A 144,179-nucleotide genomic window follows, 5' to 3' on the forward strand; every position below is an offset into this window, starting at 1 on the left:
TGTGTGTAGTGTGCACTGCGTAGTGTGCTGTGAGAAGTGTGTAGTGTGTAGTGTGCACTGCGTAGTGTGCACTGCGTAGTGTGCTATGTGTAGTGTGCACTGCGTAGTGTGCTGTGCGTAGTGTGCTGTGTGTAGTGTGCACTGCGTAGTGTGCTGTGCGTAGTGTGCGATGCGAAGTGTGCTGTGAGAAGTGTGTAGTGTGTAGTGTGCACTGCGTAGTGTGCTGTGCGTAGTGTGCTGTGTGTAGTGTGCACTGCGTAGTGTGCTGTGCGTAGTGTGCTGTGTGTAGTGTGCACTGCGTCGTGTGCACTAGGTAGTGTGCTGTGCGTAGTGTGCACTGCGTAGTGTGCTGTGCGTAGTCTGCTGTGCGTAGTGTGCTGTGAGAAGTGTGTAGTGTGTAGTGTGCTGTGCGTAGTGTGCTGTGCGTAGTGTGCTGTGGATATACAGATGTTCTGACTGATGAATAAATCATGCAGCCAAAGCAGCCAAAGTGACAGAAGACGCCATACTGCACAATCTCTCTTGCTTTTTGTTGGGACCAGCACCAGAACTAGGAGGATTGATGCTAATAAACGATGAACGTTCATTGGTCCATTATAATCAGATGCAAATAAACAATGAACGCTCATTGGTCCATTATAATCAGATGCAAATAAACAATGAACGTTCACTGGTCCATTATAATCAGATGCAAATAAACAATGAACGTTCGTTGGTCCATTATTATCAGATGCAAATAAACAATGAACGTTCATTGGTCCATTATAATCAGATGCAAATAAACAATGAACGTTCATTTGTCCATTATAATCAGATGCAAATAAACAATGAACGTTCACTGGTCCATTATAATCAGATGCAAATAAAAGCTTAACGTTAATTGGTCCATTATAATCAGATGCTAATAAAAGCTGAACGTTCATTGGTCCATTATAATCATATTGCCTTGTGACGTTATGATGCGGGGCAAAAACTCCATCCCACCTGAACAAGCTGAAATTTCAGCCATTTTTTTTCCTCCAAACAGCTCTTACACAAAAAGGACAATATTATAATTTTTGGGTGTCATTTCAGCCTCATAGTGTGGATATATTTAGAAAAAAATAACGTATTTGACTGCACTTTAATGTATGCACTTTTAATGATCAAATCTTTTCAATCAGTCAATCAATTAATCAATTAATCAATTACTCAATCATCCAGTTAGACACCAACCACCACACTTGTTTCTGCTTGTAGTGTGAGTATCTGTGGCGTCTGTGTTGAGACCAGCGGGGCTTTAGTCAGTAAGCGAATTCAGCTCTATTGTGGACATCTGGCTGTGGGCGGGGTCCAAGGGGGGTGTCCGGCTGTGGGCGGAGTCCAAGGGGGGTGTCCGGCTGTGGGCGGAGTCCAAGGGGGGTGTCCGGCTGTGGGCGGGGGTCGAGGGGAGTGTCCGGCTGTGGGCGAGGGTCGAGGGGAGTGTCCGGCTGTGGGCGAGGGTCGAGGGGAGTGTGCTCTCAGGCATGTTCTTATGGTCCCTCCATGAAGGTAAGGTGTGAACTGTGGCTAAATGGGCGCCTAGAACAGACATAGAGATAATCACTCTAAATACAACAGAACAGAAATAAAGTCGAATAAATTATATAATAGAGTAGAATGGAGTAGAGAGAGTCAAATAGAATACAATAGAATGAGTAGAGTAGAGTAGAGTAGAATAGAGTATAATAGATTAGAATAGAGTAGAATAGAATAGAGTAGAGTAGAATAGAGTAGAATAGAGTAGAATAGATTAGAATGGATTAGAATAGAGTAGAGTAGAGTAGAATACAGTAGAGTAGAATAGAGTAGAATAGAGTAGAATAGAATAGAGTATAATAGATTAGAATAGAGTAGAATATAGTATAATAAATTATAAACAATCTGGTGTCATTGTATCCTTAGTAACCATAGACCTGTATCCTTAGTAACCATAGACCTGTATCCTTAGTAACCATAGACCTGTATCCTTAGGAACCATAGACCTGTATCCTTCCTAACCATAGACCTGTATCATTAGTAACCATATACCTGTATCCTTAGTAACCATAGACCTGTATCCTTAGTAACCATAGACCTGTATCCTTATTAACCATAGACCTGTATCCTTAGTAACCATAGACCTGTATCCTTATTAACCATAGACCTGTATCCTTAGTAACCATAGACCTGTATCCTTAGTAACCATAGACCTGTATCCTTCCTAACCATAGGCCTGTATCCCTAGTAACCATAGACCTGTATCCTTAGTAATCATAGACCTGTATCCTTATTAGCCATAGACCTGTATCCTTAGTAACCATAGACCTGTATCCTTATTAACCATAGACCTGTATCCTTAGTAACCATAGACCTGTATCCTTAGTAACCATAGACCTGTATCCTTCCTAACCATAGACATGTATCCTTCCTAACCATATACCTGTATCCTTAGTAACCATATACCTGTATTCTTAGTAACCATAGACCTGTATCCTTAGTAACCATAGACCTGTATCCTTAGTAACCATAGACCTGTATCCTTAGTAACCATAGACCTGTATCCTTAGTAACCATAGACCTGTATCCTTAGTAACCATAGACCTGTATCCTTCCTAACCATATACCTGTATCCTTATTAGCCATAGACCTGTATCCTTAGTAACCATAGACCTGTATCCTTATTAACCATAGACCTGTATCCTTAGTAACCATAGACCTGTATCCTTAGTAACCATAGACCTGTATCCTTATTAACCATAGACCTGTATCCTTATTAACCATAGACCTGTATCCTTATTAACCATAGACCTGTATCCTTAGTAACCATAGACCTGTATCCTTATTAACCATAGACCTGTATCCTTAGTAACCATAGACCTGTATCCTTAGTAACCATAGACCTGTATCCTTAGTAACCATAGACCTGTATCCTTATTAACCATAGACCTGTATCCTTAGTAACCATAGACCTGTATCCTTATTAACCATAGACCTGTATCCTTATTAACCATAGACCTGTATCCTTAGTAACCATAGACCTGTATCCTTAGTAACCATAGACCTGTATCCTTCCTAACCATAGACATGTATCCTTCCTAACCATATACCTGTATCCTTAGTAACCATAGACCTGTATCCTTAGTAACCATAGACCTGTATCCTTATTAACCATATACCTGTATCCTTAGTAACCATAGACCTGTATCCTTATTAACCATAGACCTGTATCCTTAGTAACCATATACCTGTATTCTTAGTAACCATAGACCTGTATCCTTAGTAACCATAGACCTGTATCCTTATTAACCATATACCTGTATCCTTAGTAACCATAGACCTGTATCCTTATTAACCATAGACCTGTATCCTTATTAACCATAGACCTGTATCCTTAGTAACCATAGACCTGTATCCTTAGTAACCATAGACCTGTATCCTTAGTAACCATAGACCTGTATCCTTAGTAACCATAGACCTGTATCCTTAGGAACCATAGACCTGTATCCTTCCTAACCATAGACCTGTATCATTAGTAACCATATACCTGTATCCTTAGTAACCATAGACCTGTATCCTTAGTAACCATAGACCTGTATCCTTATTAACCATAGACCTGTATCCTTAGTAACCATAGACCTGTATCCTTATTAACCATAGACCTGTATCCTTAGTAACCATAGACCTGTATCCTTAGTAACCATAGACCTGTATCCTTCCTAACCATAGGCCTGTATCCCTAGTAACCATAGACCTGTATCCTTAGTAACCATAGACCTGTATCCTTATTAGCCATAGACCTGTATCCTTAGTAACCATAGACCTGTATCCTTATTAACCATAGACCTGTATCCTTAGTAACCATAGACCTGTATCCTTAGTAACCATAGACCTGTATCCTTCCTAACCATAGACATGTATCCTTCCTAACCATATACCTGTATCCTTAGTAACCATATACCTGTATTCTTAGTAACCATAGACCTGTATCCTTAGTAACCATAGACCTGTATCCTTAGTAACCATAGACCTGTATCCTTAGTAACCATAGACCTGTATCCTTAGTAACCATAGACCTGTATCCTTAGTAACCATAGACCTGTATCCTTCCTAACCATATACCTGTATCCTTATTAGCCATAGACCTGTATCCTTAGTAACCATAGACCTGTATCCTTATTAACCATAGACCTGTATCCTTAGTAACCATAGACCTGTATCCTTAGTAACCATAGACCTGTATCCTTATTAACCATAGACCTGTATCCTTATTAACCATAGACCTGTATCCTTATTAACCATAGACCTGTATCCTTAGTAACCATAGACCTGTATCCTTATTAACCATAGACCTGTATCCTTAGTAACCATAGACCTGTATCCTTAGTAACCATAGACCTGTATCCTTAGTAACCATAGACCTGTATCCTTATTAACCATAGACCTGTATCCTTAGTAACCATAGACCTGTATCCTTATTAACCATAGACCTGTATCCTTATTAACCATAGACCTGTATCCTTAGTAACCATAGACCTGTATCCTTAGTAACCATAGACCTGTATCCTTCCTAACCATAGACATGTATCCTTCCTAACCATATACCTGTATCCTTAGTAACCATAGACCTGTATCCTTAGTAACCATAGACCTGTATCCTTATTAACCATATACCTGTATCCTTAGTAACCATAGACCTGTATCCTTATTAACCATAGACCTGTATCCTTAGTAACCATATACCTGTATTCTTAGTAACCATAGACCTGTATCCTTAGTAACCATAGACCTGTATCCTTATTAACCATATACCTGTATCCTTAGTAACCATAGACCTGTATCCTTATTAACCATAGACCTGTATCCTTATTAACCATAGACCTGTATCCTTAGTAACCATAGACCTGTATCCTTAGTAACCATAGACCTGTATCCTTAGTAACCATAGACCTGTATCCTTAGTAACCATAGACCAGTATCCTTAGTAACCATAGACCTGTATCTTTCCTTTACCTTTATTGTTCTTGCTGTTGGACTTCTTTGCAGCTTTAGTTTCCTCCTGAGCCTCGATCTGTAGGACAGGAAAACCGGATTACAGTGTGTGTGTTGGTGTTGGTGTTGGTGTTGGTGTAGGGGTAGTTGTGTGCAGGTGTGCAGGTGTGCAGGTGTGTGTGTGTGTGTGTGTGTGTGTGTGTGTGTGTGTGTGTGTGTGTGTGTGTATGTGTGTTTGTGTGTGCGAGAGATAGAGAGCGAGAGAGAGAGAGAGAGAGAGAGAGAGTGTGTGTGTATGTGTGTGTGTGTGTGCGAGAGAGAGAGAGCGTGTGTTTGTCTACCCTACCTGTGCTCCGTCTATAGGATCCATCTGAATATCTGATTGTCTGGAAATGAGAACACATAAAATGCATTTAACTGGTACAAATCCCAGCCTGTTTAATAGTCAGGTACACAGGATACACGTGGAGAACACAGGGCAACGAAATGCTGACTTGCAGATTCACTTCTCGAACAATGGAACAAACAATAGAAAAAGTAATGAAGTGAATAGATGACTAATAGTGTGCTATTACTGGTCGATATTAAATTCAGAGAGTGACAAATGACCAATAGAAACAGGAGTCGTCAAAAATAAAGAAGAAACATGTATGGGCATTTGACAACAGTGTGATCATTAATTCACTTTTCCCCAGACACTTCAAGTGGTGCCTCTTTCGTCAAAATAATCTTTAAACCTTTTTTTTTTTTTTAAACCCCCAGCTGTTCTTCTGAGCTGTCTATCCTTACCAGGACACATTCCAGTTAAACAGGGACAGCGTTCCATTCCTCTGGGTGATAAACCGCTCGTGGAATGTTCAACGGCGTGACCTAACCCATAATGCACTTGGCAAGGAGCCTAAGAAATCCATATAAAGTTAGCATTCCTAAAACGGGATCCTATTCCACTATGGGGCCCTGGTCAAAAGTAGTGCACTACGTAGGGAATAGGGTGCTATTTGGGGACGCGGGCAAACATTCCCTGAGTTTACTGTTTCCTGATGCCTGTCAACATTCATATCAACACACCCTACCATCATTCACCTGTACTTACTCATAGGTAGGGAGGACATGGAATATAGAGAAGTCAATGGGTGAGAACAAGTTATTAACCTCTTGTGCCCAGTTTCTAATCAGTCCCTATCCTGGACACCTGGACACTCCATAGATCAATATACAGTTCCTAATCAGTCCCTATCCTGGACACCTGGACACTCCATCGATCAATATACAGTTCCTAATCAGTCCCTATCCTGGACACCTGGACACTCCATCGATCAATATACAGTTCCTAATCAGTCCCTATCCTGGACACCTGGACACTCCATAGATCAATATACAGTTCCTAATCAGTCCCTATCCTGGACACCTGGACACCTGGACACTCCATAGATCAATATACAGTTCCTAATCAGTCCCTATCCTGGACACCTGGACACCTGGACACTCCATAGATCAATATACAGTTCCTTCGGAAAGTATTCAGACCCCTTGACTTCTTCCAATTTTGGGAATATTACAGCCTGATTTTTAAAATGGAATCAATTGCTTTTTTCTACACACAATACCTCATCATGATGAAGCAAAAACAGTTTTTTACTTATGCAAATATCACATTTAAATAAGTATTCAGACCCTTTACTCAGTAATTTGTTGAAGCACCTTTGGCAGCGATTACAGCATCGAGTCGTCTTGGGTTTGACGCTACAAGCTTGGCACACCTGTATTTGGGGAGTTTCTCCCATTCTTCTCTACAGATGCTCTCAAGGTCTGTCAGGTTGGATGGGGAGCGTCGCTGCACAGCTGTTTTCAGGGCTCTCCAGAGATGTTCAATCGGGTTCAAGTCCAGGCTCTAGCTGGGTCACTCAATGACATTCAGAGACTTGTCCCGCAGCCACTCCTGCGTTGTCTTGCCTGTGTGCTTAGGGTTGTTGTCATGATGGAAGGTGAACCTTCACCCCAGTCCGAGGTCCTGAGCGCTCTGGAGCAGATTTTCATCAAAGATCTCTCTGTACTTTGCTCCGTTCATCTTTTCCTTGATCCTGACTAGTCTCCCAGTCCCTACTGCTGAAAAACATCCCCACAGCATGATGCTGCCACCACCATGCTTCACTGTAGGGATGGTGCCAGGTTTCCTCCAGACGTTACGCTTGGCATTCAGGCAAAAGAGTTCAATCTTGGTTTCATAAGACCAGAGAATCTTGTTTTTCATGGTCTGAGAGACTTTAGGTGTCTTTTGGTAAACTCCAAGCGGGCTGTCATGTGCCTTTTACTGAGGAGTGGCTTCCTTCTGGCCACTCTACCATAAAGGCCTGATTGGTGGAGTGCTACAGAGATGGTTGTCCTTCTGGAAGGTTCTCCCATCACCACAGAAGAACATCGGGTTCTTGGTCACCTCCCTGACCAAGGATTCACCTGAGCTTAATTTCGAGTCTCATAGCAAAGAGGCTGAATGCTTTATAGAAATGAGGTATTTCTGTTTTTCATTTATTTTTTATATGTTTTTATTTGTCTATATGGGGTATTGTGATGTCATTATGGGGTATTGTGATGTCATTATGTGCTATTGTGATGTCATTATGGGGTATTGTGATGTCATTATGTGGTATTGTGATGTCATTATGGGGTATTGTGATTTCATTATAGGGTATTGTGTGTAGATTTCTGAGGATTTTTATTTATGTAATCCATTTTAGAATAAAGCTGTTTAACGTTAAAAAAAATGGTTGAAAATGTCACGGGGTCTGAATACTGTCTTTATGAGCTGCCTGTTGTTAACAATAGCTGCCTGTTGTCCTCTGATAGGTTAGTTGGAATTGACTGTCCTTTTCACCAAATCTGTAAGAAGTGCCTAGGGGTCGGGGTTAAGGCTTGATTTGGAATCAGACATCTGTATTCTACAGTCCTTCTTTAACCAGACACAGCATGGGAGAGACCCACATGATAAGGGATGAACAGGACACTCACCTGCGGCAGTTTATACATAGAGTGAGGAGTGTGATGGTGAGGATGAGGAAGAGGATGAGAGAGACGAAGCAGACATCAGGAGATGAAGAGGACGAGGCTAGAGACCAGTCTACCACATCTACTGGAGCCATGATGACCTTTACCCCCTTCTCTCTCCTGCTCTCTTTCTTTCTTTCTCTCTCTCTCTCTCTCTCTCTCTCTCTCTCTCTCTCTCTCTCTCTCTCTCTCTCTTTCTCTCTTTCTTACTCTCTCTCTCTTTCTCTCTCTCGCTCTCTCTCTCTCTCTCTCTCTTTCTCTCTTTCTTACTCTCTCTCTCGTTCTCTCTCTCGCTCTGTCTCTCTCTCTCTCTCTCTCTCACACACTCTCTCTCTCTCTCTCACTCTCTCTTTCACACTCACTCTCTCCGTCTCTTTCTCTGCTGTAGGATAAAGAGGGTACAGAGGAATGAATAAAAGGCAGAGGATATTCAAATAATTTAGACACAATTAAAGGTTCTGACTATAGATTATATAGTATTTTACACATCACAGATTCTGACTATAGATCATAAAGTATTTTAAAACACCACACACAGGTGATTATGAGCATTAATGCTATAGTACACGAGTAGACAGAGTCATTAACACACACACACACACACACACACCGAAACAGTAGAATGCAAACAGCATACACAGTAAAATGTAGGAAGATATATACAGATTTGTAACATTTGCTGAGTGAAACTTACTTTGTCTGCCGAGGCAACTCTCTAGGCTAAACTGTCAAATTGAAGTCAGTCATTCTATCAACAAATTAATGAATTTGTTATTCACCAGACTGAACTCATGATCACCACTCCTCGGTACTGTTCTATGTCTCTGTCTAGAGGTTATTATCTTAGTCCCTATCCGGCTATTGAAATGTCCCTGATCTTGTCCTCATACCACACTATCCGGCTAATGAAATGTCACTGATCTTGTCCTCATACCACACATTCCTTGAGGTTTGTGGAAACGCATGATGATAGAAACATTCTACTGTTGCAGTGAAATTTCTGACGTTCCAACAACAACCCGATTACTGAACGCAAAGAAAGTAAAATGTTGAGAGTTAACAGAATTTGCACTGACAGGTCGTCAGTTGAGGTAGTTGAGTACTGATGAGCTGTGGTGTCACATTGTTTGTTAGTGACTTATTTCTTTAAGTACTCATTTGTTGTGCTGCTATTGGAATAAATATTGTGGATCTTAATGTTTTTCCTTATCCTCTTAAGTGTAGGGGCAGTATTTTGATGTTTGGATGAAAACGTACCCAAATTAAACTTCCTATTTCTCAGGCCTGGAATCTAGAATATGCATATAATTGTCAGATTAGGATAGAAAACACTCTAAAGTTTCCAAAACGGTCAAAATATTGTCTGTGAGTATAACAGAACTGATATTGCAGGCGATAACCTGAGGAAAATCCAACCAGGAAGTGGCCTCTATTTTGAAAGCTCCATGTTCCATAGCCTGCCTTTGCTCCATTTAAAGGGATATCAACCAGATTCATTTTCCTATGGCTTCCCCATGGTGTGAACAGTCTTTAGACATAGTTTCAGGCTTTTATTTTTGAAAAATTAGCGAGAAAGATCACATCGCGTCATTGTTGGGTGCCAGCAGCGTTGGAGCAGCCATTTTCTCTCTCTCTCCTATTGAAGAAGCTACAGTCCCAGTTGATATATTATAGATTATATATTGTAAAAACAACCTGAGGATTGATTATAAAAAACATTTGAAATGTTTCTACGAACATTACGGATACTATTTGGAATTTTCATCTGCGATGTCGTGACCGCTCGAGCCTGTGGATTTCTGAACATAACGCGCCAACCAAATAGAGATATTTTGGATATAAAAATAATCTTTATGGAACAAAAGGAACATTTATTGTGTAACTGGGAGTCTCGTGAGTGCAAACATCCGAAGATCATCAAAGGTAAGCAATTTAATTTATTTATTTTCTGACTTTCGTGACCAATCTACTTGGCTGCTAGCTGTTTGTAATATTTTGTCTACTGAGAGAGATGTCCTTACATAAACGCTTGGTATGCTTTCACCAAAAAGCTTTATTGAAATCTGAAACACCAGGTGGATTAACAACAAGCTAAGCTGTGTTTTGCTATATTGCACAGTTTTTTTATAATTTAATTTGAATTTGGCGCTCTGCAATTCAGCGGTGGTTGAAGAAAATGAAACGGGATGGATCAAGAAGTTAAAATCCCGGACCACCATTTTATTACATTAGAAATCCCAACAAATAATCTGTTCAGAGTCATACCCCAACCAAGGATTATCAAAAACCGCTCTATAAATTCTCGGACATCCCAAAGATTCCAAGATGCCCTTCCAGACTCCCTCCACCTAACCAAGGATATCGGAGTAGAAAAATCTGTTAACCACCTAATCAAGGTGTTATGTTCTGTTAATTACTGATGTCCCCTTTAAGGATGGAGCACCCTTGGTCATGCGCAGTGTTGTTCTATGTTATTCTGGTACTAACTAGTTTGAGTAAATGTGAAGCTCCAGTTTCAATTGCTTGTATTTCGAGTCTTTCTTATTACATAAATAAGTACTAAGTGTTAAGACACTACAATGGCGACGAGGATGATTACCTGCAGTGTGCATCACGAATACAGATGGAGTTCGTAGGAAGAGAGGACGATTTTGACCCTGTAGCACAACAGCTAGCAAGCAGTGAAGACGAGGGGAGAGCTAACGAGAACGAGGCGGCAGATCAAAGACCCGTGGAGCCGGAGGTAAAGAGAATGGCTAGCATCGGGAAAATAGATGTGTTTGATGACACGCAAGAAAACTGGGCAACTTACATTGAACGACTGGAACAGTACTTCATTGCAAACGACATTGCTGATAACAAAAGAGTACCAGCGTTGTTGAGTTTAATTGGCCCAAAAACATACAGTTTGCTAAGAGATCTGACTGCCCCTCTGAAGCCCTCAAATAAAACATTCACAGAGATTGTGGAGATATTGCAAAATCACCTATCACCTAAACCACTCCTCATCGCGGAACGTTTTCGTTTCCACAAGAGAGATCAGAATGAGGGGGAGGGTGTTAGCACATATGTAGCAGTGTTGAAGAAACTGTCTGAACATTGCCAGTTGGGAGAGAACCTAAATGACACATTAAGGGATAGATTTGTGTGTGGACTGAAACATGAACACATTCAAAAACGTTTGCTCACAGAATCAGAGCTCACGTTTGCAAAGGCTGTTGAAATTGCTGTGGCTATGGAAATCGCGACTAAAGATGCATTTGAGTTGCAAAGTAAAAGAAGTACAGACCTGTCACAAATTTCCCTGCACAAGTTTTCACGCAGTCGACAGCGCCCCCGTGTGGCCGAAAAATGCAACAGGTGTGACAGAGATGGTCACAAAGCAGAGGACTGCCGTTTCAAAGACGAAATTTGTCACAAATGCAGTAGAAGGGGGCACATTCAAAGAGCATGCAAAGCAAAATTCAGTCACAACAGTAAAACTGAGAAAATTAAAGGGTTGGTGAATGCACTAGCAGAGAACAGTGGCAGTGATTCAGATGAACGATTAATTGGTACAATGGAGTTAAACACAGTGACTTCTCCCAGCAGTAGCATAATATGGGTGACACCAGATATCGAAGGCAAACCCCTCAAAATGGAGCTGGACACAGGATCTGCAGTGTCTATAATTTCCACTACTGTCTACAATGAGCACTTTAAGGCTATCAAGCTGAAGAACACAAATGTGTTGCTGAAGACATACTCAGGAGAGAGATTGAGCCCAATGGGGGCGTTGCAGGTCAGAGTGCATTATGGGGGGCAAACACAGCAGTTACAGCTGTATGTGGTGCCTGGAACTGGCCCCCCATTATTTGGCAGGGAATGGCTTTCAAAAATAAAGCTGAATTGGTGTGACTTGAAAATGCTACACACGTTCCAGTCCAAAGAGAAAGGCACAGACCAAACACTGGAACACTTGCGGAAGAAATACAACACAGTCTTCAGTGATCAGATGGGAACAGTAAAAGGCTTCACAGCAAAACTTGTACTAAGAGATGACGCAACCCCCAAATTCTGCAAAGCCAGATCTGTTCCATACTCCCTGAGACCAAAGGTGGAAGCGGAAATCGATCGCTTGCAGGATACAGGGATCCTGACGAAAGTGGACAGAAGCGAATGGGCCACACCCATAGTTCCTATTGTGAAGAAAGACGGGTCTGTTAGAATGTGTGGGGACTTCAAGGTAACTGTGAATTCAATGTTGCATGTGGACCAATACCCCCTGCCACGTCTGGATGACATCTTTGCTGCACTAGCTGGTGGGAAACACTTCAGTAAAATCGATCTGAAACAGGCTTACCTGCAGCTACCGGTTGAAGAGAGTTCCAAACAGTACCTGACAATAAACACACACAAAGGTCTATACAGGTATAACCGCCTGGTTTTTGGCATTGCATCAGCCCCAGCCATTTGGCAACGAACTATTGACCAGATTTTGCAAGGAATCCCAGGAACCCAGTGTATCCTGGATGACATGATCATAACAGGACGCACCGACAAAGAGCACCTGGATAACCTGGAAGAGGTCCTGAAAAGACTGAAAGAGTATGGTCTACAGGCAAACTTAAAGAAGTGTGAGTTCTTCAAAGACAAGATTGTCTTCTGTGGACATGAGATTGACTGCAATGGATTGCACAAAACACAGGACAAAATCGAGGCAGTGGTACAGGCACCACGACCACAAAATATCACAGAAGTAAGATCTTTCACGGGACTGATCAATTACTACAGAAGATTCCTCCCAAACCTTTCAGCAGTACTCCAGCCTCTAAATCAGCTCCTGGAAAAGAATAGGACATGGCGGTGGACAGAGCAGTGTGAAAATGCATTTCTGGAGGCAAAACGGCTCATAACATCTGAACAGGTCCTGATGCATTACGACCCTGAAATGCCAGTGAAGTTGGCTTGTGATGCGTCCCCTTATGGATTAGGGGCAGTCCTTTCACACACACTGAAAGATGGGTCAGAGAGGCCAGTTGCATTTGCGTCACGAACATTGAATGATGCAGAGAAAAATTACTCACAAATCGACAAAGAAGCACTGGCACTAGTGTGGGGCGTCAAGAAATTCCACGCATACCTATATGGCAAGCGTTTCACACAGGTTACAGATCACCAGCCGTTGCTTTCCATTTTCAGTCCAAAGAAAGGCATTCCGGCAATGACAGCAGCCAGGTTACAGCGATATGCCCTGTTCCTTGCCAGTCATATGTATGACATTGAGTTTAAGCCGTCATCCCTCCACACAAATGCAGATGGATTATCGAGACTGCCGTGTACAAGAGAAAGACAAAGGAGGGTGGATGCAGTGGACATGTTCCATACCGCTCAGCTCGAGGCCCTACCAGTCACAAGCACAGTTATCAAACAGGAGACAAGGAAAGATGTGACCTTGTCAAAAGTGTACACCTACACCATGTCAGGATGGCCAGCTACTGGCAGAAAGGAGCTGACTCCGTATTTCCAGCGGAGAAACGAAATTACAACGTACCAAGGATGTTTGATGTGGGGAATGAGAGTCATGATACCCCAGAAATGCCAACATCAGGTTTTGCAGCAACTACATGAAGGTCATGTTGGAATTGTCAAAATGAAGCTGCTCGCAAGGAGCCACTTCTGGTGGCCAGGTCTGGACCAACAGATAGAAAATATAGCAAAGAACTGTAGTGGATGTTTGGAAACCCTTCACATGCCTGCTCCTGTCCCAGTCCACCCATGGGAATGGCCCGCAGAGCCATGGCAGAGAATTCATGTGGACTACGCTGGTCCTTTTGAAAAGCACATGTTTCTGGTTATAGTTGATGCCCATTCCAAATGGCCAGAGGTGTTTTGCACTGACTCCTCCACCTCAGCTCAGACGATAGAGTGTCTCAGAACAACGTTTGCACGCTTCGGTTTGCCACTGCAGCTGGTAAGTGACAACGCGCAAGCTTTTGTAAGTGACGAGTTTACAAGATTCATGTCAGTAAATGGAATCAAACACTCAACCTCAGCTCCGTACCACCCTGCCACCAATGGGCTGGCAGAACGCTTTGTGCAAACCCTAAAGCAAGGACTCCGTGCAGCAAAACGAGACGAAGGGACTTTGCAAACAAAACTGGCCAAGTTCCTGGCCTCCTACCGAAACACCCCACATGCCACGACAAATGAAAGCCCAGCCGCACTGATGTTCGGGAGGCCTCTCCGCACACAGCTGGACATCATGAAGCCAAACAGGCGTAATGAAGTGCTGAACAGACAAGCCAAGATGCTCTCCGGTGGCCGGGAGCGCCATCTCCAAACAGGACAGGAAGTGATGGTGCGAGACTACAGAAGAGGAGGGAAATGGACAAGAGGGACCGTACACACACAAACGGGATCCAGAACTTACCAGGTTCAAGTAAGCCCAGACATAATGTGGCGGCGTCACATTAACCAAATGCATTCCAGGGAAAACAGCACAACAATCGAGAGAGAACAGGCACAGAGAGCTCCTAAGAGTGACACACAGGGAACTGTAGAGGACGGTGGGGCAGTAGAGAGACCCCAGGCTGAAAGAAGGGACCGTGTTGATGAAGGTGCTGCTATAGCAAACGCTATAATGGAACAAGCACACACTGAGGATGTTCAGGAGCCTCCAGACGATCTGAGGCGCTACCCAGAACGAAGGCACCGTCCACCAGACAGACTAGACTTATAAACAAACAAGCAAAAACAAACTGTTCAAGTTCAAATTAAAAGATGCAAAATAACTACAACAAGTTCTGGGAAATGTTTCAGTTGTGGTTTGGTAAAAGTAACTCTGATTGTATAAGAGAAGGAATGTTATGTTCTGTTAATTACTGATGTCCCCTTTAAGGATGGAGCACCCTTGGTCATGCGCAGTGTTGTTCTATGTTATTCTGGTACTAACTAGTTTGAGTAAATGTGAAGCTCCAGTTTCAATTGCTTGTATTTCGAGTCTTTCTTATTACATAAATAAGTACTAAGTGTTAAGACACTACACAAGGATTTAAATTTAACCCAGTCGCAGCTCTAAAAACGAAAACATTTGTCACGAGAAATTAGCACCTGGCATTTTACTAGTCATTTAAGAACAAATTATTATTTACAATGATGGCCTACCCAGCCGACGCTGGGCCAGTTGTGCACTGCTTTATGGGACTCCCAATCATATCCAGATGTGATGCAGCCTGGATTTGAACCAGTGACTGCAGTGATGCCTCTTAGCACTGAGATGCAGTGCCTTAGACCACCGCCACTGGGGAGCCAAGTATACAGAAAATACCCTAGCCCTGAAGCAAGCTTCCAGAAAATTGGAACGGAAATGGCGCTCCAAACTGGAAGTCTTCTTGGACAGACAGTACACAGTACGATCGAAGTAGTACTTCATTAGTAGTGTAGTAGTAGTATAGTATAGTAGTAGTATTCAGATAGTAGTATAGTACTGCTATAATTTCACTGCTGCTCGATCAGCTTACTTTTCCAACCTGATTGAGGAGAATAAAAACAATATAACATTTATTTTTGATACTGTCGCAAAGCTAAAAAGCAGCATTCCCCCAAGTGAGGATGGCTTTCACTTCCGCAGTGATGAATTCATGAAAGATCACGATCATTAGAAAGAAAATTACAGACTTCTCTTTGAATCTGCACATTTCTCCAAAACTTAGTTGTCCTGAGTCTGCACAGAACTAACAGGACCTAAGATCAATGGAGACACTCAAGTTTTTTGAAATCCTGTATCTTTAGACAAGTTCACGAAAATAGTCATGGCCTCTAAACCGTCAAGCTGCATATTGGACCCTATTCCAACTAAACTACTGAAAGAGCTACTTCCTGTGCTTGGCCCTCATATATTGAACATAATAAATGGCTCCCTATCCACCGGATGTGTACCAAACTCACTAAAAGTGGCAGTAATAAAGCCTCTCTTGAAAAAAGCCAAACTTTGACCTGATAAAAAAAATTAACTAACGGCCTATATCGAATCTTACATTCCTCTCAAAGTTTTTTGAAAAGCTGTTGCGCAGGTTATTTAAGCAAGGTTGCCTTCCTGAAGACACTCGCTGCCTTCCTGAAGACAAATAATGTATACGAACCGCTCCAGCCTGGTTTTAGACCCCATCATTTCACTGAGACTGCACTCGTGAAGGTGGTAAATTACCTTTTAACGGCATCAGACCAAGGCTCTGCATCTGTGCTCGGACTCTTAGACCTTAGTGGAGCTTTTGGCACCATCGATCACCACATTCTTTGGAGAGATTGGAAACCCAAATTGGTCGACACGGACAAGTTCTTGCCTGGTGTAGAATTTATCTGCCGGAAAGATATAATTTTGTCTCTGTGAGTGGTTTGTCCTCTGACAAATCAATTGTACGTTTTGGTGTTCCTCAAGGTTCCATTTTAGGACCACTATTGTTTTCACTGTGGTATTTTACCTCTCTTAGTGATGTCATTCAGAAACACAATGTCAACTTACACCGTTATGCGGACGACACTGATTCGTCGAGCTGTGCATTTGATGAAACATGGTGAAGCCCATAAATTGCCTACCCTGGATGCTAGTTCTACGTCCCAAGAAACAAAAATATCTGCTGTTTGATCTGACAATTAATCTTACAGTCGTCTCAAATAAAACTGTGAAGGACCTGATATCAAACTGTGAAGGACCTAATATCAAACTGTGAAGGAGCTCGGCATTACTCTGGACCCTGATAGACTATTTTAAGAGCTATTTTAAGAGCAGCTTTTTTTCCATCGTCGTAACATTGCAGAAATCTGATACTTTTTGACAAAAAAAGGATGCAGAAAAGCTAATCCTGTAAGGATCGACGCCGGGCACGAGAAGCAGGTATCGGAAGTAAACATTTAATGAATAACGGACATAAAACAGAACCGGAACAGAACCGGAACAGAACCGGAACAGAATACGGACAGCGTCTGGACAAGAGGAAATTACAACAATAGAGGGAACACACGGTGGAAGCATACAGACATAGGGAAGGCAACAAACAACAACAAATGAAAGGAGTCCAGGTGAGTCCAATGATGTTCTGCTGTGCGTGATGGTGACAGGTATGCGTAATGAAGGCAGTCTGGCACCCTCGAGGGAGAGCGGGAGCAGGCGTGACAAATCCATCCACTTCTAGATTAGACTACCTCAAGGCTATACTCTCCAGCTACCTGGATAAAGCACTAAATAAACTTGAGTTAGTGCTAAATACAGCTGTTGGAATCTTGACTAAAACCCCAAAATTGGATCATATTACTCCAGTGCTAGATTCTCTACACTGGCTTCCTGTTAAGGCAAGGGCTGATTACAAGGTTTTATTGCTAACCTACAAAGCATTACATGGACTTGCTCCTACACTACCGTTCAAAAGTTTGCTGTCACTTAGAAATGTCCTTGTTGTTGAAAGAAAAGGTATGTTAGCACAGCTGAAAACTGTTGTAGAAGCAATAAAACTGTCCTTCTTTAGACTAGTTGAGTATCTGGAGCATCAGTGTTTGTGGGTTCGATTACAGGCTCAAAATGGCCAGAAACAAAGTACTTTCTTCTGAAACGCATCAGTCTATTCTTGTTCTGAGAAATGAAGGCTATTCCATTCGAGAAATTGCCAAGAAACTGAAGATCTCGTATACTCCCTTCACAGAACAGCGCAAACTGTCTCTAACCAGAATAGAAAGAGGAGTGGGAGGCCCCGGTGCAAGAGGACAAGTACATTAGAGTGTCTAGTTTGAGAAACAACTGGCAGCTTCATTAAATGGAATCCGCAATGGAAAAAATAGCAAAAGCAAGGAAGTGACCCCAAACTTTCGAAAGGTAGTGTATCTCTCTGATGCTGTACATTCCTACACGTACACTACGATCACAAGCCTCCTCCCTTGAATTTCTAAGCAAACAGCTGGAGGGAGGTCTTTGTTCTATAAAGCTAAATTTTTATGGAATGGTCTGCCTATCCATGTGAGAGACGCAGACTCAGTCTCTACCTTTAAGTCTTTACTGAAGACTAATCTCTTCAGTAGGTCCTATGATTGAGTGTAGTCTGGTCCAGGGGTGCGAAGGTGAACGGCAAGACATTGGAATGACAAACTGCCCTTGCTGTCTCTGCCTGCCCGGTTCCCCTCTCTCCACTGGGATTCTCTGGCTCTGACCCGATTACGGGGGCTTACTAGTGCTCTTCCATGCCATCCCTAGGAGGGGTGCATCCCGTCGTGCTAGGCTTTTTCCGTTATACTAGACTTCAGTGGGTTGAGTCGCTGACGTGATCTTCCTGTCCGGTCTTGCCCCCCCTCGGGCTCGTGCGGTGGCGGAGATATTCCTGGACTATTCTCAGCCTTGTCTTAGAGTAGTAAGTTGTTGGGCTGTTGATATGCGTCTAGTGGTGGTGGTGGGGGGGGGGCTGTGCTTTGGCAACGTGGGTGGGGTCATATACTCGCTCTCTGCTTCTCTCTTTCTTTCTTTCTCTCTCTCGGAGGACCTGAGCCCTAGGACCATGCCTCAGGACTACCTGGCCTGATAACTCCTGGCTGTCCCCTATACACCTGGCTGTGATGCTGCTCCAGTTTCAACTGTTCTGCCTGCGGCTATGGAACCCTGACCTGTTCACCGGACGTGCTACCTGTCCCAGATCTGCTGTCTTTGACCCTCTTTCTCCCTCTCCCTGTCTCTCCATTTCTCTCTCCTTCTCTCTCTCATTCTCTCTCTCTCTCTCTCTCTCTCTCTGTCCCTCTCTACCCCACCTGCTGTCTTGACCTCTGAATGCTCAGCTATGAAAAGCCAACTGACATTTATCCCTGATTTATCCCTGATGTGGTGACCTGTTACATCCTCTACAACCACTGTGATTATTATTTGACACGGCTCGTCATCTATGAACGTTTGAACATATTGAAAAACTATCTGACCTTAATGGCCATGTACTCTTATCATCTCCACCCGGCACAGACATTAGAGGACTGGCCACTCTTCAGAGCTGGATTCCTCTCTACGTTTCTTCCTAGGTTCCTGCCTTTCTAGGGAGTTTAACCTAGTCGCCACAACTTCATCCTACTCTACACAGCTCTGTCATCAAGTATGATAATGTAGGGCTGTGATAATGTATCAACTGTGATAATGTAGGGCTCCTGATACAGGATCAGTTTGGCATTTTATATAATAATGAATAAGAGGAAGGACCTGATCCTAGATCAGAACTTGTACTCTGAGACACTTTAATATGGACCCTGTTAGAGGAGGGACCTGAACCTAGATCAGAACTCATATTCTGAGACACTTTAATACGGACCCTGTTAGAGGACGGACCTGATCCTAGATATCCTAGCATATGTGGGAACTCCTTCAAGACTGTTGGAAAGGCATTCCAGGTGAAGTTGGTTGAGAGAATGCCAAGTGTGTGCAAAGCTGTCGTCAAGGCAGGTTGCTACTTTGAAGAATCTCATCTAAGGGTGGCTTCTTTGAAGAATCTCAATTATAAAATATATTTAGATTTTTTGAACACTTTTTTGGTTACTACATGATTCCATATGTGTTATTTCATACTTTTCATGACTTCACTATCACTCTGCTAGGCGTGTCCAAACTTTTGACTGGTACTGTAAAATATATATATATATATTTTAATTTCTACAATTGTAAATCGACTTTTGGTCCTTGAAAAGCGCTATACAACTAAGTATTATTATTATTGTGTACGGCCAGAGAGTGTGAGAGTGTGTACGGCCAGACTGTGTGAGAGTGTGTACGGCCAGACTGTGTGAGAGTGTGTACGGCCAGACTGTGTGAGAGTGTGTACGGCCAGACTGTATGAGAGTGTGTACGGCCAGACTGTATGAGAGTGTGTACGGCCAGACTGTGTGAGAGTGTGTACAGCCAGACTGTGTGAGAGTGTGTACGGCCAGACTGTGTGAGAGTGTGTACGGCCAGACTGTGTGAGAGTGTGTACGGCCAGACTGTGTGAGTGTTGTCGTGACGTGACTTTCATTAATCTGATGACTGTGATGTATTGAAACAACTAACTATGTTTAATTGTTACTTGATTGAATGAATCATGTAACAATTAACTCATTAGGAACTGGGGCACCACGAGAGCGGTTCTTTAAAGAGTTACCTTCTCCAAAAGTAAACTCTAGATGATCTATAAGATATCTATCGATAACAGTCATTTATTAATGATGACTGATTAACCTCATTTCAGTCTCATAATTCTGAAGGTCGCATACTCCTTGTATCTGCACACCAGCTTTACTGATCATTTTATACCACACAAATTGATTTAATTGTTTATTTACTACTTAACTAAATGATAACACAGGAAACACACACACACGGTACAAGTTATTGATTGAAAATTTAATACGATGGAAACAGGTCCCTGGTGGACTAATGACAACATGGCTGCTTGTTTATCAAAATAAGGAGTGGAGAAAGAAAGAGAGACAACAGTTATACACTTGGAACTACGCTCAGAGTAATCCTAATACTTTTCCCCAAACCACCGCCCATTTGTGTAAGAAATAATTCATGTATTTACATGTTGAATGTCTTCCTTCGTCACGTATCTCTGTTGGACCCAGGCCTTCGTGAAAAGGGTCAGTTGGGCCTTCTCCCGAGCTCTCAAGTGTAAGACTCTGATTGTACACAAGAGGTCACAATATTCTTCTTCTTAGTTGTCCGTGGCTTCACTTTCACTCGTTCTGGAAGAGTGGTCCTCTGAAGACAGCTAATCACCCTTGTCGATGATCCCCAGTGGGGTGATGAGAGCCGTTTAGTCGATGATGGTTTGAAGAGAGTAACAGGATGGTCCTAATTAAATTAACTTACTTAGATACAGTGCTTAGAACGGCTACGCAGCCGTAACATTGATTGTTAGAGAGGCTACTTTGTCGTCTTCACCTCATGTTGATTTTCAGGGTCGTAACCACTGGAGATCTAAGCTGCAGCTTGAGTCCTTCTGGTCTTGTATGTTAATTCTCAACTCACTCGTGTAATAAAGGGGGTCGTTTCCATCATGCTTACACGCTCTCTGAACTTCCTTGGGGCGTGGCTAGTTACTGGGGCAAAGTATCATCAAAACTATGATCTCGTTAGAAAACTAAAATCACATTATGTCTTTACAAAAATATTCTCTTCATCCTTGATATTTCCCACACCATGTAAAGGATGAAAACCTGACATACACAATGTGAAAACTCTTCCAAGTGACAATATTTTTGTTATAAAAATGTTATAACATTTTTTCATGACATCACAAAATAGACATTAATTTCCCATATCCCATCTCTCATCCCCACATCTGGATGTTCACTTTTGGACATTAGAGTTTTTTGGGCGGCAAAATGTCTCTGTAACAAAGATATTCCAATCACCACTACTGAAGACCAAAAAAGAGTAATCTGCTGCATACAATTTAGGATTGGCGTGAGGTGTCATCAAACCCCCATGTCAATCCTTCCTCCCCTCTGCTGGTGAGAGGGGTCTGGTGGAAGGCAGATCCATTGTAAACCTGATCTTCGGATGCACACAGGAGAGTCATGGCAATGTGTACGGCCAGACTGTGAGAGTGTGTACAGCCAGACAGAACACTGACAGTACCAGAGCTAATTTTCATAGACTGCAATGCCAGTTAAATCAGACCATTGAAAACAAACCACACCAGGAACAAGCTTGTTATAGAATTCAAGATCCATGTTGATTTTATGAAAATTCCCATTATCAAGACAAAATCATCCCAAATTGGTTCTGTCATATTTATTGAAGTTGATAGATATTGGCTTTTTCATATGAAGATAATATCAATGTGTCGGGATCCAATCATCCATCGCACGGCTTTGTGTACATTTGTAAAAATGGCAATGACTATGTCCAATATGACCCAAGTTTATCTGTTACAAAACTCACTCCTCTGACCCCGATTCTGACCTTCCTCATCCCCAACCTACTCACTCCTCTGACCCCGATTCTGACCTTCCTCATCCCCAACCTACTCACTCCTCTGACCCCGATTCTGACCTTCCTCATCCCCAACCTACTCACTCCTCTGACCCCGATTCTGACCTTCCTCATCCCCAACCTACTCACTCCACTGTAAACAGTTCTGGAACTCACACCAACTACCAGTCAGGTCCTGGCGTGGCCTCACACTAACTACCAGTCAGGTCCTGGCATGGCCTCACACTAACTACCAGTCAGGTCCTGGCATGGCCTCACACTAACTACCAGTCAGGTCCTGGCGTGGCCTCCCACTAACTACCAGTCAGGTCCTGGCGTGGCCTCACACTAACTACCAGTCAGGTCCTGCCGTGGCCTCATACTAACTACCAGTCAGGTCCTGGCATGGCCTCCCACAAACTACCAGTCAGGTCCTGGCAAGGCCTCACACTAACTACCAGTCAGGACCTGGCGTGGCCTCACACTAACTACCAGTCAGGTCCTGGCATGGCCTCACACTAACTACCAGACCTGGCGTGGCCTCACACTAACTACCAGACCTGGCGTGGCCTCACACTAACTACCAGTCAGGTCCTGAAGAACCTTTCAAGAACACGGCAGGAGAAGAAGAACCTTTCAGGAACACGGCAGGAGAAGAAGAACCTTTCAGGAACACGGCAGGAGAAGAAGAACCTTTCAGGAACACGGCAGGAGAAGAAGAACCTTTCAGGAACACGGCAGGAGAAGAAGAAGCATTCAGGAACACGGCAGGAGAAGAAGAGGGCTGCAAGTAGGAAGAAGGACATCTAAAAAGGGAGTCAGTTGACTGTGTTAATTGTGTTTTTTAATCCTCAATTATTCTTTATGTTTGTATTGCTATGGCAACTATATGGGCCGGTTTCAGTTATTCTTTATGTTTGTATTGCTATGGCTGAGGCAACTATATGGGCCGGTTTCCTGGACACAAATTAAGCCTAGCCCAGGTCTACAAAGCTATTTCACCATGCTTTGTAGTCCAGAACTAGGAACTTAATCTATGCCCAGGAAACCGACCCATAGAGTAGTCTCAGCCAGGATAATTAGTGCGTAGAGGGGTAGTGCAGGGTTCTGTTCCAGGGTACGGTGGCCAGACGGTGCGCTACGGGGCTGATGTTCGGTAGGTAGGCCAGGCTGGTGGGAATCATCTGGCTTATCTTCCTCAGTTGCAGGTACAGCCGGCGGTAGGGTGACTTGGCAAAGCAGCAGCTGGTGGCGCAGGACAGCCAGCCAAGTAGGGCAGAGCCAGGGAGGAACCAGAACCCTAGAGGTAGAGGAGGAGTTAGAATAGGGTTGTCACTCCACGATATTAGGAATAGGGTTGTCACTCCACAATATTAGGAATAGGGTTGTCACTCCACAACATTAGGAATAGGGTTGCCCCATAGATGCTGATTCTGGATTCATTTAGCATTCTCCCCACCAATGGTTTACGGATGAAGGGAAGCTGATCCTAGATCTGTACCTATGGTAAATTTAATCCCGGATCACAATATTATATTATTGGCAATACATATGATGTATTTAAAAGGCAACATTGTGGACCACTCAGTAAAGGTTTAGAGAGACTATAATCAGTAATAATGCAGTATGTCATCAGAGGGGGTGTTGTTTATGGTCAATATACCACGGCTAAGGACTGTTCTTAGACACGATGCAATGCGGAGTGCCTGGATACAGTCATATTGGCCATAGACCCCAAACCCCCGAGGTGCCTTATTGCTGTTATAAACTGGTTACCAAGGTAATTAGACGTAAGCAGCCTGCTGAGCTGCTTGACACTCAGGGTTACTGTGCTGAGACTCCCCAGGGTTAGGGTGCTGAGACCTCCCAGGGTTAGGGTGCTGAGACGCCCCAGGGTTAGGGTGCTGAGACCTCCCAGGGTTAGGGTGCTGAGACGCCCCAGGGTTAGGGTGCTGAGACCTCCCAGGGTTAGGGTGCTGAGACCTCCCAGGGTTAGGGTGCTGAGACCTCCCAGGGTTAGGGTGCTGAGACCTCCCAGGGTTAGGGTGCTGGGACGCCCCAGGGTTAGGGTGCTGAGACCTCCCAGGGTTAGGGTGCTGAGACGCCCCAGGGTTAGGGTGCTGAGACCTCCCAGGGTTAGGGTGCTGAGACGCCCCAGGGTTAGGGTGCTGAGACCTCCCAGGGTTAGGGTGCTGAGACCTCCCAGGGTTAGGGTGCTGAGACCTCCCAGGGTTAGGGTGCTGAGACCTCCCAGGGTTAGGGTGCTGGGACGCCCCAGGGTTAGGGTGCTGAGACCTCCCAGGGTTAGGGTGCTGAGACCTCCCAGTGTTAGGTTGCTGAGACCTCCCAGTGTTAGGGTGCTGGGACCTCCCAGGGTTAGGTTGCTGAGACCTCCCAGTGTTAGGGTGCTGGGACCTCCCAGGGTTAGGTTGCTGAGACCTCCCAGGGTTAGGGTAATGGGACCTCCCAGGGTTAGGGTGCTGAGACCTCCCAGGTTTAGGGTGCTGAGAGCTCCCAGGGTTAGGGTGCTGAGACCTCCCAGGGTTAGGCTGCTGGGACCTCCCAGGGTTAGGCTGCTGGGACCTCCCAGGGTTAGGGTGCTGAGACCTCCCAGGGTTAGGGTGCTGGGACCTCCCAGGGTTAGGGTGCTGGGACCTCCCAGTGTTAGGATGCTGAGACCTCCCAGGGTTAGGGTGCTGGGACCTCCCAGGGTTAGGGTGCTGGGACCTCCCAGGGTTAGGGTGCTGGGACCTCCCAGGGTTAGGGTGCTGGGACCTCCCAGGGTTAGGGTGCTGAGAGCTCCCAGGGTTAGGGTGCTGGGACCTCCCAGGGTTAGGGTGCTGAGAGCTCCCAGGGTTAGGGTGCTGGGACCTCCCAGTGTTAGGGTGCTGGGACGCCCCAGGGTTAGGGTGCTGAGACCTCCCAGGGTTAGGGTGCTGGGACCTCCCAGGGTTAGGGTGCTGGGACCTCCCAGGGTTAGGGTGCTGAGACCTCCCAGGGTTAGGGTGCTGAGACCTCCCAGGGTTAGGGTGCTGGGACCTCCCAGGGTTAGGGTGCTGAGAGCTCCCAGGGTTAGGGTGCTGAGACCTCCCAGGGTTAGGGTGCTGGGACCTCCCAGGGTTAGGGTGCTGAGAGCTCCCAGGGTTAGGGTGCTGGGACCTCCCAGGGTTAGGGTGCTGAGAGCTCCCAGGGTTAGGGTGCTGGGACCTCCCAGTGTTAGGGTGCTGAGACCTCCCAGGGTTAGGGTGCTGGGACCTCCCAGGGTTAGGTTGCTGAGACCTCCCAGGGTTAGGTTGCTGGGACGCCTCAGGGTTAGGGTGCTGGGACCTCCCAGGGTTAGGTTGCTGAGACCTCCCAGGGTTAGGGTGCTGGGACCTCCCAGGGTTAGGTTGCTGAGACCTCCCAGGGTTAGGTTGCTGGGACGCCTCAGGGTTAGGGTGCTGGGACCTCCCAGGGTTAGGTTGCTGAGACCTCCCAGGGTTAGGGTGCTGAGACCTCCCAGGGTTAGGGTGCTGAGACCTCCCAGGGTTAGGGTGCTGAGACCTCCCAGGGTTAGGTTGCTGAGACCTCCCAGGGTTAGGGTGCTGAGACCTCCCAGGGTTAGGGTGCTGAGACCTCCCAGGGTTAGGGTGCTGAGACCTCCCAGGGTTAGGTTGCTGAGACCTCCCAGGGTTAGGGTGCTGAGACCTCCCAGGGTTAGGGTGCTGAGACCTCCCAGGGTTAGGGTGTTGAGACCTCCCAGGGTTAGGGTGCAGAGACCTCCCAGGGTTAGGGTGCTGAGACCTCCCAGGGTTAGGGTGCTGAGACCTCCCAGGGTTAGGTTGCTGAGACCTCCCAGGGTTAGGGTGCTGAGACCTCCCAGGGTTAGGGTGCTGAGACCTTCCAGGGTTAGGGTGCTGAGACCTCCCAGGGTTAGGGTGCTGGGACCTCCCAGGGTTAGGGTGCTGGGACCTCCCAGGGTTAGGGTGCTGAGACCACCCAGGGTTAGGGTGCTGAGACCTCCCAGGGTTAGGGTGCTGAGACCTCCCAGGGTTAGGGTGCTGAGACCTCCCAGGGTTAGGGTGCTGAGACTTGTTGTGATGTGTTTATTTTATATTTTAAATGTTTATTCCCAGCCCCCGTCCCCGCAGGAGGCCTTTAGACTTTTTGTAGGCCGTGATTGTAAATAAGAATTTGATCTTAACTGACTTGCCTATTTAAATAAAAGGTTAAATAAAAAAATAAACAACATTTTAAAAAACGTTGCAACTCTAGGCCAAATCAGCAACTGAAGAAAGGCTGACAGACACACATTTCTCACATAGCTGGCCTACTGGGAACAGGTTTTCACCCGCCTGTCTGTTTGCTTGTATCACCTTACACTGGAGAGCAGGTAGGCTAGCTAGCATGCAGTCATACAGTACCTGTTAACTCTGACCTTTAGCCAGCTTTCTGGCCCTGTAGGCCAGTGTCCCTGCCTTGCCTGACACCATCTATGACATCAGCAGTGATACTTATAAGCACCCGTGTAGACCAAAGACTAAACATAAACACCCAGATAATACAAACCAAGACGGTGACTGATACAGAGCCACACCTGGAGAGGGACACTTCTACAACTCTAGACAGTGCCTCATCTTTTTCACCTCAAGCATGATTGTGGAGGATACTAGTGGTGACATTTCCCTTATATTGAATTTCACAACCTATGGTATTTATGGGTGAAAGGGTTTTACAATTTTCCTGGGTGGCCAGTCTGTTTGAGTTATCATTCCACTCCTTGTCATGCGTTCTGCAATAGCCTGGTCTCAGATCTGTCTAACAGCACAAACATACTGTATCTGGGACCATTTCTGGGGCTATTTCTACAAATTAAGAAACTAACACAGAGATGAAGCAACAACATTCTAGAAATCTAAACTAGAAACACAGAGAGATGAAGCAACATTCTAGAAATCTAAACTAGAAATACAGAGATGAAGCAACAACATTCTAGAAATCTAAACTAGAAACACAGAGAGATGAAGCAACAACATTCTAGAAATCTAAACTAGAAACACAGAGAGATGAAGCAACATTCTAGAAATCTAAACTAGAAATACAGAGATGAAGCAACAACATTCTAGAAATCTAAACTAGAAACACAGAGATGAAGCAACAACATTCTAGAAATCTAAACTAGAAACACAGAGAGATGAAGCAACAACATTCTAGAAATCTAAACTAGAAACACAGAGAGATGAAGCAACAACATTCTAGAAATCTAAACTAGAAACACAGAGAGATGAAGCAACAACATTCTAGAAATCTAAACTAGAAACACAGAGAGATGAAGCAACAACATTCTAGAAATCTAAACTAGAAACACAGAGAGATGAAGCAACAACATTCTAGAAATCTAAACTAGAAACACAGAGAGATGAAGCAACAACATTCTAGAAATCTAAACTAGAAACACAGAGAGATGAAGCAACAACATTCTAGAAATCTAAACCAGAAACACAGAGAGATGAAGCAACATTCTAGAAATCTAAACTAGAAACACAGAGAGATGAAGCAACAACATTCTAGAAATCTAAACTAGAAACACAGAGAGATGAAGCAACAACATTCTAGAAATCTAAACTAGAAACACAGAGAGATGAGGCGAGAGCATTCTAGAAATCTAAACCAGAAACACAGAGAGATGAAGCAACAACATTCTAGAAATCTAAACTAGAAACACAGAGAGATGAAGCAACAACATTCTAGAAATCTAAACTAGAAACACAGAGAGATGAAGCAACAACATTCTAGAAATCTAAACTAGAAACACAGAGAGATGAAGCAACAACATTCTAGAAATCTAAACTAGAAACACAGAGAGATGAAGCAACAACATTCTAGAAATCTAAACTAGAAACACAGAGAGATGAAGCAACAACATTCTAGAAATCCAAACTAGAAACACAGAGAGATGAAGCAACAACATTCTAGAAATCCAAACTAGAAACACAGAGAGATGAGGCGAGAGCATTCTTCACTGATGGCATGGAATGTTTGTCGACCTAGTTCCCAGTAATCAAATCACATTTTATTGGTCACATACACATGGTTAGCAGATGTTACTGCGGGTGTAGCAAAATGCTAGTGTTCCTAGCTCCAACAGTGCAGCAATATCTAACAAGTAATCAAACAATTCCCCAACAACTACCTAATACACACAAATATAAGTAAAGGGATAGAATGAGAATATGTACATATAAATACATGGATGAACGATGACCGAGCTGCATAGGCAAGATGCAATAGATAGTATATAATACATTATATTCATATGATATGAGTAATGTAAGATATGTAAACATTATTAAAGTGACAAGTGATCCATTTATTAAAGTGGCCAATGATTTCAAGTCTGTATGTTGGCAGCAGCCTCTCTGAGTTAGTGATGACTGTTTAACAGTCTGATGGCCTTGAGATAGAAGCTGTTTTTCAGTCTCTCGGTCCCAGCTTTGATGCACCTGTACTGACCTCGCCTTCTGGATGATAGCGGGGTGAACAGACAGTGGCTCGGGTGGTTGTTGTCCTTGATGATCTTTATGGCCTTCCTGTGACATCGGGTGGTGTAGGTGTCCTGGAGGGCAGGTAGTTTGCCCCCGATGATGTGTTGTGCAGACCTCACTACCCTCTGGAGAGCCTTACGGTTGTGGGCGGAGCAGTTGCCGTACCAGGCGGTGATACAGCCCGACAGGATGCTCTCAATTGTACATCTGTAAAAGTTTGTGAGGGTTTTAGGAGACAAGCCACATTTCTTCATCTTCCTGAGGTTGAAGAGGCGCTGTTGCGCCTTCTTCACCACACTGTCTGTGTGGGTGGGACCATGTCAGTTTGTCCGTGATGTGTACGCCGAGGAACTTAAAACTTTACACCTTTACACGTGTGGAGGGGGGGGGGTGGGTGCTTCCTCTACTGTTACCTGAAGTCCACGATCATCTCCTTTGTTTTGTTGACGTTGAGTGAGAGGTTATTTTCCTGGCACCTGACTCCGCCAGGACCCTCACCTCCTCCCTGTAGGCTGTCTCATCATTGTTGGTTAACAAGCCTACCAGTGTTGTGTCATCTGCAAACTTGATGATTGAGTTGGAGGCGTGCATGGCCACGCAGTTGTGGGTGAACAGGGATTACAGGAGGGGGCTGAGCATGCACCTTTGTGGGGCCCCAGTGTTGAGGATCAGGGAAGTGGGGATGTTGTTTCCTACCTTCACCAACTGGGGGCGACCCGTCAGGAAGTCCAGGACCCTGTTGCACAGGGCGGGGTTGAGACCCAGGGTCTCAAGCTTAATGATGAGCTCGGAGGGTTCTATGGTGTTAAATGCTGAGCTGTAGTTGATGAACAGCATTCTCACATAGGTATTCCTCTTGTCCAGATGGGTTAGGGCAGTGTGCAGTGTGATTTCGATTGCGTCGTCTGTGGACCTATTTGGGCGGTAAGTAAATTGAAGTGGGTCTAGGGTGTCAGGTAGGGTGGAGGTGATATGGTCCTTGACTAGTCTCTCATAGCACTTCATGATGACGGAAGTGAGTGCTACGGGCGATAATCATTTAGTTCAGTTACCTTAGCTGTCTTAGGTACAGGAACAATTGTGGCCATCTTGAAGCATGTGGGGACAGCAGACTGGGATAGGAAGAGATTGAATATGTCCGTAAACACACCAGCCAGCTGGTCTGGACCTGCTCTGAGGGCGTGGCTAGAGATGCCGTCTGGGCCGGCAGCCTTGCGAGGGTTAACAGGTATAAATGTCTTACTCACATCGGCCACGGAGAAGGAGAGCCTACAGTCCTTGGTAGCGTGCCGCATCGGTGTCACTGTGTTATCCTCAAAGCGGGCGAAGAAGATGTTTAGTTTGTCTGGAAGCAAAACATCGGTCTCGGCGATGTGGCTGGTTTTCCTTTTGTAGTCTATGATTGTCTGTAGACCCTGCTACATACGTCTCATGTCTGAGCCGTTGAATTGCGACTCCACTTTGTCTCTATACTGACATTTTGCTTGTTTGATTGCCTTGCGGCAGGAATATTTACACTGTTTGTATTCGGCCATATTCCCAGTCACCTTTCCATGGTTTCCATGGTTTCCATGGTTTCCATCTTTCAGTTTTGCATGAATGCCACCGTCTATCTACGGTTTCTGGTTAGGGTAGGTTTTAATAGTCACAGTCGGTACAATATCTCCTATGCACTTCCTTATAAACTCACTCACCGAATCAGCGTATAGGTCAATATTATTCTACCCGGAACATATCCCAGTCCTCGTGATCAAAACAATCATGAAGTGTCGATTCCCGATTGGTCAGACCAGCGTTGAATACTCCATGTGTAACTCTGTGTTGTTGTCTGTTCACACTGCTATGCTTTATCTTGGCCAGGTCGCAGTTGTAAATTAGAACTTGTTCTCAACTAGCCTACCTGGTTAAATAAAGGTGAAATAAAACAAATTAAAAATAGTCCTTAGCATTGGTACTTTCTGTTTGAGTTTCTGCCTATACATGAAGGGAGGAGCAAAATGGAGTCGTGGTCAGATTTGCCGAAAGGAGGGCGAGGTAGGGCCTTGTATGCATTGTGAAAGTAAGTGCCCTATTATAAGCTTTAGACAAACCTCTGTCAAACCTCTGTCAAACCAAGCCCTGGGTTAGAGAGAAAGGGACTGCACAGGTTCTCCACATAAGAAGGAATAAGAGAGGTAAAAAATATATACATATATATTTTTAAACACGCTAGATAAGCTATTATCCTCCTTTCCATCTTCAAATGAATGTCTGAAAATATAGACATTTCACCTGTCTGTTTGCTCCTGAACAGTCACAGGTATCAAATACCACACAACACCTGTCTGACTGCTACTGAACAGTCACAGGACAGTCACAGGTATCAAATACCACACAACACCTGTCTGTCTGCTCCTGAACAGTCACAGAACAGTCACAGGTATCGAATACCACACAACACCTGTCTCTCTGCTCCAGTGTGATTCAACAACACACAACACTCCTGTTTCTGTGAACAGTCACAGTTATCAAATACCATACAACACTCCTGTTTCTGTGGGTACAGCTCCCTCCACATCGTTATTCTCCCTCTACATCGTTGTTCTTCCTCCACATCGTTGTTCTCCCTCCACATCGTTGTTCTCCCTCCACATCGTTATTCTCCCTCCACATCGTTGTTCTCCCTCTACACCGTTATTCTCCCTCCACATCGTTGTTCTCCCTCCACATCGTTATTCTCCCTCCACATCGTTATTCTCCCTCCACATCGTTATTCTCCCTCCACATCGTTGTTCTGTTATTCTCCCTCCACATCGTTGTTCTTCCTCCACATCGTTATTCTCCCTCCACATCGTTGTTCTCCCTCCACATCGTTGTTCTCCCTCCACATCGTTATTCTCCCTCCACATCGTTGTTCTGTTATTCTCCCTCCACATCGTTGTTCTTCCTCCACATCGTTGTTCTCCCTCTACACCGTTATTCTCCCTCCACATCGTTGTTCTCCCTCCACATCGTTATTCTCCCTCCACATCGTTATTCTCCCTCCACATCGTTATTCTCCCTCCACATCGTTGTTCTGTTATTCTCCCTCCACATCGTTGTTCTTCCTCCACATCGTTATTCTCCCTCCACATCGTTGTTCTCCCTCCACATCGTTGTTCTCCCTCCACATCGTTATTCTCCCTCCACATCGTTGTTCTGTTATTCTCCCTCCACATCGTTGTTCTTCCTCCACATCGTTGTTCTCCCTCTACATCGTTGTTCTCCCTCCACATCGTTGTTCTCCCTCCACATCGTTGTTCTCCCTCCACATCGTTATTCGTTGTTCTCCCTCCACATCGTTGTTCTCCCTCCACATCGTTATTCTCCCTCCACATCGTTATTCTCCCTCCACATCGTTGTTCTCCCTCTACATCGTTGTTCTCCCTCCACATCGTTGTTCTCCCTCCACATCGTTGTTCTCCCTCCACATCGTTGTTCTCCCTCCACATCGTTGTTCCACATCGTTGCTCTCCCTCCACATCGTTGTTCTCCCTCCACATTGTTATTCGTTGTTCTCCCTCCACATCGTTGTTCTTCCTCCACATCGTTATTCTCCCTCCACATCGTTGTTCTCCCTCCACATCGTTATTCTCCCTCCACATCGTTGTTCTCCCTCCACATCGTTATTCTCCCTCCACATCGTTGTTCTGTTATTCTCCCTCCACATCGTTGTTCTTCCTCCACATCGTTGTTCTCCCTCTACATCGTTGTTCTCCCTCCACATCGTTGTTCTCCCTCCACATCGTTGTTCTCCCTCCACATCGTTGTTCTCCCTCCACATCGTTGTTCTCCCTCCACGTCGTTGTTCTCCCTCCACGTCGTTGTTCTCCCTCCACGTCGTTATTCTCCCTCCACGTCGTTATTCTCACTCCACATCGTTGTTCTCCCTCCACATCGTTGTTCTCCCTCTACATCGTTGTTCTCCCTCCACATCGTTGTTCTCCCTCCACATCGTTGTTCTCCCTCTACATCGTTGTTCTCCCTCTACATCGTTGTTCTCCCTCTACATCGTTGTTCTCCCTCTACATCGTTGTTCTCCCTCTACATCGTTGTTCTCCCTCCACATCGTTGTTCTTCCTCCACATCGTTGTTCTCCCTCCACATCGTTGTTCTCCCTCCACATCGTTGTTCTCCCTCTACATCGACTTCATGATGCTGGTGGTAGCAGAAGCAAGAGGCAGGTGAAATCTAGCAACCTACAAGTGATCAAAATAAAATAATAGTAATAATAATAATAATAATAATAACAATAACAAGAATAATAACAGCAATAATAATAACAATAATAATAATAATAATAATATTTACAATAATAATAATAGCAATAACAATAATAATAATAACAATAATAATAACAACAACAGCAATAATAATAATAATAATAATAATAATAATAATAATTACAATAATAATAATAGCAATAACAATAATAATAATAACAATAATAATAGCAATAATAACAATAATAACAATCAGAATACTAGTAACAAAAATAATAACAACAATACTAAACAATAATAATAATAATCATTAATTTAATTTGTACATCTCTTTTTTTCACACCAAAAGGTGCTGAATATATATATATATTTTTAATCAAAGCAATCCAAAACACAGAACATTGTAAGCAGAAAACAAATGGTATTTACATGTGTTGTCACTGAATGAACATACTGTAGGTCTTAGAAAGCCTGGGCACAGCAGTCCACTGCAAAGGAGTGATTTGGGCGACATGCCTAAATAAATGTATGCCAAATAGAGAACGGACTAAATTCAAGCAATGACCTACATTTTAGCGGGCAGTGGCGCTGTATGAGGCGCTATGACGACACACATCTAATGGCTTAGTACATGGGGGGGGGGTACACTTCGCCATAAAATAGAACCTAGGCTGTTTTTAGTCACATATTATAGTCACAATAAGATGCATCATGCCCATAGGGGGCAAACGGGCACGTGCCCCCCCCCCCTCAAATTTGTCCTGTTTCTCTGTAATAGTACTAGTCACTACTACCCAGAAGCCATTGCAGGCTATCAATCAAATTAGAGTAGCTAGACTGTCTAACTATCTTAGCAGGCATATCTGCTGGAAAGGGTTGACAAGACTTTAGAAAAGCAAGCAAAACTAAATGTAATGAATAGGACTCAAATTCCTTTCAATCTTTTACCCAGATTTTTAGCAGAGATGCAGAGAAGCATATTTAGTCAGGAGGATAAAGAAAGCTTAAAAGAGGCATGCTGAGGTATGAAGAGAAATATACATAGAACTAAGCCTAATGATTATGGGCTCTAGATTGCAGGAACAAGCTGTTTCAGGTGTTTGAAAAATGCTTAACTCTCCTAGTCTAGCCCCCCTCTAGACCAACCCTCAGCCATCTTCACATACTTTGTGTCCCTTCAGATTGTTGGTGTGTATGACGCCCCTGAATAACTAAACAACCTTTATTTCTCCATGAGGAGAAACATGCCTTATATTTCATGGCTTATATTAATTCAATCATAGGAATGTGTTCTTAACTGACTTAAAGGTTAAAAAAAACAAACATAAAAAACAAATAAAAATAGGTAGCTTTACATGAAATGTTGATTAACGATTTCTAATAATATTCTAATAATAAAAAATGTTTTATCTAAAGGTAATTTTGGCATTTTTACATGTGAAGATTGCAGGCCCTCACTATACGTTTAAAAACAGACGATATCTATGAATTAATTTACAATAAATACATAACTTGTGCAATGGGTCACAATTTGTTGTAGCTAAATAGCGCCATCTAGTGCACTAACTGAGGAAGAGCGTCCTCAAAGCCAGCTGCCTACTGCGCATGTTATATTTTTTTATAAACCCCGTCTTCCATAGCCTGTTCCCATATCTCTTTGGCATCTTGCCAACTCCCGGTCATTCATTTGTGATGTTTGGCATTAAAATGCGTGACAAGGATTTGGCGATTATGACAGTAACCTTTTCAATATGATTAACTATTTTCTTTCTCAGACTCAGACTCGACAGCCTTGGTTTCTCAAATGATTGCCTCGCCTGGTTTACCAACTACTTCTCTGATAGAGTTCAGTGTGTCAAATCGGAGGGTCTGTTGTCCGGACCTCTGGCAGTCTCTATGGGGGTGCCACAGGGTTCAATTCTTGGACCGACTCTCTTCTCTGTATACATCAATGAGGTCGCTCTTGCTGCTGGTGAGTCTCTGATCCACCTCTACGCAGACGACACCATTCTGTATACTTCCGGCCCTTCTTTGGACACTGTGTTAACAACCCTCCAGGCAAGCTTCAATGCCATACAACTCTCCTTCCGTGGCCTCCAATTGCTCTTAAATACAAGTAAAACTAAATGCATGCTCTTCAACCGATCGCTACCTGCACCTACCCGCCTGTCCAACATCACTACTCTGGACGGCTCTGACTTAGAATACGTGGACAACTACAAATACTTAGGTGTCTGGTTAGACTGTAAACTCTCCTTCCAGACCCATATCAAACATCTCCAATCCAAAGTTAAATCTAGAATTGGCTTCCTATTTCGCAACAAAGCATCCTTCACTCATGCTGCCAAACATACCCTTGTAAAACTGACCATCCTACCAATCCTCGACTTTGGCGATGTAATTTACAAAATAGCCTCCAATACCCTACTCAACAAATTGGATGCAGTCTATCACAGTGCAATCCGTTTTGTCACCAAAGCCCCATATACTACCCACCATTGCGACCTGTACGCTCTCGGTTGGCTGGCCCTCGCTTCATACTCGTCGCCAAACCCACTGGCTCCATGTCATCTACAAGACCCTGCTAGGTAAAGTCCCCCCTTATCTCAGCTCGCTGGTCACCATAGCATCTCCCACCTGTAGCACACGCTCCAGCAGGTATATCTCTCTAGTCACCCCCAAAACCAATTCTTTCTTTGGCCGCCTCTCTTTCCAGTTCTCTGCTGCCAATGACTGGAACGAACTACAAAAATCTCTGAAACTGGAAACACTTATCTCCCTCACTAGCTTTAAGCACCAACTGTCAGAGCAGCTCACAGATTACTGCACCTGTACATAGCCCACCTATAATTTAGCCCTATCAACTACCTCTTTCCCAACTGTATTTTATTTATTTATTTATTTTGCTCCTTTGCACCCCATTATTTTTATTTCTACTTTGCACATTCTTCCATTGCAAAACTACCATTCCAGTGTTTTACTTGCTATATTGTATTTACCTTGCCACCAAGGCCTTTTTTGCCTTTACCTCCCTTCTCACCTCATTTGCTCACATTGTATATAGACTTGTTTATACTTTATTATTGACTGTATGTTTGTTTTACTCCATGTGTAACTCTGTGTTGTTGTATCTGTCGAACTGCTTTGCTTTATCTTGGCCAGCAATTGTAAATGAGAACTTGTTCTCAACTTGCCTACCTGGTTAAATAAAGGTAAAATAAAATAAATAAAATAACATTTGTTCTTGTGAGAACTAGTGGAACGACAAGAGACCTACCTGGTTAAATAAAAGTGAAATAAAAAATATTTAAAATAAAAATGAGAAAGAATTGTCAGTGCAACGTCGTCCGACACGTCACAGGCCGTCATTGTAAATAAGAATGTGTTCTTAACTGATTTGCCTAGTTAAAAAAAGTGAAGTAAATACAAATAAATAAACAGAGAGAGAGAGAGAGAAAGGCGAGCATGGTATGACATACAAGCCTGGCAACTCAGGCTACCTTTTGCATGCCTCATGTCTGAACATTTCCCGCGAGTTGCTGACGGGGCGGGTCCAAATTCAGGAAAGACGGTATCTGATTGGACTGATACAGATTCCGCGCCAAATATGCAAAGTAGAGATGGTCACATGGACCAATCAAGATTCAGAACTGAGTTCACCGCGTACTTAGTGGCGCGAAAATCTTGCATTTCTGTAAAGACCTATGTAGGAACGGTCACGTCGGAGTCTGTAAAAGTTTGTTATATTTGGAAAATATAGAATTACGAAATGGCGGCTGATTCTGTGGACGATCGGGAGATGAGAGAAGCACAGAGAGAATATCTGGACTTCTTAGATGACGATGTAAGTAGCATAATTGCTTGAAAAATATAATGCTTATTTTGTATGCCTATGGACAAATGGAAACCATGCGGCGATGAGTGACAATAGAGAGCAACAGTAATGGCGTCTTTTTGTTGGTATTAACTCCTTCACTGTTCGTTGAGAAAAGCCGATCGGGAAATTAATGGAGTTTTGTAGAGTTTTTTTTTTTTCGATAAACGCCGAAAATAAATTATGTGGGAAACACCGGTTTAGGAGAGCATATACGTTTTTTGTTCTATGAGATAATCTAAATCAACTAACATCGCTTGAAATTTTTTTTTTTTTAAAGCGTTTATGTAATAATTAAAAAGGGGAACACACCTAACAGTTAAGTGTTCGTAATTCATGAAGGTCATGTTAACTGACTGGTATTATCTCATAAAACAAAACCTATATGATCGCCTGAATCTGTGTTAACCTCAAGACCTTATTTTCGACGTTTATTCCAAAACTCATTATTTTTTCCCCCGTCGTGTGGTTTTTAATCACTACAAGCTGGCGAGATCTATTAAAATCTAAGTTTTGCAGGAACACTGTCCGAAGAGTTGCTATCTAACGTTAATCCCATTTTACTTGCATTTTTTTTTAAACAACCAAATGCGTTGTTTGTTAAATGTTACTAAACACTGTGTCTAGTTAACCAAGTAGCTATAAGATGTTAGCTAAGTAAGCACCAGATAGTTAGATGATACTGAGAGCCAGTATGGGTGAAAGTGCAGGGAGTTGAGTAGCCAGCCAATCACTCGGCCTGGATGGTATCTAATGGCGTCCTCCTCTCTGTGTGTGTGTGTGTGTGTGTGTGTGTGTGTGTGTGTGTGTGTGTGTGTGTGGTTCATATCCTCTGTGTGCGGTTCCGACCCTCTGTGTGTGTGTGTGTGTGTGTGTGTGTGTGTGTGTGCGTGCGTGGGTTCCGATGCAGCAAGACCAGGGGGTCTACCAGAGCAAGGTACGGGACATGGTCAGCGAGAACAAGAACCGCCTCATCGTGAACATCAACGACCTGAGACGACGCAACGACGTGCGGGCTACCAGGTACACACACACACATTAACGTGGTATGCCATGAATGCGTATCGTGTTCGTCTGTAGTTGAGTGATCCACAATGTGGTCTTTCATTTCTTTCTACTGTCATCTATTGTCATTGTGGAGTGACACTTTTTAATACATTTCGACAACAGTAACTACACTGTATTTACACACCTTAGTATCTCATAGTTATACACACCTGTGTACAATGCAATCGCGTTATCCATGGGGCTCCCGAGTGGCACTGTGTCTAAGGCACTGTGTGTCAGTGCTAGAGGCGTCACTACAGACCCTGGTTCGATCCCGGGCTGTTTTTAAAAACAGTATAAAGGAGAGCCGCACACTCGAGGAGCTCCGTGGCCTGATATCATTGGTTCATTCTCATATGTATTAAAATAACATACAGAAAACAATAAATGGATCGCATACGCTCATAGATACACTTTGGCTCCATAAGCCTACAAACAAACAGTATCACAACCGGCCGTGATCGGGAGTCCCATAGGGCGGCGCGCAATTGGCCCAGCGTCGTCCGGGTTTGGGGAGGGTTTGATCCAGCGTCGTCCGGGTTTGGGGAGGGTTTGACCGGGGTAGGCTGTCATTGTAAAATAAGAATTTGTTCTTAACCGACTTGCCTGGTTTAAATCAAACTTAAAATAAATATAAATAATTGTGCATTGACATCAGGGTATGGGATATCTATTATGTGTTAGTTGATTATATTACACAACTATATGATATGTCCAACATAATGTCCTGACGCTCTCTCTGCGTCTCGCTCTCTGCGTCTCGCTCTCTGCGTCTCGCCCTCTGCGTCTCGCTCTCTGCTTCTCGCTCTCTGCGTCTCGCTCTCTGCGTCTCGCTCTCTGCGTCTCGCTCTCTGCGTCTCGCTCTCTGCGTCTCGCTCTCTGCGTCTCGCTCTCTGCGTCTCGCTCTCTGCTTCTCGCTCTCTGCTTCTCGCTCTCTTTCTCTGCGTCTCTCTCTGCGTCTCTCTCTCTCTCTGCGTCTCTCTCTCTGCGTCTCTCTCTCTCTGCGTCTCTCTCTCTCTGCGTGTCTCTCTCTCTGCGTCTCTCTCTCTCTCTCTCTCTGCGTCTCTCTCTCTCTCTCTCTGCGTCTCTCTCTCTCTCAGGCTGATGATGGGCTGCTACTTATATAACAGCCCGATTACATCACACTATTGATTTAAATAAACCTGAGGCTGTGCTCTCTTCCCAGGTTGATGACTAATGCATTTGAAGAGCTGCTGGCGTTCCAGCGGGCTCTGAAGGACCTTGTGGCGTCTGTAGATGCTACGTACGCCAAGCAGTACGAGGAGTTCTTCGTTGGTCTGGAGGGAAGTTTTGGAAACAAGCACGTCTCCCCCCGAACCCTCACCTCTCGTCTGCTGGGCAGCATGGTCTGTGTGGAGGGCATCGTCACCAAGTGTGAGTGTTTGGGGGGGGAAACTAGGTTGTGGATGTCTCTCATTCGCTAAAAAGTATAAACATTAGGGATGTGACAAACGGAGAGAGAGAGAAATGTTTTTCCATTTAAAAAAATCATAACATTTCACTAGAATATACAACAACGGTTTGGTTCTCACAGTGTCTCCCTTTCAGATAAAGGTTTCACCTCTACTACCAATACTGAACCTCAATTCCACCTCGCAAAGTTTGCATTTATAGTTAGGGATTTTTTTCTTAATTAAACAGTAAGGGTCCCAATTTAGTTGTAAACGTTCACACCCCTAGTTTACATCCAAGTTAGGAGGCTCCCCCGAGTGTCTGGAATCTCCAGCGTCTATGTGCCGCTGATAAATTGTGGCCACTACTGCAATAAAAAAACACGAAAACAAACCCCACAGATAACATCATTTTTGAGAACCAACAATCGGCCAAAATGAACCGTTCCCCGGTTGTCATGGCAACCCCGTTGATTTTCTGAGTCACTCGGGTAGCATAACAACAAGGCAGAATGTGTAGAATTGCTGCAAATTGCAGGCCGGGGGGGGGGGGTATATAGTCAACATACAAAGGCTAAGGGCTGTTCTGTTCTTAGTCACGATGCAACTTGGAGTGCCACAACCCTCCCCCCCACAGGTGCCTTATTGCTATTATAAACTGGTTACCAACGTAATATAAGCAGTTTAAAAAACAAAACATGTTTTGCCATACCTGTGGTATACGGTCTGATATACCACGGCTGTCAGCCAATCGGCATTCGGGGCTGGAACCACCCAGTTTATAATATATATTTCTGTTCATCTCTGTAGGTTCTCTGGTCCGTCCAAAAGTAGTGCGTAGTGTCCACTACTGTCCAGCCACCAAGAAGACTATGGAGCGCAAATATACTGACATGACCAGTCTGGACGCCTTCCCTTCCTCTGCTATCTACCCTACCAAGGTAAACACACACACACACACACACACAGGTTGAGGAGAACGACCTTCCCTTCCTCTGCTATCTACCCTACCAAGGTAAACACACACACACACAGGTTGAGGAGAACAACCTTCCCTTCCTCTGCTATCTACCCTACCAAGGTAAACACACACAGGTTGAGGAGAACAACCCCGTTGGTGACAGTTTGGTCTGTCCATCTACAAGGACCACCGAACCATCACACACACTCACCACCTCTCTCTTTTTCTCTCGCTCTCTCCTTCTCACCATCCCCCTCTCTCTACTCTTTCTCTCTCTCCCTCCCTCCCTCTTATTTTCTCTCTCTCTCTCTCTCTCTCTCTCCATCCCTCTCTCTAGGATGAGGAGAACAACCCATTGGAGACAGAGTTTGGTCTATCCGTCTACAAGGACCACCAGACTATAACAGTCCAGGAGATGCCAGAGAAGGCTCCTGCCGGCCAGCTTCCCCGCTCGGTGGACATCATACTGGACAATGATCTGGTGGACGTGGTCAAGCCAGGAGACAGAGTCCAGGTGATCGGAACCTACCGATGTCTGCCTGGCAAGATGGGGGGATACACCTCTGGGACCTTTAGGTGAGGACAGGCGCTCTGAACGTCCTTTAGGTGAGGACTGACGCTCTGAAACGTCCTTTAGGTGAGGACAGACGCTCTGAAACGTCCTTTAGGTGGGGACAGACACTCTGAAATGTCCTTTAGGTGAGGACAGACACTCTGAAACGTCCTTTAGGTGAGGACAGACGCTCTGAAACGTCCTTTAGGTGGGGACAGACACTCTGAAACGTCCTTTAGGTGAGGACTGAAGTACTGAACGTCCTTTAGGTGGGGACAGACACTCTGAAACGTCCTTTAGGTGAGAACAGACGCTCTGAAACGTCCTTTAGGTGGGGACAGACACTCTGAAACGTCCTTTAGGTGAGGACAGACGCTCTGAACGTCCTTTAGGTGAGGACAGACGCTCTGAAACGTCCTTTAGGTGAGGACTGAAGTACTGAACGTCCTTTAGGTGAGGACAGACGCTCTGAACGTCCTTTAGGTGAGGACAGACGCTCTGAACGTCCTTTAGGTGAGGACAGACGCTCTGAAACGTCCTTTAGGTGAGGACAGACGCTCAGAAACGTCCTTTAGGTGAGGACAGACGCTCAGAAACGTCCTTTAGGTGAGGACAGACGCTCTGAAACGTCCTTTAGGTGAGGACAGACGCTCTGAAACGTCCTTTAGGTGAGGACAGACGCTCTGAAACGTCCTTTAGGTGAGGACAGACGCTCTGAAACGTCCTTTAGGTCTTAAATACGAAACACCCTAAAAGTTGACAAAGTCCCGCCTAAAAAAAAGATACACTTTACACAAACACTATTACTTGACTTGCATTATTACGAGACGTTGTTAAGTGACGTTTCTGTCAGGAAGTGAGACGTTTCTGTCAGGAAGTGGGACGTTTCTGTCAGGAAGTGGGACGTTTCTGTCAGGAAGTGAGACGTTTCTGTCAGGAAGTGAGACGTTTCTGTCAGGAAGTGAGACGTTTCTGTCAGGAAGTGAGACGTTTCTGTCAGGAAGTGAGACGTTTCTGTCAGGAAGTGGGACGTTTCTGTCAGGAAGTGAGACGTTTCTTCCTCTGTTCTCCAGGACCATCATGATAGCCTGTCAGGTGAAACAGATGAGTAAAGAAGTGTCTCCCTACTTCTCAGCGGACGACGTCTCCAAGATCAAACTCTTCAGCAAGTCAAAGATGGTAAAGACCTGATACGTTTTCTCCCTCTAGCTGTCACCGTGGATACATCTCATTAAGTCTCTCTTTCCTTGATCTGACAAGATGGGATAGTCGCTCTGTTCGCGAACCCTTCTTTCTGAGGTCAAGGGGGATCGTCTTGCTCGAACTCATTCCCTCAAACGTACGTCTGTTCTTCCTGTCTCCTATCCAGGATGTGTTTGACCAGCTGTCCCGCTCCTTAGCCCCCAGTATCCACGGTCACGAATACATTAAGAAGGCCATCCTGTGTATGTTGCTGGGAGGAGTGGAGAAGGTTCTGGAGAATGGGTCACGTATCAGAGGAGACATCAATGTACTGCTCATAGGTACTGAGACGACATCGTCCCCTCTCTCTCTCTCTCTGTCACCTACTGTACGTCCCTGTCTGTTAAGGGTATGAAACGGTGGGGCGTGACTTTATGTCCAACGTTAATATTTGGGAATTATCTTGTCATGACAGACTGTTATATGAACATGCATTTTCAGAGCCTCAGTCAATTTGTTTTTTTGTGCTTAGCTTTTGAACCATTTGGTTCTGGGTTACGAGGTTAGTTTGGGAATAATTGCATTTGTTAGTCTGTGTTAACATTGTTACAGTGTAGAACTGTATCTATCGCATGTAACTAGGCAAGTCGGTTTTAAAAACAAATTCATATTTACAATGACGGCCTACCCCGGCCAAACCCGGACGACGGCTGGACCAATGACCCGTCTCTCTCTCTCTCTCTCCCTCCACTAGGTGACCCGTCTCTCTCTCTCTCTCCCTCCACTAGGTGACCCGTCTCTCTCTCTCTCCACTAGGTGACCCGTCTCTCTCTCTCTCTCTCCCTCCACTAGGTGAACCGTCTCTCTCTCCCTCCAAAAGGTGACCCGTCTCTCTCTCCCTCCACTAGGTGACCCGTCTCTCTCTCCCTCCACTAGGTGACCCGTCTCTCTCTCCCTCCACTAGGTGACCCGTCTCTCTCTCCCTCCACTAGGTGACCCGTCTCTCTCTCCCTCCACTAGGTGACCCGTCTCTCTCTCCCTCCACTAGGTGACCCGTCTCTCTCTCTCTCCCTCCACTAGGTGACCCGTCTCTCTCTCTCTCTCTCCCTCCACTAGGTGACCCGTCTCTCTCTCTCTCTCTCCCTCCACTAGGTGACCCGTCTCTCTCTCTCTCTCTCCCTCCACTAGGTGACCCGTCTCTCTCTCTCTCCACTAGGTGACCCGTCTCTCTCTCTCCCTCCACTAGGTGAACCGTCTCTCTCTCTCTCCCTCCAAAAGGTGACCCGTCTCTCTCTCCCTCCACTAGGTGACCCGTCTCTCTCTCCCTCCACTAGGTGACCCGTCTCTCTCTCCCTCCACTAGGTGACCCGTCTCTCTCTCTCTCCCTCCACTAGGTGACCCGTCTCTCTCTCTCTCCCTCCACTAGGTGACCCGTCTCTCTCCCTCCACTAGGTGACTCGTCTCTCTCTCCCTCCACTAGGTGACCCGTCTCTCTCTCCCTCCACTAGGTGACCCGTCTCTCTCTCCCTCCACTAGGTGACCCTTCTCTCTCTCCCTCCACTAGGTGACCTGTCTCTCTCTCCCTCCACTAGGTGACCCGTCTCTCTCTCCCTCCACTAGGTGACCCGTCTCTCTCTCCCTCCACTAGGTGACCCGTCTCTCTCTCTCTCCCTCCACTAGGTGACCCGTCTCTCTCTCTCTCCCTCCACTAGGTGACCCGTCTCTCTCTCTCTCTCTCCCTCCACTAGGTGACCCGTCTCTCTCTCTCTCTCTCCCTCCACTAGGTGACCCGTCTCTCTCTCTCTCTCTCTCCACTAGGTGACCCGTCTCTCTCTCTCCCTCCACTAGGTGAACCGTCTCTCTCTCTCTCCCTCCAAAAGGTGACCCGTCTCTCTCTCCCTCCACTAGGTGACCCGTCTCTCTCTCCCTCCACTAGGTGACCCGTCTCTCTCTCCCTCCACTAGGTGACCCGTCTCTCTCTCTCTCCCTCCACTAGGTGACCCGTCTCTCTCTCTCTCCCTCCACTAGGTGACCCGTCTCTCTCCCTCCACTAGGTGACCCGTCTCTCTCTCCCTCCACTAGGTGACCCGTCTCTCTCTCCCTCCACTAGGTGACCCGTCTCTCTCTCCCTCCACTAGGTGACCCTTCTCTCTCTCCCTCCACTAGGTGACCCGTCTCTCTCTCCCTCCACTAGGTGACCCGTCTCTCTCCCTCCACTAGGTGACCCGTCTCTCTCTCCCTCCACTAGGTGACCCGTCTCTCTCTCCCTCCACTAGGTGACCCGTCTCTCTCTCCCTCCACTAGGTGACCCGTCTCTCTCTCCCTCCACTAGGTGACCCGTCTCTCTCTCCCTCCACTAGGTGACCCGTCTCTCTCTCCCTCCACTAGGTGACCAGTCTCTCTCTCCCTCCACTAGGTGACCCGTCTCTCTCTCCCTCCACTAGGTGACCCGTCTCTCTCTCTCTCTCCCTCCAAAAGGTGACCCGTCTCTCTCTCTCTCTCCCTCCAAAAGGTGACCCGTCTCTCTCTCTCCCTCCAAAAGGTGACCCGTCTCTCTCTCTCTCCCTCCACTAGGTGACTTGTCTCTCTCTCTCCCTCCACTAGGTGACCCGTCTCTCTCTCTCTCTCCCCCCAAAAGGTGACCCGTCTCTCTCTCCCTCCAAAAGGTGACCCGTCTCTCTCTCTCTCCCTCCAAAAGGTGACCCGTCTCTCTCTCCCTCCACTAGGTGACCCGTCGGTGGCTAAGTCCCAGCTGCTCCGTTACGTCCTGCACACAGCACCCCGAGCCATCCCAACCACCGGCCGGGGGTCATCTGGGGTCGGCCTGACCGCTGCTGTTACCACTGACCAGGAGACTGGTATAGACACACACGCGCACACACACACACACTTAAAAGTTTTACTGAATGAGAAAAATCATAGCGGACACAATGGTGTCATGAATGATTGTAAAACAATTAAGTCAATTAACTAAATCATATGGACAATGAAATAACAAATTAATTGGCTGTGCACTAAATAACTGAACGACCCAAAATGACTCACTGAACCCCCCCTCTCCTCCCCAACTCTTTCCCTCTCCATCTCTCCCTCTCTCCCCATCTCCCCTTCTCTCTCTCTTTCCCCATCTCTCTCTCCCCATCTCTCTCCCCATCTCTCTCCCCATCTCTCTCTCTCCATCTCTCTCTCTCCATCTCTCACCCTCTCTCTCCATCTCTCTTTCTCTCCCCATATCTTTCTCTCTCCCCATATCTTTCTCTCTCCCCATCTCTTTCTCTCTCCCCATCTCTTTCTCTCCCCATCTCTTTCTCTTTCCCCATCTCTTTCTCTCTCTCCATCTCTCTCTCCCCATCTCTTTCTCTCTCTCCATCTCTATCTCTCTTTCTCTCCCCTACTCTGCTCCTCCTCATCAGGTGAGCGTCGTCTGGAAGCGGGGGCGATGGTTCTGGGGGACAGGGGTGTGGTCTGTATCGATGAGTTTGACAAGATGTCCGACATGGACCGTACAGCCATCCACGAGGTGATGGAGCAGGGTCGTGTCACCATCGCCAAGGCCGGTATCCATGCCAGGCTCAACGCCCGCTGCTCCGTGCTGGCAGCTGCCAACCCCGTCTACGGGAGGGTGAGTTTATAGTCCTGACCTTTGACACGGAATGTCTTCCCTTTCTATTGTGTCTGAACACTTTGATATAAAACATGTATAAAATTAACAGTAAAATGAACCTATCCTTCTTTTAACCCTTTCTCTCTCTGTCTCTCTAGAAGTTATCTAACCCTTTCTCTCACTCCTCTCTCTAGAAGTTAGCTAACCCTTTCACTCACTCCTCTCTCTAGAAGTTATCTAACCCTTTCTCTCACTCCTCTCTCTAGAAGTTAGCTAACCCTTTCACTCACTCCTCTCTCTAGAAGTTATCTAACCCTTTCTCTCACTCCTCTCTCTAGAAGTTAGCTAACCCTTTCTCTCACTCCTCTCTCTAGAAGTTAGCTAACCCTTTCTCTCACTCCTCTCTCTAGAAGTTATCTAACCCTTTCTCTCACTCCTCTCTCTAGAAGTTAGCTAACCCTTTCACTCATTCCTCTCTCTAGAAGTTAGTTAACCCTTTCTCTCACTCCTCTCTCTAGAAGTTAGCTAACCCTTTCTCTCTCTCTCTCTCTCCCAGTACGATCAGTATAAGACTCCTATGGAGAACATTGGTCTGCAGGACTCTCTGCTGTCTCGGTTTGACCTGCTCTTCATCATGTTGGACCACATGGATGCAGAGCAGGACAGAGAGATCTCAGACCACGTCCTCAGGATGCATCGATACAGAGACCCCCGCGAACAGGACGGGACAGGTAACATTCTCATACACCACTAGGTGGCAGGATAGGTTTCTCTCTGGTTAAAAACAGACAGTAATCACCAGCCCTGGTCCTTCAGAGCTACTGGTTCTGCAGGCCTGAGTCAACCTGATTCATCAACCACTTATCAAGGCTTTTATTATCGAAATCAGATGTTTTAGTGCTTGGCTTTATCAAAGGTCTGCATACCAGGTGGGGAGGATAGGGGCCCAGGTGGGGGGATAGGGGCCCAGGTGGGGGGATAGGGGCCCAGGTGGGGGGGATAGGGGCCCAGGTGGGGGGGGATAGGGGCCCAGGTGGGGGGGGATAGGGGCCCAGGTGGGGGGGGATAGGGGCCCAGGTGGGGGGGGATAGGGGCCCAGGTGGGGGGGGGATAGGGGCCCAGGTGGGGGGGGATAGGGTCCCAGGTGGGGGGGGATAGGAGCCCAGGTGGGGGGGGATAGGGGCCCGGGTGGGGGGGATAGGGGCCCGGGTGGGGGGGATAGGGGCCCGGGTGGGGGGGAATAGTGGCCCGGGTGGGTGGATAGGGGCCCAGCTGGGGGGGGATAAGGGCCCAGCTGGGGGGGGGGGGTAGGGGCCCAGGTGGGGGTATATTTACGTTGTTTTTTTTTTGTTTGTTTGTTCAGAAGATACATGTTTTAGTTGTTCTTTGGTCTTGATATATTTGAACACTGCTTAAACCCTCATGGTGGGTCGCTGCTCAGCTTTTAATTACATTTTTAACCTCCCCTGTTATTGATAATGGTGAGAGGTTAGCATGTCTTGGTGGTATGATATAACATGCTAACCTCCCCTGTTATTGATAATGGTGAGAGGTTAGCATGTCTTGGGGGTATGATATAAAATGCTAACCTCCCCTGTTATTGTAATGGTGAGAGGTTAGCATGTCTTGGTGGTATGATATAACATGCTAACCTCCCCTGTTATTGATAATGGTGAGAGGTTAGCATGTCTTGGTGGTATGATATAACATGCTAACCTCCCCTGTTATTGATAATGGTGAGAGGTTAGCATGTCTTGGTGGTATGATATAACATGCTAACCTCCCCTGTTATTGATAATGGTGAGAAGTTAGCATGTCTTGGGGGTATGATATAACATGCTAACCTCCCCTGTTATTGATAATGGTGAGAGGTTAGCATGTCTTGGTGGTATGATATAACATGCTAACCTCCCCTGTTATTGGTAATGGTGAGAAGTTAGCATGTCTTGGGGGTATGATATAACATGCTAACCTCCCCTGTTATTGATAATGGTGAGAGGTTAGCATGTATTGGGGGTATGATATAACATGCTAACCTCCCCTGTTATTGATAATGGTGAGAGGTTAGCATGTATTGGGGGTATGATATAACATGCTAACCTCCCCTGTTATTGTAATGGTGAGAGGTTAGCATGTCTTGGGGGTATGATATAACATGCTAACCTCCCCTGTTATTGTAATGGTGAGAGGTTAGCATGTCTTGGGGGTATGATATAACATGCTAACCTCCCCAGTTATTGATAATGGTGAGAGGTTAGCATGTCTTGGTGGTATGATATAACATGCTAACCTCCCCTGTTATTGATAATGGTGAGAGGTTAGCATGTCTTGGTGGTATGATATAACATGCTAACCTCCCCTGTTATTGATAATGGTGAGAGGTTAGCATGTCTTGGTGGTATGATATAACATGCTAACCTCCCCTGTTATTGATAATGGTGAGAGGTTAGCATGTCTTGGTGGTATGATATAACATGCTAACCTCCCCTGTTATTGATAATGGTGAGAGGTTAGCATGTCTTGGTGGTATGATATAACATGCTAACCTCCCCTGTTATTGATAATGGTGAGAGGTTAGCATGTCTTGGTGGTATGATATAACATGCTAACCTCCCCTGTTATTGATAATGGTGAGAGGTTAGCATGTCTTGGTGGTATGATATAACATGCTAACCTCCCCTGTTATTGATAATGGTGAGAGGTTAGCATGTCTTGGTGGTATGATATAACATGCTAACCTCCCCTGTTATTGATAATGGTGAGAGGTTAGCATGTCTTGGTGGTATGATATAACATGCTAACCTCCCCTGTTATTGATAATGGTGAGAGGTTAGCATGTCTTGGTGGTATGATATAACATGCTAACCTCCCCTGTTATTGATAATGGTGAGAGGTTAGCATGTCTTGGTGGTATGATATAACATGCTAACCTCCCCTGTTATTGATAATGGTGAGAAGTTAGCATGTCTTGGGGGTATGATATAACATGCTAACCTCCCCTGTTATTGATAATGGTGAGAGGTTAGCATGTCTTGGTGGTATGATATAACATGCTAACCTCCCCTGTTATTGATAATGGTGAGAAGTTAGCATGTCTTGGGGGTATGATATAACATGCTAACCTCCCCTGTTATTGATAATGGTGAGAGGTTAGCATGTCTTGGTGGTATGATATAACATGCTAACCTCCCCTGTTATTGGTAATGGTGAGAAGTTAGCATGTCTTGGGGGTATGATATAACATGCTAACCTCCCCTGTTATTGATAATGGTGAGAGGTTAGCATGTATTGGGGGTATGATATAAAATGCTAACCTCCCCTGTTATTGATAATGGTGAGAGGTTAGCATGTCTTGGAGGTATGATATAACATGCTAACCTCCCCTGTTATTGATAATGGTGAGAAGTTAGCATGTCTTGGGGGTATGATATAACATGCTAACCTCCCCTGTTATTGATAATGGTGAGAGGTTAGCATGTCTTGGTGGTATGATATAACATGCTAACCTCCCCTGTTATTGGTAATGGTGAGAAGTTAGCATGTCTTGGGGGTATGATATAACATGCTAACCTCCCCTGTTATTGATAATGGTGAGAGGTTAGCATGTATTGGGGGTATGATATAAAATGCTAACCTCCCCTGTTATTGATAATGGTGAGAGGTTAGCATGTCTTGGAGGTATGATATAAAATGCTAACCTCCCCTGTTATTGCAATGGTGAGAGGTTAGCATGTCTTGGGGGTATGATATAACATGCTAACCTCCCCTGTTATTGGTAATGGTGAGAAGTTAGCATGTCTTGGGGGTATGATATAACATGCTAACCTCCCCTGTTATTGATAATGGTGAGAGGTTAGCATGTATTGGGGGTATGATATAAAATGCTAACCTCCCCTGTTATTGATAATGGTGAGAGGTTAGCATGTCTTGGAGGTATGATATAAAATGCTAACGAGGTTAGCATGTCTTGGGGGTATGATATAACATGCTAACCTCCCTGTTATTGTAATGGTGAGAGGTTAGCATGTCTTGGGGGTATGATATAAAATGCTAACCTCCCCTGTTATTGTAATGGTGAGAGGTTAGCATGTCTTGGTGGTATGATATAACATGCTAACCTCCCCTGTTATTGTAATGGTGAGAGGTTAGCATGTCTTGGGGGTATGATATAACATGCTAACCTCCCCTGTTATTGTAATGGTGAGAGTTTAGCATGTCTTGGTGGTATGATATAACATGCTAACCTCCCCTGTTATTGTAATGGTGAGAGTTTAGCATGTCTTGGGGGTATGATATAACATGCTAACCTCCCCTGTTATTGTAATGGTGAGAGTTTAGCATGTCTTGGGGGTATGATATAACATGCTAACCTCCCCTGTTATTGTAATGGTGAGAGGTTAGCATGTCTTGGGGGTATGATATAAAATGCTAACCTCCCCTGTTATTGTAATGGTGAGAGGTTAGCATGTCTTGGGGGTATGATATAACATGCTAACCTCCCCTGTTATTGTAATGGTGAGAGGTTAGCATGTCTTGGGGGTATGATATAAAATGCTAACCTCTGTTAGGGTAATGGTGAGAGGTTAGCATGTCTTGGGGGTATGATATAACATGCTAACCTCCCCTGTTATTGTAATGGTGAGAGGTTAGCATGTCTTGGGGGTATGATATAAAATGCTAACCTCTGTTAGGGTAATGGTGAGAGGTTAGCATGTCTTGGAGGTATGATATTTGTGCGTTTTAATTTTCTCACTCATCATTATTCACAATTCATTCAGTAACTATCTGTAATCAATTTTGGTACAAAGTGCTGGAGTACAGGACCTAAACAACCAAAAATGTGTCACTGTAGCCTACGGGTACTTACGCTGTGTGTGTGTGTGTTGCAGCGATGGCCTTCGGTGGGTCAGTTGACATCCTGGCCACTGAGGATCCTGACTCGTTTCAGGAAGAGCAGGAGGAACTGCAGGTCTACGAGAAACACAACAACCTGCTACACGGCACCAAGAGACGCAGGTATGGAGATATATATATATATATATATATATATACACACACACACACACACACACACACACACACACACACACACACACAGGAAACACAATAACCTCCTGCACGGCACCAAGAGACGCAGGTATGGAGATAAATATATATATATACATACACACACACACACACACACACACACACAGGAAACACACACACAGGAAACACAATAACCTCCTGCACGGCACCAAGAGACGCAGGTATGGAGATATATATACATATACATACACACACACACACACACACACACACACACACACACACACACACACACACACACAGGAAACACACACACAGGAAACACAATAACCTCCTGCACGGCACCAAGAGACGCAGGTATGGAGATATATATATATATATATACACACACACACACACACACACACACACACACACACACACACACACACACACACACACACAGGAAACACACACACAGGAAACACAATAACCTCCTGCACGGCACCAAGAGACGCAGGTATGGAGATAAATATATATATACATACACACACACACACACACAGGAAACACAATAACCTGCTACACGGCACCAAGAGACGCGGGTATGGAGATACACACACACACACACACACACACACACACACAGGAAACACAATAACCTCCTGCACGGCACCAAGAGACGCGGGTATGGAGATACACACACACACACACACACACACACACACACACAGGAAACACAATAACCTCCTGCACAGCACCAAGAGAGGTAAGGAGTCTCATCACAGCACGTTGGACTTCTTCTTTGCTGGTTTTTCTGTACCCGTTTCCATGGTAACAGATTCTGCTGTTGTTTAGAGATAAGATCGTGAGTAAGGAGTTCATGAGGAAGTACATCCACATCGCCAAGGTGTTGACCCCTACGTTGACCCAGGAAGCAGCCAATCACATTGCGGAAGAGTACTCCAGGCTGAGAAGCCAGGAACAGCTGGGAGCCGATATTTCCAGAGTGAGCCCTTTAGACACCACTAGGCTGCGTTTACACAGGCAGCCCAATTCAGATCTTTAGCCCAATTATTCGCCCAAAATCTGATCTGATTGGTCAAAAGGCCAATTATTGTCAAAAGATCGGACTGACTCTGTCTGTGTAAATACATGTTCTTAGTCGTACATCCACACACACCTTGACCCCTGCCCTCCTCTCTCCCTGTCTAACCCCTCCTCTCTCCCTGTCTAACCCCTCCTCTCTCCCTGTCTAACCCCTCCTCTCTCCCTGTCTTGACCCCTCCTCTCTCTGTCTGACCCCTCCTCTCTCTCTGTCTGACCCCTCCTCTCTCCCTGTCTGACCCCTCCTCTCTCCCTGTCTGACCCCTCCTCTCTCCCTGTCTGACCCCTCCTCTCTCCCTGTCTGACCCCTCCTCTCTCCCTGTCTGACCCCTCCTCTCTCCCTGTCTGACCCCTCCTCTTTCCCTGTCTGACCCCTCCTCTCTCCCTGTCTGACCCCTCCTCTCTCCCTGTCTGACCCCTCCTCTCTCCCTGTCTGACCCCCTCCTCTCTCCCTGTCTGACACCTCCTCTCTCCCTGTCTGACCCTCTCCCTCCAGACGTCCCCAGTAACTGCCCGTACTCTGGAGACCCTGATCCGTCTGTCTTCGGCCCACGCTAAAGCCCGCATGAGTAAGGCTGTGGAGCTGGAGGACTCGGAGGTCGCTGTGGAGCTGGTCCAGTTCGCTTACTTCAAAAAGGTCAGTGGACTCAACATGCCGAGTTGACAGATTGTTGCATTTGTCACAGCTTTTCAGGGAACACGCATCTTCATCTGAATAAACTCTGGTGAAGTCTGTCTGGTGTCTTTCTGTATAAGTTCAACCAATCTCTGTCCCGTTGTTCTAAAAGGTTCCAAATCCATGGTTCTGTAGGTTCCGTCCCATGGTTCTGTAGGTTCCGTCCCATTGTTCTAAAAGGTTCCAAATCCATGGTTCTGTAGGTTCCGTCCCATTGTTCTAAAAGGTTCCAAATCCATGGTTCTGTAGGTTCCGTCCCGTTGTTCTAAAAGGTTCCAAATCCATGGTTCTGTAGGTTGCGTCCCAAGGTTTTAAAAGGTTCCGTCCCGTTGTTCCGTAGGTTCTGGAGAAGGAGAAGAAGAGGGGGAGGAAGGAGCAGGAGTCTGACTCAGAGGAGGAAGAGACGACACAGCGTACCCCTCGCTCAGAGAAGAAGAGGTGCGGCTTAAGACACCACCCACAAGTGGCCTGCTCAGACCCCCATAATCACACCTCCTCTAGTGTCCTGCTCAGACCCCCATAATCACACCTCCTCTAGTGTCCTTCTCAGACCCCCATAATCACACCCCCACTAGTGTCCTTCTCAGACCCCCATAATCAGACCCCCACTAGTGTCCTCCTCAGACCCCCATAATCACACCCCCACTAGTGTTCTTCTCAGACCCCCATAATCACACCTCCTCTAGTGTCCTCCTCAGACCCCCATAATCACACCCCCACTAGTGTCCTTCTCAGACCCCCATAATCACACCACTTTTAGTGTCCACCTGAGACCCCCATAATCACACCCCCACTAGTGTCCTTCTCAGAGCCCCACTAGTGTCCTCCTCAGACCCCCATAATAACACCCCCACTAGTGTCCTGCTCAGACACCCATAATCACACCCCCACTAGTGTCCTTCTCAGACCCCCATAATTACACCCCCACTAGTGTCCTCCTCAGACCCCAATAATCACACCCCCACTAGTGTCCTTCTCAGTCCCCCACTAGTGTCCTGCTCAGACCCCCATAATCACACCTCCTCTAGTGTCCTTCTCAGACCCCTATAATCACACCTCCTCTAGTGTCCTTCTCAGACCCCCATAATCACACCTCCTCTAGTGTCCTCCTCAGACCCCCATAATCACACCTCCACTAGTGTCCTCCTCAGAACCCCATAATCCCCCACTAGTGTCCTTCTCAGACCCCCATAATCACACCCCCACTAGTGTCCTGCTCAGACCCCCATAATCACACCCCCACTAGTGTCCTGCTCAGACCCCCATAATCACACCTATAGTGTTCTGCTCAGACCCCCATAATCACACCTCCTCTAGTGTCCTTCTCAGACCCCCATAATCACACCTCCTCTAGTGTCCTCCTCAGACCCCCATAATCACACCTCTAGTGTCCTGCTCAGACCCCCATAATCACACCTCCTCTAATGTCCTTCTCAGACCCCCATAATCACACCTCCTCTAGTGTCCTGCTCAGACCCCCATAATCACACCTCCTCTAGTGTCCTTCTCAGACCCCCATAATCACACCCCCACTAGTGTCCTTCTCAGACCCCCATAATCACACCTCCTCTAGTGTCCTCCTCAGACCCCCATAATCACACCCCCACTAGTGTCCTTCTCAGACCCCCACTAGTGTCCTCCTCAGACCCCAATAATGACACCCCCACTAGTGTCCTCCTCAGACCCCCATAATCACACCCCCACTAGTGTCCTGCTCAGACCCCCATAATCACACCCCCACTAGTGTCCTCCTCAGACCCCCATAATCACACCTCCTCTAGTGTCCTCCTCAGACCCCCATAATCACACCCCCACTAGTGTCCTTCTCAGACCCCCATAATCACACCACCTCTAGTGTCCACCTCAGACCCCCATAATCACACCCCCACTAGTGTCCTTCTCAGTCCCCCACTAGTGTCCTGCTCAGACCCCCATAATCACACCTCCTCTAGTGTCCTTCTCAGACCCCTATAATCACACCTCCTCTAGTGTCCTTCTCAGACCCCCATAATCACACCTCTAGTGTCCTCCTCAGACCCCCATAATCACACCTCCACTAGTGTCCTCCTCAGAACCCCATAATCCCCCACTAGTGTCCTTCTCAGACCCCCATAATCACACCCCCACTAGTGTCCTGCTCAGACCCCCATAATCACACCCCCACTAGTGTCCTGCTCAGACCCCCATAATCACACCTCCTCTAGTGTCCTGCTTAGACCCCCATAATCACACCTCCTCTAGTGTCCTTCTCAGACCCCCATAATCACACCTCTAGTGTCCTGCTCAGACCCCCATAATCACACCTCTAGTGTCCTTCTCAGACCCCCATAATCACACCTCCTCTAGTGTCCTCCTCAGACCCCCATAATCACACCTCTAGTGTCCTGCTCAGACCCCCATAATCACACCTCCTCTAGTGTCCTTCTCAGACCCCCATAATCACACCTCCTCTAGTGTCCTGCTCAGACCCCCATAATCACACCTCCTCTAGTGTCCTCACACCCCCACTAGTGTCCTTCTCAGACCCCCATAATCACACCCCCACTAGTGTCCTTCTCAGACCCCCACTAGTGTCCTCCTCAGACCCCCATAATCACACCCCCACTAGTGTCCTCCTCAGACCCCCATAATCACACCCCCACTAGTGTCCTGCTCAGACCCCCATAATCACACCCCCACTAGTGTCCTTCTCAGACCCCCATAATCACACCTCCTCTAGTGTCCTCCTCAGACCCCCATAATCACACCCCCACTAGTGTCCTTCTCAGACCCCCATAATCACACCACCTCTAGTGTCCACCTCAGACCCCCATAATCACACCCCCACTAGTGTCCTTCTCAGAGCCCCACTAGTGTCCTCCTCAGACCCCCATAATAACACCCCCACTAGTGTCCTGGTCAGACCCCCATAATCACACCCCCACTAGTGTCCTTCTCAGACCCCCATAATCACACCCCCACTAGTGTCCTCCTCAGACCCCAATAATCACACCCCCACTAGTGTCCTCCTCAGACCCCCATAATCACACCCCCACTAGTGTCCTTCTCAGTCCCCCACTAGTGTCCTGCTCAGACCCCCATAATCACACCTCCTCTAGTGTCCTTCTCAGACCCCCATAATCACACCTCCTCTAGTGTCCTCCTCAGACCCCCATAATCACACCTCCTCTAGTGTCCTCAGAACCCCATAATCACACCTCCTCTAGTGTCCTTCTCAGACCCCCATAATCACACCCCCACTAGTGTCCTCCTCAGACCCCATAATCACACCCCCACTAGTGTCCTTCTCAGACTCCCACTAGTGTCCTCCTCAGACCCCATAATCACACCTCCTCTAGTGTCCTGCCCAGACCCCATAATTACACCCCCACTAGTGTCCTTCTCAGACCCCCATAATCACACCTCCTCTAGTTTCCTCCTCAGACCCCCATAATCACACCCCCACTAGTGTCCTTCTCAGACCCCCATAATCACACCCCCACTAGTGTCCTGCTCAGACCCCCATAATCACACCCCACTCTAGTGTCCTGCTCAGACCCCCATAATCACACCCCCACTAGTGTCCTGCTCAGACCCCCATAATCACACCCCCACTAGTGTCCTCCTCAGACCCCCATAATCACACCCCCACTAGTGTCCTCCTCAGACCCCCATAATCACACCTCCTCTAGTGTCCTGCTCAGACCCCCATAAATACACCCCCACTAGAGTCCTTCTCCGACCCCCACTAGTGTCCTCCTCAGACCCCATAATCACACCTCCTCTAGTGTCCTCCTCAGACCCCCATAATCACATAATGAAGGTTGAAACACAGGAGAGTAGATTTGTTTACGCGTTGTCTAACCGGTGTTCTCTGTTTGTAGGAGTCGCCGTGGTTCCCAGAGCAGCGAGGCCTACGACCCGTATGACTTTGCCGGAGAGAAGGACATCCCTGAGAGTAAGAGATACACATTTACCACCTTAATCTCACCTCATAGATTTTTTTATTTAACTCGGCAAGTCAGTTAACCTCTAGCGTCGAGCAATCCCGTATCCGGGAGCGTAATCATAGCCTCAAGCTCATTAGCATAACGCAACGTTAACTATTCATGAAAATCGCAAATGAAATTAAATAAATATATTAGCCTTAGCCTTTTGTTAACAACACTGTCATCTCAGATGTTCAAAATAATGATTTTCAACCATAGCTACACAAGCGTTTGTGTAAGAGTATTGATAGCCTAGCGTAGCATTTAGCGTAGCATTCAGCAGGCAACATTTTCACAAAAACCAGAAAAGCATTCAAATAAAATAATTTACCTTTGAAGAACTTCGGATGTTTTCAATGACGAGACTCTCAGTTAGATAGCAAATGTTCATTTTTTCCAAAAAGATTATTTGTGTAGGAGAAATAGCTCCGTTTTGTTCACGTTTGGCTAAGAAAAAAAAAACGAAAATGCAGTCCCTACAACGCCTAACTTTTTCCCAAATTAACTCCATAATATAGACAGAAACATGGCAAACGTTGTTTAGAATCAATCCTCAAGGTGTTTTTCACATATCTATTCGATGAAAAATCATTCCTGGCAGTCGGTTTCTCATCAAAGGCAAACGGAAAAATACTGCAGCTGGAGATTACTCAATAATTGCGACGGAGGACACCAACCTGGTAGATGTAGTCTCTTATGGTCGATCTTCCAATGATATGCCTACAAATACGTCACAATGCTGCAGACACCTTGGGGAAAACGTGGAAAACGTAAGCTGACTGCTAGTTCCTCCACAGCCATATAAGGAGTCATTGCCATGAGGCGGTTTCAAAAAATGCGGCACTTCCTGATTGGATTTTTTTATCTGGGTTTCGCCTGTAACATCAGTTTTCTGTGGCACTCACAGACAATATCTTTGCAGTTTTGGAAACGTCAGAGTGTTTTCTTTCCAAATCTGTAAATTATATGCATAGTCGAGCATCTTTTCGTGACAAAATATCTTATTTAAAACGGGAACGTTTTTCATCCAAAAATTAAAAGAGCGCCCCCTATATCGAAGAAGTTAAGAACAAATTCTCATTTACAATGACGGCCTACAGGGGAACAGTGGGTTAACGGCCTTGTTCAGCTCGGGGATTCGATCCAGCAACCTTTCGGTTACTGGCCCAACACTCTAACCACTAGGCTACCTGCTGGTTACTGGCCCAACACTCTAACCACTAGGCTACCTGCTAGTTACTGGCCCAACACTCTAACCACTAGGCTACCTGCTGGTTACTGGCCCAACACTCTAACCACTAGGCTACCTACTGGTTACTGGCCCAACACTCTAACCACTAGGCTACCTGCTGGTTACTAGTACAACGCTCTAACCACTAGGCTACCTGCTGGTTACTGGCCCAACACTCTAACCACTAGGCTACCTGCTGGTTACTAGTCCAACACTCTAACCACTAGGCTACCTGCTGGTTACTGACCCAACACTCTAACCACTAGGCTACCTGCTGGTTACTAGTTCAACACTCTAACCACTAGGCTACCTGCTGGTTACTAGTCCAACACTCTAACCACTAGGCTACCTGCTAGTTACTGGCCCAACACTCTAACCACTAGGCTACCTGCTGGTTACTAGTACAACGCTCTAACCACTAGGCTACCTGCTGGTTACTGGCCCAACACTCTAACCACTAGGCTACCTGCTGGTTACTGGCCCAACACTCTAACCACTAGGCTACCTGCTGGTTACTAGTTCAACACTCTAACCACTAGGCTACCTGCTGGTTACTGGCCCAACACTCTAACCACTAGGCTACCTGCTGGTTACTGGCCCAACACTCTAACCACTAGGCTACCTGCTGGTTACTGGCCCAACACTCTAACCACTAGGCTACCTGCTGGTTACTAGTTCAACACTCTAACCACTAGGCTACCTGCTAGTTACTGGCCCAACACTCTAACCACTAGGCTACCTGCTGGTTACTGGCCCAACACTCTAACCACTAGGCTACCTGCTGGTTACTAGTTCAACACTCTAACCACTAGGCTACCTGCTGGTTACCAGTCCAACGCTCTAACCACTAGGCTACCTGCTGGTTACTGGCCCAACACTCTAACCACTAGGCTACCTGCTGGTTACTGGCCCAACACTCTAACCACTAGGCTACCTGCTGGTTACTGGCCCAACACTCTAACCACTAGGCTACCTGCCGTCCCTGAGGGAAAGAACTACATTGTTGGTTTAAGGGTTTTGTAAATAAGCCTATGACAGTAAGGTCTACAACACCTGTTGTATTCAGCACGTGTGACTAATAAAGTTAGATTTGATGCGAGTTGAATAGTAAGGCTATGAGAGAGGTTATAGACCTACAGACTTGTGTCCACATTTCAGTTTCCGTTTAACCCATCTGCACAGTACAGTTCCCTTGACGTGCTGTAGACCTATATTTGAAGCCCCGTCTTCTTGTGACTGTGGAATTTGTGTAACGCCTCACCATCATCTCACATAACATATGACTGATATCAACCCCCCCTTTTTCCCACGTCACCTAATCTTTCCCCCAAACATGATTTGTCCTCCTTCGCCCGCCTTCATCTCTCCATTTTTTACAGCTTTTCTCTTATTGAACATAGTCCTTTTTGCCTCCGTGGATTGACATGAACTGGTGTCGAGGCTATTCGGGGCCCGACCCACTAACGCCAGATGGCCTCAAAATAATGAACGAAAAAAACACCTCAGTCTAGCCGATAGATATAAATTGCACAAGAATGAAACTCTTTTTTCTCTTTATTCAACCCGCCAGCCGTCCACCCGCCCTTCATCCAAATAATATGTAATGACCCTAAAACCCCTCCGCCCCGGGGGGGGGGGGGGGCGTGGGTTTACGAGTCAACCCATGCATCACTGTCAAGGCATATAAACACAATACGATAGTCACACACGGAGAAACGACATGTGGCGGACCAAGATACCACAGCAGATTAATTCAAACAATACTGGAGCTTCTCATCTACACTTTATTGTCTTGCATACTTTATTAAATTTAATGTGTGGATATTTTAAAACCCTTGAATTATCAATTTGGCTAACAGATCAAAAATGCAGTCTGCTGGTATTAAGGTAATTACGGTAATTCTTGCAGGGACATATGGTTGTGGGAGAGCTGTTGTCTTTACACTGTACCACTCAGAGGGGGGGGGGGGGCAGAATTCTCTTAAAAGACAGATTTGAATCCAGATCCAGCTCTAGTTTATGTTTTCAACGGCTAATAGAGTGTAACACTACACTGAGTGAGGAAATGGAGGTTTCTGCATTATGATGCATTAACATGACGCTACAACATTCTATAGCAGCCATGTTAGAACCCCATTAACATGACACTACAACATTCTATAACAGCCATGTCAGAACCCCATTAACATGACACTACAACATTCTATAGCAGCCATGTTAGAACCACATTAACATGACACTACAACATTCTATAACAGCCATGTAGTGTCATGTTAATGGGGTTCTGACAACATTCTATAGCAGCCATGTTAGAACCCCATTAACATGACGCTACAACATTCTATAACAGCCATGTCAGAACCCCATTAACATGACACTACAACATTCTATAACAGCCATGTCAGAACACCATTAACATGACACTACAACATTCTATAACAGCCATGTCAGAACCCCATTAACATGACGCTACAACATTCTATAGCAGCCATGTTAGAACCCCATTAACATGACGCTACAACATTCTATAACAGCCATGCTAGAACCCCATTAACATGACACTACAACATTCTATAACAGCCATGTTAGAACCCCATTAACATGACGCTACAACATTCTATAACAGCCATGTTAGAACCCCATTAACATGACACTACAACATTCTATAACAGCCATGTTAGAACCCCATTAACATGACACTACAACATTCTATAACAGCCATGTTAGAACCCCATTAACATGACGCTACAACATTCTATAACAGCCATGTTAGAACCCCATTAACATGACGCTACAACATTCTATAACAGCCATGTTAGAACCCCATTAACATGACGCTACAACATTCTATAACAGCCATGTTAGAACCCCATTAACATGACGCTACAACATTCTATAACAGCCATGTTAGAACCCCATTAACATGACGCTACAACATTCTATAACAGCCATGTTAGAACCCCATTAACATGACGCTACAACATTCTATAGCAGCCATGTTAGAACCCCATTAACATGACACTACAACATTCTATAGCAGCCATGTTAGAACCCCATTAACATGACGCTACAACATTCTATAGCAGCCATGTTAGAACCCCATTAACATGACGCTACAACATTCTATAGCAGCCATGTTAGAACCCCATTAACATGACGCTACAACATTCTATAGCAGCCATGTTAGAACCCCATTAACATGACGCTACAACATTCTATAACAGCCATGTCAGAACACCATTAACATGACACTACAACATTCTATAACAGCCATGTCAGAACCCCATTAACATGACGCTACAACATTCTATAGCAGCCATGTTAGAACCCCATTAACATGACGCTACAACATTCTATAACAGCCATGCTAGAACCCCATTAACATGACACTACAACATTCTATAACAGCCATGTTAGAACCCCATTAACATGACGCTACAACATTCTATAACAGCCATGTTAGAACCCCATTAACATGACACTACAACATTCTATAACAGCCATGTTAGAACCCCATTAACATGACACTACAACATTCTATAACAGCCATGTTAGAACCCCATTAACATGACGCTACAACATTCTATAACAGCCATGTTAGAACCCCATTAACATGACGCTACAACATTCTATAACAGCCATGTTAGAACCCCATTAACATGACGCTACAACATTCTATAACAGCCATGTTAGAACCCCATTAACATGACGCTACAACATTCTATAACAGCCATGTTAGAACCCCATTAACATGACGCTACAACATTCTATAACAGCCATGTTAGAACCCCATTAACATGACGCTACAACATTCTATAGCAGCCATGTTAGAACCCCATTAACATGACACTACAACATTCTATAGCAGCCATGTTAGAACCCCATTAACATGACGCTACAACATTCTATAGCAGCCATGTTAGAACCCCATTAACATGACGCTACAACATTCTATAGCAGCCATGTTAGAACCCCATTAACATGACGCTACAACATTCTATAGCAGCCATGTTAGAACCCCATTAACATGACGCTACAACATTCTATAGCAGCCATGTTAGAACCCCATTAACATGACGCTACAACATTCTATAACAGCCATGTTAGAACCCTATTAACATGACACTACAACATTCTATAACAGCCATGTTAGAACCCCATTAACATGACACTACAACATTCTATAACAGCCATGTAGTGTCATGTTAATGGGGTTCTGACAACATTCTATAGCAGCCATGTTAGAACCCCATTAACATGACACTACAACATTCTATAACAGCCATGTTAGAACCCCATTAACATGACACTACAACATTCTATAACAGCCATGTTAGAACCCCATTAACATGACACTACAACATTCTATAACAGCCATGTTAGAACCCCATTAACATGACACTACAACATTCTATAACAGCCATGTTAGAACCCCATTAACATGACACTACAACATTCTATAACAGCCATGTTAGAACCCCATTAACATGACACTACAACATTCTATAACAACCATGTTAGAACCCCATTAACATGACGCTACAACATTCTATAACAGCCATGTTAGAACCCCATTAACATGACGCTACAACATTCTATAACAGCCATGTTAGAACCCCATTAACATGACGCTACAACATTCTATAACAGCCATGTTAGAACCCCATTAACATGACGCTACAACATTCTATAACAGCCATGTTAGAACCCCATTAACATGACGCTACAACATTCTATAGCAGCCATGTTAGAACCCCATTAACATGACGCTACAACATTCTATAACAGTCATGTTAGAACCCCATTAACATGACGCTACAACATTCTATAGCAGCCATGTTAGAACCCCATTAACATGACACTACAACATTCTATAGCAGCCATGTTAGAACCCCATTAACATGACGCTACAACATTCTATAGCAGCCATGTTAGAACCCCATTAACATGACGCTACAACATTCTATAGCAGCCATGTTAGAACCCCATTAACATGACGCTACAACATTCTATAGCAGCCATGTTAGAACCCCATTAACATGACGCTACAACATTCTATAGCAGCCATGTTAGAACCCCATTAACATGACGCTACAACATTCTATAACAGCCATGTTAGAACCCCATTAACATGACACTACAACATTCTATAACAGCCATGTTAGAACCCCGTTAACATGACACTACAACATTCTATAACAGCCATGTAGTGTCATGTTAATGGGGTTCTGACAACATTCTATAGCAGCCATGTTAGAACCCCATTAACATGACACTACAACATTCTATAACAGCCATGTTAGAACCCCATTAACATGACACTACAACATTCTATAACAGCCATGTTAGAACCCTATTAACATGACACTACAACATTCTATAGCAGCCATGTTAGAACCCCATTAACATGACACTACAACATTCTATAGCAGCCATGTTAGAACCCCATTAACATGACACTACAACATTCTATAACAGCCATGTTAGAACCCTATTAACATGACACTACAACATTCTATAGCAGCCATGTTAGAACCCCATTAACATGACACTACAACATTCTATAGCAGCCATGTTAGAACCCAATTAACATGACACTATAGCAGCCATGTTAGAACCCCATTAACATGACACTGTAGCAGCCATGTTAGAACCCCATTAACATGACACTATAACAGCCATGTTAGAACCCCATTAACATGACACTGTAGCAGCCATGTTAGAACCCCATTAACATGACACTATAACAGCCATGTTTGAACCCTATTAACATGACACTACAACATTCTATAGCAGCCATGTTAGAACCCCATTAACATGACACTACAACATTCTATAGCAGCCATGTTAGAACCCCATTAACATGACACTGTAGCAGCCATGTTAGAACCCCATTAACATGACACTATAACAGCCATGTTTGAACCCTATTAACATGACACTACAACATTCTATAGCAGCCATGTTAGAACCCCATTAACATGACACTACAACATTCTACAGCAGCCATGTTAGAACCCCATTAACACTGCATGGGGAATATTTAAACAATGCTATGTAACAGGGCTCCTGAGTGGCGCAGGGGTCTAAGGCACTGCATCTCAGTGCTTTAGGCATCACTACAGACATCCTGATTCGAATCCAGGCTGTTTCACAACCGGCCGTGATTGGGAGTCCAATAGGGCGGCGCACAATTTGCCCAGCGTCCGCGTTTGGCCGGTATAGACCGTCATTTTAAATACGAATTTGTTCTTTAAAGACTTGCCTAGTTAAATAAAGGTTGAATAAAAAAAATCAACTGTCTACTATTAGAACAATATTTAAAAGTTGACCCAACTCTCTATATGCATGGCCCTGGTCTGACAATGAACTCTGTCTACTCCTCCCACAGTCCAGGCTGGCACGCCCAAACCGGCAGAGGAGGAGCCTATGGATGCCCCTGTCCCACCAAGCCAGGACGGACAGACTGACGAACGGACAGAGGTGTCTGCAGACAGGTGGGTGTGGCAGTCGAGTGCTGTATATGTGACAGCAAAATGGCGGACTTGGTACCAGTGTGCTCAGATCGGCAGCTGAAATGGAACTATAGTCTAATATGAATGGAAGTATTATCAACAAAAATATGAAAGCAACATGTTAAGTGTTGGTCTCGTGTTTTATGAGCTGAAATAAACGATCCCAGAAATGTTCCAAACCCACAAAAAAAATATTTCTCTCCAATTGTCTGCACAAATGTGTTTCCATCCCTGTTAGTGAGCATTTCTCTTTTGCCAATATAATCCATCCACCTGACAGGTGTGGCATATCAAGAAGCTGATTAAACAGCATGATTATTACACAGGTGCACCTTGTGCTGGGGGACAATTAAAAGGGCACTCTAAAATGTGCCGTTTTGTCACACAACACAATGCCACAGATGTCTCAAGTTTTGAGGGAACGTGCGATTGGCATGCTGACTGCAGGAATGTCCTCCAGAGCTGTTGCCAGATAATTAAATGTTCATTTCTCTACCATAAGCCGTCTCCAATGCCATTTTAGAGAATTTGTCAGTACGTCCAACCGGCCTCACAACCACAGACCACGTGTAACCACGCGCGAAAATCTGAGGTCTGTTGTCGTGCCATTCATCTGCCGCCATCACCTCATGTTTCAGCATGATAATGCACGGCCTCATGTTGCAAGGATCTGTACACAATTCCTGGAAGCTGAAAATGTCCTAGTTATTCCGTGACCTACATACTCACCAGACATGTCACCCATTGAGCATGTTTGGGATGCTCTGGATCGACACGTTCCAGTTGCCGCCAATATCCAGCAATTTCTCACAGCCGTTGAAGAGGAGTGGGGACAACATACCACAGGACACAAATCCAACAGCCTGATCAACTCTATGTGAAGGAGATGTGCCTCGCTGCATGAGGCAAAATGGTGGTCACACCAGATACTGACTGGTTTTCTGAACCAACGCCCAAAGTTAAAAAATGTTTTAAAAAAAAGTATCTATGACCAACAGATCAGCATAAATCAAATCAAACTTTATTAGTCACATGGGCCGAATAGAACAGGTGTAGACTTGAGCGTGAAATGCTTTCTAACAAGCCCTTAACCAACAATTCAGCTCAAGAAAGAGTTAAGAAAACATTGATCAAATAAACTAAAGTAAAAAAAATATATAAAAAGTAACAGAATAAAATAACAATAACGAGGCTATATACAGGGTATTACGGTACAGAGTCAATGTGGAGGCTATATACAGGGTGTTACGGTACAGAGTCAATGTGGAGGCTATATACAGGGTATTACGGTACAGAGTCAATGTGGAGGCTATATACAGGTTAATACGGTACAGAGTCAATGTGGAGGCTATATACAGGGGGTACCGGTACAGAGTCAATGTGGAGGTTATATACAGGGGGTACTGGTACAGAGTCAATGTGGAGGCTATATACAGGGTGTTACTGTACAGAGTCAATGTGGAGGTTATATACAGGGTATTACGGTACAGAGTCAATGTGGAGGCTATATACAGGGTATTACGGTACAGAGTCAATGTGGAGGCTATATACAGGTTAATACGGTACAGAGTCAATGTGGAGGTTATATACAGGGGGGTTCCAGTACAGAGTCAATGTGGAGGTTATATACAGGGGGTACCAGTACAGAGTCAATGTGGAGGCTATATACAGGGGGTACCGGTACAGAGTCAATGTGGAGGCTATATACAGGGTGTTACGGTACAGAGTCAATGTGGAGGTTATATACAGGGGGGTTCCAGTACAGAGTCAATGTGGAGGTTATATACAGGGTATTACGGTACAGAGTCAATGTGGAGGTTATATACAGGGTATTACGGTACAGAGTCAATGTGGAGGCTATATACAGGGTATTACGGTACAGAGTCAATGTGGAGGCTATATACAGGGTGTTACGGTACAGAGTCAATGTGGAGGTTATATACAGGGGGGTTCCAGTACAGAGTCAATGTGGAGGTTATATACAGGGTATTACGGTACAGAGTCAATGTGGAGGCTATATACAGGGTATTACGGTACAGAGTCAATGTGGAGGCTATATACAGGGTATTACGGTACAGAGTCAATGTGGAGGCTATATACAGGGTGTTACGGTACAGAGTCAATGTGGAGGCTATATACAGGGTGTTACGGTACAGAGTCAATGTGGAGGTTATATACAGGGGGTAACGGTACAGAGTCAATGTGGAGGCTATATACAGGGTATTACGGTACAGAGTCAATGTGGAGGCTATATACAGGGTATTACGGTACAGAGTCAATGTGGAGGCTATATACAGGGTATTACGGTACAGAGTCAATGTGGAGGCTATATACAGGGTATTACGGTACAGAGTCAATGTGGAGGCTATATACAGGGTATTACGGTACAGAGTCAATGTGGAGGCTATATACAGGGGGTACCGGTACAGAGTCAATGTGGAGGCTATATACAGGGTATTACGGTACAGAGTCAATGTGGAGGCTATATACAGGGGGTACTGGTATAGAGTCAATGTGGAGGCTATATACAGGGTGTACCGGTACAGAGTCTATGTGGAGGCTATATACAGGGTATTACGGTACAGAGTCAATGTGGAGGCTATATACAGGGTATTACGGTACAGAGTCAATGTGGAGGCTATATACAGGGGGTACCGGTACAGAGTCAATGTGGAGGCTATATACAGGGTATTACGGTACAGAGTCAATGTGGAGGCTATATACAGGGTATTACGGTACAGAGTCAATGTGGAGGCTATATACAGGGGGTACCGGTACAGAGTCAATGTGGAGGCTATATACAGGGGGTACCGGTACAGAGTCAATGTGGAGACTATATACAGGGGGTACCGGTACAGAGTCAATGTGGAGACTATATACAGGGGGTACCGGTACAGAGTCAGTGTGGAGACTATATACAGGGGGTACCGGTACAGAGTCAATGTGGAGGCTATATACAGGGTGTACCGGTACAGAGTCAATGTGGAGGCTATATACAGGGGGTACTGGTACAGAGTCAATGTGGAGGCTATATACAGGGGGTACTGGTACAGAGTCAATGTGGAGACTATATACAGGGGGTACCGGTACAGAGTCAATGTGGAGGCTATATACAGGGGGTACCGGTACAGAGTCAATGTGGAGGCTATATACAGGGTGTACCGGTACCGAGTCAATGTGCGAGGATACAAGCTATTGAGGAGCCTCTTGGTCCTAGACTTGGCGCTCCGGTGCCGCCGTGACAATTTTATGGGCTTTCCTCTGACACCGCCTATTATATAGGTCCTGGATGGCAGGAAGCTTGGTCCCAGTGATGTACTGGGCCATACACACTACCCTCTGTAGCGCCTTGCGGTCAGATGCCGTTCTACAGATGCCGGGGCAGCTGTAGAACGTTTTGAGGATCTGGGGGAGCATGACTAATCTTTTCAGTCTCGTGAGGGGGAAAAGGTTTTGTCGGCCCTCTTCACGACGATCTTGATGTGTTTGGACCATGATAGTTTGTTGGTGATGTGGACACCAAGGATCTTGAAACTCTCGACCAGCTCCACCCGTCGATGTCAATGGGGGCCTGTTCAGCCCGCCTTTTCCTGTAGTACACGATCATCTCCTTAGTCCTGCTCACATTGAGAGAGGTGGTTGTCCTGTCACCACACCGCCAGGTCTCTGACCACCACACCGCCAGGTCTCTGACCACCACACCGCCAGGTCTCTGACCACCACACCGCCAGGTCTCTGACCAACACACCGCCAGGTCTCTGACCACCACACCGCCAGGTCTCTGACCACCACACTGCCAGGTCTCTGACCACCACACCGCCAGGTCTCTGACCACCACACCGCCAGGTCTCTGACCACCACACCGCCAGGTCTCTGACCAACACACCGCCAGGTCTCTGACCACCACACCGCCAGGTCTCTGACCAACACACCGCCAGGTCTCTGACCACCTCCCTATAAGGTGTCTCTTTTGTCGGTGGTCACAACAGACACTGTTGTGTCGCCAGTCATGTGAAATTCATAGATTTGGACCTATTGAATTTATTTAAATTGTCTGAATACCTTATAAGAACTGTAATTCAACATTTTTGGGGGGGAAATTGTTGCATTTTTATATTTTTGTTCAGTGTAATTGATTAATTTCCCCCCTCTCTGGTGCACCGCCACCTGCCATGAGGTTGCCGATGCAGAGAGCGCTGCAAATATTTTACATAATAATAAAAACATTTTTTACTGCTCGGTGGGAGGGGTTGATCACTTATTGTAGAATTGGGTTGCGAAGTCCATTTTTTTTGTCTTATTATCTCACTGGCTGTTTGGATTCTAATAATTCAACTCCAGATTTATGGTTTAATCTGTCGGGCAGAATTACAACAAGTACTGCTTCTGAAAACATTATAGAGACATTCCAATCTCTACTTCATGTGTTGGTTTAGCTTTTTATGCGATTTATTTTCTGTAATGAAAAGCGTTATTTCATTATTATGTAACCCACATACAAATATTTACACGTGTTACGTTTGCTGAAAAGTAAACGCAGTTGACAGTGAGAAGACTTTTTTTTGTTTGAGTTTATGTAAACAACAACAAAAACACAATCTCGTCTTTTTATGTACCTCACATAGATGTTATTTTTCATAAATGAATTTCTCTCTCTGTTCTCCAGGCTGAAGGAGTTTAAGTCCTCCCTCCTGGAGGTGTTCCGTTCTGCACACGCTCAGTCCGTCGGTATGAACTCTCTGATGGAGAGTGTCAACAAGGACAGAGATGCCCCCTTCGCCCTGACAGAGGTCGGGGCCGCCCTCGCCCGCATGCAGGACGACAACCAGATCATGTTGGCCGACGACATCATCTTCCTCATCTAAAAGACCAAGGAAAACATCTTCGTCTTAGACCGAAGTGAAGAAGAGGTGAAGGGAGAGGAAGGAGATGAAGAGTCTGAATGGAGAGTTGTTTCTTATTGGAGACCAAGAAGAATGAGAAGGAATTCAGAAATAAGTGGATTTTGACTAGTTCTTTTGGGTTTTGGGGCCAACTCGCTTCTTCCAATTTAGCCTTTTTTTGTTTGTTGGCAATAACCACTTATGGACCCAAAAAGTAGTTGAAAGGATTATGGTTTTATTTTGTTGTAATGTTCGTATGTTAATTCTTTTATCAGGCTCACAAAGTTTTTAGTTTCTTTGCTTCACTCTGTAGTTTTAGCTACATATTATGGGATGTACCAGGTCTGGTTACAATCACAAGTCTCCCTAGAGCATCTACATGGTTTTATGCTTTCGGTTTTATAGTTTTAGTATTTCTGTTTTTTAAAGAAAAATACCTTTCTTGTATATATTGTTTTGTTAAAGAAAAGGTTTTCATTGTCAAGGTTTGTCAACTGTAATAGTGCATCGAGATGAAAAATAAAATGACTTGGATGTTGAACGTTCTGATTGCTTGGACACCCAACAGCTTGTGCTTTCATTTACACACACACACACACAGCGAGAACACATCAGGGGATATAGTGTGTCCCTTGCGGTCGATTTGATAATAGACAATAATAATAATTGTATGCCAAGCGAAACCATGTAACGTGTATAAAACAGATGAACAATGCAGTGAGGTACGGCTGCTTGGGAAATGCGGTTTCACTATGTTGAACACTGGGGAAATCATGAGCTGTGGTTTTGATTGGGCAGATAAGGAACCCTGTAGCCTCGAGCTGAACCACCGTCCAGGCTAGTCTCTACACCCACGCCTGAGTCATCCTGAGCTGCATGCCCCAGCCCACAGCCTGCCTCTATCTGCTCTCGCCTAGTACCGTCTAGCCCCAGCCCAGTCTCGTTTCAAAGTGACTTTCCTCTCGACCCAATTCTTACCCCCAGCCCACACCTGGCCTCTCCTCGACCTCTATCTCCCATCTACAGGTTCCACACCCTGTCTTCTCCTCTATCTCCCATCTATAGGTTCCACACCCTGTCTTCTCCTCTATCTCCCATCTACAGGTTCCACACCCTGTCTTCTCCTCTATCTCCCATCTACAGGTTCCACACCCTGTCTTCTCTATCTCCCATCTACAGGTTCCACACCCTGCCTCTCCTCCACCTCTATCTCCCATCTACAGGTTCCACACCCTGTCCTCTCTATCTCCCATCTACAGGTTCCACACCCTGTCTTCTCCTCAATCTCCCATCTACAGGTTCCACACCCTGTCTTCTCTATCTCCCATCTACACGGTTCCACACCCTGTCTTCTCCTCTATCTCCCATCTACCGGTTCCACACCCTGTCTTCTCCTCTATCTCCCATCTACCGGTTCCACACCCTGTCTTCTCCTCTATCTCCCATCTACAGGTTCCACACCCTGTCTTCTCCTCAATCTCCCATCTACAGGTTCCACACCCTGTCTTCTCTATCTCCCATCTACACGGTTCCACACCCTGTCTTCTCCTCTATCTCCCATCTACCGGTTCCACACCCTGTCTTCTCCTCTATCTCCCATCTATAGGTTCCACACCCTGTCTTCTCCTCTATCTCCCATCTACAGGTTCCACACCCTGTCTTCTCCTCTATCTCCCATCTACAGGTTCCACACCCTGTCTTCTCTATCTCCCATCTACAGGTTCCACACCCTGCCTCTCCTCCACCTCTATCTCCCATCTACAGGTTCCACACCCTGTCCTCTCTATCTCCCATCTACAGGTTCCACACCCTGTCTTCTCCTCAATCTCCCATCTACAGGTTCCACACCCTGTCTTCTCTATCTCCCATCTACACGGTTCCACACCCTGTCTTCTCCTCTATCTCCCATCTACCGGTTCCACACCCTGTCTTCTCCTCTATCTCCCATCTACCGGTTCCACACCCTGTCTTCTCCTCTATCTCCCATCTACAGGTTCCACACCCTGTCTTCTCCTCTATCTCCCATCTACAGGTTCCACACCCTGTCTTCTCTATCTCCCATCTATAGGTTCCACACCCTGCCTCTCCTCTATCTCCCATCTACAGGTTCCACACCCTGCCTCTCTTCTCTCAGATCTGTGAATACCCCTGAGAATACATCTTTCTTAATTCACATTAGTCTGTGAAGTTACCCCGGGTGCCAGTCTGTTTGTGCTAACTTTTTGTGGAGTGGAATGATAGCACAAAACACCTCTGGATTTCAGGCTCGTATCAAATGTCCACTTTGATTTAAAGTGTTCCCCTATATATCGACAAGTTATTTTGTCTTCGCTTGGGTCATGGTGGTGTTGAACAGTAAAAATAATACAAACCCTTCTATGTAGCTATGTTATTTAAAACCCTTCTGTATGTAGCTATGTTATTTAAAAGTGTTTAGTTTCCTCTTTTGTTAGTTTTCAGTATCATATCAGCAGTTTCCATCAAACACAATACTCATCTCGAGCCATAAACAACTGCCAAGCCTTGCAGTAATTCTTTCCACTGACTAGGGGCCATTGTTAGTTAGACCCAGAGCCATATATTCATAGAATTGGGACATTGAGGGTTCTACATTGTGATGAATTAACATGACGCTACAATATTCTATAGCAGCCATGCTAGAACCCATTAACATGACACTACAACATTCTATAACAGCCATGTTAGAACCCCATTAACATGACACTACAACATTCTATAGCAGCCATGTTAGAACCCCATTAACATGACACTACAACATTCTATAGCAGCCATGTTAGAACCCCGTTAACATGACACTACAACATTCTATAACAGCCATGTTAGAACATCATTAACATGGCACTACAACATTCTATAGCAGCCATGCTAGAACCCATTAACATGACACTACAACATTCTATAACAGCCATGTTAAAACCCCATTAACATGACACTACATTCTATAGCAGCCATGTTAGAACCCCATTAACATGACACTGCAACATTCTATAGCAGCCATGTTAGAACCCCGTTAACATGACACTACAACATTCTATAACAGCCATGTTAGAACATCATTAACATGGCACTACAACATTCTGTAGCAGCCATGTTAGAACCCCATTAACATGACACTACAACATTCTATAGCAGCCACATTGTAGAATAATAGTGAAGACATCACAACTATGAAATAACACATGGAATCATGTAGTAACCAAAAAAGTGTTAAACAAATCAAAATATATTTTATATTTGAGATTCTTCAAAGTAGCCAGCCTTTGCCTTGATGACAGCTTTGCACAGTCTTGGCATTCTCTCAACAAGCTTCATGAGGTACTCACCTGGAATGCATTTCAATTAACAGGTGTGCCTTGTTAAAAGTGAATTTGTGGAATTTCAATCAGTTATGGTTGGTATACAGAAGATAGCTCTATTTGATAAAAGACCAAGTCCATATTATGGCAAGAACAGCTCAAATAAGCAAAGAGAAACGACAGTCCATTACTTTAAGACATGAAGGTCAGTCAATCTGGAAAATTTCAAGAACTTTGAAAGTGCAGTCGCACCATCAAGGTCTATGATGAAACTGGCTCTCACGAGGACCGCCACAGGAAAGGAAGACCCAGAGTTACCTCTGCTGCAGAGGATAAGTTCATTAGAGTTACCTGCCTCAGAAATTGCAGCCCAGATAAATGCATCAGAGTTCAAGTAACAGACACATCTCAACATCAACTGTTCAAAAGAGACTGCGTGAATCAAGCCTTCATTGCTGCAAAGAAACCACTTACAAAGGACACCAATAATAAGAAGAGACTTGCTTGGCCCAAGAAACACGAGCAACGGACATTAGACCGGTGGAAATCTGTCGTTTGGTCTGATGAGTCCAAATTTGAGATTTTTGGTTCAAACCGCCGTGTCTTTGTGAGACGCATAGTAGGTGAACGGATGACCTCCGCATGTGTGGTTCCCACCGTGAAGCATGGAGGAGGAGGAGGTGTGATGGTGCTTTGCTGTTGACAATGTTGGTGATTTATTTAGAATTCATGGCACACTTAACCAGCATGGCTACCACAGAATTCTGCAGCGATACGCCATCCCATCTGGTTTGCGCATAGTGGGACTATCATTTGTTTTTCAACAGGACAATGACCCAACCCACCACCAGGCTGTGTAAGGGCTATTTGACCAAGAAGGAGAGTGATGGAGTGCTGCATCAGATGACCTGGCTTCCACAATCACCCGACCTCAACCCAATTGAGATGGTTTGGGATGAGTTGGACCGCAGAGTGAAGGAAAAGCAGCCAACAAGTGCTCAGCATATGTGGGAACTCCTTCCAAGACTGTTGGAAAAGCATTCCTCGTGACGCTGGTTGAGAGAATGCCAAGAGTGTGAAAAGCTGTCATCAAAGCAAAGGGAGGCTACTTTGAAGAATCTCAAATATATTTTGATTTGTTTAACACTTTTTTGGTTACTACATGATTCCGTATGTGTTATTTCATAGTTTTGTGATGTCTTCACTATTATTCTACAATGTAGCAAATAGTACAAATGAATAAAAACCCTTGAATGAGTAGAGGTGTCCAAACCTTTGACTGGTGCTGTACATACTGTATTCTATTCTACTATATTTGAGTCAATGCCACTATGACATTAATCAATCTAGTATTTATATATTTCTTAATTCCATTCTTTAAGTTTTAGATGTGTGTATTGATGTGATTTGTTAGAAACTACTGCACTGTTGGAGCCAGGAACACAAACATTTCACTACACCCGCAATAACATCTACTAAATATGTGTATGTGACCAATAACATCTGATAAACATGTGTATGTGACCAATAACATCTGATAACCATGTGTATGTGACCAATACAATTTGATTTGCCTCTGATGGTGTCTCCATAATTTCGGTTTTGTTTTCAGTCTCTTGACTGAGTAATGCTGAGTTGTTCTGAGAAAGCGATCAGCAGTTTCTGTGACCTGGATAGAGAGGAGTGGGTGGACAGTGTCTACCTCCCAGGGTGCAATTTCAGACTCTGTCAGACTCTGCCATCTGATCCTCCTCTGTCTGCTTCCTCTCAGTCATAGAGACAGTATTCTGTTGTCTGCGTCCTCTCAGTCATAGAGACAGTATTCTGTTGTCTGCGTCCTCTCAGTCATAGAGACAGTATTCTGTTGTCTGCGTCCTCTCAGTCATAGAGACAGTATTCTGTTGTCTGCTTCCTCTCAGTTATAGAGACAGTATTCTGTTGTCTGCGTCCTCTCAGTCATAGAGACAGTCTTCTGTTGTCTGCGTCCTCTCAGTCATAGAGACAGTATTCTGTTGTCTGCTTCCTCTCAGTCATAGAGACAGTATTCTGTTGTCTGCGTCCTCTCAGTCATAGAGACAGTATTCTGTTGTCTGCTTCTTCTCAGTCATAGAGACAGTATTCTGTTGTTTGCTTCCTCTCAGTCATAGAGACCGTATTCTGTTGTCGGCTTCCTCTCAGTCATAGAGACAGTATTCTGTTGTCTGCTTCCTCTCAGTCATAGAGTCAGTATTCTGTTGTCTGCTTCTTCTCAGTCATAGAGACAGTATTCTGTTGAGTCTGCATCCTCACAGTCATAGAGACAGTATTCTGTTGTCTGCTTCTTCTCAGTCATAGAGACAGTATTCTGTTGAGTCTGCGTCCTCTCAGTCATAGAGACCGTATTCTGTTGTCGGCTTCCTCTCAGTCATAGAGACAGTATTCTGTTGAGTCTGCGTCCTCTCAGTCAGACAGTATTCTGTTGTCGGCTTCCTCTCAGTCATAGAGACAGTATTCTGTTGAGTCTGCGTCCTCTCAGTCATAGAGACCGTATTCTGTTGTCGGCTTCCTCTCAGTCATAGAGACAGTATTCTGTTGAGTCTGCGTCCTCTCAGTCAGACAGTATTCTGTTGTGTGTTAAGTTGGATCCCCAGATATTTAAATATTGACTGGCTTTTCATCAAGGTGCCCACTTAAGAAAAAGCTTCAAATTGTAACCAACGCTTGCAACCTGGTTCAGGTTATCAGTCAACCTACCAAGGTAGTTACAAACAGCACAGGAATGAAATCATCAACATGTATTGATCACATCTTTACTAATACTGCAGAAATGTGCTTGAAAGCAGTATCCAGATTCATCGGATGTAGTGATCACAATATAGTAACCATATCTAGGAAAACCAAAGTTCCAAAGGCTGGGCCTAATATAGTGTATAAGAGGACAGGCTGGGCTTAATATAGTGTATAAGAGGACAGGCTGGGCTTAATATAGTGTATAAGAGGACAGGCTGGGCTTAATATAGTGTATAAGAGGACAGGCTGGGCTTAATATAGTGTATAAGAGGTCATACAGGATGTTTTGTAGTGATTTCTGTGTTGTTGATGTAAAGAATATTTGTTGGTCCGTGGTGTGTAATGAGGACCAATCAGATGCTGCACTTTATCCATTAATGAAATTGATTATTCCAGATACTAATAAGCACGAACCCTTTAGGAAAATGACTGTAAAAACTGTTAAATCCCCAAAGATTGATGAGGAATTGGAAAATGGTTGAGAGAGACGAGGTGAATAAGTCTGGCTGCACAACCGATTGGAAAACATACTGCAAATTGAGAAATCAAAACTGAATTAAAAAACAATACCAATTATATCCAATTATATCTGACTAAATTATGAAAGAAAGACAAGCATTGTAATTTTGAATTCCGTAAAGTGAGTGTGGAAGAAATGAAAAAAAATATTGTTGTCTAGCAACAATGACAAGCCCCCGTAGTCTGACAATTTGGATGGAAAATTACTGAGGATAATAGTGGACGATATTTCCACTCCTAATTGCCACTTAAAATTAAGCGTACTAAAACGTGTGTGCCCTCAGGCCTGGAGGGAAGCTTTAATGGCTCAAATAGCCAACCAATCAGCCTGTTACCAACCCTTAGTAAACTTCTGGAAAAAATGGTGTTTCACCAGATACAATGCTATTTTACAGTAAACAAAATGACAACAGACTTTCAGCACGCTTATTTTTATTTATTTTATTTAACCTTTATTTAACTAGGCAAGTCAGGGAAGGACTTATAAGGAAGGATATTAAACAAGCACAGCACTTACACAAATGACTGATGACTGGCTGAGAGAAATTGATAATAAAAAGATTGTGGGAGCTGTTTTGTTAGACTTCAGTGTGGCTTTTAACATTATCGATCATAGTCTGCTGCTGGAAAAACGAATGTGTTATGGCTTTACACCCCCTGCTATATTGTGGATAAAGAGTTACCTGTCTAACAGAACACAGGGGGTAATCTTTAATGGATCCTCTCCAACATAATCCAGGTAGAATCAGGAATTCCCCAGGGCAGCTGTCTAGGCCCTTACTTTTTTCAACCTTTACTAACAACATTCCACTGGCTTTGAGTAAAGCCAGTGTGCCAATGTATGTGGATGACTCAACACTAAACACGTCAGCTACTATAGTGACTGAAATGACTGCAATTCTTAACAAAGAACTGCCGTTCGTTTCAGAGTGGGTGGTAAGGAATGAGTTAGTCCTAAATATTTGTAAAACTAAAACTATTGTATATGGGACAAATCATTCACTAAACCCTATACTTAACTAAATCTTGTAATAGATTGGATTGTAAACGGTCAGAACATATCGATAAAACAGTAGCTAAGTCTGTCCATAATAAAGCGCTGCTCTACCTTAACAGCCTTATCAACAAGGCAGGTCCTACAGGCCCTAGTTTTGCCGCACCAGGACGACTGTTCAGTCGTGTGGTCAGGTGCCACAAAAAGGGACTTAGGAAAATTGTAATTGGCTCAGAACAGGGCAGCACGACTGGCTCAGAACAGTCGTGCTGGCTGAAAGTCTCCTGGCTGAAAGTGGAACAGAGATTGACTTCACTTCACTTTAATTGTATTTATGAGAGGTATTGACATGTTGAATGCATCCATACATAACCCACAAGACATGCCACAAGAAGGTCTCTTCACGGTCCCCAAGTCCAGAACAGACTATGGGAGGCTCACAGTACTACATAGAGCCCTGACTACATGGAACTCTATTCCACATGAAGTAACTGATGCAGTAAAATTTGATTTAGAAAACAGATAAAAAATACAGCTTATGGAACAGCGGGGACTGTGAAGTAACACAAACACAGGCACAGACACAACGATGGTCTGACCAATCGGATTCCACGCTTCAAGATTGCTTCGACCACGTGGACTGGGATATGTTCAAGGTAGCCTCAGACAATAACATCGACGTATACGCTGACTCTGTGAGTGAGTTTATTAGGAAGTGCATTGGAGATGTTGTACCCACTGTGACTATTAAAACCTTCCCTAACCAGAAACTGTGGATTGATGGCAGCATTCTCACAAAACTAAAAGCACAAACCACCGCATTTAGTCATGGCAAGGCGACTAGAAACATGACCGAATACAAACAGTGTAGTTATTCCCTCCATAAGGCAATCAAACATGCAAAGCGTCAGTATAGAGACAAAGTAGAGTCGCAATTCAACGGCTCAAACACGAGACGTATGTGGCAGGGTCTACAGACAATCAGACATGAGACGTATGTGGCAGGGTCTACAGACAATCAGACATGAGACGTATGTGGCAGGGTCTACAGACAATCAGACATGAGATGTATGTGGCAGGGTCTACAGACAATCAGACATGAGATGTATGTGGCAGGGTCTACAGACAATCAGACATGAGACGTATGTGGCAGGGTCTACAGACAATCAGACATGAGACGTATGTGGCAGGGTCTACAGACAATCAGACATGAGATGTATGTGGCAGGGTCTACAGACAATCAGACATGAGATGTATGTGGCAGGGTCTACAGACAATCAGACATGAGACGTATGTGGCAGGGTCTACAGACAATCAGACATGAGACGTATGTGGCAGGGTCTACAGACAATCAGACATGAGATGTATGTGGCAGGGTCTACAGACAATCAGACATGAGACGTATGTGGCAGGGTCTACAGACAATCAGACATGAGATGTATGTGGCAGGGTCTACAGACAATCAGACATGAGACGTATGTGGCAGGGTCTACAGACAATCAGACATGAGACGTATGTGGCAGGGTCTACAGACAATCAGACATGAGATGTATGTGGCAGGGTCTACAGACAATCAGACATGAGACGTATGTGGCAGGGTCTACAGACAATCAGACATGAGACGTATGTGGCAGGGTCTACAGACAATCAGACATGAGATGTATGTGGCAGGGTCTACAGACAATCAGACATGAGACGTATGTGGCAGGGTCTACAGACAATCAGACATGAGATGTATGTGGCAGGGTCTACAGACAATCAGACATGAGACGTATGTGGCAGGGTCTACAGACAATCAGACATGAGATGTATGTGGCAGGGTCTACAGACAATCAGACATGAGACGTATGTGGCAGGGTCTACAGACAATCAGACATGAGATGTATGTGGCAGGGTCTACAGACAATCAGACATGAGATGTATGTGGCAGGGTCTACAGACAATCAGACATGAGACGTATGTGGCAGGGTCTACAGACAATCAGACATGAGACGTATGTGGCAGGGTCTACAGACAATCAGACATGAGACGTATGTGGCAGGGTCTACAGACAATCAGACATGAGACGTATGTGGCAGGGTCTACAGACAATCAGACACGAGACGTATGTGGCAGGGTCTACAGACAATCAGACATGAGACGTATGTGGCAGGGTCTACAGACAATCAGACACGAGACGTATGTGGCAGGGTCTACAGACAATCAGACATGAGACGTATGTGGCAGGGTCTACAGACAATCAGACATGAGACGTATGTGGCAGGGTCTACAGACAATCAGACATGAGACGTATGTGGCAGGGTCTACAGACAATCAGACATGAGACGTATGTGGCAGGGTCTACAGACAATCAGACATGAGACGTATGTGGCAGGGTCTACAGACAATCAGACATGAGACGTATGTGGCAGGGTCTACAGACAATCAGACATGAGACGTATGTGGCAGGGTCTACAGACAATCAGACATGAGACGTATGTGGCAGGGTCTACAGACAATCAGACATGAGACGTATGTGGCAGGGTCTACAGACAATCAGACATGAGACGTATGTGGCAGGGTCTACAGACAATCAGACATGAGACGTATGTGGCAGGGTCTACAGACAATCAGACATGAGACGTATGTGGCAGGGTCTACAGACAATCAGACATGAGACGTATGTGGCAGGGTCTACAGACAATCATAGACTACAAAAGGAAAACCAGCCACGTCGCCGAGACCGATGTTTTGCTTCCAGACAAACTAAACATCTTCTTCGCCCGCTTTGAGGATAACACAGTGACACCGATGCGGCACGCTACCAAAGGCTGTAGGCTCTCCTTCTCTGTGGCCGACGTGAGTAAAACATTTAAAGGTGTTAACCCTCGTAAGGCTGCCGGCCCAGACGGCATCTCTAGCCACGTCCTCAGAGCAGGCGCAGACCAGCTGTCTGGTGTGTTTACGGGCACATTCAATCAATCCCTATCCCAGTCTGCTGTCCCCACATGCTTCAAGATGGCCACAATTGTTCCTGTACCTAAGACAGCTAAGGTAACTGAACTAAATGATTATCGCCCCATAGCACTCACTTCCGTCATCATGAAGTGCTTTGAGAGACTAGTCAAGGATCACATCGCCTTCACCCTACCTAATACCCTAGACCAGAGGTGCACAATGCGCTGGCTCAGCGCAGCTGGGAAGGTCCCAGACAGCGCCCCATACTACTGTGTGTTGTCCAATCACGTGCGTTATTTAAATCACTTCACGAAACTCAGCCAATCAAAGTGAATGTTTACAATGCATGAAATTCTAAAGGAAAGATAGAATGGCGTGCCCAACAGTCAGGAAAGTCGATACAGAAAATGTAGCTTTCAAAGAGGACTGGACAGACAAACATGCCTTTATCCTTCCCGCAGCGAGTGTCCAACCACTCTGCCTGATATGTTCAGAGACCGTGGCTCTAATTAAAAAAAGTGCCAATGTGAAGCGCCACTACGAGACAAAGCACAGATCTTTTGAGCAAACATATTCACAGCAGTCTGAAGTGAGGACACGCAAGAAATAAACAAACTCAAAGCCCAGTATGATCGGTCCACAAGAGTCCTCTCGCATTCACTGGATATTGAATATGGATATTGTTGCGTTTTTTGTAGACATCGCACCTTAATGAGCTCAACGTGAAACTACAGGGCAATAATGATTTAGTTTGTGATTTGATGACATCTGTCCGACTCCTTCCAGAGGAAACTGGAAGTGTTCAAGGAAGATCTTCAAGGAGACACGTTGCACACCTCCCAAAAGTGCAGGAACAGATTCAGGGTGAGAGAGATGTTTCTCCTCATGTTGACTTCATAGATAAGCTGATTGGAAACTGTTCTGATTGGAAATGTTTTGACAGCTTCAGCCTTAGACAGCAGCTCCTTCTTCTAATTGAGAATCCATTCCTCATCACAGATGTCAGAGGATTTTCAAAGGAGGTGACACAGATCTTCACGTGCTGGATCTCTACAGATGGAACTGATTGATCTGCAAGCAAATGTTGCACTAAGAGAGCACTTTCAAATAACTGATCATGACCCTTTCTGGCTGCAGGCTGTGTCTGAGACTGTGTTCCCTGGTCTAACCAGCTAACTGATCATGACCCTATCAGGCTGTGTTTGAGACTGTGTTCTCCTGGTCTAACCAGCTGACTGATCATGACCCTATCAGGCTGTGTCAGACTGTGTTCTCCTGGTCTAACCAGCTAACTGATCATGACCCTATCAGGCCGTGTCTGAGACTGTGTTCTCCTGGTCCAACCAACTAACTGATCATGACCCTATCAGGCTGTGTCTGAGACTGTGTTCCCCTGGTCTAACCAGCTACAGTGCCTTGCGAAAGTATTCGGCCCCCTTGAACTTTGCGACCTTTTGCCACATTTCAGGCTTCAAACATAAAGATATAAAACTGTATTTTTGTGTGAAGAATCAACAACAAGTGGGACACAATCATGAAGTGGAACAACATTTATTGGATATTTCAAACCTTTTTAACAAATCAAAAACTGAAAAATTGGGCGTGCAAAATAATTCAGCCCCTTTACTTTCAGTGCAGCAAACTCTCTCCAGAAGTTCAGTGAGGATCTCTGAATGATCCAATGTTGACCTAAATGACTAATGATGATAAATACAATCCACCTGTGTGTAATCAAGTCTCCGTATAAATGCACTTGCACTGTGATAGTCTCAGAGGTCCGTTAAAAGCGCAGAGAGCATCATGAAGAACAAGGAACACACCAGGCAGGTCCGAGATACTGCTGTGAAGAAGTTCAAAGCCGGATTTGGATACAAAAAGATTTCCCAAGCTTTAAACATCCCAAGGAGCACTGTGCAAGCGATAATATTGAAATGGAAGGAGTATCAGACCACTGCAAATCTACCAAGACCTGGCCGTCCCTCTAAACTTTCAGCTCATACAAGGAGAAGACTGATCAGAGATGCAGCCAAGAGGCCCATGATCACTCTGGATGAACTGCAGAGATCTACAGCTGAGGTGGGAGACTCTGTCCATAGGACAACAATCAGTCGTATATTGCACAAATCTGGCCTTTATGGAAGAGTGGCAAGAAGAAAGCCATTTCTTAAAGATATCCATAAAAAGTGTTGTTTAAAGTTTGCCACAAGCCACCTGGGAGACACACCAAACATGTGGAAGAAGGTGCTCTGGTCAGATGAAACCAAAATTGAACTTTTTGGCAACAATGCAAAACGTTATGTTCGGCGTAAAAGCAACACAGCTGAACACACCATCCCCACTGTCAAACATGGTGGTGGCAGCATCATGGTTTGGGCCTGCTTTTCTTCAGCAGGGACAGGGAAGATGGTTAAAATTGATGGGAAGATGGATGGAGCCAAATACAGGACCATTCTGGAAGAAAACCTGATGGAGTCTGCAAAAGACCTGAGACTGGGACGGAGATTTGTCTTCCAACAAGACAATGATCCAAAACATAAAGCAAAATCTACAATGGAATGGTTCAAAAATAAACATGTCCAGGTGTTAGAATGGCCAAGTCAAAGTCCAGACCTGAATCCAATCGAGAATATGTGGAAAGAACTGAAAACAGCTGTTCACAAATGCTCTCCATCCAACCTCACTGAGCTCGAGCTGTTTTGCAAGGAGGAATGGGAAAACAATTCAGTCTCTCGATGTGCAAAACTGATAGAGACATACCCCAAGCGACTACAGCTGTAATCGCAGCAAAAGGTGGCGCTACAAAGTATTAACTTAAGGGGGCTGAATAATTTTGCACGCCCAATTTTTCAGTTTTTGATTTGTTAAAAAAGTTTGAAATATCCAATAAATGTCGTTCCACTTCATGATTGTGTCCCACTTGTTGTTGATTCTCCACAAAAAAATACAGTTTTATATCTTTATGTTTGAAGCCTGAAATGTGGTAAAAGGTCGCAAAGTTCAAGGGGGCCGAATACTTTCGCAAGGCACTGTATATACATACACATACCTATATAGACATACATATACACATATATACATACACATACCTATATAGACATACATGTACACATATATACATACACATACCTATATAGACATACCTATACACATATATACATACACATACCTATATAGACACATACATATACACATATATACATACACATACCTATATAGACATACATATACACATATATACATACACATACCTATATAGACATACCTATATAGACATACATATACACATATATACATACACATTCCTATATAGACATACCTATATAGACATACATATACACATATATACATACACATTCCTATATAGACATACATATACACATATATACATACACATACCTATATAGACACATACATATACACATATATACATACACATACCTATATAGACACATACATATACACATATATACATACACATACCTATATAGACATACATATACACATATATACATACACATACCTATATAGACATACATATACACATATATACATACACATACCTATATAGACATACATATACACATATATACATACACATACCTATATAGACATACATATACACATATATACATACACATTCCTATATAGACATACATATACACATATATACATACACATACCTATATAGACATACATATACACATATATACATACACATACCTATATAGACATACATATACACATATATACATACACATACCTATATAGACATATATATACACATATATACATACACATACCTATATACACATACATATACACATATATACATACACATACCTATATACACATACCTATATAGACATACCTATATACACATACCTATATAGACATACCTATATAGACAGACATACTTTTTTAAAGAATATACCTTTATTAGTATTCCCTGTAAACCCTACCACCCTTCCCCCAATTGAAGTAAACTAATAAACACTTCTGCTTTTACCTTCAATGTATACATCTTATACACATTTGACAGACACAGTCTATTTTATCAGGGTTATTTTTTTGTTTGTTTTTAGTCCTTCCTCTATTTCTGACTGATCATGACTGACCTACTAAAGAGTGACTGTACATATCAGCACAGCAAATCACACCTAGAAAACTCCCTGTTCACACCTTTCTAACCCCTGGACGTAGGCATTTGTCTGTTCAGTATGTATGTCACCTAGGTCATCAGTTTTCAGAGCTTTGATACGCATGTTTCAGTTAGCTGACAAGGGTTAGGGTTTTATAACAACAGGAGAACGACTGGGGTCTAGCCACTCATTGGGTTTTTTTTTTTTTTTTCTAACGTTGAGATTACAGTAAGTCAAAACAAGGTCAAGTAAAATGGAACAACGTTAGGAAATGGAGAGAAAAAGAGAGAGAGAGAGAGAGAGAGAGAGAGAAAAAGAGGTAAGGCCAACGAGAGGATGTAGAGAAGGAGTTGTAGTAGGCACAACGGGTGTCACTGTCAGATTGTTCTGGTGATAAATGGTAAAAAGGATGGGATTCTGTAGCACACTACCAGTATACAGAGTTAAATGGGATTCTGTAGCACACTACCAGTATACAGAGTTAAATGGGATTCTGTAGCACACTACCATTAAACAGAGTTATATGGGATTCTGTAGCACACTACCATTAAACAGAGTTATATGTTGACTTCCTGAGTTAAAGGTCACAACCTGAGGTTTATGTTGATATGTGTTCCTGCTGATATGATTCTCTCAAACCCACTGTATTAACAACCAAGGTTGGGGTCAATTCCATTTCAATTCCAGTCTATTCAGGATGTTCACCAAATTCCAGTGAACATTTTTTTTGTTCATTGAAAAAGCATTGAAGATAATTGAATTTGGAATTTCAGTGTAGCTCCTGATTTGACTGGAATTAAAATGGAATTGACCCCAACCTTGGTTATTAATTAATACTTAATAGATATTCTATGGTTTTGCATTTCATTACATATGCTCTGAAACATCTTGATACTATCTCTGGGATAAAAAATAAAAAATCTAACTTACATCATCAATATTTTTGATCTAAGTGTGTTATCTGTTGATCGACGACAGTCACCGGAAATACGTACAGCATTGGAACCCTGCTTCTAGAACAAAGGCAACTTGAAACATTCTGTCACAGCAACGTTTCCCTCTGAAGAGACAGACAGACAGACAGCAGAGAGAGCGAGAGAGAGAGAGAGAGACAGACAGAGACAGATAGACAGAGCGAGAGAGAGAGAGAGAGAGAGAGATATGTATCTGGTCATGGTGAGTCTCAACTGTTCTTTAACTCCTTGTTACGAATAGGACTATTTCACTATGTACAGTTTTGCCTGTTGGGATATCAGGTAGGGGTGGGGATAGGGGACATTTTTCTGCCAATTCATTTTTGATTTTGACATTTAATTCAGACTTTGTTTGTCTGCGTTTACACAGACAGCCCAATTCTGATCTTTTTCCTCTAATTGGTCTTTCCAATAATTAGGCAAAAGATCAGAATTGGGTTGTCTGTGTAAACCAGCCTTTGTATCACGATAACTTTATGTGCTGTTCGTTACTAAATGACCACCATTTTACAAGTGTTATTATAGATATAGGTGAACGGGTATTGAAGCTCTGTCGTGTTGGTCAGGTCTTCAGAGGTTTACTGGTGCTGGGTCTGATCATGTCACTGGATGGACATAAGAAAAGCCAGAAGACCAAACGGAAGGCAGCCAATGGCTCCGGCCCAGTCGAGGTCTTTGGACGGAGAGTAATGACTGTAGGTTTAGTTATGGATCCTAACCTGAAGACCGCTGTCTTCCCTGTCCTTCATAAAGCCACCAGGTCTCTCTCTCCGTGGACATACAGGTGACTTTGTTATAGTACAGCCACTGTTGGACATGGATGTGATGTGTTCATAACAATTTTTTTTTACATAAATGACAAGTTTAACGGAAATAGAATGGTTTTCCATATATATATATATATATTATTAAATGTGTTTTGTGGCATTTTGTGTCTCGATGATATACACTTTACGAGTTCTTTCTTTAGGTGACGAATAACAGGTCTCTCTCTCTCTCTCTCTATCTATCCCCCTCCCCACCCCCCTATTCCGCCCGCTCTCCCTAACCAGCGACACATACGATGAGACCCGGGTCCCTAAACATATCTCCCAGGCTCAGTGCCAGAGGTCTGGCTGTCTGACCCCAGACGGAGAAGAGGACATGGGGTTGGAGTCCAAACCCATACTCTATCAGACCTTGGTGCTCCGCAGGTAATCTTTGGACATGCTATGATATTATTACGATTAAGATGCTTATAACTGACTTCCCTTATCTTAAATCGCTCCTCAGAGGATACATTGCAGGTATTGAATTGAATTAAGTTGATATTCACTTTTGCTTGAGAAATAAAAGGGTGATAAATGTATATATATAATTTTTTTTTAAATGTAAATGTTATAATTAATATATCTGAATCAGTTGTCCGACCTTTGGGGACTTTTTTTGCAGGGTTCAGGGATGTCTGACCTTTGGGGACTTTTTTTGCAGGGTTCAGGGAGAGAAGGGCAGCAGTGGAGGGAGGAGGAGGAAGAAGGGGAGGAAGAACAAGGGTTATTTCTACAAACTGGACAGTGAGAGTGTAAATGTGGGCTGTACCTGTGTGAGACCCAGCATTTTCCCTCAGAAGCAGTGATAATAAGAGAACTCCTAATCCAAGGAAAATCATTTCAAAATTCTTTTAAATATAAAAAAGTTTCCATGGAAAATGGATTTCTGATTATTTTGTACATTTCCTGAATGGATTGAAATGTACCCTAACTCTGTAGAGTGTGGCTGTAATGTAGATGTCTTAGAAGGGAATAATGGACGTTGATGTTTTCGTCTTTGGCTTTGATGTTGACCCGCGGAAATGGACAAAGTGATGTATCTGACCTCTTGACATATAGTCTACCTGGAAACGTCTGAGGTCAACGGCAGGGTTCACATTCTCTGTTCATACTTTCCTACCGTGTTTTATTTCATTTAAATGACTTGTTTAAATGACTTGTTTATTTAAAGGGATACTTCGGGATTTCGGCAATGATGCCATTTGTCTACTTCCCCAGAGTCAGATGAAGTCGTGGATACCATTCTAATGTCTCTGTGTTTATTACGAAGGAAGTTAGAGGTAGTTTTGTGAACTAGCGTTAGCACAATGGCGAAGTCTAGGGGTATCTGCTATCATTGCCAAAATGCCGAAGTATTCCTTTAAAAGACTCGTTAAATTATACCTGTTTATATAAGCGACAGTGACATCATTAACGTTAAGTTGCACAAGAATAAAATGTCAATGTAAACATTCATTTTTTTCATTCAAATATTCTTATTGTATAGGAATGTCCATACGATATGTAGCCTGTGACTAAATATTGACCCTAGTTTGTAGTAGAATGAACACTTACCACTCAATGTGTTTCTGAATAAATTATATTATTTTGTTCTAAATGTGTTATTAGTATTTATAATGCAAGTCACTCTGGATAAGAGTGTCTGCTAAATGATCAACATGTAAACAACAGAGTGACAGAGAAGAGAGATCACCTGGAGCTGTGAGTTCAGTCAACACACATAAAGACATAGAGCTGTGAGTTCAGTCAACACACATAAAGACATAGAGCTGTGAGTTCAGTCAACACACATAAAGACATAGAGCTGTGAGTTCAGTCAACACACATAAAGACATAGAGCTGTGAGTTCAGTCAACACACATAAAGACATAGAGCTGTGAGTTCAGTCAACACACATAAAGACATAGAGCTGTGAGTTCAGTCAACACACATAAAGACATAGAGCTGTGAGTTCAGTCAACACACATAAAGACATAGAGCTGTGAGTTCAGTCAACACACATAAAGACATAGAGCTGTGAGTTCAGTCAACACACATAAAGACATAGAGCTGTGAGTTCAGTCAACACACATAAAGACATAGAGCTGTGAGTTCAGTCAACACACATAAAGACATAGATAGAGCTGTGACTTCAGTCAACACACATAAAGACATAGCAAGTAAAATGTTCACATTCCCCCGCAATACAGGGCACACATTTCCCACAATGCCACAATGAAGTCTGAGCACCCTATTCCCTATGTATTGCATTCCTTTTGACCCAGACCCCATAGGTCCAGACCCCCATTGACCCAGACCCCATAGGTCCAGATCCCCATTGACCCAGACCCCATAGGTCCAGACCCCCATTGACACAGACCCCCATTGACCCAGACCCCCATTGACCCAGACCCCCTTTGACCCAGACTCCCATAGGTCCAGACCCCCATTGACCCTGACCCCCATTGACCCAGACCCCCTTTGACCCAGACCCCCATAGGGCTCTGGTAAAAGGTAGGACATTATGTACTGTCGTGGCCAAACGTTTTGAGAATGACACAAATATGACATTTCACAAAGTCTGCTGCTTCAGTTTGTATGATGGCAATTTGTATATACTCCAGCATGTTATGAAGAGTGATCAGATGAATTGCAATTCATTTCAAAGTCCCTCTTTGCCATGCAAATGAACTGAATCCCCCCCCCCCCCCCCAAAACAAACATCGATTAAATTGAGATTTTGTGTCACTGTCCTAAACAGTGGAATTATGTTTTTAGAAATTGTACAAATTAATTCAAAACTTTCAGAAAAGTTGAAATGTCTTATGTCAAGTATTCAACCCCTTTGTTACTTAATTATTATTATTTATTTTTTTAATAATTTAACTAGGCAAGTCAGTTAAGAACAAATTCTTATTTACAAGGACAGCCTACAGTGGGTTAACTATCTTGTTCAGGGGTAGAACGACAGATTTGTACCTTGTCAGCTCAGGGATTTGATCAAGCAACCTTTCAGTTACTGGCCCAACGCTCTAACCACTAGGCTACCTGCCGCTCCAAGTTATGGCAAGCCTAAATACGTTCTGGAGTAAAAAGAATATGCTTAAGTCACATAATAAGTTGCATGGACTCCCTCTGTGTTCAATAATAGTGTTTAACATGATTTTTGTAATGACTATCTCATCTCTGTACCCCACAAGCAGTGCATTTCAAACACAGATTCAACCACAAAGACCAGGGAGGTTTTCCAATGCCTCGCGAAGGGCACCTATTGGTAGATGGGTAAAAAACAACAACACTTTGGATGGTGTATCAATACACCCAGTCACTACAAAGATACAGGCATCCTTCCTAACTCAGTTGCCAGAGAGGAAGGAAACCTCTCAGGGATTTCACCATGAGGCCAATGGGGACTTTAAAACAGTTACAGAGTTTAATGGCTGTGATACAAGAACATTTAGGATGAATAAACAGCATTGTAGTTACTCCCCAATACTAACCTAATTGACAGAGTGGCAAGGGAGACTGTACAGAATTTAAATATTCCAAAACATGCATCCTGTTTGCAACAAGGTACTAAAGTAATACTGCAAACAAATGTGGCAAAGCAATTAACTTTTTGTCTTGAATACAAAGTGTTCTGTTTTGGGTCAAATCCACTAGAACACATCACTGAGTACTACTCTCCATATTTCCAAGTATAGTGGTGGCTACATCATGTTATGGGTATGCTTGTAATCGTTAAGGACTGAGGAGTTTTTCAGGATCAAAAATGACTGTAATGGCACAGGCAAAATCCAAGATGAAAACCTGGTTCAGTCTGCTTTCCACCAGTCACTGGGAGATTAATTCACCTTTCAGGAGGACAATAACTTAAAACACAAGGCCAAATCTACACTGGAGTCACCAAGAAGACAGCGAATGTTCCTGAGTGGCCTAGTTACATTTTGGACTTAACTTGGCTTGAAAATCTATGGCAAGACTTGAAAATGGCTGTCTAGCAATGATCAACAACCAACTTGACAGAGATTGAAGAATTTGTGCAAGTATTGTACAATCCAGGTGTGCAAAGTTCTTAGAGACTTACACAAAGAGACTCACAGCTATAAGCGATGCCAAAGTGGATTCAAACATTTATTGACTGTTTTGAATACTTACGTAAATTAGATATTTCTGTATGTCCTTTTTAATACATTTGCTAAAATTATTTGAGTGTATTTGAGACATATTTAGCCTTTTCCAATGACACAATCCAATCTTTTGTCTGATATACACAAATGATTTATCATTGACAGTGTTCCCCGGTAAATTCAAAATGGTGCATGAGCTGGTTACAGCATCCCGATAAAGCTGTAGGGAGAAACGTATCTACACTATAAATCATTTTGATGTGTTGCAGGCGCCTGCAAGTGAGATACAGAGTGTGGATGTTGTTTAGTCAGCTAGTGGGATAGTGGGCTCCGAGGGTGTGTTCAGTCAGCTAGTGGGATAGTGGGCTCTGAGGGTGTGTTCAGTCAGCTCTGGGATAGTGGGCTCTGAGGGTGTTTTAGTCAGCTAGTGGGATAGTGGGGTCTGAGGGTGTGTTCAGTCAGCTCTGGGATAGTGGGATCTGAGGGTGTGTTCAGTCAGCTCTGGGATAGTGGGCTCTGAGGGTGTGTTCAGTCAGCTCTGGGATAGTGGGCTCTGAGGGTGTGTTCAGTCAGCTCTGGGATAGTGGGCTCTGAGGGTGTGTTTAGTCAGCTCTGGGATAGTGGGCTCTGAGGGTGTGTTCAGTCAGCTCTGGGATAGTGGGCTCTGAGGGTGTGTTCAGACAGCTCTGGGATAGTGGGCTCTGAGGGTGTGTTCAGTCAGCTCTGGGATAGTGGGCTCTGAGGGTGTGTTCAGTCAGCTCTGGGATAGTGGGCTCTGAGGGTGTGTTCAGTCAGCTCTGCGATAGTGGGCTCTGAGGGTGTGTTAATTCAGCTAGTGGGATAGTGGGCTCTGAGGGTGTGTTCAGTCAGCTCTGGGATAGTGGGCTCTGAGGGTGTGTTCAGTCAGCTCTGTGATAGTGGGCTCTGAGGGTGTGTTCAGTCAGCTAGTGGGATAGTGGGCTCTGAGGGTGTGTTCAGTCAGCTCTGCGATAGTGGGCTCTGAGGGTGTGTTCAGTCAGCTAGTGGGATAGTGGGCTCTGAGGGTGTGCTACTGTATGTTTCGGCGCTGACTGAGGCACCATATTGATAACCTACCACTCCACTGTGTTCCAGCACAAACGCCAGATTCACTCTGTCTGTCCCCACATAATTAACATCGTCATTAAAACATCCATTCACACCCAGATCCACTCACACCCTGGTGCACCTTACATTGCCAGCCAGACACATCCTTGTCTCTTTTACTTCATCACAATGTTTTTGTTGTGTGTTGTGGAATCCCTGTTTAGTTTTGTACACTTGTTCCAATTCGTTACCGAATACATTATTAACATGAACATTGACTCCCGTGTTCATAGTTCAGATTGGCTTGTTTTCAGGTCTGTTTTTTTTTTATGGACTCACAAAACCCACTCCCTCGCTCCACTCGTCTTCCAGCTGGCTTCCTCCTTCACTTCTTTTTTTCTTCCTCACCTCTTCGCCGTGTTTATTCTGCCACATGGAAAACAACAACAACAATATTTACATTTAGGAATCTATTAGCATTAAGTCGGTAAAACCCAGATATGAACAGACTAAAACAAATATCTCCAGAGGTTCTCAAGAGAGATACTCAACATGGGAATGACCAGACAAAAACTTGGACAAGCTAGACACCAGAATGAGTTGTGTCTGTATAATTATGAGGTTTGAGATTTTATACAGGAGGAATATACGCTAGATGAGAATTTGTGGTGATGCAAATTTTTTAGAGAGTTAGAATAGATTAACTAAAGGGAGACAGAAAGAGAGTAAGATAGAGAGACACTAGAAATACTAGGAGAGAGAGACACTAGACTAGGAGAGAGAGACACTAGAGAGACTAGGATAGAGAGACACTAGAGAGACTAGGAGAGAGAGACACTAGACTAGGAGAGAGAGAGACACTAGAGAGACTAGGAGAGAGAGACACTAGAGAGACTAGGAGAGAGAGACACTAGAGAGACTAGGAGAGAGAGACACTAGAGAGACTAGGAGAGAGAGACACTAGACTAGGAGAGAGAGACACTAGAGAGACTAGGAGAGAGAGACACTATAGAGACTAGGAGAGAGAGACACTAGAGAGACTAGGAGAGAGAGACACTAGAGAGACTAGGAGAGAGAGACACTAGACTAGGAGAGAGAGACACTAGAGAGACTAGGAGAGATAGACACTAGAGAGACTAGGAGAGAGAGACACTAGACTAGGAGAGAGAGACACTAGACTCGGAGAGAGAGACACTATAGAGACTAGGAGAGAGAGACACTAGAGAGACTAGGAGAGAGAGACTCTAGAGAGACTAGGAGAGAGAGACACTAGACTAGGAGAGAGAGACACTAGAGAGACTAGGAAAGAGAGACACTAGAAAGACTAGGAGAGAGAGACTAGGAGAGAGAGACACTAGACTCGGAGAGAGAGACACTATAGAGACTAGGAGAGAGAGACACTAGAGAGACTAGGAGAGAGAGACTCTAGAGAGACTAGGAGAGAGAGACACTAGACTAGGAGAGAGAGACACTAGAGAGACTAGGAAAGAGAGACACTAGAAAGACTAGGAGAGAGAGACACTAGAGAGACTAGGAGAGAGAGACACTAGACTAGGAGAGAGAGACACTAGAGAGACTAGGAGAGAGAGACACTAGACTAGGAGAGAGATACACTAGAGAGACTAGGAGAGAGAGCCACTAGACTAGGAGAGAGAGACACTAGAGAGACTAGGAGAGAGAGCCACTAGACTAGGAGAGAGAGACACTAGAAAGACTAGGAGAGAGAGACACTAGACTAGGAGAGAGAGACACTAGAGAGACTAGGAGAGAGAAACACTAGAGAGACTAGGAGAGAGAGACACTAGACTAGGAGAGAGAGACACTAGAGACTAGGAGAGAGAGACACTAGAGAGACTAGGATTAAAGTGAGACAAGACTAAAGAGAGAGGAGACTAAAGAGAGAAAGACTAAAGAGGGAAAGAGGAAATTAAAGACAGATGGAGACTAAAGAGTGAGGGCAATTAAAGACAGGGAAATTAAAGAGGGAGGGAGACTAAAGAGAGATGGAAACTAAAGAGAGAGGGAGACTAAAGAGAGAGAGAGACTAAAGAGAGAGAGAAATTAAAGAGAGAGGGAAATTAAAGAGAGAGGGAGACTAAAGAGAGAGGGAAATTAAAGAGAGAGCGAGACTAAAGAGAGATGGATATTAAAGAGAGAGGGAGACTAAAGAGAGAGAGAGAGAGATTAAAGAGGGAGACTAAAGACAGAGGGAGATTAAAAAGAGAGAGAAAGAGAGACTAGAGAGAGAGAGACTAAAGAGAGAGGAGACTAAAGTAAGAGGGAGATTAAAGAGGGAAAGAGGAAGGTCAAAGAGAAAGGGAGATTAAAGAGCAAGAGTGCCTATTGTGCGAGGGAGACTAAAGAGAGAGGGAGACTAAAGAGAGAGGGAGACTAAAGAGAGAGGGATACTAAAGAGAGAGGGAGATTAAAGAGAGAGGGATACTAAAGAGAGAGGGAGATTAAAGAGAGAGGGAGATTAAAGAGAGAGGGAGACTAAAGAGAGAGGGAGATTAAAGAGAGAGGGAGATTAAAGAGAGAGGGAGACTAAAGAGAGAGGGAGATTAAAGAGAGAGGGAGACTAAAGAGAGAGCGATACTAAAGAGAGAGGGAGATTAAAGAGAGATGGAGACTAAAGAGAGAGGGAGATTAAAGAGAGAGGGAGACTAAAGAGAGAGGGAGACTAAAGAGAGAGGGAGATTAAAGAGAGAGGGAGACTAAAGAGAGAGGGAGACTAAAGAGAGAGGGAGATTAAAGAGAGAGGGAGACTAAAGAGAGAGGGAGATTAAAGAGAGAGGGAGATTAAAGAGAGAGGAAGACTAAAGAGAGAGCGACACTAAAGAGAGAGGGAGATTAAAGAGAGATGGAGACTAAAGAGAGAGGGAGATTAAAGAGAGAGGGAGACTAAAGAGAGAGCGATACTAAAGAGAGAGGGAGATTAAAGAGAGAGGGAGATTAAAGAGAGAGGGAGACTAAAGAGAGAGGGAAACTAAAGAGAGAGGGAGACTAAAGAGAGAGGGAGATTAAAGAGAGAGGGAGATTAAAGAGAGAGGGAGACTAAAGAGAGAGGGAGATTAAAGAGAGATGGAGACTAAAGAGAGAGGGAGATTAAAGAGAGAGGGAAACTAAAGAGAGAGCGATACTAAAGAGAGAGGGAGATTAAAGAGAGAGGGAGACTAAAGAGAGAGGGAGACTAAAGAGAGGGGGAGATTAATGAGAGATGGAGATTAAAGAGAGATGGAGACTAAAGAGAGAGGGAGATTAAAGAGAGAGGGAGACTAAAGAGAGAGCGATACAAAAGAGAGACGGAGATTAAAGCGAGAGGGAGACTAAAGAGAGGGAGACTAAAGAGAGAGGGAGACTAAAGAGAGAGGGAGATTAAAGAGAGAGGGAGATTAAAGAGAGAGGGAGACTAAAGAGAGAGGGAGATTAAAGAGGGAGGGAGATTAAAGAGAGTTAGAAGAAAGATATAGAGATATATTGAAATAGAGAGCGATAGAGACGGGAGGGAGAGAGATAAACTCAAGAATAAGAAAGGAGAGGTAAACGTTACTTCTCCTAGAGAAGAGACTAGAGAGAGAGACAGAGAGCGTGACTAGAGGGAAAGAGAAAGAAACTCGAGAGAAAGAAAGCATCACCTTCTCCTGCAGTCGTTCCAACATGGCCGCCAGTAGAGCCTCTCTGTTCTCTTTGTTGGCCTCCATCTTCTGCTCCAGCTTCTCCTTGGCGTTCTTGATGAAGTTGTTGTTCTCCTCTAAGGCCTTCTGAATCACCTCTCTCTCGTGCTCTCTCTTCTCTGCCAGGTGCTTCAGCAACTCAGCCTCCTGACACTAGAGGGCGGTGTGAGGAGAGTATCAGGAGCAGGATACAAACAGACATGGATTATGGTGAGTGTGATTATGCGTATTGAGTGTACGTGCATGATTATGTGTGTGTGTGTCTTCCCTGCCTCATCTTCCTCCTCATCTTCCTCTTCTCCTCTACCTCCTCCCTGTCTCCTAGTGTCTCCTCTCCTCCTCCCTGTCTCCGCTCCTCCTCTCTGTCTCCTAGTGTGTCTCCTCTACCTCCTCCCCATCTCCTAGTGTCTCCTCTACCTCCTCCCTGTCTCCTGTCTCCTCTCCTCCTCCCTGTCTCCTCTCCTCCTCCCTGTCTCCTAGTGTCTCCTCTCCTCCTACCTGTCTCCTAGTGTCTCCTCTACCTCCTCCCTGTCTCCTAGTGTCTCCTCTACCTCCTCCCTGTCTCCTAGTGTCTCATCTCCCCCTCCCTGTCCTCCTCACCTTCCTCCTCTCCTCTCCTCCCTGTCCTCCTCACCTTCTTCCTCTCCTCTCCTCCCTGTCCTCCTCACCTTCCTCCTCTCCTCCTCTCTGTCGTCCTCTCCTTCCTCCTCTCCTCCTCCCTCTCCTCCTCACCTTCCTCCTCTCCTCCCTGTCCTCCTCACCTTCCTCCTCTCCTCTCCTCCCTGTCCTCCTCACCTTCCTACTCTCCTCTCCTCCCTGTCCTCCTCACCTTCCTCCTCTCCTCCCTGTCCTCCTCACCTTCCTCCTCTCCTCCCTGTCCTCCTCACCTTCCTACTCTCCTCTCCTCCCTGTCCTCCTCACCTTCCTCCTCTCCTCTGCAGCATCTAGTTTCTTCTGGATCTCCTCCATGGAGAGTTCCCTGCGTTGGGGCATGGTAACGTTGAGCTCTGGGACGCCATCAAATGACGGAGGCTTCAGGATGACCTCGAAGGCCTGGCCCGACGAACGCTTGTTCAACTCTATCACCTCCACGTCCTTTATCACACACCAGCCCAGATCCACCACATCTGCCAAGGCTAGTACCTTTTTCCTCACCTCTTCTGCATGCTTGTCCTGCCACACAGGAAAACAACAACAACAATATTTACATTCAGGAATCTATTAGCATTAATTGGGTAAAACCCAGACGGAAAAACAGCATAAAACAAAAGCTCCTCAATCAACATGGAAATGATCTGACAGAAACAAAAATAATGTTACGTGTCTTGATAATATTCATTAATTCAAATGTTTTTTGAAAGTGTAAAAAATTCTAATTTAGAGAGACTGGTAAGTGGAAGAGAGAGGGAGATGAAAGAAAGAGTTTGATAAATAAACCAAGAGCTCCTATTGGGCAAATGAAAGTGACCCGCCCCCCCTTTCTAATTTTCACTATTTTTGCATATTTAAAAAAAAAATATATAAATTAATTTCACCTTCCTTTAACCAGGTAGGCTAGTTGAGAACAAGTTCTCATTTACAACTGCGACCTGGTCAAGATAAAGCAAAGCAGTGCGACACAAACAACGACACAGAGTTACACATGGAGTAAACAAAACGTACAGTCAATAATACAACAGAAATAGTCTATATACAGTGTGTGCAAATGAGGTATGATAAGGGAGGTAAGGAAATAAACAGGCCATAGTGGTGAAATAATTACAATATAACATTAAATACTGGATTGATAGATGTGCAGAAGATGAGTGTGCAGGTAGAGATACTGGGGTGCAAAGGAGCAAAATAAATAAAATAAATAACAGTATGGGGATGAGGTAGTTGGAAGGGCTATTTACAGATGGGCTATGTACAGGTGCAGTGATCTATGAGCTGCTCTCACAGCTGATGCTTAAAGTTAGTGAGGGAGATATGAGTCTCCAGCTTCAGTGATGTTTGCAGTTCGGAATTGGCTTTGGGGGTGACCAGTGAGATATACCTGCTGGAGCGTGTGCTATGGGTGGGTGCTGCTATGGTGACCAGTGAGCTGAGATAAGGCGGGGCTTTACCTAGCAAAGACTTATAGATGACCTGGAGCCAGTTGGTTTGGCGACGAATATGCAGCGAGAGCCAGCCAACGAGAGCATACAGGTCGCAGTGGTGGGTAGCATATGGGGTTTTGGTGACAAAACGGGTGGCACTGTGATAGACTGCATCCAATTTGCTGAGTAGAGTGTTGGAGGCTATTTTGTAAATGACATCGCCGAAGTCAAGGATCGTTAGGATGGTCAGTTTTACGGGGGTATGATTGGCAGCATGAGTGAAGGATGCTTTGTTGCGAAATAGGAACCCGATTCTAGATTTAATTTTGAATTGGAGATGCTTAATGTGAGTCTGGAAGGAGAGTTTACAGTCTAACCAGACACCTCGGTATTTGTAGTTGTTCACATATTCTAAGTCAGAACCGTCCAGAGTAGTGATGCTGGACGGGCGGGCAGGTGCGGGCAGCGATTAGTTGAAGAGCATGCATTTAGTTTTACTTGCATTTAAGAGCAGTTGGAGGCCACGGAAGGAGAGTTGTATGGCATTGAAGGCTACTGGTAGCCTGCTGTCATTTCATATGGGGCAAAAACGAGAAGTAGGCTACCCTCGTCTGGAGGTTTGTTAACACAGTGTCCAAAGAAGGGCCAGAAGTATACAGAATGGTGTCGTCTGCATAGAGGTGGATCAGAGAATCACCAGCAGCAAGAGTGACATCATTGATGTATACAGAGAAAAAAGTCAACCCGAGGATTGAACCCTGTGTTATCCACATAAAGACTGCCAGAAGTCCGGACAACAGGCCCTCCGATTTGACACACTGATCTCTGAGAAGTAGTTCGTGAACCAGGCGAGGCAGTCATTTGACAAACCAAGGCTGTTGAGTCTGCCAATAAGAATGAGATGATTGACAGAGTCGAAAGCCTTGGCCAGGTCAATGAATGAATACAACTGCACAGTATTGTCTCTTATCGATGGCGGTTATGATATGGTTTAGGACCTTGAGCGGGGCTGAGGTGCACCCATGACCAGCTCGGAAACCAGATTGCATAGCGGAGAAGGTACGGTGGGATTCGAAATGGTTGATGATCTGTTTGTTATCTTGGATTTCGAAGACCTTCGAAAGGCAGGGCAGGATAGATATAGGTCTGTAGCAGTTTGGGTCTAGAGTGTCTCCCCTTTTGAAGAGGGGGATGACCGCGGCAGCTTTCCTATCTTTGGGGTTCTCAGAAGATACGAAAGAGAGGTTGAACAGGCTAGTGATAGGGGTTGCAACCATTTCTGCAAATCTTTTTTGAAAGCGAGGGTCCAGATTATCTAGCCCAGCTGATTTGTCGGGGTCCAGATTTTGCCGCTCTTTCAGAACATCAGCTATCTGGATATGGGTGAAGGAGAAATGGGGAGGCTTGGGAAAGTTGCTGTGGTTGGTGCAGGACTGTTGACCGGGGTAGGGGTAGCCAAGTGGAAAGCATGGCCAGCCGTAGAAAAATGCTTATTGAAATTCTCAATTATCGCTGATTTATCGGTGGTGACAATATTTCCTAGCCTCAGTGCAGTGGGCAGCTGGGAGGAGATGCTCTGATTCTCCATGGACTTTACAGCGTACCCAGAACTTTTTTGAGTTTGTGCTAAAGGGCGCAAATTTCTGTTTGAAAAAGCTAGCCTTTGCTTTCCTAAATGCCTGTGTATATTGGTTCCTAACTTCTCTGAAAAGTTGCATATCGCTGGGGCTATTCGATGCTAATGCAGAACGCCACAGGATGTTTTTGTGCTGGTCAAGGGCAGTCAAGTCTGGAGTGAACCAAGGGCTATATCTGTTCCTGGTTCTAAATGTTTTGAACGGGGCATGCTTATTTAAGATGGTGAGGAAAGCACTTTTAAAGAACATCCAGGCATCCTCTACAGACAGAATGAGGTCAATATCCTTCCTGGCTTTTTCTAAGGATACCCCGGTCAGGTCGATTAGAAAGGCCTGCTCACTGAAGTGTTTTAGGGAGCGTTTGACAGTGATGAGGGGTGGTCATTTGACCGCAGACCCATTACGGATGCAGGCAATGAGGCAGTGATTGCTGATATCCTGGTTGATGAAGGCAGAGGTATATTTGGAGGGCAGATTGGTTAGGATCTATGAGGGTGCCCATGGTTACGCATTTGGGTTTGTACCTGGTAGGTTCATTGATAATTTGTGTGAGATTGAGGGCAATCACACTTAGATTGTAGGATGGCCGGGGTGTTAAGCATGTTCCAGTTTAGGTCACCTAACAGCACGAGCTCTGAAGATAGATGGGGGGCAATCAGTTCACATATGGTGTCCAGGGCACAGCTGGGGGCAGAAGGTGGTCTATAGCAAGCAATAACGGTGAGAGACATGTTTATGGCAAGGTGGATTTTTAAAAGTAGAAGCTCAAATTGTTTGGGCACAGACCTGGATAGTAAGACAGAACTCTGCAGGCTATCTCTGCAGTAGATTGCAACTCCGCAGAGTGTGGTGTGCAACTCCAACATCCGGGTTGGCAGAGTGTGCTAAGGCAGTGAATAAAACAAACTTAGGGAGGAGGCTTCTAATGTTAACATTCATGAAACCAAGGCTTGTACAGTTACAGAAGTCAACAAATGAGAGCGCCTGGGGAATAGGAGTGGTGCTAGGCACTGCAGGGTCTGGATTAACCTCTACATCACCAGAGGAACAGAGGAGGAGTAGGATGAGGGTACGGCTAAAGGCTATAAGAACTGGTTGTCTAGTGCGTTCGGAACAGAGAGTAAAAGGAGCAGGTTTCTGGGAGCGATAGAATAGATTCAAGGCATAATGTACAGACAAAGGTATGGTAGGATGTGAGTGACGATGAGAGAGCTATTGTTATTTGTAAACTCAGGTTCCCTTTATCTAATATTAGGTTTTGGTTGAAGATCTGATAACATTCAGTGTTTAAAATATGCAAAAATAGAGAAAATCAGAAAGGGAGCAAATACTTTTTCAAGGCACTGTAAATAAAATAGAGGGAGGGAGACTAGAGAGAGAGAGAGAGACTAGAAAGAGACTAGAGAGAGAAACTCAAGATAAATAAATAAGGAGAACAGACAGACAGACAGACAGACAGACAGACAGACAGACAGACAGACAGACAGACAGACAGACAGACAGACAGACAGACAGACTGACTGAAGAGAGAATAAAGAGAAAGAGCATGACCGTGGCGAAACATCACCTTCTCCTGCAGTCGTTCCAACATGGCCGCCAGTAGAGCCTCTCTGTTCTCCTTGTTGGCCTCCATCTTCTGCTCCAGCTTCTCCTTGGCGTTCTTGATGAAGTTATTGTTCTCCTCTAAGGCCTTCTGAATCACCTCTCTCTCGTGCTCTCTCTTCTCTGCCAGGTGCTTCCGCAGCTCAGCCTCTTGGCACTAGAGGGTGGTGTGAGTAGTGGTGTCAGGATACAGACAGGTGTGTGTTTGTGCCATAGAGATACTTAGAGGATGCAACATCTGTCCCATTATGGCGCCTGAGATCATGGGCAGCGCCATTGAGGACCATCTCCATTTTGAAGAAGTCAATGTTCTTCTTCTACTTCTATGAATTAGTAAATAAACGGAACCTTCCTTAACCAATAGGAAGTCCCGCTTCAAATTGGTGAAAGTCCTCAATGGCGCTGCCCATGCTAAAAACGGGCTTTTGAGAGTCCTCCATCGCTATGGTTAGTGTGTATGTATCTCTACTCCTCCCTGTCTCCTAGTGTCTCCTCTCCTCCATCGCTATGGTTAGTGTGTGTATGCATGCATCTCTACTCCTCCCTGTCCTCCTCTCCTCTCCTCCCTGTCCTCCTCACCTTCCTCCTCTCCTCTCCTCCCTGTCCTCCTCACCTTCCTCCATACCCTCCTCACCTTCCTCCTCTCCTCCCTACCTTCCTCCTCTCCTTTCCTCCCTTTCTCCTAGTGTCTCCTCTCCTCCCTGTCCTCCTCACCTTCCTCCTCTCCTCTCCTCCCTGTCCTCCTCACCTTCCTCCTCTCCTCCATACCCTCCTCACCTTCCTCCTCTCCTCCCTACCTTCCTCCTCTCCTTTCCTCCCTTTCTCCTAGTGTCTCCTCTCCTCCCTGTCCTCCTCACCTTCCTCCTCTCCCCCTCCCTGTCCTCCTCACCTTCCTCCTCTCCTCTGCAGCCTCTAGTTTCTTCTGGATCTCCTCCATGGAGAGTTCTCTGCGTTGGGGCATGGTAGCGTTGAACTCTGGGACGCCATCAAATGACGGAGGCTTCAGGATGACCTCGAAGGCCTGGCCCGAAGAACGCTTGTTCAACTCTATCACCTCCACGTCCTTTATCACACACCAGCCCAGATCCACCGCATCTGGGGATGGGACAGGAGCTTTAAAACACAACCTTTAGACAACTAGCTAGCTCACATGTTTCTACATATTCTGCAAATGGATTTCTTTCTTCAATGCTTCTTCTTTTCTATTTCGTTTCTACCTGAATATGTTGTACTAATGTATGAAACGTCAGGAAGTACAAGGTAGAACTTGTAAATTAACTTTAAGAACGTGTTGTTTTACCTTCTGCTTTGTACGTGGGTTTACAGTCGATGGTCTGAGGGTTGATGCAGGAGCAGAACAGAGACACCAGGGGGAGCTCTTTCAACTTCTCTCTGTACGCTGCATGGGAAACACACATGTAGTTAGTTATATATACAGTGCCTTCATCTCCTCTCTGATCACAGATAAATGCAGGGCCTTCGGAAATTATTCAGACCCTTTTACTTTTCCCACATTTTGTTACTTTACATGTTATTATTATTCTAAAATTACTTTACATACAGCCTTATTCTAAAATTACTTTACATACAGCCTTATTCTAAAATTACTTTACATATTGTTATTATTCTAAAATGACTTTACATACAGCCTTATTCTAAAATTACTTTACATACAGCCTTATTCTAAAATTACTTTACATATTGTTATTATTCTAAAATTACTTTACATACAGCCTTATTCTAAAATTACTTTACATACAGCCTTATTCTAAAATTACTTTACATATTGTTATTATTCTAAAATTACTTTACATACAGCCTTATTCTAAAATTACTTTACATTTTATTATTATTCTAAAATTACTTTACATACAGCCTTATTCTAAAATTACTTTACATATTGTTATTATTCTAAAATTACTTTACATACAGCCTTATTCTAAAATTACTTTACATATTGTTATTATTCTAAAATTACTTTACATATTGTTATTATTCTAAAATTACTTTACATATTGTTATTATTCTAAAATTACTTTACATACAGCCTTATTCTAAAATGACTTTACATACAGCCTTATTCTAAAATTACTTTACATACAGCCTTATTCTAAAATGACTTTACATACAGCCTTATTCTAAAATTGATTACGTTGTTTCTCCCCCCTCATCAATCTATACACAATAATGAAAAGGATTTTTTTTTGTTGTTGAAATTTTACAAATGTATTAAAAAATAGAACTGTGAAATATCACATTTCACATCAGTATTCAGACCCTTTACTCAGCACTTTCTTGAAACACCTTTGGCAGCGATTACAGCATCGAGTCGTCTTGGGTATGACGCTACAAGCTTGGCACACCTGTATTTGGGGAGTTTCTCCTGTTATTCTCCGCAGATCCACTCAAGCTCTGTCAGGTTGGATGGGGAGTGTTGCTGCACAGCTATTTTCAGGTCTCTCCAGAGATGTTCGATCGGGTTCAAGTCTGGGCTCTGGCTGGGTCACTTAACGACATTCAGAGACTTGTCCCAAAGCCACTCCTGCGTTGTCTTGGCTGTGTGCTTAGGGTAGTTGTCCTGTTGGAAGGTGAACCTTCTCTGGAGCAGGTTTTCATCAAGGATCTCTCAGTACTTTGCTTAGTTAATCTTTCCCTCAATCCTGATTAGTCTCCATGTCACTGCCTCTGAAAAACATCCCCACAGCATGATGCTGCCACCACCATGCTTCACCGGAGGGATGGTGCCAGGTTTCCTCCAGATGTGACGCATGGGATTCAGGCCAAATAGTTCAATCTTTGTTTCATCAGACCAGACAATCTTGTTTCTCATGGTCTGAGAGTCCTTTAGGTGGCTTTTGGCAAACTCCAAGTGGGCTGTCATGTGCCTTTACAGAGGATTGGGCATCCGTCTGGCCGCTCTACCATAAGGCCTGATTGGTGGAGTGTAGCAGAGATGGTTGTCCTTCTGGAAGGTTCTCCCATCTCCACAGAGCAACACTGGAGTTCTGTCAGTGACCATCGAGTTCTTGGTCACCTCCCTGACCAAGGCCTTTCTCCCCTGATTGCTCAGTTTGGCTATGCGGACAGCTTTAGGGAGTCTTGTTGGTTCCAAACTTCTTCCATTTAAGAGACACTGTGTTATTGGGGAACTTCAATGCTGCAGACTTTTTTTGGTACCCTTTGAGTTGTGTCGAGTTCTGGGACATCCCACGGAGCATCATTAAATCCATTATAAAAAAAACTGGAAAGAATATGGCACCACAACAAACCTGTCAAGAGAGGGCCACCCAACAAAGAGACCCTGAATGAGCTGCAAAGCTCCACAGCAGAGATTGGAGTATCTGTCCATAGGACCATGTTAAGCCGTACACTCCACAGAGCTGGGCTTTACGGAAGAATGGCCAGAAAAAAAGCCCTTGCTTAAAGAAAAAAATGAAGCAAAAGAAGTCAGATGAGACTAAAATTGAGCTTTTTGGCCATCAAGGAAAATGCTATGTCTGGCGCAAACCCAACACCTCGAGAACACCATCCCCACAGTGAAGCATGGTGCTGGATGGCGCTAAATACAAGGAAATTCTTGAGTCTTCCAGAGATTTGAGACTAGGACGGAGGTCCACCTTCCAGCCGGACAAGGACCCTAAGCATACTGCTAAAGCAACACTCGAGTGGTTTAAGGGGAAACATTTAAATGTCTTGGGATGACCTAGTCAAAGTCCAGACCTCAATCCAATTGAGAATCTGTGGTATGACTTAAAGATTGTCGTACACCAGCAGAACCCATCCAACTTGAAGGAGCTGGAGCAGTTTTGCCTTGAGGAATGGGCAAAAATCCCAGTGGCTTGATGTGCCAAGCTGATAGAGACAGACCCCAAGAGACTTGCAGCTGTAAATGCTGCAAAAGGTGGCTCTACAAAGTATTGACTTTGGGAGGGTGAATAGTAATGCACGCTCAAGTTTTCAGTTTTCTTTGTCTAATTTCTTGTTTGATAACCCCCCCCCCCCCCCCCCCCCCCCCAAAACAAATCTATTTACTTCCAGGTTATAAGGCAATAAAATAGGAAAAATGCCAAGGCGGATGAATACTTTTGCAAGCCACTGTAGTCCACTGTACAGTGCAGTGTGTCTCTGACAGTGTAAACCTAGCCAACACCCAACTACGGCCTCTGGCTAGGGCTAGACTAATAGTGTGTTGTATTACATAAAACAAGTATACAAACGTATGTTTGATGTCTCCTGTCAGCATTAATGGCCTTTTGTTGGAGGTATTGGGTTTTATGAAGGTATTGTGTATTGTATATGGAGATAAGTGCTTACCTGCTAGGGTCATGATTCCACTGTGTTGAGCTCAGGTCAATGCTGTTCCTGTAGACAAAGAGGGCTTCAATGAGATTTTACTTTATAAGAATGACTATTAAAATAATCTGGAGTTAACATATCACCCAGGGTCACGCTATGTTCAAGAGACTGGTGCTTGAAGTGTTAATGAGAAAATAGACAAATCTGTGAATGGTAATAAAAAAAGTGTTAGTTTTGAAGAGAGGGTATCTGATAATCCTGATGTTTGTGATATAAGTTGTTCAGGTTAACCTTACTGCCACGCACTATAACCTGTACCAGTGTGACTGTGTGATAAATCACAGTCGTGACACGTGGAGAACTGCAGAGTGAATTCAGATGAGAGAGAAAAAGAGAGAGAGAGAGAGAGAGAGAGAGAGAGAGAGAGGGCTAGGGATGGAAAAAGAGAGAGACAGAGAAAATGAGAGACTGAGAGAGGTGGAGAGGGAGAGGGAAGGAGGGGTGGCAGCCCTTCTCCCTCCAGATCTCTCCACCAGCTGCTCTCTCTGTCTCAACCCTTCCTCAGATGGGCTCCTCAACACTGAATTAATGCAAAATATTACCAAAATCTGTTCTTACATGACTTTCTTCTTCAGGGGCCTAACACTACTACCAACTGGGCACACACCACGTCATTTCACCAACCTGGAATAGACGTTGAATTGACGTCTGAGTAGTTTCTTCTTCAGGCTCCTAATACTATTCATTTTAGGGCCAGTTCTTGGATCGAAAAGGGTTAAACCGTCCCGTATTTGTCAGGCTAACTCCTAACTCCTAACTCTTAACTCCTAACTCCAAGTCCTCCTGACTAACCCTTAGTCAGGCTAACTCCTAACTCCAAGTCCTCCTGACTAACCCTTAGTCAGGCTAACTCCTAACTCCTAACTCCTAACTCCAAGTCCTCCTGACTAACCCTTAGTCAGGCTAACTCCTAACTCCTAACTCCTAACTCCAAGTCCTCCTGACTAACCCTTAGTCAGGCTAACTCCTAACTCCAAGTCCTCCTGACTAACCCTTAGTCAGGCTAACTCATAACTCCAAGTCCTCCTGACTAACCCTTAGTCAGGCTAACTCCTAACTCCTAACTCCAAGTCCTCCTGACTAACAATTAGTCAGGCTAACTCATAACTCCAAGTCCTCCTGACTAACATACTGACTAGCATAGTACTTAATGGCAAATACACCTGGTAAATATCTCGCATCTCTCAAGAAACAAATACACGCTAAACCAGTTATAATTTAAAAGACAAAGGTACAAAATGCGGTAATTAAAAACAACAATGTGATTAATTACGATTTTATAAGCTTCCATGAAAATGTCCAGCGCATTTGGAAAGTATTCAGACCCCTCCCCTTTTCCACATTTTGTTACGTTACAGCCTTATTCTAAAATTGATTAAATAAAATAAAAATCTTCATCAATCTACACACAATACCCCATAATGCCAAAGCAAAACTGTGTTTTAAGAAAAGTTTGCAAATGTATTAAAATAAAAAACAGAAATACCTTATTTACATAAGTATTTAGACCCTTTGCTATGAGACTTGAAATTGAGCTCAGGTGCTTCCTGTTTCCATTAATCATCCTTGAGAAGTTTCTACAACTTCATTGGAGTCCACTTGTAGTACCTTCAATTGATTGGACATGATTTGGAAAGGCACACAGCAAAAACTAAGCCATGAGGTCGAAGGAATTGTCCGTAGAGCTCCGAGACAGGATTGTGTCGAGGCACAGATCTGGGGAAGGATACCAAAAGATTTCTGCAGCATTAAAGGTCCCCAAGAACACAGTGGCCTCCATCATTCTTAAATGGAAGAAGTTTGGAAGCACCAAGACTCTTCCTAGAGCTGGCCGCCAGCCAAACTGAGCACTCTGGGGAGAAAGGTCTGGGAGGTGACCAAGAACCCGATGGTCACTCTGACAGAGCTCCAGAGTTCCTCTGTGTAGATGGGAGAACCTTCCAGAAGGACAATCATCTCTGCTGTACTCCACCAATCAGGCCTTTATGGTAGAGTGGCCAGACGGAAGCATCTGAAAGCCTGCTTGGAGTTTGCCAAAAGGCACCTAAAGGACAGACCATGAGAAATAAGATTCTCTGGTATGATGAAACCAAGTTTGAACTATTTGGCCTGAATGCCACATCTGGAAGAAACCTGGCATCATCTCTACGGTGAAGCATGTTGGTGGCAGCATCTCTATGGTGAAGCATGGTGGTGGCAGCATCATGCTGTGGGGATGTTTTTCAACAGCAGGGACTGGGATACTAGTCAGAAATGAGGGAAAGATGAACTAAGCAAAGTACAGAGAGGTCCTTGATGAAAACCTGCTCCAGAGCACTCAGGACCTCAGACTGGGTTTCGGGACCTTCCAACGACCCTAAGCACACAGCCAAGCCAGTGCAGGTGAGGCTTCGGGACAAGTCTCTGAATGTCCTTGAATGGCTCAGCCAGAGCCCGGACTTGAACCCGATGAAACATCTCTAGAGAGACCTGAAAATAGCTGTCCAACCTGACAGAGCTTGAGAGGATCTGCAGAGAAGAATGGGAGAAACTCCCCAAATACAGGTGTGCAAGCTTGTAGAAGAAGACTCAATGCTGTAATCGCTGCCAAAGGTCCTTCAACAAAGTACTGAGTAAAGGGTCTGAATACTTATGTAAATGTGAAATGTCTGTTTGGTTAATACATTTGCAAACATTTATAAAACCATTGTGGAGTATTGTGTGTAGGTTGATAAGCGAAAAAACAACAAAATTCCCCCAAATTCTACTGCACAACGGCAGAGTCATGTCTTAACTGTAAAACTAACAACGACTCAATAATCTATGCTTTCTGGGAACGCGATGAAGTCCAAGAATTATGGGCGGAGCAGAAAATGTGTCTAGCAGAAATATTATAATGTAAACTTACCTATAATCCGTCTGCCTGCATATTTCAAGACACGGCGTATGGGGCCGTAGTGATATACAAAATGGGCTGGATAATTCATTTCTCATCACTCATCTTGAAAAAACATACACTAAAAACTTGGGAATAAATCAATCCGCCATTAAATGATTTCTTATTGAAATAGCATGGGCAACCAAGATACATTTATACATTTTTTTTTACAATTTAAGACCATGTGGAAAACAATAACAAAGGCACTAGGGATGGGGGTGTGGCCAGGCACTAGAGATGGGGGTGTGGCCAGGCACTAGAGATGGGGGTGTGGCCAGGCACTAGGCCTGTGGGTGTGGCCAGGCACTAGGGATGGGGGTGTGGCCAGGCACTAGAGATGGGGGTGTGGCCAGGCACTAGGGATGGGGGTGTGGCCAGGCACTAGGGATGGGGGTGTGGCCAGGCACTAGGGCTGTGGGTGTGGGCAGGCACTAGAGATGGGGGTGTGGCCAGGCACTAGGGATGGGGGTGTTGCCAAGAACTAGGGCTGTGGGTGTGGCCAGGCCCTAGAGATGTGGGTGTGGCCAGGCACTAGAGATGGGGGTGTGGCCAGGCACTAGAGATGTGGGTGTGGCCAGGCACTAGAGATGGGGGTGTGGCCAGGCACTAGGGATGTGGGTGTGGCCAGGCACTAGAGATGGGGGTGTGGCCAGGCACTAGGGCTGTGGGTGTGGCCAGGCACTAGGGATGGGGGTGTGGCCAGGCACTAGGGATAGGGGTGTGGCCAGGCACTAGGGATAGGGGTGTGGCCAGGCACTAGGGATGGGGGTGTGGCCAGGCACTAGGGATAGGGGTGTGGCCAGGCACGAGGGATGGGGGTGGGAGCATGCGAGTCTGGGCAGATGAGATGTCGTCGTTGTTTGTGTGCGTCTGTAAATTGTTGTTTGTATGTGTATGTTAGTATTTGGTGTAAAAATAAATGATTGGTTATTAAAAAAATTGCCAATCAAAGCAGAAATAAGCACAACTCTGTGCAAATAGTGTATTTCCAACAGCCTCCTGTCCAGATCACTGTGACTGTCCTTATCTGTGTGTCACAGCTCTCTCTCCACTGTGACTGTCCAGACCGCTGTGTCACAGCTCTCTCTCCACTGTGACTGTCCAGACCGCTGTGTCACAGCTCTCTCTCCACTGTGACATGATACCTCTAGAGACCAGTGGTGCCCTGCCCACACTCTGTCACCCGAGAGGCTGGTCGATAGAAACATTATGCATGGTAAGCTGTTCACTTCTTGTTTGTCAATAAAGAAGACAGGGAAGTCTGCATTCTCTCCTCTGTCTGTCTTCCTCTCCTCTGTCTGTCTGTCTTCCTCTCGTCTGTCTGTCTGTCTGTCTTCCTCTCGTCAGTCCGTCCGTCTGTCTGTCTGTCTGTCTGTCTGTCTCTGTCTGTCTGTCTGTCTGTCTGTCTGTCTATCTGTCTGTCTGTCTGTCTGTCTGTCTGTCTGTCTGTCTGTCTGTCTGTCTTCCTCTCTTGCTGTCATCAGCGTGTCAGTAGATCTATGCTACTTTTCTAAATAAAGCCTACTATCCATATTCTCTCTCTCTCTCTCTCTCTCTCTCTCTCTCTCTCTCTCTCTCTCTCTCTCTCTCTCTCTCTCTCTCTCTCTCTCTCTCTCTCTCTCTCTCTGTCTCTCTCTCTCTCTCTCTCTCTCTCTCTCTCTCTCTCTCTGTCCTCACTTCCCCTCTATCATCCCCCCCCCCGTCTCCTCCTTTCCTTATCCTATTACCTAATGTCCAGTCAGCACCGCTCATCCCAATACACACCCTAACCCAGAGTGAATCCAGTGCTCGGAAGCTGATGTCCAACGACATGAATATACACAGAGTATCGTTCAGCTGAAAGTGCTGTTTTTGGAACGCATGGTCACGAGGATCTAGGTAAATACCTGAATGATGAATCTTATGTGATCCTGTTCTCACAGCCAGACAGACAGACAGAGACCCTGCCTGTTGTCATACATACTGCGAACACAGAGACAGACAAAGCTGAATAGGATACTGACAGACAGACAGACACAACGTGGAGAGAGAGAGTACCTGATTACTGACAGACAGAGGGACACAACGTGGAGAGAGAGAGAGTACCTGATTACTGACAGACAGAGGGACACAACGTGGAGAGAGAGAGAGTACCTGATTACTGACAGACAGAGGGACACAACGTGGAGAGAGAGAGTACCTGATTACTGACAGACAGAGGGACACAACGTGGAGAGAGAGAGTACCTGATTACAGACAGACAGACACAACATGGAGAGAGAGAGTACCTGATTACTGACAGACAGAGGGACACAACGTGGAGAGAGAGAGAGTACCTGATTACTGACAGACAGAGGGACACAACGTGGAGAGAGAGAGAGTACCTGATTACTGACAGACAGAGGGACACAACGTGGAGAGAGAGAGTACCTGATTACTGACAGACAGAGGGACACAACATGGAGAGAGAGTACCTGATTACAGACAGACAGACAGACACAACATGGAGAGAGAGTACCTGATTACTGACAGACAGAGGGACACAACATGGAGAGAGAGAGTACCTGATTACAGACAGACAGACAGACACAACATGGAGAGAGAGAGTACCTGATTACAGACAGACAGACAGACACAACATGGAGAGAGAGAGTACCTGATTACTGATAGACAGACAGACACAATGTGGAGAGAGAGAGTACCTGATTACAGACAGACAGACACAACGTGGAAAGAGAGAGTACCTGATTACTGACAGACAGAGGGACACAACATGGAAAGAGAGAGTACCTGATTACTGACAGACAGACAGACAGACAGACACAACATGGAGAGAGAGGACACAGCGTTCCTAGACGACAGTTGTTGCATCGTTTTCCAGTACAGCCAACAGCTACTACACTACATCCTTTAGTAACATCCCATTTAATATTAGTGTTACTACCCCCCAGATAACGGTCTACCTCCTTGATGTCTCTCTGTGTTATGTTCAGGAGAGGCGTGTTTTTCCTTACCCTCCTCTGGAGCAGGGCTGAGTTGATTATGGTAGGTGGGGTAGGTCCGGGTTATCAGGCTGTCTCTCTCTCTGTCAGTCTTGCTCCTTGGATACTAGAGACTACTACTGGAGACTAGCGGCAGCATCAGCAACAGCCCCTCTACTACCCCATGACATCACCACCGGGCCCTGCTATTGGTCCAGAGGAGTGCCAGCATCTAGCCCTGGCAGCCTATCAGGGGTTGAGAGCAGGGAGGGGGGGGGGGGGGGGGGGGGGGGGGGCTGTTAAGGGTGTGTTTGTGTCTGTGTGTGCCATGTAGGCAGCACGAGAGACAAATAAATGATTGACATCTTCCTGACTTTAAAGGAATCCTCTTGGTCCTCTGTTTAGTCTCATTATTATGTCTCTCTCTCTCCGTCAACAGTGAAGAGGTGACTCCGGGATGCTGGCCTTCTAGGCAGAGTTGCAAAGAAAAAGCCATATCTCAGACTGGCCAATAAAAATAAAAGATTAAGATGGGCAACAGAACACAGACACTGGAGAGAGGAACCTAGAAGGCCAGACATGAGACAGTCTGTTTACTATATAATGGGTTGTTATGGTATGATGGGTTGTTATGGTATGATGGGTTGTTATGGTATGATGGGTTGATACTATATAATGGGTTGTTATGGTATGATGGGTTGTTACTATATGATGGGTTGTTACTATATGATGGGTTGTTATGGTATGATGGGTTGTTATGGTATGATGGGTTGTTACTATATAATGGGTTGTTATGGTATGATGGGTTGTTACTATATAATGGGTTGTTATGGTATGATGGGTTGTTACTGTATAATGGGTTGTTATGGTATGATGGGTTGTTATGGTATGATGGGTTGTTACTATATAATGGGTTGTTATGGTATGATGGGTTGTTACTATATAATGGGTTGTTATGGTATGATGGGTTGTTACTATATAATGGGTTGTTATGGTATGATGGGTTGTTACTATATAATGGGTTGTTATGGTATGATGGGTTGTTCCTATATAATGGGTTGTTATAGTATGATGGGTTGTTACTATATAATGGGTTGTTATGGTATGATGGGTTGTTACTATATAATGGGTTGTTATGGTATGATGGGTTGTTATGGTATGATGGGTTGTTACTATATAATGGGTTGTTACTATATAATGGGTTGTTATGGTATGATGGGATGTTACTATATAATGGGTTGTTACTATATGATGGGTTGTTACTATATAATGGGTTATTATGGTATGATGGGTTGTTATGGTATGATGGGTTGTTATGGTATGATGGGTTGTTAGGGTATGATGGGTTGTTATGGTATGATGGGTTGTTACTATATAATGGGTTGTTACTATATAATGGGTTGTTATGGTATGATGGGATGTTACTATATAATGGGTTGTTACTATATAATGGGTTATTATGGTATGATGGGTTGTTAAGGTATGATCGGTTGTTACTATATAATGGGTTATTATGGTATGATCGGTTGTTAGGGTATGATGGGTTGTTACTATATAATGGGTTATTATGGTATGATGGGTTGTTAGGGTATGATGGGTTGTTAGGGTATGATGGGTTGTTAGGGTATGATGGGTTGTTATGGTATGATGGGTTGTTACTATATAATGGGTTGTTACTATATAATGGGTTGTTATGGTATGATGGGATGTTACTATATAATGGGTTGTTACTATATGATGGGTTGTTACTATATAATGGGTTATTATGGTATGATGGGTTGTTAGGGTATGATGGGTTGTTATGGTATGATGGGTTGTTATGGTATGATGGGTTGTTAGGGTATGATGGGTTGTTATGGTATGATGGGTTGTTACTATATAATGGGTTGTTACTATATAATGGGTTGTTATGGTATGATGGGATGTTACTATATAATGGGTTGTTACTATATGATGGGTTGTTACTATATAATGGGTTATTATGGTATGATGGGTTGTTAGGGTATGATGGGTTGTTACTATATAATGGGTTATTATGGTATGATGGGTTGTTAGGGTATGATGGGTTGTTACTATATAATGGGTTATTATGGTATGATGGGTTGTTAGGGTATGATGGGTTGTTAGGGTATGATGGGTTGTTAGGGTATGATGGGTTGTTATGGTATGATGGGTTGTTATTGTATGATGGGTTGTTATGTTATGATGGGTTGTTATGGTATGATGGGTTGTTACTATATAATGGGTTGTTACTATATAATGGGTTATTATTGTATGATGGGTTGTTAGGGTATGATGGGTTGTTATGGTATGATGGGTTGTTACTATATAATGGGTTATTATTGTATGATGGGTTGTTACTATATAATGGGTTGTTACTATATAATGGGTTGTTACTATATGATGGGTTGTTACTATATAATGGGTTGTTATGGTATGATGGGTTGTTAGGGTATGATGGGTTGTTATGGTATGATGGGTTGTTACTATATAATGGGTTGTTACTATATAATGGGTTGTTACTATATGATGGAGTGTTACTATATAATGGGTTGTTACTATATGATGGGTTGTTACTATATAATGGGTTGTTATGGTATGATGGGTTGTTATGGTATGATGGGTTGTTACTATATGATGGGTTATTATGGTATGATGGGTTGTTACTATATAATGGGTTGTTATGGTATGATGGGTTATTATTGTATGATGGGTTGTTATGGTATGATGGGTTGTTACTATATAATGGGTTGTTACTATATAATGGGTTATTATTGTATGATGGGTTGTGGACCACAGGATAAATGATGTGTAGATAAGTAAGGATGTCACAGAATGATGTGTAGAGAAGTAATGATGTCACAGAATGATGTGTAGAGAAGTAATGGTGTCACAGAATGATGTGTAGAGAAGTAATGATGTCACAGAATGATGTGTAGAGAAGTAAGGATGTCACAGAATGATGTGTAGATAAGTAATGATGTCACAGAATGATGTGTAGAGAAGTAAGGATGTCACAGAATGATGTGTAGAGAAGTAAGGATGTCACAGAATGATGTGTAGATAAGTAATGATGTCACAGAATGATGTGTAGAGAAGTAATGATGTCACAGAATGATGTGTAGAGAAGTAAGGATGTCACAGAATGATGTGTAGAGAGGTAATGATGTCATAGAGTGATGTGCAGAGAGGTAATGATGTCATAGAGTGATGTGTAGAGAGGTAATGATGTCACAGAATGATGTGTAGAGAAGTAATGATGTCACAGAATGATGTGTAGAGAAGTAATGATGTCACAGAATGATGTGTAGAGAAGTAATGATGTCACAGAATGATGTGTAGAGAAGTAAGGATGTCACAGAATGATGTGTAGAGAAGTAAGGATGTCACAGAATGATGTGTAGAGAAGTAAGGATGTCACAGAATGATGTGTAGAGAAGTAAGGATGTCACAGAATGATGTGTAGAGAGGTAATGATGTCATAGAGTGATGTGCAGAGAGGTAATGATGTCATAGAGTGATGTGTAGAGAGGTAATGATGTCACAGAATGATGTGTAGAGAAGTAATGATGTCACAGAATGATGTGTAGAGAAGTAATGATGTCACAGAATGATGTGTAGAGAAGTAAGGATGTCACAGAATGATGTGTAGATAAGTAATGATGTCACAGAATGATGTGTAGAGAAGTAATGATGTCACAGAATGATGTGTAGAGAAGTAAGGATGTCACAGAATGATGTGTAGAGAGGTAATGATGTCATAGAGTGATGTGCAGAGAGGTAATGATGTCATAGAGTGATGTGTAGAGAGGTAATGATGTCACAGAATGATGTGTAGAGAAGTAATGATGTCACAGAATGATGTGTAGAGAAGTAATGATGTCACAGAATGATGTGTAGAGAAGTAAGGATGTCACAGAATGATGTGTAGATAAGTAATGATGTCACAGAATGATGTGTAGAGAGGTAATGATGTCACAGAATGATATGTAGAGAAGTAATGATGTCACAGAATGATGTGTAGAGAAGTAATGATGTCACAGAATGATGTGTAGAGAAGTAAGGATGTTACAGAATGATGTGTAGATAAGTAATGATGTCACAGAATGATGTGTAGAGAGGTAATGATGTCACAGAATGATATGTAGAGAAGTAATGATGTCACAGAATGATGTGTAGAGAGGTAATGATGTCACAGAATGATGTGTAGAGAGGTAATGATGTCATAGAGTGATGTGCAGAGAGGTAATGATGTCATAGAGTGATGTGTAGAGAGGTAATGATGTCACATAATGATGTGTAGAGAAGTAATGATGTCACAGAATGATGTGTAGAGAAGTAATGATGTCACAGAATGATGTGTAGAGAAGTAATGATGTCACAGAATGATGTGTAGAGAAGTACGGATGTCACAGAATGATGTGTAGAGAAGTAAGGATGTCACAGAATGATGTGTAGATAAGTAATGATGTCACAGAATGATGTGTAGAGAAGTAATGATGTCACAGAATGATGTGTAGAGAAGTAAGGATGTCACAGAATGATGTGTAGATAAGTAATGATGTCACAGAATGATGTGTAGAGAAGTAATGATGTCACAGAATGATATGTAGAGAAGTAATGATGTCACAGAATGATGTGTAGAGAAGTAATGGTGTCACAGAATGATGTGTAGAGAGGTAATGATGTCACAGAATGATGTGTAGAGAAGTAAGGATGTCACAGAATGATGTGTAGATAAGTAATGATGTCACAGAATGATGTGTAGAGAGGTAATGATGTCACAGAATGATATGTAGAGAAGTAATGATGTCACAGAATGATGTGTAGAGAAGTAATGATGTCACAGAATGATGTGTAGAGAAGTAAGGATGTTACAGAATGATGTGTAGATAAGTAATGATGTCACAGAATGATGTGTAGAGAGGTAATGATGTCACAGAATGATATGTAGAGAAGTAATGATGTCACAGAATGATGTGTAGAGAGGTAATGATGTCACAGAATGATGTGTAGAGAGGTAATGATGTCATAGAGTGATGTGCAGAGAGGTAATGATGTCATAGAGTGATGTGTAGAGAGGTAATGATGTCACATAATGATGTGTAGAGAAGTAATGATGTCACAGAATGATGTGTAGAGAAGTAATGATGTCACAGAATGATGTGTAGAGAAGTAATGATGTCACAGAATGTAGAGAGGTACATAAATAATTTTGTTTTAGATTCCATCTCTCACAGTTGAAGTGTACCCAAGATAAAAATTGCAGACCTCTACATGCTTTGTAAGTAGGAAAAACTGCAAAATCGGCAGTGTATCAAATACTTGTTCTCCCCGCTGTACAGTGGTAGTATAAGGAAGGAGAACATGTATGAGGTCTACAGATGGGGTGTGTAAGGTAGAGAAGGGGCTCGTGGTGTTGTCGCCCTTTGTTCTGTTATTCAGCTCACATAACCCTCATGATGTCACTACACAGTCTACAGGCACCAGATGAAAGTGCAGTGTGCTGCTTAGACCGCCCTGAGAGAGAGACAGAGGGAGGGGAGGAGAGAGGGGGCAGAGAGAGAGAGAGAGAGAGAGAGAGAGAGAGAGAGAGAGAGAGAGAGCGATAGAGAGAGAGAGAGAGAGAGAGAGAGAGAGAGAGAGGGGAGATGTATAGAGAGAGAAGAGAGAGGGGAAGGAACATAGAGAGCAAGAGAAGAATGATGAATGAGGGAGGGGGTCATATCAGGGCGTGTCCTATTGTCACTGTCTGCATCCCTCTTCTCTCTCTCCACTCCTCTCCCTTTCCCTTCTCTCCTTTTGAATCTCCTCTCCTTTTCTCTATTTCTCTCCTCTACTTTTCTTTCTCTTGCTCCCTCCTCTCCTCTCTTCACCTCTTCTCCTTGCTCATCTCTGTCCTGCTCTACTTATATCACCAGCAGCTGACAGGAAATACACACCTCAGATCAGACATTATACAAATCCTGGAAATGAGAGAGAGTGAGAGGAACAGGGAGAGAGAGAGGGGAGCAGGGGGAGAGGGAGAGGAACAAGGGGAGAGAGAGAGGAACAGGGAGAGAGAGAGGAACAGGGAGGGAGAGAGAGAGGAACAGGGGGAGAGAGAGAGAGGGGAACAGGGGGAGAGAGAGAGGGACAAGGGGAGAGAGAGAGGAACAGGGAGAGAGAGAGGAACAGGGGGAGAGAGAGAGGGGAACAGGTGTAGAGAGAGAGGAACAGGGAGAGAGAGAGGAACAGGGAGAGAGAGAGGGGAACAGGGGGAGAGAGAGAGGGACAAGGGGAGAGAGAGAGGAACAGGGAGAGAGAGAGGAACAGGGGGAGAGAGAGAGGGGAACAGGTGGAGAGAGAGAGGAACAGGGAGAGAGAGAGGAACAGGGAGAGAGAGAGGGGAACAGGGGGAGAGAGAGAGAGGAACAGGGGGAGAGAGAGAGGGGAACAAGGGGAGAGAGAGAGAGGAACAGGGGGAGAGAGAGAGGGGAACAAGGGGAGAGAGAGAGAGGAACAGGGGGAGAGAGAGGGGGGAACAGGGGGAGAGAGAGGGGAACAGTGGGAGAGAGAGAGGGACAGGGGGAGAGAGAGGGGAACAGGGGGAGAGAGAGAGAGGAACAGGGGGAGAGAGAGGGGGGAACAGGGGGAGAGAGAGGGGAACAGGGGGTGAGGAACAGGGAGAGAGAGAGAGGGGGGGAACAGGGGGAGAGGAACAGGGAGAAAGAGAGGGGGGAACAGGGGGAGAGAGAGAGGGGGACAGGGGGAGAGAGAGAGGGGAAAAGGGGGAGAGAGAGAGGAACAGGGAGAGAGATAGGAACAGGGAGAGAGAGAGAGGGGAACAGAGGGTGAGAGGGGGGAACAGGGAGAGAGAGGGGAACAGGGGGAGAGAGAGGGGAACAGGGAGAGAGATAGGAACAGGGAGAGAGAGAGAGGGGAACAGGGGGAGAGAGAGAGGGGAAAAGGGGGAGAGAGAGAGGAACAGGGAGAGAGATAGGAACAGGGAGAGAGAGAGAGGGGAACAGAGGGAGAGAGAGGGGAACAGGGAGAGAGAGGGGAACAGGGGGAGAGAGAGGGGAACAGGGAGAGAGATAGGAACAGGGAGAGAGAGAGAGGGGAACAGGGGGAGAGAGAGGGGAACATGGAGAGAGATAGGAACAGGGAGAGAGAGAGAGAGGGGAACAGAGGGAGAGAGAGGGGAACAGTGGGAGAGAGAGAGGGGGACAGGGGGAGAGAGAGAGGAACAGGGAGAGAGATAGGAACAGGGAGAGAGAGAGAGAGGGGAACAGAGGGAGAGAGAGGGGAACAGTGGGAGAGAGAGAGGGGGACAGGGGGAGAGAGAGAGGAACAGGGAGAGAGATAGGAACAGGGAGAGAGAGAGAGAGGGGAACAGAGGGAGAGAGAGGGGAACAGGGGGAGAGAGAGGGGAACAGGGGGAGAGAGATAGGAACAGGGAGAGAGAGAGAGAGGGGAACAGAGGGAGAGAGAGGGGAACAGGGGGAGAGAGAGGAACAGGGGGAGAGAGAGAGGAACAGGGAGAGAGATAGGAACAGGGAGAGAGAGAGAGAGGGGAACAGAGGGAGAGAGAGGGGAACAGGGGGAGAGGAACACGGAGAAAGAGAGGGGGGGACAGGGGGAGAGAGAGAGGGGAACAGAGGGAGAGAGAGGGGAACAGGGGGAGAGAGAGGGGAACAGGGGGAGAGAGAGAGGGGAACAGGGGGAGAGGAACAGGGAGAAAGAGAGGGGGGGACAGGGGGAGAGAGAGAGGGGAACAAGGGGAGAGAGAGAGAGGAACAGGGGGAGAGAGAGAGGGGAACAAGGGGAGAGAGAGAGGAAATTAGAACGAGATGGATAGATGTAGGGAGAGAAACGGAGGAGAGCAGGTGTGTAAGAGGTCAAGGGCTCAGTTGCATACAGCATTTTAATTGTTTCCCCTCATGGAATAATGTAAAGGGAATTGCTTAAGGGCGTTGCATCGAGTCCCTGAAATATTTACTTGGGTAAGGGCATACTCAAGGGGTTTTACGGTTGTTAAGGAGTTTTTACGGTAGTTTGAAGGCATGTATGGCAGAAAGAGTATCTGGTTACCATGGAGATGGCCTGATTCACTGATGAAAAGTCTCATCTAATAGAGAATCAAAGACAGGACAACCAAATTGCTTCAGAAGATAATAAAACATTTCTTGTAGTTTTTTTCTTCTCAACTTGTTTATGTTACTTTCTAGTACATCAAGCTAACTAAAAAAAGCTAATAATAAAAAAAAATTGCAACGGACTTAAAGTTAAGGAAACATTAAAGGAAAAGGAGAGAGAGAGAGAGAGAGAGAGAGAGAGAGGCAGAGAGAGAGAGAGAGAGGCAGAGAGACAGAGGGAGAGAGAGAGACAGAGAGACAGAGAGACAGAGAGACAGAGAATCTAAAATCATGACATCATCCCTATTGTTTCACGATGAGATCATCTTCAATTGAATTATCCAGGGAAGTGGTTCTGAACTGGTTTTGCCTTGGGACCGAAATTGAACCAGGTTGTCTCAGTCGTAATCTAATATTTGCTTCGTAATTAGTTATTTTTTTGGCCAAAATGCAATCTGGAAAACTATTTTTAATGCTATATTGATAGAAAATGTAACAATTATATGACAAAGGAACATCAGTCCCACATCATTACCTCTCTACATTCTATGACATCATTACCTCTCTACATTCTATGACATCATTACCTCTCTACATTCTGTGACGTCATTACCTCTCTACATTCTATGACATCATTACCTCTCTACATTCTGTGACGTCATTACCTCTCTACACATCATTCTGTGACATCATTACTTCTCTACACATCATTCTGTGACACCATTACCTCTCTACACATCATTCTGTGACACCATTACCTCTCTACACATCATTCTGTGACATCATTACCTCTCTACACACCATTCTGTGACACCCTTACCTCTCTACATGTTTACAGTTACATTACACATCTTTACAATAAAGACATAAAAACTGTTTAACAAGTCCGTCACCAAGGGCAGTCAATCACTCTTGGAGGACAATGAACGTTGATACAAATGCTTCTTTATGGTTAAAGTGGAACTGACAGCGTTTTAACTACTTCTGTAGAAATAAAACAAACGCACAATGATAGTATCAGTTCAAAATATCACATTCCCAGTTTAAGCTACAAAACCAACTTCATATGAGGTTTTAAAAATAGGTTCTATTTGACTCAAAATTCCATAACGTACAGTAAGGCTTTGTTGTCAGAATAGATGGATGTAGTTCAATACCTGATTAAAATAATCGACCAATACATTTCTTGGTAGTCCAAAATATACTGCTATCAGGTTGTAAATCCCAGCTGGCCTGGTACTTTGTTGGCTGCCTCCATTCGGGATGCAACTGTTTCAGTTTCAATGAGTCAATATTTTGGACAAAAAACGGACGAATGTAACTGAGGCTGGGAATGTCAATACAATCAAACTAGCAAAGACACTGATCACAAGTCAGTCATAGCGTGGCTAAATGGTTAGCGTATCTGCTTATGTAGCAAGCTCAAAACACAGGGTCTAACGTTAGCTAGATAGCTAGCTAGCTGCTAGGAGAATGTCATGTCAATGGAGGAGTGGTTGAGTGAATGACTTTTTCCCCTCATATTGTTTTTCCAGTGGCTACACAGCTAGAGATGTCAAGCGTCATTTGGTTAGCTAGCAAGACACGCGAATCGCTTTGCTAGCTAGCTATGATGAACTTGGAACAACTGTTATCCAGTTAGCATATCTCTTGCGTTCGCAAATTCACTCTGGCTGTCTAGTCTGATTGCATCGCTGTAACGGTCTTCCTGTGGGGAAGTAGAGGCGGGCCAAAAAGCAGTGTGATTATATTAATTCATGTTTAATGACAAAAAGGATAAACACGAACACTACAAAACCAAGAAACGTGGAAAACCAAAAACAGCCCTGTCTGGTGCAAAACACAGAGACAGGAACAATCACCCACAAACACACAGTGAAACCCAGGCTACCTAAGTATGATTCTCAATCAGAGACAACTAACGACACCTGCTTCTGATTGAGAACCATACTAGGCCGAAACATAGAAATACCCAAAACCTAGAAAAACAAACATAGACTGCCCACCCAACTCACGCCCCTGACCATACTAAATAAATACAAAACAAAGGAAATAAAGGTCAGAACGTGACAATAGCACTCTCGTCTGAGCATGCCAGAGCACAGAACAACGGATGAATTCACGAACGTGCAACACCCGCTGAATATGACCGGTGTCAGTAAACGTAGACACAAAAAATGTAATACTGAGTCAAGAACGTTCTAGATAATATGTATACAGCCCAACCAGCTCTGCTACGGTGAGCAAAATGGTCAGAGTGAGGTGTTCTCTCATTTGTGTCTGGAAGTATGTAACGGGATTCTTCTGTTGAAGGAGAGGCGGACCAAAACGCAGCGTGGTTATTGTGATACATCTTTAATAAAGATGAAAATAGAACAATATACAAAAAAAAACACCAAGAAAACATGAAGAAAAAAGAAAACAGCCCTATCTGGTGTAACAAACACAAAGACAGGAACAATCACCCACAAAACCCAACACCAAACAGGCTACCTAAATATGGCTCCCAATCAGAGACAATGACTGCCTCTAGAAACATACAAAGCAAACTATGGTCAGGGTGTGACAAAGTAGCTAGAAAGCTAGCCAACGTTAGTCAATTAGCTTTGGGACAAGCATTAGCATTAGCAGGCAAGCTGCAGAAGGGCAAGTAGGCTACAATTCGTTATTGGTTATTATTACTTCAGCCAACTAGCTGAAAAAGTTTGAGAGGTTGTTTATCTAATGTTCCTTCGTTAAGGCTAGCGTTAGTTGTTGATCTTGTTTTTTGTTGACGTGTATAATCAACTGAGGGAGAGAGAGTCTACCTGTTCATGGTTGTTTGATCAATAGGACCGCAAAGTTCACAACTGCAAGACGACTCCCTTGACATTTATATACAGTATTTGCAGACATCCATTCAGGTGTATTTTGTTGGCTTTTGGTGAAGGTGTTCTAACGATCTAAAGTCACACAGTCCAGTTCAAAGTGAATGATGACAGGCCTGTGTGGCAAATGGCTTGTTTGTATAAAGGTTCTACTGTAGCTCTGATTGGCTATAGCGCACCGGTCTGCGTAGACTCCGGTCCTGGACAAGACAGATGTTTTCATTAGGTTTTATTTACTGCAGTTTCTAGTAGTTGTCCAAACACACGGCCGCTTTCCCTGTATATTATTTACATAATATTTTCACAAATGCCTTGATATACGTCATACCCAAATATTCTATTCATTTATGAACATTTGAAATGACCATATCTAAGTGCTCGCTTGTCAAATTATTTTTTTCCAAGTGTCATATTCTTCATTGAACAGATTTTGATATGATTTAATGTTGCAAAAATGTTCCCCTTTAAAGCCAACATGTTTCGGCCTGTAGCCTTCATCAGGGTTTCATACAAAGTATATGGATTTTTTTGGAGGCTAACATCAGCAGGGACACAGACTAACAGCAGCAGGGATACAGACTAACAGCAGCAGGGATACAGACTAACAGCAGCAGGGATACAGACTAACAGCAGCAGGGATACAGACTAACATCAGCAGGGACACAGACTAACAGCAGCAGGGATACAGACTAACAGCAGCAGGGATACAGACTAACAGCAGCAGGGATACAGACTAACATCAGCAGGGATACAAACTAACAGCAGCAGGGATACAGTCTAACAGCAGCAGGGATACAGACTAACAGCAGCAGGGATACAGACTAACAGCAGCAGGGATACAGACTAACAGCAGCAGGGATACAGACTAACAGCAGCAGGGATACAAACTAACACCAGCAGGGATACAAACTAACAGCAGCAGGGATACAGACTAACAGCAGCAGGGATACAGGCTAACAGCAGCAGGGATACAGACTAACACCAGCAGGGATACAGACTAACAGCAGCAGGGATACAGACTAACAGCAGCAGGGATACAGACTAACAGCAGCAGGGATACAGACTAACAGCAGCAGAGATACAGGCTAACATCAGCAGGGATACAAACTAACATCAGCAGGGATACAAACTAACATCAGCAGGGATACAAACTAACAGCAGCAGGGATACAAACTAACAGCAGCAGGGATACAGACTAACAGCAGCAGGGATACAGACTAACAGCAGCAGGGATACAGACTAACAGCAGCAGGGATACAGGCTAACAGCAGCAGGGATACAGACTAACAGCAGCAGGGATACAGGTTAACAGCAGCAGGGATACAGACTAACAGCAGCAGGGATACAGACTAACAGCAGCAGGGATACAGACTAACAGCAGCATGGATACAGTCTAACAGCAGCAGGGATACAGACTAACAGCAACAGGGATACAGGCTAACAGCAGCAGGGATACAGACTAACAGCAGCAGGGATACAGGCTAACATCAGCAGGGATACAAACTAACATCAGCAGGGATACAAACTAACATCAGCAGGGATACAAACTAACAGCAGCAGGGATACAAACTAACAGCAGCAGGGATACAGACTAACAGCAGCAGGGATACAGACTAACAGCAGCAGGGATACAGACTAACAGCAGCAGGGATACAGACTAACAGCAGCAGGGATACAAACTAACAGCAGCAGGGATACAAACTAACAGCAGCAGGGATACAGACTAACAGCAGCAGGGATACAAACTAACAGCAGCAGGGATACAAACTAACAGCAGCAGGGATACAGACTAACAGCAGCAGGGATACAAACTAACAGCAGCAGGGATACAGACTAACAGCAGCAGGGATACAGTCTAACAGCAGAAGGGATACAGTCTAACAGCAGCAGGGATACAGACTAACAGCAGCAGGGATACAGACTAACAGCAGCAGGGATACAGACTAACAGCAGCAGGGATATAGACTAACAGCAGCAGGGATACAGTCTAACAGCAGCAGGGATACAGACTAACAGCAACAGGGATACAGACTAACAGCAGCAGGTGCTGGTGTGTCTGACCTGCTGGTGTGTCTGACCTGCTGGTGTGTCTGACCTGCTGGTGTGTATAATAGGAAAGCGGTGAACTTAGCAGTAGAGGACTAGCAGACCCACCACCCTACCGAGATACACCACCCTACAGAGATACACCACCCTACAGAGACACACCAACCTACAGAGACACACCACCCTACAGAGACACACCACCCTACAGAGACACACCAACCTACAGAGACACACCAACCTACAGAGACACACCACCCTACAGAGACACACCAACCTACAGAGAGACACCACCCTACAGAGACACAACACCCTACAGAGACACACCAACCTACAGAGACACACCAACCTACAGAGACACACCAACCTACAGAGACACACCACCCTACAGAGAGACACCACCCTACAGAGATACAACACCTCAGAGACACACAACCCCAGAGACACACCACCCTACAGAGAAACAGCACCCTACAGAGAGACATCACCCTACAGAGACACACCACCCCAGAGACACACCACCCCAGAGACACACCACACTACAGCTACAGAGAGACACCAACCCAGAGACACACCACCCTACAGAGACACACCACCCTACAGAGACACACCACCCCAGAGGCACACCACCCCAGAGACACACCACCCTACAGAGACACCACCCTACAGAGATACACCACCCCAGACACACACCACCTTACAGACACACCACCCCAGAGAGATATCCCCCAGACACACACCACCCTACCGAGATACACCACCCTACAGAGAAACACCACCCTACAGAGTTACACCACCTCAGAGACACACCACCCCTGAGACACACCACCACACAGAGACACACCACCCCAGAGACACACCAGTCTACAGAGATACACCACCTCAGAGACACACCACCTCAGAGACACACCACCCCAGAGACACACCACCCTACAGAGACACACCACCCCAGAGATACACCACCTCAGAGACACACCACCCCAGAGACACACCACCCCAGAGACACACCACCCCAGAGACACACCACCCCAGAGATACACCACCCCAGAGATACACCACCTCAGAGACACATCACCCCAGAGACACACCACCCTACAGAGAGACACCGCCCTACAGAGACACACCACCCCAGAGACACACCACTCCAGAGACACACCACCCCAGAGACACACCACCCCAGACATACACCACCTCAGAGACACATCACCCCAGAGACACACCACCCTACAGAGAGACACCACCCTACAGAGACACACCACCCCAGAGACACACCACTCCAGAGACACACCACCCTACAGAGACACACCACCCCAGAGACACACCACCCCGGAGATACCTCACCTCAGAGACACATCACCCCAGAGACACACCACCCCAGAGATACATCACCCTACAGAGACACACCACCTCAGAGACACACCACCCCAGACACACACCACACCAGAGACACACCACCCCAGAGATACACCACCTCAGAGACACACCACCCCAGAGACACACCACCCCAGAGACACACCACCCCAGAGACACACCACCCCAGAGATACACCACCCCAGAGATACACCACCTCAGAGACACATCACCCCAGAGACACACCACCCTACAGAGAGACACCGCCCTACAGAGACACACCACCCCAGAGACACACCACTCCAGAGACACACCACCCCAGAGACACACCACCCCAGACATACACCACCTCAGAGACACATCACCCCAGAGACACACCACCCTACAGAGAGACACCACCCTACAGAGACACACCACCCCAGAGACACACCACTCCAGAGACACACCACCCTACAGAGACACACCACCCCAGAGACACACCACCCCGGAGATACCTCACCTCAGAGACACATCACCCCAGAGACACACCACCCCAGAGATACATCACCCTACAGAGACACACCACCTCAGAGACACACCACCCCAGACACACACCACACCAGAGACACACCACCCCAGAGATACACCACCTCAGAGACACACCACCCCAGAGACACACCACCTCAGAGACACACCACCCCAGAGGCACCACCCTACAGAGACACCACCCTACAGAGACATACCACCCTACACAGAGACACCACCCTACAGAGACACCACCCTACAGAGACATACCACCCTACACAGAGACACCAGCCTACAGAGACACCACCCTACAGAGACACCACCCTACAGAGACATACCACCCTACACAGAGACACCACCCTACAGAGACACACCACCCCAGAGAGACACCTTCTAGTAATATAAGTATTAGTAGTGGTAGTGGTGGTAGTATAATTTACAGTAGTAGTAGTAATACTAGTAGTAGTAATAGTAGTAGTAATAGTATTGTTTGTAGTACTATAATTATCAGTAGTGGTAGTGGTGGTAGTAGAATTAGCAGTAGTAGTAGTAGTAGTAATAGTAATAATAGTAATAGCAATAGTAGTAATAATAGTAGTAGTAGTAGTGGTAGTAGTAATAGTAGTAGGATTAGTAGTAGTAATAGTATTGTTTGTAGTGCTATAATTATTAGTAGTGGTAGTGGTGGTAGTAGAATTAGCAGTAGTAGTAGTAGTAATAGTAATAATAGTAGTAGTAGTAGTAGTGGTAGTAGTAATAGTAGTAGGATTAGTAGTAGTAGTAGTAGTAGTAGTAGTAGTAGTGGTAGCAGTAACAGTGGTAGTAGTGGTATTAGTAATAGTAATAGTATTAGTAATGTTCGGAGTACTAGCTAGAGGTTGACTGATTATGATTTTTCAATGCCGAAACCGATAACGATTATTGGATGACCAAAAAAGCAGATACCGATAAATCGGCCTAATTTTTAAATGTATTTGTAATAATGACAATTACAACAATACTGAATGAACACTTATTTTAACTTAATATAATAGATCAATAAAATCAATTTAGCCTCAAATAAATAATGAAACATGTTAAATTTGGTTTAAATAATGCAAAAACAAAGTGTTGGAGAAGAAAGTAAAAGTGCAATATGTGCTATGTAAGAAAGCTAACGTTTAAGTTCCTTGCTCAGAACATGAGAACATATGAAAGCTGGTGGTTCCTTTTAACATGAGTCTTCAATATTCCCAGGTAAGAAGTTTTAGGTTGTGGAATTATAGGACTATTTCCCTCTATATCATTTGTATTTAATTAACCTTTGACTATTGCATGTTCTTATAGGCACTTTAGTATTGCCAGTGTATAGCTTCCGTCCCTCTCCTCGCTCCTCCCTGGGCTCGAACCAGGAACACAACGACAACAGCCACCCTCGAAGCAGAGTTACCCATGCAGGGCAAGGGGAACAACCACTCCAAATCTCAGAGCGAGTGACGTTTGAAACGCTATTAGCGTGCACCCCGCTAACTCGCTAGCCATTTCACTTCGGTTACACCAGCCTAATATCGGGAGTTGATAGGCTTGAAGTCATAAACAGTGCAATGCTTGACGCACAACGAAGACCTGCTGACAAAAAAGCATGAAAGTGCTGTTTGAATGAATGCTTACGAGCCTGCTGCTGCCAACCACCGCTCAGTCAGATACTTGTATGCTTGTATGCTTGTATGCTCAGTCAGATTATATGCAACGCAGGACATGCTAGATAAACTAGTAATATCATCAACCATGTGTAGTTAACTAGTGATTATGATTGATTGATTGATTGTTTTTTACAAGATAAGTTTAATGCTAGCTAGCAACTTACCTTGGCTTACTGCATTCGCGTAACAGGAAGTCTCCTTGTGGAGTGCAACGAGAGGCAGGTGGTTATAGCGTTGGACTAGTTAACTGTAAGGTTGCAAGATTGGATCCCCCGAGCTGACAAGGTGAAAATCTGTCGTTCTGCCCCTGAACGAGGCAGTTAACCCACCGTTCCTAGGCCGTCATTGAAAATAAGAATGTGTTCTTAACTGACTTGCCTAGTTAAATAAAGATTTAAAAAAGGTGTAAACATTAATTTTTTTTACCAATATCCGATTGTTATGAAAACTTGAAATCGTCCCTAATTAATCGGCCATTCCGATTAATCAGCCGACCTCTAGTACTAGCAGTAATAGTAATTAGTAGTACCAGCAAAAGTAGTAGTAGTGGTGGTGGTGGTTGTGGTAGCAGTAGTAGTAGTAGTAATGCTGTATTCACTTAAACATGGAAACTTGATTAATCACACTAGCATCGACAGTGTGAAGTTCAAAGACAGACATTGATCAAATGTACCCCATCCCTTGCCCCTTGCTCTTTGACCCCTTGCCCTTTGCCACTTCCCCACCCCCTGCCCTATACCCCGGTCTTTTTCTACATATGCAGTAACAGGAAACCCCAACAGCAGTAAATCAATCAATCAATCAAATGTATTTATAAAGCCCTTCTTTCATCAGCTGATGTCACAAAGTGCTGTACAGAAACCCAGTCTAAAACCCCAAACAGCAAGCAATGCAGGTATAGATGCACGGTGGCTAGGAACAACTCCATAGAAAGGCCTGAACCTCAGATGCAGCGATCTGTCCTTTCGTCCTACACTGCTCAAGCTGAGGCCCGACGCTCAGAGGAAGAAGAGAACAAAAGGAGAAGAGAGAGAGAGAGAGAGAGAGAGAGAGAGAGAGACGGTCTTCCTTCTCTCGTCGGTGGATGACTTCTGTCTATTTCCTTTCCTATGAATAGTGTAATAGTCTCCAATACAGGAAGAAGACACATCCTGAAACTCAGGGAATCAGCGGGACAGACCCCGGCTTTCTGATTCTTTCTCATTCTCACGGAAGTCACACAGATACAGGAAGGAAAGTCTAGCGCTGTAGACAGGCGTTAGATAATTGGGAGGCCTATAGGTCTTTAAACGGCCTCAAAAGAACCAGTTCTCCTTCAAGGCAACTCTCTTTGTGACTGCCAAGTTGTTGTTGGAAACAGAGGGTCCCTGGTTTTAGCCCACTGAGTGAGAGACGGAAGTCTGTAACACATGAAAACATAACAAAATAAGATAATATTTTCATTAATTCTGGGCATGATCAAAGTTGAGATAAGCATGTGGAACTCAGTTATTGATGTCAGCTTAAATCATTCATTGACGGTGATGGGAAACTTTAGAAAAACATTGGAATTAAGGAGTTAAGTTTATTTAAGTCTGAATACCGATGGCCTTTATACACAGATCAGCACATATCAGCACATATTATACACAGATCAGCACATATTGCGATAGTGACTAGGGCGGGTCATCTAGGTGATTAATGGTTTATGTTGGCCTGGTCTGGTTCCCAATCAGATGCAGCTGTTTATCGTTGTCTCTGATTGGGGATCATATTTAGGTAGCCATTTTCCCCATTGTGATTTGTGGGATCTTGTCTACAGACCACCAGTAGCTTCACGTTTCGTTGGTGCTTTTAATTGTTTATGTTTTGGTGAGTTTCTATTAATTAAAATATGTGGAACTCTACCCACACTGCGCCTTGGTCCAGTCATTATTATGACGAGCGTGACTGCCTTGGTCCATCTCTCCACACGACGTGACAATGTCAGTATGCTCATTTTGATCAGCCAATCATAACACACAAAAATCTAACCTAAAATCTCTGCTCCAATAACAAGTTTATGCATAATATGTATTTTCCCCTCCATTCTGACCAGTGATGTAAAGTACTTAAGTAAAACTACTTTAAAGTACTACTTAATATAAGTCGTTTTTGGGGGGGTATTTGTACTTTACTGTTTATATTTTTGACTACTTTTACTTTTACTCCACTACATTCCTGAAGAAAATAAAGTACTTTTTACTCCATACATTTTCGCTGACAACCTTTCAAAATGTAATGAGTACTTTTGGTTTGGTTTTGGACAAGAAAATGGTCCAATTCATGCACTTATCAAGAGAACATCCCTGGTCATCCCTACTGCCTCTGATCTGGAGGACTCACTAAACAGAGAACATCCCTGGTCGTCCCTACTGCCTCTGATCTGGAGGACTCACTAAACAGAGAACATCCCTGGTCATCCCTACTGCCTCTGATCTGGAGGACTCACTAAACAGAGAACATCCCTGGTCATCCCTACTGTCTCTGATCTGGAGGACTCACTAAACAGAGAACATCCCTGGTCATCCCTACTGCCTCCGATCTGGAGGACTCACTGAACAGAGAACATCCCTGGTCATCCCTACTGCCTCTGATCTGGAGGACTCACTAAACAGAGAACATCCCTGGTCATCCCTACTGCCTCTGATCTGGAGGACTCACTAAACAGAGAACATCCCTGGTCATCCCTACTGCCTCCGATCTGGAGGACTCACTGAACAGAGAACATCCCTGGTCATCCCTACTGCCTCTGATCTGGAGGACTCACTAAACAGAGAACATCCCTGGTCATCTACTGCCTCTGATCAGGAGGACTCACTAAACACATATGCTGTAAATGATGTCTGAATGTTGGAGTGTGCCTCTGGATGTCCGTAAATACATAAAAAAAGAAACAAGAAAACAGTGCCATCTGGTTTGCTTAGTAGAAGGAATTTGAAATTATTTATACTTTTACTAATGGTACTTAGGTATATTTCAGCAATCACTTTGACTTTTATACTTAAGTATATTTTCAAACAAATACTTGTAGACTTTTACTCAAGTAGTATTTTACTGGGTGACTTTTTACTTTTCTATTTTAAGGTATCTTTACTTTTACTCAAGTATGACAATTTTGGTACATTTTCCCACCACTGATTCTAATCATAAAGTATGCATTTAAAAAAGCATCCGATCGAGTGGTCAATATGATATGACAACTAATAACGGTTTAATAACATAGCTAATAACATACGCTCAGGACGTTAGAATCACAACCTGATTGAAAACCATAACACCTGAAACCGCTGATTACATCTGGGTTTTTGAAAAGTTACCTACTAATGTAGTATCTTATCTTACAGGGTAGGTGTCAGTAGTGTTAATGTACTCTCTAACTGTGGTATGGGTAGGTGTCAGTAGTGTTAATGTGCTCTCTAACTGGGCTATGGGTAGGTGTCAGTAGTGTTAATGTGCTCTCTAACTGGGCTATGGGTAGGTGTCAGTAGTGTTAATGTGCTCTCTAACAGGGCTATGGGTAGGTGTCAGTAGTGTTAATGTGCTCTCTAACTGTGGTATGGGTAGGTGTCAGTAGTGTTAATGTACTCTCTAACTGTGGTATGGGTAGGTGTCAGTAGTGTTAATGTACTCTCTAACTGTGGTGTCAGTAGTGTTATTGTGCTCTCTAACTGTGGTGTCAGTAGTGTTAATGTGCTCTCTAACTGTGGTACGGATAGGTGTCAGTAGTGTTAATGTGCTCTCTAACTGTGGTATGGTTAGGAGTCAGTAGTGTTATTGTGCTCTCTAACTGTGGTATGGGTAGGTGTCAGTAGTGTTAATGTACTCTCTAACTGTGGTACGGATAGGTGTCAGTAGTGTTAATGTGCTCTCTAACTGTGGTATGGTTAGGAGTCAGTAGTGTTATTGTGCTCTCTAACTGTGGTATGGGTAGGTGTCAGTAGTGTTAATGTACTCTCTAACTGTGGTATGGGTAGGTGTCAGTAGTGTGAATGTGCTCTCTAACTGTGGTATGGGTAGGTGTCAGTAGTATTAATGTGCTCTCTAACAGGGCTAGGGGTAGGTGTCAGTAGTGTTATTGTACTCTCTAACTGTGGTATGGGTAGGTGTCAGTAGTGTGAATGTGCTCTCTAACTGTGGTATGGGTAGGTGTCAGTAGTATTAATGTGCTCTCTAACAGGGCTAGGGGTAGGTGTCAGTAGTGTTAATGTGCTCTCTAACTGGGCTATGGGTATGTGTCAGTAGTGTTAATGTGCTCTCTAACTGGGCTATGGGTAGGTGTCAGTAGTGTTAATGTGCTCTCTAACTGGGCTATGGGTAGGTGTCAGTAGTGTTAAAGTGCTCTCTAACTGGGCTATGGGTAGGTGTCAGTAGTGTTAATGTGCTCTCTAACAGGGCTATGGGTAGGTGTCAGTAGTGTTAATGTGCTCTCTAACTGTGGTATGGGTAGGTGTCAGTAGTGTTAATGTACTCTCTAACTGTGGTATGGGTAGGTGTCAGTAGTGTTAATGTACTCTCTAACTGTGGTGTCAGTAGTGTTATTGTGCTCTCTAACTGTGGTGTCAGTAGTGTTAATGTGCTCTCTAACTGTGGTACGGATAGGTGTCAGTAGTGTTAATGTGCTCTCTAACTGTGGTATGGTTAGGAGTCAGTAGTGTTATTGTGCTCTCTAACTGTGGTATGGGTAGGTGTCAGTAGTGTTAATGTACTCTCTAACTGTGGTATGGGTAGGTGTCAGTAGTGTTAATGTGCTCTCTAACTGTGGTATGGGTAGGAGTCAGTAGTGTTATTGTGCTCTCTAACTGTGGTATGGGTAGGTGTCAGTAGTGTTAATGTACTCTCTAACTGTGGTATGGGTAGGTGTCAGTAGTGTTAATGTGCTCTCTAACTGTGGTATGGGTAGGAGTCAGTAGTGTTATTGTGCTCTCTAACTGTGGTATGGGTAGGTGTCAGTAGTGTTAATGTACTCTCTAACTGTGGTATGGGTAGGTGTCAGTAGTGTTAATGTACTCTCTAACTGTGGTATGGGTAGGTGTCAGTAGTGTGAATGTGCTCTCTAACTGTGGTATGGGTAGGTGTCAGTAGTATTAATGTGCTCTCTAACAGGGCTAGGGGTAGGTGTCAGTAGTGTTATTGTGCTCTCTAACTGTGGTGTCAGTAGTGTTAATGAACTCTCTAACAGGGCTATGGGTAGGTGTCAGTAGTGTGAATGTACACTCTAACTGTGGTATGGGTAGGTGTCAGTAGTGTTATTGTGCTCTCTAACTGTGGTATGTGTAGGTGTCAGTAGTGTTAATGTGCTCTCCAACTGTGGTATGGGTAGGTGTCAGTAGTGTTAATGTGCTCTCTAACTGTGGTATGGGTAGGTGTCAGTAGTGTTAATGTGCTCTCTAACAGGGCTATGGGTAGGTGTCAGTAGTGTTAATGTGCTCTCTAACTGTGGTATGGGTAGGTGTCAGTAATGTTAATGTACTCTCTAACTGTGGTATGGTAGGTGTCAGTAGTGTTAATGTGCTCTCTAACAGGGCTATGGGTAGGTGTCAGTAGTGTTAATGTGCTCTCTAACTGTGGTATGGGTAGGTGTCAGTAATGTTAATGTACTCTCTAACTGTGGTATGGTAGGTGTCAGTAGTGTTAATGTGCTCTCTAACTGTGGTATTGGTAGGTGTCAGTAGTGTTAATGTGCTCTCTAACTGGGCTATGGGTATGTGTCAGTAGTGTTAATGTGCTCTCTAACTGGGCTATGGGTAGGTGTCAGTAGTGTTAATGTGCTCTCTAACTGGGCTATGGGTAGGTGTCAGTAGTGTTAAAGTGCTCTCTAACTGGGCTATGGGTAGGTGTCAGTAGTGTTAATGTGCTCTCTAACTGGGCTATGGGTAGGTATCAGTAGTGTTAAAGTGCTCTCTAACTGGGCTATGGGTAGGTGTCAGTAGTGTTAATGTGCTCTCTAACTGGGCTATGGGTAGGTGTCAGTAGTGTTAATGTGCTCTCTAACTGGGCTATGGGTAGGTGTCAGTAGTGTTAATGTGCTCTCTAACTGGGCTATGGGTAGGTGTCAGTAGTGTTAATGTGCTCTCTAACTGTGGTATGGGTAGGTGTCAGTAGTGTTAATGTGCTCTCTAACTGTGGTATGGGTAGGTGTCAGTAGTGTTAATGTGCTCTCTAACTGTGGTATGGGTAGGTGTCAGTAATGTTAATGTACTCTCTAACTGTGGTATGGTAGGTGTCAGTAGTGTTAATGTGCTCTCTAACTGTGGTATGGGTAGGTGTCAGTAGTGTTAATGTACTCTCTAACAGGGCTATGGGTAGGTGTCAGTAGTGTTAATGTGCTCTCTAACTGTGGTATTGGTAGGTGTCAGTAGTGTTAATGTGCTCTCTAACTGGGCTATGGGTATGTGTCAGTAGTGTTAATGTGCTCTCTAACTGGGCTATGGGTAGGTGTCAGTAGTGTTAATGTGCTCTCTAACTGGGCTATGGGTAGGTGTCAGTAGTGTTAATGTGCTCTATAACTGGGCTATGGGTAGGTGTCAGTAGTGTTAATGTGCTCTCTAACTGGGCTATGGGTAGGTGTCAGTAGTGTTAATGTGCTCTCTAACTGGGCTATGGGTAGGTGTCAGTAGTGTTAAAGTGCTCTCTAACTGGGCTATGGGTAGGTGTCAGTAGTGTTAATGTGCTCTCTAACTGGGCTATGGGTAGGTGTCAGTAGTGTTAATGTGCTCTCTAACTGGGCTATGGGTAGGTGTCAGTAGTGTTAATGTGCTCTCTAACTGGGCTATGGGTAGGTGTCAGTAGTGTTAATGTGCTCTCTAACTGTGGTATTGGTAGGTGTCAGTAGTGTTAATGTGCTCTCTAACTGTGGTATGGGTAGGTGTCAGTAGTGTTAATGTGCTCTCTAACTGTGGTATGGGTAGGTGTCAGTAGTGTCAATGTGCTCTCTAACTGGGCTATGGGTAGGTGTCAGTAGTGTTAATGTACTCTCTAACTGGGCTATGGGTAGGTGTCAGTCTTGTTGCTCTAGATCATGTTGCTACGTGAGTACGGTGTACGATGCGGTGATGTTGGGGTAAAATTATCGAAATAAAATGAGTCCATTTGCCAAATACCATATGAGAATGATAACAAAGCTTTAAAGAACAAAGGAACATTAAAAACATGAGCAGTGCCTTGACTGAAAATAAAATATATCACCCTCTCTTTAACCATATATCACCCCGATCACCCTCTCGTTAACAACGATGACCCTGACCATTCAAAGCCTGCAACCCAAATGGCAGCCTTTTCCCTTCTGTACATAGTGGACTACATTCACCCAGAGCCGTAAGGGTCTTCTAAAGTAGTGCACTATATAGGGAACAGTGTTCCATTTGGGTTGCAACCCCTAAAACATCCCTAATGGACCTTCAAGCCTAACTGAATATTCCCCATTAGTTCTTGGTCATTCACCAGGAAAGGGGCCCAATGTGTTTTGGAGGAAAAGTGAATAGCTCCTCTCTGATCTCCGGTCAGTATCTCAAATGGCACCCCCATCCACTACAGAGTGCACTACTTTAGAACAGAGTCCAGGGACCTCTGGTCAAGAGTAGTGTACTACGTAGGGAATAGCACGCCATTTGAGGTGCACGACCGTGCTCTTTGGTTGGCCACCTCGCCTCCGTAAAACAACACCAGACCTTCTCTGAGACTTTGATCAGTCGGCTCCGTGAAAGATCTCGTTCCACCCTTTAGCGTTTTAAGCTGAAATGGTCGAAACCTACATGCTGTCGTAAAAGATCCAGGAAGGACATCCCGTGGATCGAACATGTCTGGCCTCCAACCGACCCCCAGCCCCCCCTGCCCCCCAGCTCTCGGGTCTAAATTTTCCACAGGGCCAGGCTTCTCTGTACCCCCCCCCCCCCCCTGTACACCAGACCCCCTCAGCACCTAAACCTCTCCGCCGAACCTTATCCTCAATCCCTCATAGACCCTCCAGCCCCCCCCCCCCCCCCCCCCCCCAGCCAGCCCTCCATACCCCCCAGGTCTAAATCACTCCATAGGTCTGGTCCCCTAGCACCTCTCCTCTGTACACCAGACCGCCAACCACCCAGGCCAGCCATACCCCCAGGTCTAAATCACCCCTTGGAGACCTGCTGTGGGTTAGAGGGGGTTGGATGACAGGTTAAAGCCCCTGAGGCCTAATGTTTGACTTAAGACAGCCAGGGGAGACACTGGACGACGCGAGCCTGCCTGCATGGTGTCCTGATAGATAGATTTCTTACCAGGAATGCCACCAATTGAATTACTGCCATGGCAGTGTGTGTGTGCTTGTGCGTGTGTGCTTTTGTGTGGCAGGTAGCCTAGTGGTTAGAGCTGTTGGACTAGTAACCGAAAGGTTGCTGTATCAAAGCCCCGAGCTGACAAGGTAAAAATCTGTCGATCTGCCCCCTGAACAAGGGAGTTAACCCACTGTTCCTAGGCCGTCATTGTAAATAAAAAATTGTTCTTAACTGACTTGACTAGTTAAATACATTTTTTAAAAGTGTGTGTGTGCGCCTATGTGCCGCGATGACCTGGACAGTGACGGATGACGCAGGGACCTGGGATGAAGTGAGAAAGACATGAAAGATCCTTGATATGATGGGTTCAGAGAGCCTCTCGGCCTCCTTGATATGACGGGTTCAGAGAGCCTCTCGGTCTCCTTGATATGATGGGTTCAGAGAGCCTCTCGCCCTCCTTGGGTTCAGAGAGCCTCTCGGCCTCCTTGATATGACGGGTTCAGAGAGCCTCTCGGCCTCCTTGGGTTCAGAGAGCCTCTCGGCCTCCTTGGGTTCAGAGAGCCTCTCGGCCTCCTTGGGTTCAGAGAGCCTCTCGGCCTCCTTGGGTTCAGAGAGCCTCTCGGCCTCCTTGGGTTCAGAGAGCCTCTCGGCCTCCTTGGGTTCAGAGAGCCTCTCGGTCTCTTTGGGTTCAGAGAGCCTCTCGGCCTCCTTGGGTTCAGAGAGCCTCTCGGTCTCCTTGGGTTCAGAGAGCCTCTCGGTCTCCTTGGGTTCAGAGAGCCTCTCGGCCTCCTTGTGTTCAGAGAGCCTTTCGGCCTCCTTGGGTTCAGAGAGCCTCTCGGTCTCCTTGGGTTCAGAGAGCCTCTCGGCCTCCTTGATATGACGGGTTCAGAGATCCTCTCGGCCTCCTTGGGTTCAGAGATCCTCTCGGCCTCCTTGGGTTCAGAGATCCTATCGGTCTCCTTGATATGACAGGTTCAGAGATCCTCTCGGCCTCCTTGGGTTCAGAGAGCCTCTCGGCCTCCTTGGGTTCAGAGGTCCTCTCGGCCTCCTTGATATGACAGGTTCATTGATCCTCTCGGCCTCCTTGGGTTCAGAGAGCCTCTCGGTCTCCTTGGGTTCAGAGAGCCTCTCGGCCTCCTTGGGTTCAGAGATCCTCTCGGCCTCCTTGGGTTCAGAGAGCCTCTCAGTCTCCTTGGGTTCAGAGAGCCTCTCGGCCTCCTTGATATGACAGGTTCAGAGAGCCTCTCGGTCTCCTTAAAATGACGGGTTCAGAGAGCCTCTCGGTCTCCTTAAAATGACAGGTTCAGAGAGCCTCTCGGTCTCCTTGATATGATGGGTTCAAAGAGCCTCTCAGTCTCCTTGATATGATGGGTTCAGAGAGCCTCTCGGTCTCCTTGGGTTCAGAGAGACTCTCGGTCTCCTTAAAATGAAAGTGGAGCAGAGGTGTGTGTGTGTGTGTGTGTGAGTGTGTATGTGTGTGAGAGTGTGTGAGTTTGTGTGTGTGGCTGTATGGTGATGGTGGTTGTGCCACAGTGTGTAAGCACACACTAACCCAGCATCAATAACCCATGTTATTTCAATAGATTCTCCGGTGTTTTTGTGGAGTAGCTTTCCATATTGAAAAAAAAATCTTGGAAAATCCCCATATATTTCATTATGGGTGGTTGAGTAACCAACCACCTCTTAATCTGAGTAAATATTTGTATATTGTGCATATAAAATAGCCAGGGAAAACAAAAAAACAAAAAACTTCTCTAGTTTTAGTTGGAGTGTTAAGAGTTACAGTGTTGACTTATTGTAGGCCTGTGCTGTACACTACTGAGCCAATGATGGATGGATAATTAATAGATTTTTTACGACCAAATATATTATATAAAAAAATAAAAAAAACGTTGTTAATTACTATACTAAATACAGCTTGACTGTTGCCGAACTGTAATGGAGGAGAATAACTCTGTCCCTGTTTTCCTTCCATCACTGAGAGTTCCTCCCGTTCTAGATGGATGGCTTCTGAGGAACGTATATAGATATTCTACTCACCCCGGGTCCAGTGTGTTGGGGTTAGAGTTCAGGAGTGTTTTGTGTGTGTGTGTGTGTGTGTTGTTGTGCGTGCCCATGTGTGTGTCAGATTGTGTGTGTATACTGTATATGCATGAGTGTGTGTGTGTTGGAACGTCAACAAACTCTGAGTTCTATTGAGTGACATGTAACCACGTTGGATAAATCAACCAATAGGGGAGATTCATTACTCCACTGTGTAAAGAAACTTCCCAGAATTCCTGTTGTGAGCAAGCAGAAGAGTTGAAACACCTGCTGAGCAAGTAGAGGAGATTAAACTGTATTGTTGTCACCTTAGAAAGTAAAATGTCCTGGTCAAGGCATATTGATAAAAAAATAAATATATAATTTCATTTATTTATTTCACCTTTATTTAACCAGGTAAGCCAGTTGAGAACAAGTTCTCATTTACAACTGCGACCTGGCCAAGATAAAGCAAAGCAGTGTGACACAAACAACAACACAGAGTTACACATAAACAAATGTACAGTCAATAACACAATAGAACAATCTATATACAGTGTGTGCAAATGTAGTAAGATTAGGGAGGTAAGGCAATAAATAGGCCATAGTGGCGAACTAGTTACAATTTAGATTTAACACTGGAGTGATAGATGTACAGATGATGATGTGCAAGTAGAGATACTGGTGTGCAAAATATTATTTTTAAATAACAATATGGGGATGAGGTAGTTGGGTGTGTTATTTACAGATGGGCTGTGTACAGGTACAGTGATCGGTAAGCTGCTCAGACATCTGATGCTTAAACTCAGAGAGATATAAGTCTCCAGCTTCAGTGATTTTTGTAATTCGTTCCAGTCATTGGCAGCAGAGAACTGGAAGGAGAGGCGGCCAAAGGAGGTATTGGCTTTGGGGATGACCAGTGGCTGTCCTCGCTACATACGGCGTTGCTATGGTGACTAGTGAAACATACCTGTTGGAGCGCGTGCTACGGGTGGGTGCTGTTATGGTGACCAGTGAGATATACCTGCTGGAGCGCGTGCTACGGGTGGGCGTTGCTATGGTGACCAGTAAAATATACCTGCTGGAGCGCGTGCTACGGGTGGGCGCTGCTATGGTGACCAGTGAGATATACCTGCTGGAGCGCGTGCTACGGGTGGGCGCTGCTAGGGTGACCAGTGAAATATACCTCCTGGAGCGCGTGCTACGGGTGGGCGCTGCTATGGTGACCAGTGAGCTGAGATAAGGTGGGGCTTTACCTAGCAAAGACTTATAGATGACCTGGAGCCAGTGGGTCATATAATATGTAGCGAGGGCCAGCCAACGAGAGCGTACAGGTCGCAGTGGTGGGCGGTATATGGGGCTTGGTGACAAAAACGAATGGCACTGTGATAGACTGTATCCAATTTGCTGAGTAGAGTGTTGGAGGCTATTTTGTAAACGACATCGCCGAAGTCAAGAATCACTAGGAGAGTCAATTTTACGAGGGAATGTTTGGCAGCATGAGTGAAGGATGCTTTGTTGCGAAACAGGAAGCCGATTCAAGATTTCATTTTGTATTGGAGCGTCTGGAAGGTGAGTCTGGTTGGAGAGTTTACAGTCTAACCAGACACCTAGGTATTTGTAGTTGTCCACAGTCAGAACTGCCCAGAGTAGTGATGCTAGGCGGGCAGGCAGGTGCGGGCAGTGATCGATTGAATAGTATGCTTTTAGTTTTACTAGCATTTAAAAGCAGTGGGCGGTCACAGAAGGAGTGTTGTATGGCATTGAAGCTCGTTTGGAGGTTTGTTAAAACCTCTTTGGGCTGCAATCCCGTTAACAGGATGATATGACAACAGCCAGCGAAAGTGCAAGGCGCCAATTTCAAAACAACAGAAATCTCATAAGTAAAATTCCTCAAACATACACTGTGGTGTTAATCCCACCACAGTGTCCGATTTCAAATATGCTTTTCAGCGAAAGCACCACAAATGATTATGTTAGGTCACCACCAAGCCACAGAATAAACATTTCCAGACAAAGGGAGGAGTCACAAAAAGCACAAATAGAGATAAAAATTAATCACTAACCTTTGATGATCTTCATCAGATGACACTCATAGGACCTCATGTTACACTATACATGTATGTTTTGTTTGATAAAGTTCATATTTATATCCAAAAACCTGAGTTTAGCGCTTTACATTAACTAGTTCCAGAAACATCCAGTGATTTTGCCACATCGATTCAACAGAAATACTCATCAGAAATGTAGATGATAATACAAGTTATCCACATGGAATTATAGATATACCTCACCTTAATGCAACCGCTGTGTCAGATTTCAAAAAAACTTTACGGAAAAAGCAAACCATGCAATAATCTGAGACGGCGCTCAGAAATATAATATAATTTGTCGCCATTTTGGGGTCAACATAAACCAGAAATTACATGATAAATATTCCCTTACCTTTGATGATCTTCATCAGAATGCACTCCCAGGAATCCCAGGTCCACAATAAATGCTTAATTTGTTCGATAATATCCGTTATTTATGTCCAATTAGCTACTTTTGTTAGTGCGTTTGGTACACCTATCCAAACACTGGTGCTGGTCGACCATTTCTTCGGACAAAAACTTGAAACATTTCAAACTAAGTACAGAATCAATCATTAGGATGTTTTTAACATAAATCTTCAATAAAGTTCCAACCAGAGAATTTGTGTCTTGAGGAGGAACGGAACGCAGGAAGATATCATGTGCTATGCGCGTGACCAGGAAATGTCTCTCTGCCAGTAAGCTGACTCATTCCCCTCCCAATGTGATTTCAATAGGGAAAGGGTTGAAAATATACCAACCTCAAATTTATCACTTCCTGTTTGGATTTCTTCTCAGGTTTTTTGCCTGCCATATGAGTTATGTTATATTCACAGACATCATTCAAACATTTGTAAAAACTTCAGAGTGTTTCCTATCCAATTTTCTATCCAGAGTGTTTTTCTATACTAATAATAATATGCATATATTAGCAACTGAGACTGGGGAGCAGGCCGTTTACTCTGGGCACCTCTGGGCACCATTCATCCAAGCTACTCAATAGTGCCCCTGCAGCCATAAGAAGTTTTAACACAGTGTCCAAGGAAGGGCCAGATGTATACAGAATGGTGTCGTCTGCGTAGAGGTGGATCAGAGAATCACCGGCAGCAAGAGCGACATCATTTATGTATACAGAGAAAAGAGTCGGTCCGAGAATTGAACCCTGTGGCACCCCCATAGAGACTGCCAGAGGTCCGGACAACAGGCCCTCCGTTTTGACACACTGAACTCTATTTGAGAAGTAGTTGGTGAACCAGGCGAGGCAGTCATTTGAGAAACCAAGGCCATTTAGTCTGTCGATAAGAATGCGGTGATTGACAGAGTTGAAGGCTTTGGCCAGGTCGATGAAACGGATGCACAGTACTGTCTTTTATTTGGTATTGTTTAGGACCTTGAGAGTGGCTGAGGTGCACCCATGACCAGCTCGGAAACCAGATTGCAAAGCGGAGAAGGTACGGTGGGATTCGAAATGGTTGGTGATCTGTTTGTTAACTTGGCTTTCGAAGACCTTAGAAAGGCAGGGCAGGATGAATATAGGTCTGTAACAATTTGGGTCTAGAGTGTCTCCTCCTTTGAAGAGGGGGATAACCGCGGCAGATTTCCAATCTTTTGGGATCTCAGAAGATATGAAATAGAGGTTGAACAGTCTAGTAATAGGGGTTGCAATTTCGGCGGATCATTTTAGAAAGAGAGGGTCCAGATTGTCTAGCCCAGCGGATTTGTAGGGATCCAGATTTTGCAGCTCTTTCAGAACATCAGCTATCTGGATTTGGGTGAAGGAGAAGTGGGGGGGGGGGGGGGGGGGGGGGGGTTCCTAGCCTCAGTGCAGTGGGCAGCTGGGAGGAGGTGCTCTTATTCTCCATGGACTTTACAGTGTCCCAAAACGTTTTGGAATTAGTGCTACAGGATGCAAAATTCTGTTTGAAAAACTAGCCTTAGCTTTCCTAACTATGTATTGTATTGTGATTCCTGACTTCCCTGAAAAGTTGCATATCGCAGCGGGCTATTCGATGCTAATGCAGTACGCCACAAGGTGTTTTTGTGCTGGTCAAGGGCAGTCAAGTCTGGAGTGAAGCAAGGGCTATATCTGTTCCTGGTTCTACATTTTTTGTATGTGGCGTGCTTATTTAAGATGGTGAGGAAAGCACTTTTAAAGAACATCCAGGCATCCTCTACTGATGGGATGAGGTCAATATCCTTCCAGGATAATCGATTAGAAAAGCCTGCTCGCTGAAGTGTTTTAAAGGAAGGAGCGTTTGACAGTGATGAGGGGTGGTCGTTTGACCGCGGGCCCATTACGGACGCGGTCAAATTGCTGTAAAGATGGGGGTATCTGTTTGTGATAAAGAGATGCTCAGCATTTTTAACACCACAGTTGACCAAACAAGTCCTGCAGGCTCTAGTTTTATCTAATCTAGGGCTAATGTCAACATCATGTCAGTCCCCCTTCGGGCTCAATGTAGAGGAGACATTTTTTGTATCAATTCTCGTTTTTTTATATATATTAAAAACACACGCACACACACACACACACACACACACACACGCACACACACACACGCACGCACGCACGCACGCACGCACGCACGCACGCACGCACACACACACACACACACACACACACACACACACACACACACACACACACACACACACACACACACACACACACACACACACACACACAGACACACACACACACACACACACACACACACACACGCACACTTTTATTCTTTGGTTGCATTGTATAGTTTTATGTGTCTTTAGTTGTCATTTTTTTTTATACAGCAAGTTTGGAATGTAAATGTTTTTACATGTACAGTATGTCAATTGTAAAGTATTTTTGTAAAGCAGTTTTGTCTGTAATGTCTGTTTCGTTATGTGTCAGATCCCAGTAAGACTAGTTTTCACCATCCTTAATTAAATCCTCGTATCTCGTAGTGAGGGGGGGGGGGGGGGGGGAGCTACTGGTGCTCATTCCTATCCCTGTGTGTGTGTGTGTGTTTGGTGTGTGTGTTTTTGGTGTGTGTTTGCGTGTGTTTTCATGTTTGTGCATTCATGCTTGCACGTGTGTGTCAGTTAACGTCACTGTCACTGAAACTAATGATTCCACTGATACCACAGCAACCCTAACCCTAACCCTAACCCTATGACGTGACCTTGTCCTTGTTTCAGTCAACCAATACCCTGCCGTTCTACAATCAGGGATTTCAAAGCACAGCCTTGGCTTCCAAATACTGAGGCACTGCTGAAGGAATGTTGAAGAAATGCTTGACCACAAGGAGTGAAACACATGGAGAAAACCCACTTCCATCACAACACATCTACCCTATTCCCTTTGTGGAGCACTACTTTTCCCATAGGGTTGTGGTCAAAAGTAGTGCACTACTTTTCCCATAGGGTTGTGGTCAAAAGTAGTGCACTACTTTTCCCATAGGGTTCTGGTCAAAAATAGTGCACTACTTTTCCCATAGGGTTGTGGTCAAAAGTAGAGGACTACTTTTCCCATAGGGTTCTGGACAGAAGTAGAAGACTACTTTTGCCATAGGGTTGTGGTCAAAAGTAGTGCACTACTTTTCCCATAGGGTTCTGGTCAAAAATAGTGCACTACTTTTCCCATAGGGCTGTGGTCAAAAGTAGTGCACTACTTTTCCCATAGGGTTCTGGACAAAAGTAGAGGACTACTATTCCCATAGGGTTGTGGTCAAAAGTAGTGCACTACTTTTCCCATAGCGTTGTGGTCAAAAGTAGTGCACTACTTTTCCCATAGGGTTGTGGTCAAAAGTAGTGCACTACTTTTCCCATAGGGTTCTGGAAAAAAGTAGAGGACTACTTTTCCTATAGGGTTGTGGTCAAAAGTAGTGCACTACTTTTCCCATAGCGTTGTGGTCAAAAGTAGTGCACTACTTTTCCCATAGGGCTGTGGTCAAAAGTAGTGCACTACTTTTCCCATAGGGTTTTGGTCAAAAGTAGTGCACTACTTTTCCCATAGGGTTCTGGTCAAAAGTAGTGCACTACTTTTCCCATAGGGTTCTGGTCAAAAGTAGTGCACTACTTTTCCCATAGGGTTCTGGTCAAAAGTAGTGCACTATATAAGGAATAGGGTGTCATTTGGGACGTATCCATCACCCATTACCTCTCTCAGGTCACAATGGTCAATGGACATTCTCAATAAGAGTACAAATCAATCATGTCCATTTCACATCACACGAAGTTACTAGATGTTACTAGATGTTACTAGATAATACACAATGTTACTAGATGTTACTAGATGTTCCATTTTGGCACCAAAATATATGATCGCCCTGTTTCTAGCTCCTAGTTAACTTTGCAGTTTATACATTTTTAATTTTTTTGTCTTACATTATTTGCTCAGAACATTTCTGGTATCATCTCCTGCAACCGACAAGAACTCCTAAATATTAAATCGGTGGCCACTCACCAAAAATCTGACTTTACCCGGACCTGACACTTTATTTTGGACTACCAAAATGCCTCCTGTACTCCCTGTTCACCCACGACTGTGTGGACAAACACGACTCCAACACCATCATTAAGTTTGCAGATGACACGATGGTGGTAGGCCTGATCACCAACGATGATGAGACAGCCTATAGGGAGGAGGTCAGAGATCGGGCAGTGTGGTGCCAGAACAACAACCTACCCCTCAACGTAGTAATGGAGCATATTGAGAGCTTGAAGTTCCTTGGCGTCCACATCACCAAGCGTCTATCATGGTCCAAACACACAACAACAATGCCGCTTCCGCCTCAGGAGGCTAAAAGATTTGGCATGGACCCTCAGATCCCCAAAATGTTATACAGCTGCACCATTGAGAGCATCTTGACTGGCTGCATCACCGCTTGGTATGGCAACTGCTTGGCATTCGACTGCAAGCCACTACAGAGGGTAGTGCGTACTGCCCAGTACATCACTGGGGCCCCTGACATCCAGAACCTCTATACCAGGCGGTGTCGGACGAATACCCTGAAAATCTTCAAAGACTCCAGCCACCCAAGTCATGGACTGTTCTCTCTGCTACCCCGCAGCAAGCGGTACCGATGCACCAACTCTGTAACCAACAGGACCCTGAACAGCTTCTACCATTAACCCATAAGACCGCTAAATAGTTAGTCCGGGAGGCTATTTGGTGAATTATTTAACAATCTGCACTGACCCTTTTTTGACTCATCACTTACGCAGCTGCTACTGTTTATTATATGTCACTTTATTCCTAGTGTTACGTGGCTCCCCTTCCTGTTCGGGTGGCTCCCCTTCCTGTTCGGGTGGCTCCCCTTCCTGTTCGGGTGGCTCCCCTTCCTGTTCGGGTGGCTCCCCTTCCTGTTCGGGTGGCTCCCCTTCCTGTTCGGGTGGCGCTCGGCGGTCGTTGTCGCCGGTCTACTAGCTGCCACCGATCCCTTTTTCCCCTTTTCCTTTGGTGGTGTCTAATTGGTTTCACCTGTTCCTTGTTGGGTTTTTTGGGTTGGGGTTGTTTAAGTTCGATTAGCCTGCCTGTGTTTGTGCGGGCTTGTTTGCTGTTATGTCAAGAGGTGTTCCGGTTTATTGTTGGGTTTTTCGCTGTCCGGTGTTTTGTACCAGTTTGTACCTGGGTAGAGTGTTTTAC

General features: G+C 44.6%; 5 protein-coding genes across 7 annotated transcripts in view; 3 read left to right on the forward strand and 2 right to left on the reverse strand.

Annotated features, from left to right (window-relative positions):
- The first annotated feature begins 11,320 nt into the window (after positions 1–11,320).
- On the forward strand, positions 11,321–18,593 carry LOC118965486 (uncharacterized protein K02A2.6-like). The gene is made up of 2 exons (XM_036984620.1): positions 11,321–12,769; positions 18,534–18,593. The coding sequence occupies exons 1-2, from the start codon at positions 11,591–11,593 to the stop codon at positions 18,573–18,575; spliced, it is 1,221 nt and encodes a 406-aa protein (XP_036840515.1). The 5' UTR covers positions 11,321–11,590; the 3' UTR covers positions 18,576–18,593.
- Positions 18,594–23,666: 5,073 nt separating this feature from the next.
- On the reverse strand, positions 23,667–26,457 carry si:dkey-229d11.5 (ice nucleation protein). Its single transcript, XM_036986816.1, has 2 exons — positions 26,403–26,457; positions 23,667–26,032 (listed from the first exon to the last, which is right to left on the reverse strand). Exons 1-2 carry the CDS (start codon positions 26,455–26,457, stop codon positions 23,667–23,669), a joined length of 2,421 nt encoding a protein of 806 aa, XP_036842711.1.
- Positions 26,458–36,420: 9,963 nt separating this feature from the next.
- On the forward strand, positions 36,421–69,333 carry mcm3 (minichromosome maintenance complex component 3). Of its 2 annotated transcripts, XM_036984621.1 has the most exons (17): positions 36,421–36,594; positions 37,535–37,647; positions 38,858–39,066; positions 39,894–40,024; positions 40,382–40,620; positions 41,671–41,776; positions 41,967–42,120; positions 44,506–44,637; positions 45,193–45,401; positions 45,940–46,114; positions 50,273–50,399; positions 51,249–51,399; positions 51,994–52,134; positions 52,514–52,611; positions 56,037–56,110; positions 63,764–63,869; positions 68,554–69,315. In XM_036984621.1, the coding sequence occupies exons 1-17, from the start codon at positions 36,520–36,522 to the stop codon at positions 68,750–68,752; spliced, it is 2,439 nt and encodes an 812-aa protein (XP_036840516.1). In that variant the 5' UTR covers positions 36,421–36,519; the 3' UTR covers positions 68,753–69,315. The 2 variants fall into 2 exon arrangements, with proteins under 2 accessions (XP_036840516.1, XP_036840517.1); XM_036984622.1 differs by lacking the exons at positions 36,421–36,594; positions 37,535–37,647; positions 38,858–39,066; positions 39,894–40,024 and adding an exon at positions 40,070–40,098 and having other exon boundaries at positions 68,554–69,333.
- A 15,545-nt stretch (positions 69,334–84,878) lies between these two features.
- On the forward strand, positions 84,879–86,825 carry il17a/f3 (interleukin 17a/f3). Its single transcript, XM_021611415.2, has 3 exons — positions 84,879–85,203; positions 85,472–85,612; positions 85,890–86,825. The coding sequence occupies exons 1-3, from the start codon at positions 84,896–84,898 to the stop codon at positions 86,032–86,034; spliced, it is 594 nt and encodes a 197-aa protein (XP_021467090.2). The 5' UTR covers positions 84,879–84,895; the 3' UTR covers positions 86,035–86,825.
- Positions 86,826–89,317: 2,492 nt separating this feature from the next.
- LOC110529170 (stathmin-4) overlaps positions 89,318–144,179 on the reverse strand; it is a 90,076-nt gene continuing 35,214 nt past the window's right edge. Inside the window, exons 1-8 of one of the 2 annotated variants that reach the window (XM_036984624.1) lie at positions 109,660–109,771; positions 103,708–103,755; positions 100,694–100,792; positions 100,283–100,488; positions 99,359–99,550; positions 94,998–95,249; positions 94,038–94,229; positions 89,318–90,828 (exon numbers count right to left, since the gene is read on the reverse strand). In XM_036984624.1, coding sequence (XP_036840519.1) covers positions 90,730–90,828; positions 94,038–94,229; positions 94,998–95,249; positions 99,359–99,550; positions 100,283–100,488; positions 100,694–100,792; positions 103,708–103,720 — 1,053 coding nt within the window. In that variant the 5' untranslated portion in view covers positions 103,721–103,755; positions 109,660–109,771 and the 3' untranslated portion in view covers positions 89,318–90,729. Of the gene's footprint in view, positions 90,829–94,037; positions 94,230–94,997; positions 95,250–99,358; positions 99,551–100,282; positions 100,489–100,693; positions 100,793–103,707; positions 103,756–109,659; positions 109,772–144,179 lie in introns of those variants that run through there. The other variant, XM_036984625.1, reaches the window with a different exon arrangement.

This window comes from Oncorhynchus mykiss, chromosome 8, assembly GCF_013265735.2.
Source record: "Oncorhynchus mykiss isolate Arlee chromosome 8, USDA_OmykA_1.1, whole genome shotgun sequence".
In the NCBI taxonomy this organism is placed as follows: domain Eukaryota; kingdom Metazoa; phylum Chordata; class Actinopteri; order Salmoniformes; family Salmonidae; genus Oncorhynchus; species Oncorhynchus mykiss.

Coding starts and splice junctions, on each gene's coding strand:
- LOC118965486 (XM_036984620.1), top strand. CDS start 11,591: ATGGAGTTAAACACAGTGACTTCTCCCAGCAGTAGCATAATATGGGTG. Junction 12,770..18,533: donor GACCACAAAATATCACAGAA/GTAAGATCTTTC, acceptor TCTCTCTCGGAG/GACCTGAGCCCTAGGACCAT.
- si:dkey-229d11.5 (XM_036986816.1), bottom strand. CDS start 26,457: ATGGTGTCAGGCAAGGCAGGGACACTGGCCTACAGGGCCAGAAAGCTG. Junction 26,033..26,402: donor GGCCAGAAAGCTGGCTAAAG/GTCAGAGTTAAC, acceptor TAACCCTGGGAG/GTCTCAGCACCCTAACCCTG.
- mcm3 (XM_036984621.1), top strand. CDS start 36,520: ATGGCGGCTGATTCTGTGGACGATCGGGAGATGAGAGAAGCACAGAGA. Junction 41,777..41,966: donor TCTTCAGCAAGTCAAAGATG/GTAAAGACCTGA, acceptor TCTCCTATCCAG/GATGTGTTTGACCAGCTGTC. Junction 56,111..63,763: donor AGAGAAGGACATCCCTGAGA/GTAAGAGATACA, acceptor CTCCTCCCACAG/TCCAGGCTGGCACGCCCAAA.
- il17a/f3 (XM_021611415.2), top strand. CDS start 84,896: ATGTGCTGTTCGTTACTAAATGACCACCATTTTACAAGTGTTATTATA. Junction 85,204..85,471: donor CTCTCTCCGTGGACATACAG/GTGACTTTGTTA, acceptor CTCCCTAACCAG/CGACACATACGATGAGACCC. Junction 85,613..85,889: donor CAGACCTTGGTGCTCCGCAG/GTAATCTTTGGA, acceptor CTTTTTTTGCAG/GGTTCAGGGAGAGAAGGGCA.